At 39.1% G+C, this 111,200-nt stretch overlaps 6 protein-coding genes, 1 long non-coding RNA gene and 5 other non-coding genes across 15 annotated transcripts in view; 3 read left to right on the forward strand and 9 right to left on the reverse strand.

The window, feature by feature from the left end:
* LOC146306524 (uncharacterized) overlaps positions 1-7,325 on the reverse strand; it is a 14,890-nt gene extending 7,565 nt beyond the window's left edge. The window contains exons 1-2 of the long non-coding RNA XR_014768955.1: positions 7,219-7,325; positions 935-1,170 (exon numbers count right to left, since the gene is read on the reverse strand). This is a non-coding gene — a long non-coding RNA (uncharacterized LOC146306524). The remainder of the gene's footprint in view (positions 1-934; positions 1,171-7,218) is intronic.
* A 24,071-nt stretch (positions 7,326-31,396) lies between these two features.
* Positions 31,397-37,419, reverse strand: LOC146306525 (ankyrin repeat and SOCS box protein 13-like). The gene is made up of 6 exons (XM_084710926.1): positions 37,133-37,419; positions 35,498-35,685; positions 35,163-35,319; positions 34,949-35,083; positions 33,147-33,338; positions 31,397-32,289 (listed from the first exon to the last, which is right to left on the reverse strand). Exons 1-6 carry the CDS (start codon positions 37,173-37,175, stop codon positions 32,162-32,164), a joined length of 843 nt encoding a protein of 280 aa, XP_084567052.1. The 5' UTR covers positions 37,176-37,419; the 3' UTR covers positions 31,397-32,161.
* A 373-nt stretch (positions 37,420-37,792) lies between these two features.
* asb13a.1 (ankyrin repeat and SOCS box containing 13a, tandem duplicate 1) lies at positions 37,793-40,347 on the reverse strand. The gene is made up of 6 exons (XM_084710912.1): positions 40,079-40,347; positions 39,329-39,516; positions 38,878-39,034; positions 38,665-38,799; positions 38,164-38,355; positions 37,793-38,067 (listed from the first exon to the last, which is right to left on the reverse strand). Exons 1-6 carry the CDS (start codon positions 40,119-40,121, stop codon positions 37,919-37,921), a joined length of 864 nt encoding a protein of 287 aa, XP_084567038.1. The 5' UTR covers positions 40,122-40,347; the 3' UTR covers positions 37,793-37,918.
* A 1,155-nt stretch (positions 40,348-41,502) lies between these two features.
* gdi2 (GDP dissociation inhibitor 2) lies at positions 41,503-59,936 on the reverse strand. Its single transcript, XM_084711165.1, has 10 exons — positions 59,779-59,936; positions 51,752-51,859; positions 50,689-50,788; positions 49,676-49,810; positions 48,724-48,922; positions 48,483-48,614; positions 47,565-47,664; positions 46,014-46,185; positions 44,822-45,021; positions 41,503-42,609 (listed from the first exon to the last, which is right to left on the reverse strand). Exons 1-10 carry the CDS (start codon positions 59,821-59,823, stop codon positions 42,460-42,462), a joined length of 1,341 nt encoding a protein of 446 aa, XP_084567291.1. The 5' UTR covers positions 59,824-59,936; the 3' UTR covers positions 41,503-42,459.
* Positions 59,937-61,991: 2,055 nt separating this feature from the next.
* ankrd16 (ankyrin repeat domain 16) lies at positions 61,992-79,792 on the reverse strand. Of its 4 annotated transcripts, none has more exons than XM_084711168.1 (8): positions 79,655-79,792; positions 71,790-72,169; positions 69,653-69,873; positions 67,208-67,250; positions 65,481-65,589; positions 65,232-65,393; positions 62,883-62,961; positions 61,992-62,283 (listed from the first exon to the last, which is right to left on the reverse strand). In XM_084711168.1, exons 2-8 carry the CDS (start codon positions 72,125-72,127, stop codon positions 62,120-62,122), a joined length of 1,116 nt encoding a protein of 371 aa, XP_084567294.1. In that variant the 5' UTR covers positions 72,128-72,169; positions 79,655-79,792; the 3' UTR covers positions 61,992-62,119. The 4 variants fall into 4 exon arrangements, with proteins under 4 accessions (XP_084567294.1, XP_084567295.1, XP_084567293.1 ...); XM_084711169.1 differs by lacking the exon at positions 79,655-79,792 and adding an exon at positions 72,542-72,602; XM_084711167.1 differs by lacking the exon at positions 79,655-79,792 and adding an exon at positions 72,293-72,530.
* Positions 64,398-64,480, forward strand: trnal-cag (transfer RNA leucine (anticodon CAG)). Its single transcript has one exon. It is a non-coding gene; the product is annotated as a tRNA-Leu (tRNA).
* On the forward strand, positions 66,642-66,724 carry trnal-cag (transfer RNA leucine (anticodon CAG)). Its single transcript has one exon. It is a non-coding gene; the product is annotated as a tRNA-Leu (tRNA).
* On the reverse strand, positions 71,591-71,678 carry trnay-gua (transfer RNA tyrosine (anticodon GUA)). The gene is given in 2 exon segments: positions 71,591-71,626; positions 71,642-71,678. It is a non-coding gene; the product is annotated as a tRNA-Tyr (tRNA).
* On the forward strand, positions 72,640-86,515 carry glt8d2 (glycosyltransferase 8 domain containing 2). Its single transcript, XM_084711170.1, has 10 exons — positions 72,640-73,221; positions 78,195-78,238; positions 82,204-82,296; positions 82,520-82,721; positions 83,516-83,633; positions 83,746-83,830; positions 84,074-84,186; positions 84,391-84,557; positions 85,551-85,663; positions 86,138-86,515. Exons 2-10 carry the CDS (start codon positions 78,220-78,222, stop codon positions 86,314-86,316), a joined length of 1,089 nt encoding a protein of 362 aa, XP_084567296.1. The 5' UTR covers positions 72,640-73,221; positions 78,195-78,219; the 3' UTR covers positions 86,317-86,515.
* A 3,970-nt stretch (positions 86,516-90,485) lies between these two features.
* Positions 90,486-90,568, reverse strand: trnal-cag (transfer RNA leucine (anticodon CAG)). The gene has a single exon. It is a non-coding gene; the product is annotated as a tRNA-Leu (tRNA).
* A 735-nt stretch (positions 90,569-91,303) lies between these two features.
* Positions 91,304-91,375, reverse strand: trnaq-cug (transfer RNA glutamine (anticodon CUG)). The gene has a single exon. It is a non-coding gene; the product is annotated as a tRNA-Gln (tRNA).
* Positions 91,376-95,846: 4,471 nt separating this feature from the next.
* On the reverse strand, positions 95,847-99,784 carry LOC146306535 (E3 ubiquitin-protein ligase TRIM21-like). Its single transcript, XM_084711054.1, has 2 exons — positions 99,679-99,784; positions 95,847-98,015 (listed from the first exon to the last, which is right to left on the reverse strand). The coding sequence occupies exon 2, from the start codon at positions 98,011-98,013 to the stop codon at positions 96,388-96,390; it is 1,626 nt and encodes a 541-aa protein (XP_084567180.1). The 5' UTR covers positions 98,014-98,015; positions 99,679-99,784; the 3' UTR covers positions 95,847-96,387.
* Positions 99,785-111,200: the final 11,416 nt, after the last annotated feature.

Genomic DNA, 111,200 nt, shown 5'->3' on the forward strand with positions numbered 1-111,200 from the left:
CCAACACATTTTATGCCCATGTTGACTGAATAATGATACTCATGCGAGTAATGTGAATAATTGCAAATGTTCCCGGTCCAAACTCGAGGCTTCTCTTCAGGTGTGCCTATTCAAACTGCTAATGCAATCCTTACAGAAGAACCAGAAGCACAATAGGCAGTGGCTAAGAAATGACAAATATAAGGACGTTAATGTACTGTGGTGTGTGCGAACAGTTTACTCAACTAGTACAGAAGTCCAGCTAATTTTTCACCTGAAACACCACATCACAACTCATGGGAAAAGTGGGCAACACAAGTCTCACAGTTAAGGAGATCTGTGTTAAGTTGAGTTAAGTTGCCTTTTCTGTATTGTTTTTACACATTTGGCCCACCACAAAAATAAATAAATTAGCATGGTGCCATTGTTTAAAAATATCAGCATCTCTCCCTGAATGAAGAGTCATTTAAAATGAACTATGGAATGTGTGTTTGTGAAAGGGGAATCCAGCCCCAGATCATCGTAACCAAGCCTTCATCAAATTACTCAACAATCCATGGAGACTGTCAAAATAAAATGGCAATGCTGTTAAAAAGCTGTGACTAAATTTGTAATCTGTTGTCAAGAAATGCAACAATAAATTTCAAGACAATCAAAAGACGGAGGGTGCATTATGATGATGTCAGATGACATGAATAAGATAAACAACAGCGATGGTTCGTTTTTAACCAACCCACCGACCCACCAGGTCAAACAGCGATGTCGGTAAATCATCAGAGAGGGATGGGGCCAGACCCCATGAGTCATTGAACATAACTCTCCAGAAAAGTGCTCCCTGTAACTAATGAGATTTGGAAAGCAGGCCCCTGTGTGTGTGTGTGTGTGTGTGTGTGTGTGTGTGTGTGTGTGTGTGTGTGTGTGTGTGTGTGTGTGTGTGTACGTGCAGTGAACACACCTTGTGCATGTGTCAGACATTAGGTGCTAAACCCTGGATCAAAGGCCCCGGACAGGAGCGGATCTGTCTGCATTTTGTCATTGTTTCCGTCCAGACGGCGAAGTGTGTGAAGCTGCAGGTGAGGCCCGTCAGGCCAGGGAGTCTTCCAAAGGCAACGGGATACTGGGAAATCCAGGAGTCAGGCAGCTGTTTTCCATCTTTAACCTATGGACACGATGGAGCGCGGAGAGATTGAACTGTGGAAATACCAGATCAGACAGAGTGAGAGGTGTGAGGCCAGGAAGAAAAAGGAGAAGTATCCCAGCAGGCGTTTGACAGAGTGACAGGCAGGAAGTTCAGCGTCAACGTAGACAAGGGACAAGGAATTCTTGACCTTAATTGATCTTCATATTTTGTACTATGGTAGAGATGACTGAGCTAGATACTCATTTGGAAAAAGAAGAAGAAATAACAGTTCACTTTGCTAATTTTAACGGTTTTGTCTGTTTCAGTGTAAAGAGTCATAATCACTGTGAGTGTTTCCATGTAACTGTGAAGAAAATTTGAAGCAAACTTTTGAAATATTGCAAAACAAACAAACAAAAAAAAGTAAACTAGGCACATTTCCATCAACTAGTTTGGTGTGAATAAAGTAGCAGTAGTTTTGTTAGTTAGAAGTTAGCGGCATAAGCTACATTAATAAACAGAGTAGAAGAGGTAGAGGTTGGAAACCAAACAAAACGGCTGTTTGCCAAAGGTCAATAAACCTCAAGCACAAAGAAAAAGAAAATTCAGACGCCTTTGCCATCTACGAGAAAAAATAGTCTTCAAGATTTCTTTTCGTTCAGCTTCAAGAATGAACACAATGGGATTTGGTCAATGTAAACATAACTTTTGTTTACAAGAAAACGCCACTGGGAACCTTTAACCATGGCCCATGACTCCAAAACCCCAATTATTCAGAAAATGTCCCACTGGACTGACAGCCCATTTGGTAAGAGGAGGTATCACCATACTTCATTTGAATAAGAATATGTTTTACTTTATTTTTTTCGGATTTGGAGAACAAAAAATGATGCAATAGTATTGTTTTGTGTTACAGACCATCTGACAATAAGACAAAAAGAAAGACGCTCAGGGGTGTGTCCAAAAGCTTCAATGGGTGAAGAGTTCAGGCCAGAAGTTGATTTGAAAACCAGCGGTGCATTCAGCGCTGCCAGAACCTATCAAAACTGTTTTACAATATGGAATCTGAGGTGCTTTTAATGTCCTATTTGGCCTAGTGTTGGAAAACATTTGGTACAATTTGTTACCGCAGCAGGTTTAGTGGGTTCTCTTCAGATAATTCTTAAAAGAAAAGCTTTAAGTAATCTGGTGGTGCAAAATGTACTGTTGGAAAACTTAGTTTAGACTTTAGCCAGATTTACAGTAGCTGCACAGAAAGTGCAGGGAAAATGTGTGCTGGGTCTTAAATCAATTTGCACTCAAAACCTGAATGTAATTACTGGTTGATTTATGAAGTAGCAGCTAATTACACAGTCAGCCTGGGTTTTCCCCTGCAGGCACGCTGCTACCACAGCTACACTGTTCCCATCCTCCTCAATCCTCATTAAAATCCTGGTTTGGAGTTTACATGGCCAAGAAACTTGGTTTCTATTGCAAAACATACCTACCTGTGTTAATCACTTTGTAACCAACATGTGCACATTAACACCTCTAATGATGCATGCAGAAGGATATGCAAAGATGTTCACTGTGCTAACATGATTTTTCTTTCTTTCTTTCTTTCTTTTTTAACAGAAACCTGTTTGCCAAAAGCACCATTTTTATGTGGACAACGTTGATGAGGACCAGCTAGCAGGGGGGTTTTGGGGGGGCTGTGGAATCAGGACTGAAATAAAGGTTAAAACGAGGTTTACAACTTCAAATTCTTGTTCATTTTTAAAACAATGGGTCCTTGTATTTCAAACAGACAAAGACAAAAGCAGCCTGCTCAGATCCTGCTGCTTCACTGTGGATTTTGTTAGCTGACATGACATGTTGCTAGCTAATGTTACCAGCTGTAGCTAGCTAATCATCATTAGCTGGAGCACTGTCTGCAGCTGACTTGTTTTGTTTTGCATGCCAAAAGAATTACAAGTTGCATTTGTTAGAGGTTCTCTTTGGACAGACCACACTTGTAGCTGCCAGTAGTCCCTCTTAGGATGCTGATTGGCTGCACCACTTTTGGCGTGGACAAATGGATGACTTTAAGCCTGGCAAGATGGATGCTTGTGTGATCTTGCAAATCCATCTGACGTTGAAGTTATAATCAGGCGCGAGGTCTCTTCTAGGTTAAATCTTGGGATGTAAGGATCTTGGCAAATCAAGGCAAAGATTAGGTTAATACACAGTTTTTTAGGTTGACAAGAAAAGTGAGGAGACGAACCAAAGCTAGTTGAACCTAAGCAAAATACCAGCTTTTTAGGGAGTCCCTTTCTTATTCAGTGTCGTAACTTAGTTACTGTCAAAATAAAGCAGTCGATGTAAACACAGTCAGTGATTTAACACAAAGCCAGTAATCTGTAAAGATTAATACACATACACACTGTGACACAGCAGTCTCAGCCAAGCCACCAGACAGTTGCTCTATCAGAGAGTCTGCACAGGGATTATATAACTAAAGTAACAAAAGATGGATGCGGTTGGCTGAAGTCTGTCATTCCAGGGGCGGCGTAATCCAATCTCATCTCCTTTAAAAACCATTATGAGCAGAAAACAGAGAGCAGGACCTCTCACTGCAGGTATGACACGTTGATCTGTGTTGCGTCTGTTATATAAGGTCAACCGCATGTGGAAAAAGTGCTTCTCTGTAGGATGGCAACAGGTTTGAATGTGTCACTTACATACATGTCACTTCATTAAAGTGGACTGTGGATCGTCTTAGAACGTTACATGCAGTGGTTCCAAAAGTCCACATGTTCTGTCCTCAAGTACAAGTACAGGTATTTGTTTAAAAAAGACTCTGGTAAAAGTAGAAGTACTGAATCAACTTCTTTACTCAAGTAAAACTGAAAAAGTACAGGGTCTGAAATGCATTCAAATTATAAAAGTAAAAAGTCGTCCTCTGAAGGACATTTTTACCAGCTGTTTCTGTGCTAAACTAACTGAACCTCAGTTTTTCATCCCTCATGTCTGCCTCATCTTGTTTCATCTTTTTGGTCTTGATACATCGTTTTTGTCTCATTAAATCCTTATGTAGTTTTTAGTGTTGTTACATCTTTTTCATTTTGTTAGTATTTTAGTTTTGTCATTTATGTGTAGTTTTTTGTCTTGTTACGTCATTTTTAGTCTTTTTACATTTTCTGTCTTTTAACATCTTTTAAGTTGTTTTTGATCTGGTTACATTGTTTTCGTCTTGTTGTTACAAACAATTTTTGTTTTGTACCATTTTGTTTGTCTTGTTTCATCTATTTTGGCTTGTTATGTCATTGTTTTCATCTTCTTGTTACCTTGTTTTTAGTCTTTCTGTGTCTTTTTTGTCTTATTATGTCTTTTACGTTTTACATTGTCTTTTTTTATGTGTCATTGTTCCATCCATTTAGGTCAACAATTGGACTCAAAAACATTCAAAGTAAAGTGACAAGCCTGTTGATAAAACGTAAGTAGAAAGTACAGAAAAATAAAGACTCAATTAAGGACAGATACCTGAATTATCTCCTTAAGTATTTGTAATTAGTTACTTCCCACCTCTTGTTATATGTCTTCAGTCTGGTATCAGTGCTTTCTGTTGGTTTCCGTCAGCCTGATTCAGTAAGTGCTGTCCTACAAATCTGCACATCATGTTTCATTGTCTACATTTGGCCTGTTATCTCCAAGGATTAGACGACTGCCGAACTACAAAGAGGACCCACAAATGCCAAAAGCTATTTTTCCAACTCTGTTTGAAGTGTTTCCAGGTAGATTTCCCCTCCAACATTAACTCGACATCCTCGGTCTATTTAGGTTTGCAGCGGATGTCAGCTGCGCTAAGTTTGCAACTTTCTGACAAGCTGTCAAACCCCCTGACACTGACCTGCTTTTTAAGAATTTGACCTCTGGCCTTGTGTTGCAGGGCCTGAAGGCCTGAGGACAGTGCACCTGCCTGCCTCACACCTCTGTTTTAGGGGACACACAGACACCGACTCCAGAATATCTCTGTCAACAGTTTCTTAGAGTGCTAATAATTTCCTTGCAACTGATCTGCCTGGAAAACCCTGAAGAATTTTAATTGTCTTGTAAAATATTCACGGAGGGTTTTCCTTCAGAAAGCTGACACTCGCTAATAAACTTGCAGCAAAGTTTAATGCTGCCAGCTGGCGAAGCCTCCTCTGTGCTCCTCGCTCTATATTCAGAACTCTTTCTCCTGCAAACTTAATACAGCAATACACACCACACGATGTGAGCATTACCATTTAAAACAGAGACCATTGCTGTGTTTGTATTAAAATTCTTAAAAACTGTCCGTAGATTTTAATATCTGGATCCACTCTGTCAAGTGAGACACATGCATAGTTCTGTTTTTTAAGTTTCACTTGCAGCAGCACTGGTTAGTCGATGCACCACTCTGGATCTTGACAGGAAGATCTCAACCTCTCTGTAAAATTTTGTACAGATGTTTATGGTCCAAATGGTATAAATCCTGATGACTCTGATGATCCCTCAACTTTTCATCTACCACCACCAGCAGGTCAAAGTTGGTCCAGTCCTTTGGATGACAGGTCTTAACAGGTCCATTCAAACCCTAGGACCCAAGACCAGACCCAAGACTAGACCAGACCTGTATGGGCTCAGGACCATGTTTTTATATGGTCAATCATTACCGTGGGTCACAGGTCTGTTAAACATTATGTGTGACCTGAGTGGATCTGAGAAGACCCAGCTGTTATCATGATAGAAGGATCAGAGAGCAGAGGTCAGACTCGTCTTGGGGTGGACAGATGATAATATTGTATCAAAAATTATATGCGTTGCAGCCAGACAAAAAGGAGAAGGTTGGTAATGTACATTAGGGATCCTATAAGTTTTGTTGCTCACAATCTGTGCCAATCGGGTCTTTGTCCTCTTGAATAGATTCGGGTCGAGATTGCTGCTTGGTTTTAGGCTCAGGCTTTCAAATAATGGCATGTCTGGTTCAGTTGTTCTACATTTCCAGGTATTTTTGGGTTCAGGCACAAACATTCCCATCAGCCTCACGGGCCTAGTACAAAAAATGTTAGCATGATAAACATTATACTTGCTAAACGTCAGCAGGCTAACGTTGTTTTGAGCATGTTAGCATGCGGGTGTTAGCATTTCATATCATCACTATGCAGGAGTATGTCTCATAATCTCCCTATACACAATGTATTGTTGACTTGTGGGTCTTGACCACTCTGATATGGTTGACACACGTCAAACTGTAAACTATGTTTCTATATGTATGTTTTTTACCATCACATGTCACTGCCCTTACAGAAAAAACACATGAACTTCATATGTTTTCCACATGTGGCACGTTTCACATTGGAATACACATATTACACCATGAAAATGTTCCAATACCACACTTTTCCCATGTGCAAAGAACATGTTTAATGTGAAAAAAAAACATGAATATCACATGTGATTTTGCATGTGAAATTATTGTGAGAAATATACATGGGCTCCACATATTATACCATGAAAATATTCCAAAACCACACATTTTCATGTGCCAAGAACATGTTTAACACATGAGAAACACATGTTGCACATATTTCAGATGTGATTTTGCACGTGTGAAATTCATGTGGTTTTTCTATAAGACTGTGTTTTTTGTTTCTGGGTAATGAAGGAACACATAAAGAACAATTCATATTTTAAAAAAGTATGGGAAGGTAAAAGAAAAATAAAACTAACTGATGTGTTCCTTGTTCTAGTTATTGAAATATTACTTTTTATCAGTATTCTTCACACACAAATTCTGCTGTAGTGAATTAGGAACAAGCCATGATTTTAAACAGACACATGCTATGGGCCTGGACTTACTCACACACACAAACACACACTGGTTGGCTGAGTTGTGAGTTGTTCACACTCTCTCTTAGATTCAGACACACACACTCCAGCTCTCATTGCATCTGAGTGCTCAGCCCCTCTGCGCAGACGTTCAGCACGTCGCCTCTGATGGAAAACTGCAGCCCGTTCTCATCGTTATTTCATATTTTGGCTGCGGCGATCCCAATATCTTTCACCGCCGTGACAATTGCCTTAGCAGACGGCTGCAGCACGCTGCCCGGCCACAATGCAAGGAATCCAGACATTACCCAATATCCTGAGAGGGTCCTGGGGGATACACGCTGCTCATTTACTGACATGCCAATACGCCGTGTGACTGGTGGACAGGTCTGCGGTTTAAAGGCAGGCACAGGGGACATTTATCAGGCTGGACATGAATGACACATCAAAAGATGTGTCAATATTTGCTCTGCAGAGAGGACTGCAGGGTGGAAAAACCCACTGGCACTCATTTACACTGTTATACATCATTCATGTGTGACAGTCTGTGCATGTCTGGAACTCATTTTGTTGATTAGATGTTAGAATTTAGTTTTTGGCGCACCAAAGTGCCCTCAGCCAATAACAAGAGAATGAATTTTCAGGACAGTCAGATTGCAGCCCTAAATTGCATTGCATTCTGGTCTGTTTTCTGCCACTATGAATTAAAAAAATGGATAATTGTTAAACAATGGTGGGGGGAAAAAAACAGAAATAAGTGGTTGCTTTTTATCCTGAGGGCCAAATCCACAACAAAACCCAACATTTACTGTTAGTCTTTAAAGGATAATTGCGGTTCATTACAATTTGGATCTTATTTTTGTAATTTTGGTCATTGTGCCTGTCTCTAATAATATCACTGAAGTCACCAAGTTAATTTCTGAGTTCTGGGAACACAGCACCATCACCGTGTTTCCAGATCTCAGTCATTACTTTGGTGGATACAATGTGGTCAAAGGCCAAATCTACAAAAATAAGACATTGCAAATAAATAAGCTGCACTAAATCAAAATCATCCTTTAAAGCTGCACCTGTCAATATTTTTTACGTCAACAATGGAAATATGATTATGTCTAATGTGAAGGGGCGTCTAATTGTGACAAACCCACAGAGAATTATCACACAACTCAGCAGCTCCCCTCAGTTCTTCAGAGCGTTTTAGCATCTTGCAGCTCACTGTTTTGGTTTTACAACCCACAACTTTGCTGTTTTTTTTTCCCTTCTCACAGCTCTCATCGACCTCATTTCCAGCTGTGACAGACAGCTGTTTTCAGTTAAACAGCTCTGATGAAACCACTGTAGACTACACTACCTGCTTAGCATGAAAAATGTCTGCTTGACTTGAAAATACTTGATACCATCCAAACTCAAAGACTAATAAGGCTCATATTTAAAAAGTGTGAATCCACACATCAATTCATTTTCCTTAACTTCCTGAATCAACTAACATTAACACTGTCCATTCTCAGCAAGTCAGCACAGATCCACTTTGTCTGAACCAACCCAACAGCGTCCAGTCGCAGGATACGAAACGTGTGGGTTGAAAATTTTAGACGGAGACACGACATCTTCCAGCTTCATTCATCATTTGAAGCTGCACAACTTTAACAAGTCGAGGCTCTGTTGTTACAGTGGCATGACATTTGATGAAGGACGCATCATGACTTGTTTAGAACTTAAAACGCAAAGTTTAAGACATGAGATTTGTCAGTCTTGACTTGTGAGTTGTAAGTTTCCGTTGTAGCTGCATTGATAACATGTCAGAGTTCTGTCACATAATCTGCTTCTGAACAGTTATCTTAGTCACACACGCAATTTTACCCAGAAATGTGAGCTAGCTACTTTCTTAGCAGGATGTTTGTGTTGGTGTTTATGCCTCAATGAAATAAACTGTGATGGAGGATGATGGTACGTCGGGTTTAAGGGTGAAGTTGTGCAGCAGAGGATGGAAAAGTCTCAGTAAAGTGTGATGTTTGACAGTCTTGTTGTATGACGTCTGGTTTGTTCTCACTTTCATGAGAAGTTGTGCGTGCGTATTCATGCATACCTCTGCAGGAGCACTGCGACTGAATGTTCTCATGTTTGTGCTAAAGCACGCAAACAGGCGCATACTGTATGTATGTGTGTGTGTGTGTGTGTGTGTGTGTAGGAATGTAAGACAAAGAGCAGATACCCCCCACCAGCCCTCCTGATGTCTGAACCAGCTGGCTGACCCTCTCACTGCCTCCACCTCACACCCGCTAACCTGCTGCCCTTTAACCTTTACCCCCTCCTCACACACCTCACACACACATACACACACCACAGGGGAGTCGTACTGGAACTGGGTTAGCATCGGGTGGTGGTGGTGGTGGTGTGGACAGTTTCCAGGAATCACACTCATCCCCTTCCCTGCCCTCTTATCCTTCACTGATTTTCCAGTTTTCACAGCCAGACTCTGGAAAGTGTGAGTAAGCGTTTCCTGTGGAAAACTGTATTTTCAAAGTAGTAATTTGGCTCCTGCAGCAGCGCTACTGTTAACAGACAGATGAGGGACAGTAGGACAGTGGAGAAAAGAAAAATGCTGTGTCAACTGTGAGATCTGCATTTAACTTTCCTCAGAGTGTTAATAGAGAGGTGATGGGCGGGTCAGGGTCTGTGCAGCTCAGGGTCAGAGGTCAACGCTGTGAGGACGCTGCACAAGGTCTGCACTATAAAAGAGATATTTATGGAGCCATTAGTCTGAGTGAAGTATTAGCTTACAAGTCAGAGACACAATTAGGACACACGGACACGGCTATGCACAATTAGATATAATGTGGACAAGATAAAAGTAGAGCACACACAAACATGTGAGCAGAGTTAAAAATAAAACCCAATGTGATTTAAAGGTACTACGTGCAGAATGTACATGTACTTGTAACATCTTTTCCATAGCTTCTGTATTTTTAACATTTTGAATTAATTTTATTTAATTAAAAAACTGGCACTGTTTGTGATGTTTTCAGTCCTTTATACACAATAGTTTTGTCTCTTTTTGCACAACAGGAAGTAAGTCAGGAGATGTCAGAGCTGTAGCAAATTCAAAACACTCTGTCATTGCAGCGGAAAACAAAATACTGCAGTATAGTTGAACCAAAGTCTAAAAATTAGTTGATTTAAAGAGCTGAACGTTTTTTCAGGTTTCTAATTGAGCTTCTGCTTGCTGTTAGCGAAGCAAACAACAGACTTTAAAGCTCTGTGATTGGATGTTTTGAACCAAAATGCTCCATGAAAGTCACGGTTGCCAGAGAAACAGGACAAAGTTGACATTGTGGGAGACATACATATTTGCTTTCTTGGTGAGAGGTAGATTAGAAGATTAATACAGCTCTCATGTGAAGAAGAAACTGATCAAGCTAAGAGACGGTTAGCTTAATTTAAAATAAACACTGGAGGCCAGGAAAAACGTCTAGTCTGCTTGGCTCTATAATAAAATCTTGCTCTTGTTACATTTAGACAAAATGTAATGTCTTAATTAGTTTCAGTGGTTTGGAAAGGTGGATTTGGACAGTGCCAGGCTAGTAGTTTCCCTGTCCCCAGTGTTTGTGCTAAGCTAGGCTAAGCTAACTGTCTGCTGGCTGTAGCTTCATATTTAGTGAACTGACATGAGGGTGATATCTATCTGCTCATCAAACTCAAGGCAAGAAAATGAATAAGTGCATTTCCCCAAATTCTGAACTATTAGAAAGTTTTTATGGACACGTTTGAGTTTTTATCAAAGAAGCTGCTATTTTGTGCACCACTATATCACACGTTTCCCTCCTCTGATTGGCTGCAGGTCACATTTCGCTGCTCTGATTGGCTGCAGGTCACATTTCGCTGCTCTGATTGGTTGTAGGTCACATTTTAATGGTCTGAGACAATGCAAAAATTTGAAATAAATTATAATAACATGACAGATATGTTGCATATATATTCTAGACAAGGCCTTGTTAGGATTTTCTACATAAAAAGGTCAGAGCACATCAGATGAACAGTAGAGTGAGAGTTTGGTGCCTCAGTGCTTCCAGGAATGTTCATCACCCAGTTTCACCCTGTTCCACCTTATCACCAGCAGATAAACACACGAGACTGTAAATTAAGCAGTCAGTCTCTCCTGCCAGCCCAAACTAAAGAGGCTGAGGCACGTGAGGGTTGAAAGCAGGACAGCCACAGGTGTAAACTGTTCCCCTCAGCAGCAGCTCGCAGGCGCCAGGCTGATATGTTCAGGCTAATCTCTCCTTCTTATAAACTATTATTACAGCGTAAAGAGCGGGAGTGATTTAGTGCTTCAGAAAAAGGCTTTGTTGAATCAACCGTGAATCTTTGTTTTATTGCCGTCACCACATCATGTACACACACACACACACACACAGAGGCAGACCTACAGTAAATGCCGTGAGGGTTCTGCTCTGTTGTTTTTCTGTAAATGCAGACACACGTGTGCATTGAGTCTATCATTGCTGCGATGTAGCATTTCTCTCTGACATGTTTACCATCTATAGTAATGTTCTCAATGCATGTTCAGTCACATTCCTGACCTCGACTTAACTCGCACTCAACCAATACTCTGATTTGTGGAGCAGCTTGCAAAACAGTAGCACAATTACAGAATAATGTTGTCAATAACAGACAAGTTAAGGTATTGAGAAACGGCAATGTCAAGCTGAGGGGCTTTTAATGCACCGCTGTCTTGCAGGTTATTTTTGGCATTGAATAGCAAGAAGGGAACAGACCCTGCTGACTGTACAAAACAACAAACTTTCTGCCTGACACCTGATTTCCACATCCCGTGATTTAGAGTAGGGCTTTCTGGCACAACTGTGTCTACAACCCTAATTCTACAAAAGTCCAACACTGTGAAAATGTAAGTAAAAACAGAAAGCCATGATGAACTTCTTGTCCAGTTTTCAGTTGAATACAGGAAAAAGACAAGATATATAATGTTCAAACTGATTAATTTTGCTGTTTGTTTTTTGTAAATATTCCCTCATTCTTAATTTGATGCCTGAGACACATAACAAAAAAGTTGTGACAGGAGCAGGTTTGCCACCTTTTCTTTTAACAACATTCAGTCAGTGTTTGGGAACTGAGGACACGTTTTTCTAGACAATTGTTGAAGTTTTCAAAGTGAAATTCTTTCTCATTCTTACTTGATATATGACTTCAGGTGCTCAACAGTCCAGGGTGTCTGTTGTTGTATTTTGTGCTTCATAATGCACGACACATTTTCAATGGGAGACAGGTCTGGACTGCACGCAGGTCAGTCTAGTACCTGAACTCTTTTACTATGAAGCCATGCTGTTGGGACACGAGGACAATGTGTCTTGGTATCATCTTGCTGAAATAAGTAGGTATGTTGTCTGGATGTCAGCAGATGTTGCTCCAAAACCTGTATGTACCTTTCAGCTTTAATGGGACCTTCACAGATGTGACAGTTACCCATGATGCCATTGGCACTAACACACAGCTGCTCTCTTTTGAAGTAGTGCTGGTTACAATCTGGACGGTCCTTTTCCTCTTTAGCCTAGAGGACATGATGTCCATGATTTATGAAAACAATCGGAAATGTGGACTTGTCAGACCCCAGGACACTTTTCCAGTTTGTGTCAGTCCATCTCAGATGAGTTCAGGTCCAGAGAAGTCTGCAGTGTTTCTGGATGTTGTTGATATATGTCTTTGTCTTTGCATGGTAGAGTCTGAACTTGCATTTGTAGATGCAGAGACAAACTGTGTTTACTGACAACAGTTTTCTAAAGTGTTCCTGAGCCCATGTAGTATCCTTTATACAATAATGTGGGTTTTTAATGCCATTTTTAATGCAGTGCTGCCTGAGGGGTCAAAGGTCACAGACATTCAGTGTTGGTATTTGGCCTTGCCACTTACATACAGAGATTAATAATATAATGATAATATATTATGGATTGTAGATGGTGAAATCTCTAAATTCCTGCAGTTTTGTGTTGAGAAATGTTGTTTCTTAAACTGTTGGACTTTTTACCCACACAGTATTTCACAAAATAAAGAACCTCACTCCATCCAAGCTTGTGAGCCTTTGAGGATGCCTCTTTAAAACCCAATCATGATACTGTCACCTTTTACCAATGAACCTGTTTACCAGTGGAATGTTCCAACAAGTCCACAACTTTCCCAGTCTTTTGTTGCTGCTGTCCCAACTTCTTTAAGGTGTGCTGCAGACATTGAGTTCAGAACAAATTTATATTTACAACAAACTAAAAAAAGTTTATCAGTTTGATGACAGTGTTGGATCATGGGATTTAGTATCTTAACTATTAAACAACCACAAATGAAAATCTGTCTGACAGAACTCAGGAAGAAATCATGTCTCTTTGATACGTTCTGGACATTCACATTAAAACAAAGGCCGCTTCAGTCAGTCAGTGTAAAATTAAAACCAATTTAGGTTTGTACACCAGTTAGAACTGGAAACTGACAAAACCCTACTTCTTCATCTCCACCACGACTTCTTCCTGTCAAGTTTCCAGCAATGTAGACGTTTGTGTTTGACGTAATTGTTTTATAATGCACAACTGTTAGAAAAACATGCACTGGTAAAATTAAATGATGCTCAGAGGCATGATTACGATGCATTGAATCATTTGGAACAGGTTCTCAACTGGAACCAGTTCTCGATTCCCATACCTATTTGACATCATGGAACATGTTGCATAAATAGTTGAAAGAAGGCGGAAAAAAACTGTGACAGTAGGTGTCCTGAGACACTACGAAGGAACCAAACTAGCAACTGCCACATCTACTGTCTGAGGTGATATCAAGAGGCCTGAATTCAGCGAGCTACATCCAATAAACGAACAGCATGTTGGTTCTATTCTCAGCTCATCATTCATTGCAATAGGAAACATTTCAATGGAACGGCAACAGCAGGCATGCGTTTATTTTTACTGCATATTTGTCATGTAATAAAAGTAGGCAACTTGCGATCGGAGCCAAAAAGTTAGGTAACATGACCTGTATTTGCCAAAAATTCTTGATTAACTCTCTGTTATTATAAAGAATGAGGACATGTTTACTTAGCCCTGTTACATAAATAATGAGCACTGATTTAAAACGTTAATTAAAACATTTACTCAGATGATGTTTCTACTGTCTCAACATAAAACTAACCAATCAAAAAATAAGGACACAGGTAATAAACAAGGCCTTATGTAACTTAATGAATACGTCGCCGCGGCCAAGGCATTTACAACCTGAACGTTCTCCTCCATCACTAACATACTTCTCAGCTGGAATGGAGAGCAGTGGGGCAGCATACTAGATCTCTGTTTCAGTCCCAGTGTGTCATCGCTGAGGTGGTAAAGGTCTAATTAATAGCTCTTGGGTAGAAAACAGCAGACTGAAAAGGACAGCACTACCTGCAGCACATTCTGTACTTTGTGGTTGTTTTTCAAGCTGAGGAATGACCTTCAATCATCCGGCGCTGGCAGATAGTGCAACGCTACAAGTGCTGTTGGAGGTCACGAGTTACGTACACATTTAAGGGTACAAGGTTCGTTTATTTATCATTTTACAACACAGGGTTGTATAACGAGATGCTACATGTAGTCTGTGTTATGCTACTTACAAAAGCAAAAGGTATAAGCAAAACTAACTATATAGCAAAATGGATGAGTAAATAATAAGTCATACAAATGTACTATTTTGCATGGTGAAGTACTGAGGATAAATTAAGCGGTTTCACAGTCTGGGAGAAAAAGCTGCTCTGTAGCCTGGTGGTACAGCAGCAAATACTTCTGTATATCTTGCTAGATGGAAGAAGGGTAAACAGGGTGTGGCTGAAATAGGAGGCAGAATTTAGAAGTTTCACAGCTTGTGAAAAGATTCTTAAGTCTGGTGGTACAGCAGTGGACACTTCCTTATCTCTTGCCAGACAGCAGAACAATGAACAGACTGAGGCTGAGATGAGGGGAATGAATTTAAAAGTCTCACAGCCTGTAGAAAAAAAGCTGCTCTTCAGTATGGAGGTACAGCAGTGGTTGGAGTTAGGGTGGAGGGAGGAGTAACATTAGCAGAAATTATTAGGAGAAAAAGCACAAATTTGTTAATAAATGTAGTTGAAAATTGAGACATTTTCTTTGATAAGTCAAAGAATAAACTGTAGATTCATCTGACAGGATTATGGAAGTACATTAGACAAGAATGGTTGTGAGCCACTGCTTTATGTGTTTTCATTTGTGTTTACGGTCTCAAAACAGAGAAGCACAAGCTAATCAGGTGCACCTAAAGGCAGCAGGCTCAGATATTAGCATTAACTTTTTTTGGGCTGTCCAAATGTATTTTTGAATCAAAGGTTTTATAAGATTAACAGCTGTACAGTGTTGGAACATTGGAGCACTTTTCAGTATATTTAAATGTCAGTGATTTGTCTTTTTCATACCATAGGTTGTGTAACTGTTCTAATGTTAGTTATACAACTGACCTTCCTCACCTTGAGCTGCCATATGAATATTTGCTTTTGATGGACTACAATAGGGAGGCGCACAGTAAAACATAAAGTGCATGCAGGTATGTGGTCTACTCGGATGCTTTGCCTCCGATTTCCCAGCATGAGTGAGTGTGTTTAATGCTGCCAGGGCGTAAATTTCACTTTCAGGCATTCAATCAGACCTGACTTGAAGGAACAAAGTGACAGTGAGCAAATGTTTAGGAAGACTATGTTCCCTGCGGCTGCTGCTGCTTCCTCAAGGTGTGACGCAACATTTGCCCAGAAGATTTCAAGAATGACTGAGTTCACTGAGTTTAGGGACCACGTGATTGTCATTTCTTCAAGAATCTGTCCAGCACAACGAATAGGCTTGTGACCAGAAGGTTTGATCCCTGGACAAGCAGGCAAAGAAAGGAATTAAAAGAGCAGTGCCTGACCCTGTTTCATTTGCCTGGTTTAGACTTTTACAACAAGTGAAGGCCTCAAAAACAGATCTCACTTCTTTAAATGTGTGTTGTGGTAGATGTATTATGAGAATTATCCATTAACCATAATTATCCAATTATCCATTAGGACCAGGGCACACCAAGCAAAGTTTATTGCTTCAACCTCATGAAATAGATGGTTCTGAAGGCAGTGGTGAGGTTTCTCCACTTTTTTTAAATTCAAATTTAAGGCCTTTTAAAACCTCAAATGCAATACCCTGTCTAGAATGAGCAAATGCATGTTCACACTGGGCGAGGAATTTTAAATCAGTCACAATATTAATATCTTAAATAAACAATAAAAATTGACTTGGTCAAGACTGAATAACAACTGATTTTACATTTAAATGCATTATCCTGTGGTTTAACAGAATGTAACAGTGTAACAGTGTCAGTGTTCGATGCTGGTTGTATTAACCAGCTGGATAACCCTTGCTTAAGGAGCTCTTTCTCCTCGCTTGAAAATCTTCCCTTTGGTTCCTTCCATCTTTTCTCATTGTATTTCCACCATCATGCTGCCAGCGCTCGTGCTTCAGGCGCATCTACTTCTTAAATGTAATCAGGGCTCACTTTCTGATTGGTTTATTGCATGTTATGCCCAAAACACACCCATGAATTAATCAAGGCACTTGTGCACAGCTGATATGTGTATCCTGCTGTGCACCACAGGTAAGCACGATACCCCTGAGCGTCCATGGCACAAGATGGAAAAGTTGAATCAGACACGCCTTGAATAAATGAAAACTCTTGCGCCCTGCACTTGGAACCATGCACTTTAGATCGCTGTAAGATAGGGCCCTTTGTCTTAAAGAGAGGTGTGTCAGGGGTGAGCCTGACTCAGCATCACGCTCCATTTTGATGTTTGTCACTTGCCTGTACAACCTCAGCTCCATCCAGATCCATCCAAAGTTCAAAACTTCAGGAAGGAACAAACCCAAATGGAAACTGCAGCACATCACAGACCTGTTTTCTTACAAGACACTATGGTTCAGATCTGGCACTGCAGTATGTTTGGCTGATATAACTGACAGTGGTGGACTTCTGTCTGAGGGGTGGGGGTGAAAAAAAGTAGTAAAAAAGGGCACCGGCGCAGTGAAAAACATTAATCATAGTAAAAACAAAGTGATCACTTTAATTATTCGAAGGCATGTAGAGACCAAATAATTTTTTAGTAGCCTTTGGCACTGCATTGCGATTTGTCCACTGGATAAAGGAATTTTGAGAGTGATGTATGTTTAGTGTTAATCTCACAAAATCTGTGTTTAGATCTCTGTGCAGAGTCTAAAGAAGGTCTAGACCAGGTCATTTACTTCCATGTTTAGTCTGGTAGCTTTTATAGGAAGAAAACAAAGTTTTTCAATGTAAAACTACACCGAGGATTAATAAACCCAGTCTGAAGCAGGAAAAGTTTAGTCATTCACTTTCCCTATAAAATAGTAATAAGAAAAAAAATAAGAAATAGTAATCTGCAAAGCAGGACAGCAATAGAGACGGCCAGTCCTTGTGGCAGTCCAGGATGTCTTGAAGTTTCCTGGAAGATGGAGCGAGCGTCCACTGGGCTTCTGCTGAACAGGCATGCGTCACAGCAGCTCAAACACAAAGACAGACTCAGGGGAAGCGTCTGGGAAGGAAACTCTGCTGACTTCATTCGCACTGGAGCGGCTGGATTTGAGATTGGGCAACTCCAGGACGAGGGACTCCCTTCAGAAAATACAACCAGATGGCTTGGTCATCTGGCTGCTTTTGAAGTGTCCCCGTGTGTGTGTGTGTGTGTGAGAGAGAGAGAGAGAGTGAGTGTAACCCCAGGCGTTGTCATCCAGACACACGTGAAAATTATTTTCTCAGACCAAAGCAGTCGGTTTTACTGTAAGTGTGGGAGCAGACTGGAGGGTGGAGGAGCAGCTGAGACTCCTCTGGACTCCTGCTGAAAACAATTAACTGCAGCAAGAAGCCACTCAAAGAGGTCTTTCATTTACCCATCCAATCAATGAATTACTATAATTAAAGTCTTAATCATCTAAATCTGTTTTCACCAACATCTTTGCCGTGTTTTCGTCAAGGTATAATTTATAAGATGTGCGTGTCCTGAGTTCATGTCTGTTCTTTTCCAGAAGCACTTGTTTTGCTGCTGTTGCCATGTCTTCTTCTTCTTCTTCTGCGGAATTTATGGAGAAACAGGGTTTGGTCAGATTTAACTGGGTTTGTCATGTGTTCCTGATAAGGCTGCAAGAGGTCACACAGTGTCTCACAGCCCATGTAGAAGTCAAAATGCTAAAAATAGGTTTGCCATGGGAATTCTGCAAGTACCCAAGAATAAGAAGCTGGCATAAACACTCAAATGTTCCACAGAAATCAAAGTGCTGACTGATGATCTTTGAAACCAAACCAGGATTTTTATCCACTCTTTTGTTTAATCTTGTTCAAAACAAAAATACAGTCTACTGCAAACCCTTGTATGGTCTATATGAACCCCAGAAATGTTGTTTCCTGTGACCTTTTATGATTAAACTGTCATCTATACACTGTAAGTTTTACCAAATACTGATCTTTTGTTCAGATACTTTACTTTTCCTCTTTAGATAAACTTATAGCTTTGAATTTTAGACACTCAAAATATCTTACTAAAAAATATTGCATAAATTCATTGAAATGAAAGTAAATATTAACATTTTAATATATTCAGTGAAAACTATAGATTTTCACACACTAAAAAAGGGACAAATCAGGTTTGCAGTTTACTATGACCAATTTTTGACTTTATTTATTTATTTACTTTTTTATTTTAGTTTCTAAAACTCAAAGATTCAAGTTTATCTAAAGAGGAAAGGTAAATTATCTCACCTAAAGTTTAGAAGTCAACAAAACTTTTTAAGGTTTATTTCAAAAAAGATTTTGAGTTGGGCTCAAAATGGAAAAATCTATTACAGTACATTGCCTTGAAACTTTAAGTCGGCTCAAATAGATGAGACTGAGCTTGGTTGCTAAGATTGCCAAATGCCAAAGTTTTATCTTTAAAAAGGTGGTCAAAGAGTCCATCTTAGTGATGTCCAGAAATCCCAAAGCCCTGAATGTTACCGCCCCTGCCCTGAGGATAATGGTATATAACTGTTATGAAACTGTATGTCAGTTAACTTATTTTCCACCTAGCTAACATTATCTACCGTTTTCAGTACAAGCTTGTGTTTCTTACTATTTCCTTGTAGTTGGTTAGCCGACATGAATAGCTTAAGTAAGCTTAAGTCGAGTGGACAAAACCTCAAAAAATGTGTCACAACTTAAGGCGTGCTGATGACCTGCGGGACACAGCTGGTGCCCTTTTTTTTTTCTTTTTTTTTTCACCCCTGCCTCTCAGTCACTCTGAGTCTGCCGCTGATGTACAGTGTGCAAACTGTGCCGCCATGCTGACCCTCTCAAAACAGAGAACATAAAAGACTATGGTAGCAAAATAAATTGTTAAAGTATGGCTCTTTGCTTGTTTTTCTGTCTTTTCTTTTTTCTTTTTTTTTTAACAAATATGAGGTTTTCATAATCATGGTATAGCTAGCAAATCAATCTTATAGTATGTAACAAAATATTAGTAAAGACAAGGTGACAAGGTTAAATAGCCAAGAGTTTGATCTTTTAAAATATATTTTCCAGCATAATTGAAGACTAAAAATCAAAACTCCCTCAGCATACAGTTTTATCCTGATTCTAAAGAATGAGTGATAATATATCATCTCCAGCTGAGCAACCTATCTTTCCTCATGGTTTTGGTTCCAGCACGTTGTTCGACAGAAGTACAACAGCTGCTGTGTCAAACACTTCCGTTCACGGAGATTAGTCTTTCTTCAAAGTGTTCCCCAAGTTACACGGGACTTTCTGCAGCGAAGAAGTGGAATAATCTAATCCTACAGGTCACGGCAGAGGACGCCGCTTCGGTCAGGATGTGCAAAATCGGAAAAAAAGGGGGGGTTAACAGTGACTGATGGTCAGGAGAAATAGAAGATATAAAGCAATATATGGCAGATGAAAAGGACAGAAAAAAAAAAATGACAAGACAATGGAAATATTTAAGAGATTACTGGAAAACAGTTATTGGTGATTATTGGATTATTAATGGAAAACAATACCATCAGCCTTGACAGGAGCTGTGTGACAGCAGACACAGGAAAATATATAAATAAGAACCACTACATGCTGACTTTCTCTGTATTTAGTATCAGTGATTGATGGTGGAGAGCAGGAGAGGACAGAACTGAGCTTTAACCAGACACAGTTCTTGTCCCACAGCTGACCACAACACAGCTTTGTTGTCCGCTGTAGGACAAAGAAGAGGAGATTTAACCAGGGTTTGAATTACACAGTGGCTTCCGGAGAGCCCCGTGTTCCTGCAGGTCACATGCATGTACATACATGGAAGTGTGTGGCAGCGTGCCCAATTGCATCGTTACTGCTTTTAGTACAACACACAGTACTATCACTAACATTTTATACTTTTCAGAGAGGCTGTAACAATGACATAAGACTACGGTAAATTAATACCAAGAGTTTGTGAATAAAAATGAACCAACTGAGACATTTGTATTTACATGAGAGAGATTAAATACATAACATTGGGATGTTGTACTGTTGTTGTTTATCCCACAACCTTCATGTGCAGAAAATAAAATATAACTTAAAAATGGTCAATGACTTTGGGTTCCCCCTGAATATGTCAAAGTATTGTACAGTACAGTTTCAATGCAACTTAAACTTTTCTTACTAGAATTCTGGGATAAATTGTTTTTTCAGTCACTAGATGGTGCTGAATAGTCACAGTCAGTGAGAGTGTTGGTCAGTCTGTCAACTTGACAACATCACTTTGCTTTAATAAAAATAAATATAGAGAGATGAGACATGTTGACAAAGTTTTCCTTTGGGGACATAATTTGCAGTTGAAAAAAGCTAATAAATTACAATACATTATCGCGATACTCAAGATATCACAAAATTGCAATATCGTATTGTGACGTAAGTATCACAGTAATATCGTATCATAGGTCCACTGATGATTCCCACCCTTAGTTCCTATTGTCATATACATAACTATGGTATACTTATACAGAAATATAATGATGCCTATAGGATTCTCACACACCCAAACTTTTCCGAGACTCAAACTACTTTTAATTAACATGAACTCATCTTGAAGAAAAAATCCTTTTAGAGATTTCAGTCCCCAGAAAATAAATGAATCAAATTAAACATTTTGTGCAATTTGAGGCATGTATCGTAGGCTACATGCGTCTTTTGGTTTCTGTATCTCTTGTGTAAACTGGTGGCAGGATGTTGCGGCTCACATCTGCAGCTCATTTCAGGGTGGTGATTTGGTGTCTGATGGGGGAGCGTAGCATTGGACCATCACAGCGCCCTGCTCTCTGTTTATTTCTGACTCTCAAACAAAAGCCTCCCAGTTCCTGTCCGCTTAGCGCCTCAAATCCACAATCTAGCCTCCCGATCTGCTCTCCTCTGTCTTTTCCTCCTGCCAAGACGTGATCCCCCCCTCTGTTTACTGTGTGATGTTTCTCATGAGACGGAGTGAGCTGTGTGTCCTGACAGAAGAAGTAAATCAGCAGGGCCAGATTAATTAACCACAGGCCAGAGAGTGACCACAGTTACAGCAGCTTGTTTTCTCTTTGTCCTCTGGGCCTGAACACATGTAGGCTGACTGGGAAACACATTGTGCTGCTGGCTCACTAACACTGCAAGCATTTGGTTGACAGATGATTTCTTTATCCATGGCACACCCTAGTGGTCAATGAGTGTCACTGAGCTCATCACTGGACTTACTGTACTTTCCACAATCACAGTCTAGATTTGAACTCAAGTAAGTTTTTTATATCATGTAAATATATGGAATTCTAAAGGCCAAGTACATTGTATACAACAAACAAGGAGGTCAGGAGGTACACACACCAAAATTAATGCTGTAAAACTCACTTTGTCTTCCTAATAGTTAACTATACTGGCACCAAATTTTAAAGCCCTTAAAAACTTGGGTTCCAATCTTAAGGTTTTAGGAAGATAATCGTTTCTTGATGTCCAGAGGGGAAATTCAGTTCTTGTAGCACAATAATAGAAATGAGTCCAGATAATAAGATAAAAAGAAAAGAAAAAAATCAGACCTGCAAACTTGGCTAGAGTCCCCGTTTTAGGGCCATTTCAGAAAGCTGTTGTCATGTTGCGGTCTTTGCAATCAAACAAATTTGGTGATCACAATCGAGGTAACTGCACCATCTTCTTTTCCCTCTAAAACATGGATGTGTACAATGGACGCTAGTTTTGAGCAGAGCCAAAGAAAAGAGGTTTGCTGCTGACTACGTAACTTAACGTTAGCTAACTAGTTTAAGTAACGTCAACCTGCCAAATCAAGTTGTGGGGTGTCCTTACGTAACATATCAAATCTTTCCCAACCTGTTTACAATGGAAAGCGTGCCAGCCTGTTAGCACGTCAGCTAACGTTAACTTCAGTGAATTGTGTATTAACTGCCAACATTATGATAACCAACTAAAAAGATATCACAGTATACGATATCACCTAGTTATCAGTTACAATGAACTATTTGATTCATATTTTAAAGTATTGAAAAATACTAATAAATGCAGAATGAAAGAAATAATCATGGTAATTGGTTGTACTATTATAACAGATCAGCATTATGGGCCAGCAGTACTGAGGGCTGTAAGTTGCTTAGTGCCTACAGTTGCAGCATAAGATTTTCATGCTACGATCACCACCATATTTATCAGATATAATGACCGTTAAAGGAATGAAAACAGAGGGGAACTTTTTGCTTGAACAAAGGATTTATTATAATTTCAGCATTTGCAGCAGGTATGTAAGAAATAAGCAATGTCTAAATTATCCTTACGGGTTCCTCCAAGTCCATAAACCAAAAATAAGCTTATTTCCAGACATATAAAGTAGTTGTTCCTGCAGGACTGTTGGCCATGGCAGATCTCAAATTGTCCTTTTTGTTACATACAAAATTTTATACACATTTTCCTGTAGTTTAGCATGGCATATTTAGCATCTTTGTACTTTAGATTTTTTAAAAAGAAATTTTTTGTCTGCACAATATGCATCCTGCTGTTAGACCAATGGTGATGAGGCTTAAAAATATGCTGTAGCTTCAGGAGAAGCTGTAATACTGGACATGTACCTTTCATATGCAGCACAGTACGAACCAGAAGTTGTGTTGCCAGGATGTTCTTGGTTTGTTTTTACAAGAAGAACTGTGCAGCAGACAGGCGCCACGATGAGGACACATGAAAAGATGTAAATGTCCTTTGAATGAAATCCAGACTCATGCAAAGACACCAGGACAATGAACTCAACAGTATAATTTATTAAATAAATCAACAATATCCATCATATACATTTTCGTGGGATGATTCATCAGTTTTTGTAGCACCTTAAACAGATAAATCAGTGCAGATTAAACCTGACTTTATGTTAATAAGACAACTGCCAGCATGTTTTAAGTGATGAACCAGCTGGAAAGTTTCAAAACAAACTGACTATTCATTTGTTCAACCTGAAGTTCAACATTCCTATTTTGGAACAAGGACCATTTCTCATCTTAGATAACTGGACATTCCCTGCATGCCTGCCCTCCTCTCCTCTGCTTCTTCCAGTCCCTTCTACAGTCTTAAAGTGCTTTGAAACCAAGCATGTTTTTGCAGGGGTTATTTTAAGACTTTAGTAAAAACTCCATCAGTATCAGGCTCAGATTTTGGGCTACATCCACACTAATACGCTTTCATTTTAAGAAAGTTTCTTAAACCAAAAACAATCTCTGTCCACGCCTGAAAACACATATCACATGACCATTCACGTACACTGGGCATGAGTGTGCCAGCGCAAACAGGAAGCAGATCGGCGACTCTGGTTGGTTGCTTAAGCCGCTTTTCCACTGCACTAGGAACCTTACAGAAACTTGGACCAAGAGCAAAGTTCCAGGGACATTATTTTACCCCCCAAGAAGTCTCTGCTTGGGGGTGGTGCATTCCAAAAGTACAGGAACTTTGGGGGCGGGGCTTGTGTGTAAGATGTCTGATTGGTCGAGTACTTGCAGCACTTTACTTCAGCCATCTATTCCAAAAATCTGCAGCTGCAAACCAGTTTGCTTGTTCACTGTGCTTCGACACAACAGGTGGAGTTACAGAAGAAAGCAAGCGACAGATGGACCAGTATAGTACAGTCAGGTACAAAATGATCTGATGCAATTTTTAACTTTCGGACTAATTTGACTAATCTTTGCAGGTCTTTAGACTGATAGAAATGTAGACAACAACAGGCTGAAGCAACCTTTAGTTCCTTGAAAAGTAGCTACTGGGACTAAAAGTTCTGGGTACTTGGTGTGGAAACCCAACCTTAGCGTATGCATTTGTTTGTTACGGTGAATTAACCACTGGTTGTCAAGGCTGATATTGTTTTCTTCCAGAAAAGGGTCACATGATAGGGGCTCACTGTGACCCAATGAGGAAGGACACATGGCTGTCTATGTCTTCATTTTTAAAAGTCTACATTTCTGCCCGTCTAGACTAAAACACAATTTTGTTGTTTTAAAACCAAAACAGGGCCAGCAGTGTTCCCAGAGGTCTCTGTTTCAGGCGTTTGAAAACAGCAGATCAGTGAGGCCGCGAGATGTTTTGAAACAAAGCTGTATTTGTGTGGATGTAGACTTATGGCTCATTTATGTGTAATGTTAAACACGGATACTGATGGATACTGATGGAGCCTTCTGTCCATACTCTGGCTTTATTTCGCCCGTATTTGTGCACATTTTCTGAAAGTTTACAGATATGGACAAAACCGACCACAGGACACGATGAAGAAGGTTTAACTGACACTGAACAGCACCTTCACACAGATGTATTGCTACATACACACATATCCATGCCCACATAAAGGACGTACATAAAAGCAACATAAATGAGCCTTTAAAGGGAACGCTCCATGGGAAAACGAGATCTGTGCTTCAGTTTTTTTAAATTATAATGAACCAGACTGCATTTTTACAGCATGAAAACTAGTCAAAATATCTTTCAGTGATGGAAGATCAATATCTAGGAATTCATATTCAGATTAAACAAACTGCAACAGCTTGGCATATTTATAGCGTGCCGCAGACAAGCTCCGTATTCAGGCCAGCATCGTGCAGCCCGGGCACGTTTAGGGCCACAGCCAAATGAGGGGAGTGAATTGAGAGATTTGGACGAGGGTCTAAAAGAAATGAAAAATTGCTTTTGAGTGCTTTGTAAAGATGTGCCAGACAAACAGTCAACACACAGGTGCAGACCTCCATGAGAGCGGACAGATGGCCTCTTGCTTTTTAAAAGCTGTGCAAGGTAACTTTTCCTGCTGGCAGAAACAAAAGGCTTGGAAATTGCAAACTTAAACACCCAAAAATCCTGAAGCGTGATGTCAGTAAAGTGCACATGGAAGGTGCTTTATACTTTATACCAAACGAGGAAAAGGGCAAGAGAGAAAAAAAAGATCTTAAGACAAAGAGTTTCAACATGTACAGTATATTTAGTCATCAACGTTTTGGTTTACTGCTTGCTAAATTTTACGTAATTTGCTCATTGCTATTATTAAAGGGACAGTTCCCCCCAAAATCAAAAACACATATTTTTCCTCTGGCCTGTAGTGCTGTTCATCCATCTAGATAGATCTGGTGTGAGTTGCCAGTAGATTCTAAAGTAAGTCAAGTTCTTACATGAAAATACTCACAACAAGATCTGTAACGAGTTTCTGTTGAGTTTTTCAAATGTATTTTTTGTTACTCTGAGTACCACAAGCCAAGTGCCATGTAGTGCTATTATACTGAAGAGAATGCAGACATCTCTGTGACCAGTATCTCCAAAATTCAACACACCAAAGAAGTATAGATGGATAAAAAGCACTACAGGCCAGAGGAAAAAAATAGATTTTTGATTTTGGGGTGAACTGTCCCTGTAGGTTAGGACTAAAGAACAATACTAGTGTTTTTCCGTGCTTTATCTAATTTACTACAGTGTACTACTTTTACTTTACATTAGTATCAAATACTTTGAAAGCCCAGCATAACATTTGTTATGAATTTACTACGAAAATCAGTTTCCACAAATCCTAATAAGATGCCTTAACCAAGCAGAAGTTGCAAGTACAGCAGTAAAGACAGGAACCCTCATGAACATGTCCAGTACCTTTATGAACACGGCTCTGTTACAATGTAGACAATAGTCTGACCCTCATGTGATGAGAGTTACGGCTGTTCTGGATGCTCTCAATGCAGCCTAAAACACTCGATCAGGTCAACTATCTAAAAGCACCTCAGACAAATGTGAGAGAAGCTTTTCACAACAAAATCTGGTCTAATGCAGTATTAAATACAAGTTGAGTATACTGAATGACTTTGTATAAAGTTCACTGATAAAGATGGAATGTGTGCTCATGTACAAAGATGTCCTGTCGCCACAAAGGTGACAACAGCATCTAATGTACAGTACCTAACAAGTAACCCCAGATGTGTGAAAGATCTCATAAGAGTGATCATTTTAACCCAAACCCTGATCTTTCTCTAACCCTAACCAAGTGCTTTCTGTCCCTAAATGCACAATGAAGAAATAACACCTACAAATCTCATGAGAGTTTTACAAATCAAGGGTTCCCTTCTAGACACGACCAAAGTTAAGATCAGGGACAAAAAAGAAGAGGGCAGACAAAGTGAAACTAAACTATTAGATCTAGGTCTTTGTCTGAGGAGAAACAGGGACAGAGATCACATCTGAACTACAAAAATATGTACATGACTTTTCATCTTGTAATGTGCAATCCCATGTATTTAAAGGACCAGGATGTAGGATTTAGTGGCATGTAGTGGTGAGTTTGCAGACTGCAACCAACGTGCCTCACCCTCCCCTTCCAAGCGTGTAAGATAGGGCGTGAAACTCACAAAAAAAGTAAAGTGAAAGGCCTTCTCTAGAGCCTGTGTTTGGTTTGTCCATTCTGGGCTCATTCTAAGGAAACAAAAACACAACTGTTCTTGTTTTCAGGTGATTGTACACTGATAAAAAACATCCTTGTATGATACAAATATTATGCAACATTTCGCCCAGAGTAAGGAGTAAATCACATTCTGTTTTAGACAACAAACAAAAGACCATTTGTCCTGATTCATCCTCCATGGATAAATAAAAGTTATGAAACTTCCAAAACAGGCCATGTCAACCTAGAAGAGAGCCAATAAAGCCAACTGAAGCACTTTATGGAATTCATAAACAACTTCCTGCACCTCGTTCTAAAAATACTAAACCTCAGTGAGCTCTCTGTGTCCTCTCTGTAAGCAGATTCGGTGGAGACAAAGTTATAAATAGCTGGCCAGGATCACAGCTTCCTTCAAACTTCAGTGTCTGTATCAAACAAAGGCGGTCGCCAGGCGTGGAGCGAGCGTCGCAGGAATCTGAGACGAAGCCAGGCAGCGTCTGCAGTGTGTCACCCTGAGTGCTGCTGTGACAACAACACTGTTCGGTATTCCTCTAGATGTTACTGTAAGCGATAGTTTGGATGTTTTGAAGTTTGGTTGTATGATGCACTAAGCTAAGCAATTCTAAGCAGACACCTAAAAAACTCATTATGAGTTCAAGTGTGTGCTATATTTAGAATATTTTCACTGCTTTACATTTCCGTCAGCCTTTTCAGACAAGAAACCACATTATATATAAGCTCCCTCTTGCGCAATCCAAACTCCATTGGCAAAATCAGTCATTTTTAGCTTAGTTGCTGGTCTACCGCTGCCTCAATTGGTCAGTTTGTTTGTGTTGTTGTGTGACTTCGGTGCATCCAAACTAACCTTTTAAAACACAGAAGTCTTACAATAACACAAATAAACTAACCAATCAAGGCAGCAGTAGACCAGCAACTCCCATGTTCTGTGAGCTAAAATCACTGATTTTGCGAATGGAGTCTGGTTGAGCAAGAGAAAGTGACATTTGCCATATATGACGGCGGTTTCCTGTCAGAAAAAGCTGTCTGATGGCATAGGAACGCAGTGAAAATATTCTAAATATAGCGTACACTTAAACAGGTGTCTAAAACACGTTTTGCTGCTGTCCACAGCAGTACATTGCTTCCTACACCGTTAATCCTGCTGCTTCTCCAAACTGGTAGCGTGCCGACTACCATCTACTGTAGCTGATACACTGACTGTGGATAAGTGTCTCATAAAACCCAACTTGACAGCATCTGAACTATCCCTTTAAAAAAACAAAAGCATTTTATTATCAAGGGAATGTTGACTGAGCAATGTCTCATTTCACATTTCAGCTGCTGCTGAGGATTTACTGCACATCTGAGTTTACAAACTTGCGCGCACTTTCCCGGCAAATCCAGGATTCAATCCAGCAGCCTTCAGTTGGCTGGAAAACAAACGGCTACTGATCTTGTCTCTGTTGCCAAACATTACACAATTCTTCTTCTTCTTCTTCTTCTTGTCCCTGAGCTCTGACACTTGTCCTTTAGTTCAAATAAATACCTATTTAAACATAATCTCTAATATTAAAAGCACACTATTCTATTTATTCAAATGGCAAACATTAAATGCTATTTAAGACTTTTATAGCTGCAATTCATAGTTAAGATTAAACAATGGTGCCTCCGTTGGCAACAATCCTAGAGAGACAAAAAGTACCCTGCACACAGCGGGCTGAGCCAGTGATGAGAGAGTTTACAGTGAGGGAAGCAGTGGTGAGTCAGTGCAGCTTTGTCTACAAGAAACTAATATTTAGATTTCTATTTTAGGGTTATTATTAACATTACCTGTCAGCCAGTTAACTGCCCAGATCCAACCAGTGTGTTTACAAGCACACTATAAAACAACACACAACAATAAAACAGTTTCAGGTTAGGTACTGTGACTTTGCCAACAGTTTATAATCACAGTAAGTGTAGACAGGGTGTTAATGTGAATATCAAGGGCCTCAAAAATGTTTTCCATCATTACTGGCCCTGCTGTTTTTGTGTGTAAAAGACTAGGATTAGGTTCAGTTAGTCAAGGTTTCGGCACACTTTTTCTACTATAATTAAATGCTTTTAAAGACCTTAACAATAAAAAATCCAAAACAAAGAAAAGCATGTCAGAGCTGGGCGAAGAGTTTTACAGCAGTCACTATATTGATATGTTAAATATATATTTTAAAAAATGGACTCAAGATTGAAGAACAAGTGATTTTACATTTGAATTTGTTGTCCTTACCTGATTCAAAGATTTTAAAAATCAAACTCAAGACCTTTAAAGTCTCTTTCTCGTGCAAAAGCACATTAATCCAAATCCGCAACAAAGTCAAACTAATGTCGGGACGAGTCAACGCTGATATTTTTGCCTCTCAAGATGGTCACTGTGTCAGATTAGGTGATCGTACATCATAAACTCTTGCCGTGGATCGGCCAAGAAACGTGGCAGACCACACGTCCTTTCCGGCGATGAGCTGGTCACCGTCCTTATTTAGATCTGTTGTGTTTACAGTTGTGTGCAGAGTGTGCTGTACTCCTACGGACCAGTGTCACAGAGCACGTCCTACAAGCTGTCATACTAAGTATCATGACAGTATGAGGCGTCCTAGATGCTGAGTCAGGAATAAAACAAGCGACGAGTGAGGCAGATTCATTCCCCAGTTTCCCAGGTCTATCTAGTCAGGCCATTCTAGCAGCAGTTTAAAAACATGGCACGCTCGACACGCAGCACAAACTGTCTAACAACTTTGACTGTACAATCTGAAGTTAGTTCTTCAGGTCAGCTTATGTTCACCTGTCTGAATACGTTGAGGGTTTAATTTCTAACATCTGCACACTAGAAACACAGACTATAAAATATGCATGTAGTCTCCATGACATCACCCATAGGTCTATGAATTGTGAAGCTCAGCGTGGTGGCTCGGACGGCCGCCATCTTGACAATGCCTGACTCCATCTGAGGAGGAGGCCAGACAGAATCAGGCGCTGTGGCGAAAATGCCAGTCATCTCATTCATTTTTGAATGCAGGGTGGTGCATTTAGGCTGTGGGAGCCACAGGGGATGCCGAAAAAAAGGAAGAGCAGCAGAAAAGCCAATCACATCTTTGAAAAAAAAAAGCACTATCCAGGCAGACTTCATGATGATACTCTACAGCTGTGTCCTTTCTTTGTTTATTGTGTGTGCACAGCTTCACATCTGGGTCTGACTGCAGTTCATCCTGCAAAATAACAACACTAAGGTTTGTGTCCATGTGTTTGAGAGAGAAGGAAAAAGAAAGAGCACCCAGCTGACTGAATAAGGACCGCGCTAGTAGCTAATTGCACTAGAAAGTTGCTGAATCAGAGAACTAAAACATTATTTTCAGATTTTTCTTCCCAGATGTTTCACAGTAGTTATGTTCTCAGTAGGGATGCACCGATCGACCGGCCGGAGACCGGAAGCGGCCAGTTTTCTGTGTGACCGGTCCTGACCTGTGACCAGCCTGTCAGTGCCACATATCCGATTCTGTGCCGGTCACATTCGCACACACGTTCTGCACGATGGTCACGTCCTGTGCGCAGCTCACACTGACCGTAATGTCACACCCAACACTGCAGCACACAGTCAGACACATGCTCGCATGAAGTCAGTCTTAATGACAGAGTCCAAGAACAGGAAGAACAAGAGAAGACAAGACAGTCTTCAACGAGACAGAGCTGCTGACAGACAAACAGCTGTAAACTTTCTAGCTCTTCATGCTAATGTTATCCAGCAGCAGACTGCTGTTCACTGACTGACAGTTCAAATCTCACCTCCTGTTCTGGTTGAAGAATAAAGAACCTGTGTTGATGTGTCTCCTCAAACATTTTTTCATCCAGATTATTTAACTTCTGCTTCTGTTTTTCCTCACTGCAAAGTTTTACTACAGAAAACTGTTGGAGAGACTGTAGTAGCCTCTGGTTTGTTTACATCACCACACAAAATAAAGTAAAATCACGTCCTGTGAAATCTTGTGAGATTGCGTTCTCTGTAGTACATAATATTGATATAATAACATAATAAGGCCTGGCTGTAATCTGGAGCACTTTTGGAGAAAATGTATAAGTTATTTAATAGTCAGTGTTTTATATGAACGTCCAATTTAATTTTACAAGAAAAGTTGCAAAAATGTTTGTGAATGCTGTCAATTATAGTTCTTAGAAAGACTGAAAATCGGAATCGGACAAAATTGGAGTCAACAGGTCAGACAGGTCAAATTGGAACTGGCCAAGAAAATTGGAATCGGTGCATCTCTAGTTCTCAGCACAAAACAGACCCCCCCCCCCCCCACACACACACACACACACACCACTGCAAACCCTGCAGCTAATCACTGAAATGCCTAGTTCAGTCTGAACGTGGCCTGAGTCCTGGCTAATGCAAAAACTGGCAAAGACATGAAGCGTGAGTGGAGCTGAGGCTCTAACTATACAGACCAACACTGTTGCTTTTTTTTTGTTTGTTTGTTTGTTTTTCTTCGCTGTAAACGTGTTTATTTCTGCCATTTGAGGATCAACTTTTTTTGTTTTGTTTTGTTTTGTTTTTGCACTACCACACTGGCTTCATTTAGGTTGCCACTTAGCCTAAAACTGTGCTGCATTGCTATGACAACCAGCAGGTTATCATGTCATCCACAGCAGCAAAACTGTATATTTAACAGATTTTTAAAAGTGGTGTTTCTGATTTTCACTGCAAGATTCATATTTTTTTTTTTCAATAAGGTTAAACATTATTTTAAAAAATACTCAAAAACAAATGTTTCGGCACCCTTGGCACCACAGTACACACTTTGGGAACCACTGCATTATTGTACTAATATTTATAGTCAGATCGTGGCATTAAGTGGACACATTCTACAGACTGACATGTAGTCCAGTTCTGGTTATTCAAAACGGCTTTTTTTCCTGACTGCTCAAGGTGTTTGCATTTTTTAATCTATTAAAATCCCATTCATAGCTAGAGGGAAACACTTAAATAATAAGGGCAAATACAGCACCTGAACTCCAATGGAGGAGCTATAATACTCCTGCTGTGTCACTTTGTCCTGAGATCAAAGTGCTGCTGAGAAAAGAAGCCTGTGAGAACATTGTGCTTGTGACTAAACTCAGTGTCTACTGTTATGATGTCTGATGCAGTGGCACCTTTGTTGCGTTTTAGTCAGAGTTGTGCGGCAGCTCTTCAGTCTTTTTCGGAGCACTGATCCACCTCCTGCGCCGGGTGACGCTCACTGATAGCAGAGGTAGTTCATCAAGAGTTTTGGGATGTCCAGCTGACCTACGACCTTCAGAGCTCTGGTGCCCAGAATCTTCCTCACCGCCAGCCTGCTGAGCTGCTGCAGACTCATGGGCGTGACTGCAGACACAAAAATAAAAAAAACAGTTTGATAGAAGTGTTCACAAGAAACGGATTTCAGTATCAAGTAGCTCAAATTTGTTGACGGCTATATATATATATATATATATATATATAATGTTTTTTGGTCCATTTTATGGTATATTAAATTATTTACTGACTCATTTATTTATCTAATTTTAATATTTTCTCATTTTCAATTTTGGTGGTTTTGATCCTCCACAGTTTCAGATAAGTTCTTTTTTCATGTTTAGTCTTTATTAGTTTCAGTTTCAGTTTTGATAATATTTTTATATTATTTTTATATGTTTATATTTGTGGTTAAAGAACACGTGTTACATAATAAACATAGACACCACTGCGTCCTCGTGCTCATTGTGTTAACTAATTTGACCAATTTGACACAAACTATAGAAATTTTCTAAATATTTTTAATACAGTTAGTTTTATAAGTACACAATATCATTTCACAAAGTACATTTTTTTCTTGTTTCAGTTAACTAAAATGTCATTTCACACTTGGTTTTAGGTTATACTTTACTTTTAATGAGCCATAATAAAATTATTTGACCCTGTGCTCCACTTTCTATATAAAGCTCTGTCTGTAGAGCTGAGAGGTGGAAATGATCAGCTTCTCATCTGCATCCAGTTACATCAGCGAACCTATAAATTACCAGCTGTATACAGAATATAAGCATCATAACAAACAACAAGTCTCAGGTGTCTGAGACTTCCTGGAAGTGAAACGTGATCCTTGCCTGACATCTGCTGGTGCAACGCTGACACTGCAGGGTTGTACAGGATTTAAGGGAACGACACGACCTGGGAAATCTAACAGGTCGGTCATGTTAACTTACTCTCATAAAACTTGAGGCAGGCAGCAGAGGGTGAGCCTGGCGTGGTGTAATCCACCGGTTTCTTGTCGTGATGATCTCTGGCGTGGATGTTGGCCCCAAACTCCACCAGGATCTCTATCATCTCTACTCGCATGTTTTTAGCAGCGTGGTGCAGCGGGGTCTCATGCAGCCTGGCCGCGTTCACTTTAGCACCTAAAAAGAAGAGGACATTAGTGTCAACTGATTCAAGCTCCAAGCCCACTGGTTCCTACTGATGACTGAATGAACAGTTGAACAGTGTAAGACTATACAAGTGTATCTACTTTTACATAATTGCCTGGGCATTTGATTATTATCAGACACCCTAAGTGCGCAGATAACAAAATCAAGATGCATTCTGGGACATGTAGTGCTATAAGTTTTGGGCTGTTTTTGTTTTTTGCACATAGCACTGGTGGTAAGGGGAGGCAATGAGGGGGGCTTGTCCAGTAGTTAATCAATCACAAATGGCATCATTATATCTGACAGATGGAAAAATAAGGATAAAAATACTGAAGTGTGTCACCAGATACACTGTTAATATACCAGAAACACACATCGATGACCATTTCATTCATCACACAGACACAAGCTCTCATGGGCCACATAATATGAGTTAATGGGATGCACTCGGACCCACGGGCCTTGAGTTTGACACGTGCCCAATATATAATATTTGTGGTGAATTTTGGCTGTTCAGTAAATAAAAATCAAAAACTGTCATAATTAAAATAAGCATGTGAATTTGGTTGTTTTGGTATCAGAAAAAACGTCTCTGCTGTGAGAGCTTCTGTAAAAATCACAGACAGAAGAATTTACAAGGTTGTCTCTGCTTGCAACCGCATGGACATTTTTTTTGCAAGAAAAAAAGGGAGAAGAGCCTTTAAATTCATGTTTCTTCCCTATATAGCTCACTTGTAAGACCCATCTTAAACAATGACTTAAAGCTACAATATGCAACACTGAAACACTGAAACACCCAAAAACTCCCTAAAATGTTATCCCAAAGCTTTTGAACACACAGAAATCCTTCATTTATTTAAGGTAATGGTGATTTTTACTGCTAGCCATTGCTAACTAGCTAGCTGCTATAACTTCCGGCTAATGTGAATTAAAACTTTAATATTACCTCGTCCATGAACAGCATTTCTGCCTCAGTCATGTCAGATAGATTTTCATCAACCATGGCGGTTTTTTAAAAGTGAAGATAACAACTCCCATGATTCTACGCTACTTCTTTTGTTATTGTCGTTTTACATATTTTGTGTTTAAGGCAAACAGTGATCACTTTTAACTTAGCGTGTTGCACAATATATTTGGTCTTTTTCTACTTGTGTATTGTATATTTGTATCTGTTGATTGTTTAATGTCTGTTTTGTTTGTTTTTGTTTCTTGCCTGGGGACGATGGATGTAAATTAGCATTCTTGCTAAAATCCGTCTGTTTACATCTTCTATTTTTATACTGATGTTCATGAGCTGTTCAATCAAATAAACAAATAAAGTAAAGAGAAATATGCAGGTATTGCCACATTCACACTTGGTGTCTGGTGCCACAGGTTCAGATGAGGTAGCAGGGGGTATTATTACAGGCCAGCTAACCTGTCCTCAAGTGACACAACACTGGAATCCAGACACCCATCATCATCATCATCATCATCTTACCACATTTAAAACATGACCTCAAAACTCTGAGAGCAGTCAAGAAACAAACCAGAGCTGAATTTAAAGCCATGCAACATCTGGTTGGGTGCATTTCTCCATCCTGCTCCGCACTGACTCTCACCTGCATTCAGCAGCACTTTAACACACTCTGTGTGCTCGTTCATACACGCCACATGCAGCGGGGTCCCGTAGTACAGGTCATATGCCTCCAGACAAGCATCCATGGAGATCAGGAGCTTCACACAGTCTGAGTTTCCTGAACAATGACAGTGAATAGTGCCTTTTAAGTTTGTTTATAAAGATTAAAGTGGGGTTTAAACAGGTGAGGCACTCACCTCCCATGCAGGCCTCGTGGAGGGGCGAGGCCGTGCGCGAGGTGAGGGCAGGGTTGGCCTTGGCGCCGTGCTCCAGCAGGAGCCTCACACACTCCAAACTACCAGCTGAACAGGCATCACACAACGGGGTGCTCCCGTCTACGTTCCTCGCATCCACCTGACATGATGTGACACAGGATTACATATAGTGAAGTACGTCAACCTCCTCTTTTACTCAGTTTGTCCAATAACTTTTATGTCTTTCCATAGTTTTCTTTCTTTTCCCTACATTTAGTTTTTATTTTGTTCCTTGCAATATAATCAGAGCATGATTGAATATTTGTAATACAGATCACCTGAGCTCCAGCGTCCAGCAGCAGCTGGACACACTGGGCCTGTCCTCTGAGACAGGCCTCGTGCAGCGGTGTGATGGAATCCACCGCTACCATATTGACTGAAGCTCCGCTCTGGATGAGTTCTCGCAGCTGAGAGGCCTGGCCGAGAGACGCTGCCTTGTGAACCTCTGTCCTCTCTGACCAGCAGCCTGCAGGGGACATCAGGTCACAACAAAACACACAGTATGTCAAGACACAGGTAATAACAGGTAAAAACTGTAAATTTAGCACAGAGGACACGATGTCCATGATTTCCAAAAACATTTTGAAATGTGTTTTCTGACAGCAGCGTTCCAAAGTGTTCCTGAGTCAATGTGCTGCCTGAGGGGTCAAAGGTCACAGGGATTTAATGTTGGTTTTCAGTCTTGCCCCTTACATACAGAGATTTCTCTGGATTCTCTGAATTATTCAATGATTTTATGGAATGTAGATGGTGAAATTCATAAACTCTTGGCAATTATGTTTTGAGTAATGTAATTAAATTGTTGGACTATTTGCCCATGTAGTTTTTTTTATTCCAAACAGGTGTTTTTTGAGATTTCCATAACATTCCCAGTCTCTTGTTGCTCCTGTCCAAACTTCTTTGGAATGTGTTGCAGGCATCATATTCAGAATGAGAATGAGAACCACACAACTAAAAGATTAATCGAGAAAATAGTTGACAATGAAAATAATCCCAATTTGCAATTCTTATTAAATATAATCTATTATTAATTATGCTGTAACTGCCTTGTTGTTATGTAAAGCACACAACGTATTTTGGCATTTTTTCACTGGAAAAAACTATAAAATGTTGGTGCTGTCACACTGGCTGGGGTCTGTACCAAACAAGCATGAAATAAAAATAAGCACATATATGATTTGTAGGCCGGAGCCTCTCTTTAACACCACAATGCTTCATTTATAACAGTATGTTGTGACACATTTTACCACAAAATTGCAGCTCTTGACATTTAGATGTTGCACTTGGCCATACTGCAATTTCGATATTCCAATAAATTATTCAGCCTTAGTTGCAATAAATTATATACAGTATGTATATGGCACTAGCTATAATATATTATTATAGAAATTATTGTCTCTCTTATCGAAGTAACACTGAGAGCAAGAGGCATAAAGTAATACAATGTCTAGTAAATGTCTATGGACATATACTATGTCTATAATACTGTGGATTGAGGAGGAGAATGATTTCAGCCAGTTTACATAACACTTCATACTACATCATGCTTGACATAGCTTTACAGCTAACCTATAGTTTTTATTTTAAGTGGCCACAAATATATGTTGAGTAATAACTCGATAATTCTCGGTAATTACTTCACATTACTCGAGGTTTCCAAAGTTTTTTGTCAAAAGCTATTTATGCACACCGGCTGTGATGTAAAAAACCTGAACAGAAGCTAACAGCAGCAATATGAAGTTACAGTACATATAACACAGCTGCTGCTAACAGCTAGCTACAGTAAACATGCCGGTTGCTAGCTTATTAGCAGCCAGCTGGCAGAGCTACCGTACACGCCAAGCCGCCGTCAAACCGGGTCAGTATCCGAAAAGGAGACCGTCTCACCGGCCATGTCTTTTCCTCACACTCACCGATGTCTCCGAAGAAATACGGCCGAGAATTTTCTATCTCCATCCTCCGTCTGTTTGTCTCCGCGCAGAGTTAACAACGTTAACGCAGAGAGTGCACACGAGATGTTTGTAAACAGCCGCGTCTTGCTAATGTTTACATGCGGAGCGAGTCACGTGATATACCTGGAAACCGACGCGCATGCCGGGATGTGTAGTGTTCCAACCAAATAGGCTTTTCACGACATCCAAGGAACGTAACAAGCATGTATTCTATATAATACACAATATTATATGACAATACAAGGACATGTACACAATTTAAGCAACAATGATACTAAAAATACTAAAAATAAAATACTAAAAAATCCCAAATTTTTAAATTATAAGCACATATCTTTTCAATGATGCTTCTTTTCACATATGTCATATGACAGTAACACACTACAGTACCACAGATATTGGTAAAACATAAATAAAAACATAACGCAATTATTTGCATTTTTACCTATATTAAAGGGATAGTTCACCCAAAAAAGAAAATTCAAGTGAATTAAGTGAATGGTGACCAGTTTTCAAACTGAAAAAACAGCGAAAAAAAGAAAGTCTAAATCCTGCTCATCAAGTTTCCTGAAGCCTCAATGTGCTGCTTGCTTACGCGTGCACACACTGTGACACCACACACACCCAGTTCAGACAGTGTGAACATAGTTCCAAGCTAAGGATTTACGGAACTATCCTTTTAAACTGAATAGAGTACAGGGGGAGATATTTAATGTTCAAAGTGAAAACTTTCAGTCCATCCATGTATCACTCAAGTGATGTGGGATGATCACAGTAGTAGAGGTAGCTGTGGATGCGGTGGGATATGTCCAGCTGGCCAATGACCTCTGAGAATCTGGTACCGAGCATCGACCTCACAGTGATCCTGCAAAGCTGCTGCAGGCTCAGAGGATTACCTGTGGAGAAGAAGAGCCAAGTGATCACAATTCAAAATCAAAACCGAGAGAAGAAAAAGACTGCTGACAGCTCTTTGAAGCGGCGCACCAACTTACTTTCAAAGAATGTGAGGCAGGTGTAAGCAGGAGACGCAGGCGTTGTGTAGTCGACAGGCTTTTTTCCCATGTTGTCGCTGGCGTACACATTGGCTCCAAACTCCACCAACAGCTCAATCATGTCCACCATGTTGACTCGCGCTGCATGGTGCAAAGCTGTCTCGTGGAACTTTACTGAATTCACCTTGGCACCTGCAGAAAGTTACAGGGGGATTTTACAAAAGCCGGTCACAGCACAAGTGATTTTTACAACAGCCAATCCAAACATAGCTTTTATAAAAGAGACAAGACAAGACATTTTAAGACCCAAAATTCAGATTATTGGATTTCAGACTTTTAAGACCCCACAGACACCCTGGATACCAAACATGGAGTCAAAGAATCAAAGAGCAAGGGCCTCCTGACATTCAACAATCATACAGTAAAAAATACCAAATCACACAGTCAGCAGGAAGGATTTATCCTTGAACAAACTTTTTGACCTTTAGTCTTCTTGCTGACCTGCATTAAGCACCTCCTTGACACAGTCCACATGTCCTTTAGCACATGCGATGTGGAGGGGTGGACCAAAGTGGACATCGTACGCCTCCAGCTGGGCTCCGCTGGCTATCAACAACTTCACTACTTCAACATTACCTGAGAGGGACATAAAGTTTTACTGAGAGTGAGGACGTCTGGCTTAACCCTGACTTACTGCTGCTGCTGAAGCGTTACCTTGTATGCAGGCCTCGTGGAGCGGCGAGGCGGTCAGAGCTGTGAGGGATGGGTTCACTTTGGCTCCATACGCCAGAAGCAGCTTGGTACACTCCAGGCTGCCAGAGGCACAGGCGTTACACAGAGGAGTGCTGCCATGGATGGTGCGTACATCCACCTGGAAGAACCATACAACTCCAGATTATTGTACACATTTTACTGGCACGTTAAACCAACTTAAAACCATTAAGATCTGTATGATCTAAATAATGTTTCTTTTTTAAATTACACTGGTCCAGAGAGATCTTGGCTCAAACCTGTGGTAGCTTTTGAAACCATAGGTTGCTTCACAAACCTAACAAAGGCATTATTTATTCTCCATTATATTTCATTATGTTGTACCACTGTTCACGATAAGGTTTCCCAATTTATTTGACCATTTTATTTCATCATTTGTGGAGGTTTATCCCACCTGAGCTCCAGCCTCCAGCAGCAGCCGGGCACAGTTTGGGTGAGCCTGTATGCAGGCTTCGTGGAGCGGAGTGATGTTGTCCACCGTCACCATGTTGACTGACGCTCCACTCTCTATCAGCTGTTTGAGCTGCAGGGCCCTGCCGTGGGACGCTGCTTCATGCAGGGCAGTCCGGTCTGCCCAGAAGCCTTATACACACAGCAACACATGAGCAGTACTTTTTCAAAAACTGGTCACCATTCACTTTCATTGTTTGGGAGATTCTGCAACAGTTTTCCTGTGAAACTCCAGCAGTGCTTTGTGGACTAACTAAGCCTGACCTCCAACCGGCATGAGTGTGAGTTGATAATGACTAAACTTTCATTTTTGGGTGAACTATCCCTTTAAATCTAATTGTAGGGAACTTATGGTCGGAAACAGCTGGTGTTGTTTCCTCTACATAAGTCATAGTTTCTTCAGCTCCATAAAATCTAACTGCATTAATTCAGTAACTATTTTGTAATATTCACATGTAGCCTACTTTAACTCTCGCTTATTAGCATATATTACGGTCATAGTGACACTACCACCCTATACATGAGTAAGTCGCTGCCGTTTTATGACCCAAGAAATGACTGTCACGAGCAGGGCACGAGCACGAGTTAATGAGATTAGACGTCAACAAGACGCCGACCGCCATTCTTGACATTCTCAAAGCAGCTGACATGTCTGGTGTGTAACGCTGTTAAGAGCTTTATCAACAGGGCTCACCGATATCACAAAGAAAGGAGCGGCGGGCAGCTGTCACCTCCATGTTCTGCCGGTGTAACACGTTCCTGCGCTGAGCTACAGCTGAGGAAGCGCGCTCACAACATTAGCTGACGCTGCTAGTGTCGAATGGAGAGGCAGCAGAGAATTGTGGGAGTCGTAGTTTACAGGTCAGGTCAGGGCTCCTTAGAAGTATTTTTGAGGTCTCAAGTTTATGCGTGACAGTTCTGTGGTATAATACGACACAGGAACACACAAAATACATCTTTTTTCACGGCAGCCATATTGATGTAAAAAAAAAAAAAAGTAAGCTAAATACAGTGATACTAATTATGGCCCCGTTCCATTAAGTGTGGCAGAGCCTTTCCAGTGAGCCAACATGCACAACAGCAACACCCTGACTCTGTTTGACCATGAACGTAACGGAATCTTAATTAGTACCACTGGTAACACCTGTGATTACACTAACAATTTGCCACACTTAATAATTGTTAAAACTTTTTGTGTCCTACTTCTTACCTTGAAACATCGTGCCTCTCAAACTTTAGGAGTTTGTTAGAATTTTGTGACTTGCAGAAGAGAATTAAGGGTTTTGTAGTTTCAGGCGTCAGCTGCAGATACCATAGTCCTGTCAGGTTTTTGCTCATAGTGCTGGAGGTGCATCTGCAATTGAAGTGTCCTGTTGGGAGGCTGACATCGTTGCAATGCTTCAGTAAGTAGAAATCAGAAACCTTAGCTGTTGAGATATATGAAGCACATTTGTTGTTTCTAATCAGACATAATTACACTGGAACATCAGTTTTCATTTTTGAAAGAGTGAGGGTTTTTTCAATTATTTATAAAAAAAAAATTGTACATTATCTCACCTGTCACATGGTTATGTACCAAAAAAAAGTAATAATTTAACACAGATTTAAATTTTTAAATGACTTTAGTGATTTCACAATTATTTCATTGCTTCTTTGGAGTATATGATCAGAACTGCCTCCATAACAACAGTCTGGTCTACAGAAATAACAGACCTAAGATTGTCGTAGTTGGCCAATAAGGACCGAGTATTAAACAAATCCATGTAATAACATGGTGTAACAATGTAACACAAAACTTCCTTTTATAACGACAAATTCTATAGTTATAACAAAAGTTTCTTGTTATAATGTGACAAGTTTGTATTTTGTAATAATGTGAAAATAGTCATAACATGACAAATTCTGAAACACACTGTAACATGACAACTGATGTATTTTTCTTTACCCTGCACACTCCTGTAATAAATAACCAGCTATTTTATTGCGATCTGTCTAAAGTTCAGGGATGGTTCATCTTTGGTCTCAGAATGAGTCCAAAGCACTCAATGTGATTCACCAGTCACTGTTCACTGCACACACACTGAGTCTGAAATGTAAGAATTAATAATCAAACACAGCTTTGGTTTTTGACAAAGTTGTTTTTACTTTGCAGTATAGAAATCATTTGAGCCCGAGATGTGTATGTGTGTGTTTTTTTTTTTTTTTGAAGTTGTATACAACAGAGGATATCACAGGGCTCTCATCAATTCAATACTGCTGCAGTACACATTTGGTCCTTCTTAAGCAATTACAGTCAACCACAGCTCCGATTAATCTGCTGTTAATGCTCGGCTCATCCATCACTTTGCATAATACAGGAACTAATATATCTCCTCTGATGCGTTATAGTAAATCAAGCTGTTGAAAACAGGTTCAGGTGGTTTTATGCTGGACTACAGTCGGCCTTGTGGTGTGGCTTGGCTTACAGCGTGCGTCTGGCTGTGCTGGCGATGAGACAGAAAAAAAGACAAAAATATCAAGCCCGCACACTCTTTAATTGAACTAAATCTGACAATTTGCTGGGCCTGAATCAGTGAATCACATGATCTCATTCAGACACATAAAGCCAAGCCACTTCTCTCACCCTGACATGAAAAAATACCTGCAAACTAAAAAACTGTTGTATAGATATTATATAATATCTTCCGTACTCCTTTTATACAATGACAGAAAAATTGGACACCCCCCTCCCCCCAATACACACTGAGATACTATTGATTATGAATTATCATTTGATTTGGCATCTTTGGACTATGCAACATCTTCACACGATGAAGCAGAAGAATGTAGGGCTTCATTTAGTGCAACAACCATCTGAATGTGATGTGAAAAAGCATAGCTCCCCCCCGAACCCTATCCAACAATACTATATCATATCTCTCTATATATCATCAGCTTCCTCAGTGGGCAAACCGTATACTTGGGTAATCAGCTGGCCCACTGGTGTGTACATTTTTGTGTAGGATTTCTAGTTTAAGATTTCAGTTGTCGGCAGCGTTGTCTTTGATAACCGGGAGTGTTGCAGGCGCGTCGCCTCTACTCTGTGTCGCCGAAGGTGTCCTGCTGCTTGCGCTCCATCTCAGCAAAGTCAAACTCTGAGCCCATTATCCTCCGGTAGATGTCCTTGATGTCGTCGCAGGTGGTCTCGAAGTGAGTTGTGGCGTCATATGAACGCGAGATGAAAATCTAGAGAGGAAAATAAGCCTTTTATTCAAAGTATTCTTCTACTGCACATAAAGATTGACAGCCTAGAACAGATATTTTGATTCTTAAATTATGCCTTAAGTCAATAAAAAATATAAACTAATATTAAAATAGAAAAAGTTTACATACACACTATTATATCTGCAACAATTAATCAGTTAATCGATCACTGATCAACTACTAAATTAATCGTCAACTAGTCTAATAATCAATTAATCGGTTTTGTGCCATATTTTAAGTAAAAATAACATTTCTCTCATTCCAGCTTCTAAAATGTGGACATTTTCTGGTTTCTTCACTCCTCTCTGATAGTAAACTGAAAATCTTTGTGTTGTGGCCAAAAAAAGACATTTGAGGACGTCATCTTGGGCTTTGGAGACACTGATCAACATTTTCTACCATTTCCTGGACCAAACAACTTATCTATTAATCAAGAAAATAATTGACAGATTAATTAATAATGAAATGGGCAGCTGAAGCCTTCACACAATAATTATTCTCTATTGAACTGAATGCTTTTTTTCCTCCAGATGGAAGGAAACTGACGACAGAACTGTTTCCTGTGCAGAACATTTTGCTGACATAGCTTTCCCTGTAAACACACGTTGGCAGCAGAAAAGCACAGTGTTGCAGAAATGTCACATTCTTACAGCAAAATGTGAGGCAAATGAACCTGTAAGATTAAATTCCAATACACACAATGAAGATTGCAAATGGGATGAAAAATCTACAAAATCAAGATACAGTTTCTATCCCTGTTTCTGCAAAATGTTTGACACTCTGCTGTACAACACTGCTCTGCTGTGGGTTACATGCAGTAGTAGATATTTTGGGCATATTTTATTTAATTGCTTTTATATGACCAGTGCTGCACAATTAATTGTAGTATTATCAAAACACAAAAGTGCAACATCCAAAACAAAAATGCAACACCCGAATCGGAGAACCAGAACCAAATCACAACTTTTGAGGAAAAAAAAGTGTGAGAAAACAGCATTAATATGAGATATTGTAGTGCTGCAGAGATGCAGTTCTCCAGAACAAGTTTCAGCAAAAATAAAATAAATAAGCAATGCAAAAGTAGTCATTCACACTAATCATATCATGTTTCAATCAAAATAATTACAATATGTTTTTTTTTTACAGTACTGTCCTATCCTTTAATTGTTTTGTGCTGCTGCCATAAAACAGCTTCTTCATGTGTATTTATAATATCTTTTTGCCCATAAAAGAAAGCATTCCACAACTTAATTGATTTTATTGGTTTAGAGCTGCAATGATTAGTTAATTAATCAATTGAAAGCAAATTAGTTGCTTAGTTAAATGTTGTAATTTATGAGTCTTTGCGGTTTGGACTTGTGGTTGGACAAAGATATCTGAAGATGCCCCTTTGGCTTCTGGGAAATTGTAATGAACATTTTATAGACTACAAGATTTATCCATTAATCTTGGGAATAATGGGCAGATTCATAGATTCATAGAGGTCCAATGAATGAAGAATGTGGATGAAAAACCAGAGCTGTGCCACTGACTTTCTTTTTAGCTGTATGGGGCATTTTTATGCTTTTAGTATTAGAGGTTTCACAGGAGTGACATGTCAGGAAATTAAGGGAGCCAAATCTTATGGCTCCATTTATGAGAGTGGGTCAAAAGAACAGCTCATCATTCCTTTAAAACATTTAACACAAGAACATTTTTAAAAACAACTTGTTAAAATAATTATACTTATATGATATTACATTATACTAATACTTTCTTTTTCTTTTCTTTTTTTTGAGCATTGAGCACCACAAGCCAAGTTCCATTACATTCCATTATTTTTGATTTTAGGGTGAACTGTCCCTTTATAGTGTAAGAAATTAGTGATAATCTAAATTTATCTTGCTGACAATTCTCAGTCTTAGCTAATTTCACAGACTGTCCAGACAAGATGCTGCTCAGCACTGAAAGCTCCACAGGTCTTGATTAAAGTGACTACAATATCATTGTGAGTTACACCCGAATGGCTCAAACTCTGAGCAAGTATACAGCATGAGATGTTCACTTGGTCGTTTACGTGTCTCAAACAAGTTCTGGCTGCTCAAACGGTTCAAAGAAGAATAATGAACAATGGCCAGTTATGCGAAATGCACCTGATGTGATGTAAATGCATTAAAACAAGCAAGAAAAGCGGTATGGTCCTTTATGTTCATACCTGGCTGTCAGTGCCCATGTCACTGGGTTCGTACATGTCACTAATGCTGACAAACTTCTGCTCGATGGGCACCAGTAGGTCCAGGGCCGGTTTGATCTCACCCTCGGGGTCGTTTGTTTCCACCGTGGTGCTGACGATGGCGATGTACGCACCATCTGCTGCCACGTTGTGAGCAAAGGAGATCATACAGACGTAGATGTCTGGAAACAGAAAAGGTTAAATTAATGTCTGGTTGTTTTGCCTGTGGAAATGTTAAAACGCACTATTTAACGATAACTGTCTCACTGGCAGAAGTGACAAAAGAACACATTCTTTACTCAAATAGAAGTGCAGATACTTGTGTCAAAAAAGACTGGTAAATGTAGAACTACTGATTCAACTTCTTAACTCAAGTCTTGTTTTTCTTGCTACCTATTTTGTTTGGCTTGTTACGTTTTACATTGTTTTTAGTCTTGTTCCGTCTCTTATGTTGTTTTTCTTTTTTGCTACGTCTTTTTTTCTCGTAACATCTTTTACCTTGATTTTTGTCTTGGTACGTCTTATTTGTCTTGCTACATCCTTTTTTGTCTTTTAAATAGTTTTTTCATCTTGCTACATCTTTTTATCCTATAACCTCTTTTATACTGTTTTTTGTATTGGTACATCTTATTTGCCTTATGTCTTTTTTGTTGTTTCTCATCTTGTTATGTCTTTTTTGTATCATTACGTCACTTATCTTTCATGCTGTTTTTCATCTTTCTACATCTTTTCTGTCTTGTTACATCTTTCACACTGTCTGATATCTTCTTAGGTCTGTTGTGCTTGATATGCCTTGATGGATATGCCAAGGAATCGTCTTTTCTATGTGATATTGTTGTATGCATTTAGGTTAAAATCAAAGTAAGAAAGTAATCAAAAATTCCCCTCAAATGCATTCAAAGTAAAGTAATGAGCCTGGTTTGAAAATGTAAGGAGTAGAAAGTACAGATAATTCTGTTCAAATGTAGGTAAAAAGTCAAGTAAAAGTAAGAGGTTGTCAGAAAAATTCTAAACTCTAATTAAGTACAGTAATTAAGTATTTTTAAGTAGTTATTTCTCACCTAGGCTCGGTGGTTGTTAGACAGACCTTTCTTCTTCAAAATGTATTTTACAGAAGATAATAAAGAAATGAAATTTTAGAAAGTCTAAGGCTGCTCATTTCATGTGTGCTCACCGTGCTTCCTGTTGACCTGACTCTGGGGGATGATGATCTGGCATGAGTTGACGTTGTTTGTGTTGGCGATGGGGTGTTTCAAGATGCAGATGGCTCTGATCACCTGGCCCACTTTTTTGGTGCGGTCCATAATATAGCTGGGGTCACAAATCAGCTGTTTGCACCTGGCGATCTGTGGAGGGCAAGTACAGCCAAAGATCAGAGCTCACTAGTACAAACAGACCATTTGGACTTTTTTCCCTTTCTCATCTGATAAAACAGGGGTATGCATGCACATCCAAAACAGACTTGTGGCAGATGCTGAACCAAAGGTGAGCTACTATCAATTCTTAATGGGTTAGGACAGGACTTTTAAAACTAGTGGCTAGTAGCTGGATATGGCCCTTTTGAATTGTTCTATGACCCCAATGAGGCTGCCCAAATCAGGTTAATGTATGTGATATTTAGGGCTGTGCCAAATGATTCAAAACTTTGCTCGTTCCCATGGTAACAGACAGCTAAATTAGTATTAGCCCTGTACAGCCTGACAGATGGAATAATTGTTTTGCTTTTTAAATGAAGTGTTTATTGGACCTTTTGACAAAATCTGTATCATTTACATACATGATATATTGTCAGACTTTTATGAAAATTCATTGATAACAATGTTATTTTAGAATCAATATCAAGTACTCTTAATTGCTTTTAGAAAATCTGGCACATTTCAATTGGTTTGGTCTTTTTTCCCTCAAACAGAAACCTTTTTGTTCAGCAAAATGGCTCGATCAGTGTTAACTGAATTGGTCAGTGAAACACAATTGTGACGGCCCAGGAACTGTTTTAGTGAAAACCAACTGAAGCAACAATTATTAGCTCACTTGCTCCTACTTGTCTGCAACACACAAGTGATTATGAGTGTGTTCTGTATGTAAAAAATACCAAATTTTCCAATCTATTTTTTTTTTTTAAGATGACATTTCAGCCTTAAATGAGTTTGTTTTGGAGTATATTTGTGATGGTGGTGGAATAGCAAAGATTTTCCTGCCAAAACCATGTGATTCACTACATGAAAGCAGCCATGTTGGATTTTCCACTCACACGCAAGCTGCTGCCTGCAATGAACTGACAATCCACCAGAGGGCAGAAGACATAGCTCAGACTGCAAATAACAGATTTTTTTTTATATTTCAGGAAATTATTGATCATATTGATGATGTAGAGGTCTCAGAAACTCATGTATCAAATATGATGCAAATGGCAGTACAGCGTTAAAGACATCTGAACCACAGTCTGTATTATCAGAACAAGCTTTAAATGTCCCCCTCAAAGCTGGAAGTTTATTATGAGAATTGCCAATGCCAAAGTGACAAGTAATTGTTTACCTTGCCAGATCCAACAAGTATGATCAGTGGATACACAATGTAGCAACTAATCTGACAAATTATTCTTTGTGGCCCTAGAACTTCCAGTGATTTTTATTTAGCCCACATGTTCTTGAAGTTGAGTAACCCTGAGTTAGGGTTATCACACTCAAGGGGCTTTATGAATCTGACATGTGAGAAAGATGCTCACCTCTCCCTCAGACTTGACTCCCACCACCTTCCCATTCTCCATCACAATCTCTTCGATGGGCTTGTTCAACATGTACGTCCCACCATAGATGGCACTCAACCTGGATTGGAAACACAATGTGAGGTGTTATTTCCTGTTTTCAGATGATGCAAGCTGAGTGACTGCTAGTGACCCACATAGGACTATACAATATTAAAGTGACATAAAATAATGTATAACACAGAATTCATAAGCTGGTTATAAATACTGTTAACAGATTCTGGTCAACAGCAGTGAGTTTAAGTGCCATTATTTCCTCTGATTGTTTTTTGGGCCATCTTTTTTCTATAGTTAATTTTTTTGCTCTCTTACTTTGATTGTTTTTCTGTTAGGCACAAGTTATGAAAATATCCATAATCAATGCCCAGATACATGTGTAAAAAAGGCTGGAACAAGTAGAAGTGCTGTTTCAACTTCTTTAATTGAAGTAAGAAGTGAAAAAGCACAGGCTCTGAAATGTACTTAAAGAATGCAAGTAAAAAGTGGCCCTCTGAAGGACATTTCTATCAAATGTTTCTGTGCAAAGCTAATTGAACTTCATCTTTACTCTGAAGTCTAGTCTCCCACTGTCTGTTTTGTCTTTTACATCATTTTTCATCTTTAAATTGGTCATGGGACAGCGGCCCATAATGAGGCAAAATAAAAACAATAATTCACCTCAAATGCATTAAAACTTATAGTAACAGTTCTGCTTTGAAAATGTGATGAGTAGAAAGTACAAATATTTGTGTTAACATGTAGGGGAGTAAAAGTAAAAGAAAAAAAGAAAAAAGATACTCAAGTACAGACTTACCAAAACAAAAAATAACGTCAAACATAACATAAAAAAACATAACAGGGCGTAAGAAACTTAACAAGACAAAAAGGACAACACAGTACCTGGCAAACCCTTGTGGCAGTTCTCCCAGGCCGTACAGTGGGTAGAGGTATGGGCTTTTGCCATATCTGGCCAGAGACTCACTGTAAAGTTTTATCCTGTTTATCGTTTCAATGCAAGGTTGATCCAGGTAACTGTGGGGATAGAGATGGAGACCACTTAAAAGTCTGTTCATGGTATCACAATTGCATGCAAGGGGTATTTTATGAAATAACTGATCAAACAAGTGCAAAAACCACTGACTCATCTGTGCGGTAGAGGGCGAGGGAGTGGCCAGTGAAGGCCTGGACTTCTGGGCCCAGGCTATACTTGTCATAAACTTGCTTCATGGTTGTCTTTTGGGGGTCGACACCGTCCATGGTTTTGGGGTCGTTCTCATCAAAGTTGGCGATGAAGACCAGCAACTTTCTGAAGCGCCGTTTCTCAAAAAGCCCCATCAAACCTTTAAGGGAGCAAGGATTTAGACTTTGCGTGGATCCATGTCAAAAGCAAGGCAGAATGAGTGAAAAGCAAGCTTCACAATATCAATGCTACATGAAACCAGCAGCCAACAGTGTTGGAGGGATAGTTCAGAATATTTAAAGTGGGGACATATGTAAGGCCATGTATTGACAAGAATCTGGCAATAGAATACTCACCAGATACAAGACAGAGTAATCAATACAGTTATTGATAGGAAATCAGCAACTGTTAGACTTTTACACATGCATTTCCTCTAATCTGTGGAAACATACAGCACACATGTTTTTGTTGTTTGTTGAGGAAGAGACAGCAATATCTGGCCTATATAATGGTGGCTGCCTGTCAGAAATGACATCTTACAGGCGTGAAAATATTCTGAATACAGTGTACACTTGTTGAGGTGGCTAAAATATGTTTTGCTGCTGACCATGTCCACTGATACAGTACACTGCTTAGCATCCATGTCTGCTTTTCCAAACTGGGGTGTGTCAACTACCATCTACTGTAGGTAACACTGAGTATGGATAAATTAAACGTGTAAGGGTTATTAAAGCCAAACATTTCTAATTAAAAACAAGCCTAAAAGAGATCAGACATTTTTTTCTAAGTGGATCTATAGAAAAACACAAATGCAACCTATAAATCAAAACATGTCCTCTATGGTTTCAAACTGTCCACATATTTAATTATACAACCTGTTCAGTCATTTTCACTGCATCCTCCAACAACTTACTAGATGACAGAGCCTCAGCCTCAGTCGAGGGGACTTTATGTATTTTGCCCCCCTTGTACACAAAGCTGCCCTCGACCACTTTGAAATCCAGGTAACGAGTCACCTGTGTGATCAGCAGCATGCGGACCAACTGGCCTGAGAGGAGATGAAAACATCAGTGTTACTTCCACCTCATTCATGAAAACATTTAACAAATATCAACATCCCTGTCCTTTTAGCCCCTTCTTTGAAGGTTTTCCATGCTAGTGCTTCTTGTGGGTCCTGCTTCCACTTAAAGGGACTGTTTTCTTTTTCTTAAAATTGAGATTTTGTTCTGGTTCTGTGATTTGGATATTGCACTTGGCCATACTGCGATTTCATTGCAATTGTGTCAAGATAATCCACACTCCTTGTTGTGTGCAATTTCATTTTGGTACTTTCTTTTCTGCAGTAGAATCTACCAGAACTACTTTCTTTTCAACTAGAACTACTTTCTTTCAACTAGAAAGAAAGTAGTTCCTCCATGAAGCTGCTCACAACAAGGTCCGTGGATTACCTTGACTAACTGGATCATGATTTCTGGAAAAGAAACTGGTTTAGAATTTTTCAAAAGTATTTTTTGGTGCTTTGAGCACCACACACTGGGTGTCATTTAGTTCCATTATATTGGAGATAAAGCAGACATCTATATGGCTGATATCTCAAAAACTCTACAACTCACAGCAAAATTATCTAGATGGATAAATAACACTACATGCCAGGGAAAAAAATATGTATTTTGGATTCTGGGGTGAACTGTCACTTAGCTAAATATTAAACATTGTTCGAACCACTATACGCCTTTGACAGAAGGCAAAATGTTCCACATACAGCATTCATCAAAGACTCTACTAAGAAATATGATAATAATAAAAGTGAACAAAGAGACATGTTGCAAATATTTGGTTGACACAATGCATGGACTCTGCACCTAAAGGTCAGAAGTTAAAGTCAAGAGCTTAAGCAGCATGTGATACACAGATACACAAGTTTACCGTTGGCCATAAGGAATTTAGGGATGAGGTCCACGTTCCAATCCCGGCTTCTTCCCATTGAGTCAGGGGGAGGGGGAGGAATGTTGAAGTGCTTGTAGAGCTGTGGGCAGACACAGAACGAGACTTCACTCACAACCTTCAGCCAACAACTTACACTTAGATCTGGGGAGCATTTCAGAAAGCAAGGTTAACATTAAAAGGGAAACAACTGCTTTTACACAACAAAATCTGTTTATGGATGTGGATACTGCTGCACTCGATTCCCTACACATGTTAATTAACACTAGCTAGCAAGTTTTGTTTGCTTGTCTCTTAACAACGGCTGAAGAAAACACAAGCACCTCTGGATATACAGTCAGTCACTCTCCAGGACAGCTCACATGAAAAACTCCTCTTTGCTCATAGGAATGACTAGATGCCTTAATCCGATACGATCCATTAGCCCAAACTATCACATAAATTGCTTAGCTAAACTTTGAGCTATATGCAATAAAGAGAGAAGTATCACAAGTAACAGACAAAATTTATTTTAAATGTTTGAATGGTGCTGACTAATAAAAAATGCTGCAAAAAAATCTGCGTGAGAAAGTTTAAATAAGATGAAGTAACGGTGTTGCATAACTGAGTCATGTTGTGGGCTTCCTTTAGGGGAGTGGAATTTTTGTTTCACAGTTTGAGCATGATGTTTTCAGGTTAGGTTAAGTGTATCCAATAACAGGTAATAATACAAAAAGGTATTAACAGCTTAGTTGTTTAACAGAGGGGGGAAATAATGGTATCGGATTGGTATCGGTAGATGTTCAAGGTTGCAGTATCTGTGAAACGGGTATTCAACTCCTATAAGAAAAAAATCCACAAGCCACAACGTGACTCAGTTGTGCAATACTGCTGCTTCTTTTTAATTCCCATTACAGCTTTACCTGTTCCCATACTTCAATAAGATGTTTTAATTGATCACAGTTCTACACCGTGTGCAGTTCTTGTTTACTTATGTCCACTTTCCAACCAATATGACCTCCACAGAGTCACAAAGTCGAGGCAGTAGGGTCTAAGATCAACTTACATCTTCCAGAGGCGTGATGGAGGCACTCTCAGCTCCGTAGTAGCAGTTGCGGTCCATGTGCAGAACCTTCTTCCCCTTCACTGACATGATGCCTGATAAGATGCATTCCTGTTGGAGGAAAAGAAAACAACAGAAAAGGAATTAGACCAAGATCAACAGGATGCTTGAAAAATCCAGACAGTGCGAGCCTGTTTTCATCATACTGTTCTACCCTGTTCTCAGCTTGTATCAACACACAATCATCTTTGGATTCTAAGGCAGATGTTCTCAACAGTCCATGTTTTGTTCATCCACTTTTATTTCACAAGTGGAATCACTCCGTGCTGCACATACATGGACAAATGTGGCTGCAGTCTGACATGGCTACGGCTTTTCGTCCTCTGATCTGTGGGGCTAACATTGTTTTGACTGCATGCTGGTCCAGCTGTAGGAACTACTGCAGACTACAGGATTCACATACATGGCTTATTATACAATCAGCGGTTTTGTTTTCAATGCCTGCAATATTGTGATATAATGAGAATTTTTTGTTTTTTATGTTTGACACAAGTTTTTTTGTTGTTACCATGACCCAATGAAGGTGTTGTAGTCAGCAACAATCTAACCAATAAATGTATTATTCCAATTCTTGGATTCTTAAAGGCAATTTGGAGATCATACACCTGAACACAACTATGATCAGGTGTTTATGGCATTCTGTAACACATACAGCCAACCAAACCAATAACTACCATAGGGAAAGCCTACAAGATCTACTTATACCACCACAGGTTTGCAAGAATTTCAGGTAAAACGTGGTGACAAACCATGAACACAAACATTTTGATTGAGGTTACACACGACAATATATAAATATTATACTGACACGATGTTATGAGACTAGATACAGGGTTAGATTTTGAAACTTTTACACAGTGATACAGCTTAAGTGTTGTCTTTCCTGGTTTTCAAGGCTGCATTACAGTGATGTCACTTTCTGAAAAAGCTGCATGATTATGACAAAAACTATCAGCGTCATTCTTTTGACTACAATTATTCATTGATTTTAGGACAAAATATTTTTATTGTACTTTCACCAGTCAAACAGTACTAATTTCAGTCCATGTTGTGCTACATTACTGCTAATGTACAAATCTGTGCATTAAAAATCTGACTGGTCCTTATTCACAGTGCAGCTCCTAGAAGCAAAGTTTAAATACAATTGTGGCAAAAGTTTTTGCCTAAAACTAAAATCAGAACACCAACTTCACTTCCACGCTGTGCAGCATTTTTCACTTTGACGCACTGTTCTGAGTCACTGTTACTGATGTCTAAGTTTATGTTGGACAAGGACGGGGATTCAGTGAGACATTTTCCTTCTTGGCCTTCATGCATTCATCATACAGCCAGGTGGTGTTTTTTCAGGTGGTTGAAACAGCTACTTGTCTTGCTTTGTAGTGCGAACACAAGTCTCATGCCCAACATCCAAAATACTTTCCTGTTCAAGGGAAAAACACTTTGCCTTCTGCTCCAGACATTTGACTTTCACTTTGCCTGTCTGCTCTCTGTTGGATATTTCTCTTCTACTCTGGACTGCAGCCACAACATCCAAGAGAGGTTGCAGAATTGCACACTGTTAGTTCACAAAGTGTTTGATCTGATGTACACTGGACTTTTCTGAGTCATTTTATACATCAATATCACAGTTGATCATGTTCATTTAATTGTGGGAAGTCAAAATAATGATGATTAATATTCAATTAACTGTGTAGCCTCATTTTCTGAATTGTTTTACTATTTGCTTATCCCACCTATCCATTACATACTGTATATTCATTACATATCCATATTACTTACATGCGTGTTAGTTATTATTTAAAAACACCAACAGCCATCTCTATAATATTGTCACAATATCAATAAATGCAAAAAATACTGTGATATTTGATTCTGTCCATATTGCCAAGCCCTACGGTCAATATGAATTGATAAATACCTGATATTTTCCTGAGTCCTGGTAAACCATGGGTTTGGACACAAAACCCCGAAGGGACAACGTATTTATTTTTATATACACGAGTCTGACAGAACCAAGACTATAACCAGACACTGGTGTATGCAGGAATTCAGTTCTGTCACACCCAAGACCAACATCATGTCTGACATTCTTCTCTGAAGCCTGGAAGAAGATTCTAACTTTCACAGGGCTTTCAGTCTCAGAAGCTCGGTAATGATGAGGGGAAATGTGCATGTTTGCCATGTGAGTCTGGAATTCCCAGAGACCAAAAGCCTTAATACGATTACAGCAGTGGGTCTGTAGATGCAAGAAAATGCTGTGTGCATCATGTGACTACGTGGACTTTACTCTACTACTGAATGACAGCTTACACTCCGGGTGTATGTGGTACAACTGGTTCCTCACATGACCAAAAACAGCAATGCATCATAACTTTGCCTGCGTGATGTCACCTACACTGCACAGACTGTGGCCTGTAATCAAACAGAAAGTGACAGAGTGTGTACCATTTCTTTCATTACATCTGAATACATTAGTATGACTATTTTATTACAAAATGGAAAATGAGGGCTCACTCATAACTGTTAACACAACCTGCCAGCTGTCCTACTTAAGAGAACACAAACACTGACAGATGACTACAGTCAACATACAGTACACCTCTCTCATTTTAACCCAACCCATACTGTCATGCTTACATGTCTCTGTATTCATCTGATGTCTTTCTATATATTAACAGTGAAACACAGATTTGTCATTTTTACAAATACTGTTTTTTCTTCAATACACCTCAACTATGGTTACAGGAAATGCTACATCTAAAGATTATTTTTAGTAACAATTACTCTATCACTTATTTTTCCGCTAATCAATTGCAGAACTGCAACCATTAATCAATTAATCGATTATTGAATGAATTGCCAACTATTGTGATAATTGATTAATTGGCTTATGTTATTTTTCAAGACAAAAAAGTCAAAATTCTTAGATTTCAATGCTGATTTAGTTGGTGAATATTTTCTGGTTTCTTTACTCTTCTCTGACAATAAACTGAATATCTTTGGGCTGTGAGTAAAACAAAACATTTGAGGACATCATCTTAGGTTCTGGCAAACCTTGATAGACATTCTTCACCATTTTCAGTCATTTTCAAAACAAACAACTATTAACTGAATAATCAAGAAAATAGTTAACCGATAGTTGCAGCCCAAATTTACAGAATAAAGCAATCGCCTCTGATACAGTGTACCCCATTCTCCCTTCAATACCAGTCACGTTCTGAAACCTAACTTAACACAACATATTACTGGCTAAGACAGCCATGTATTTTAGATTTTTATGTGCCTGAAATAATGTAGTTTTCTTTGTTTTGATATCATATGTTATATATATATCCCATCGGCCATCTTGCTTTCCAAATGTCGGCATTGACCTTTTAAAAAATCCAAATCATGCGATCACTAGGGTGCATGTGAGTAGTGACACTGAAAACGTTACAAATGTTAGGTTTATTTGACATTTGGTCAACCTAAATTTGTCCCCTCCAAAACCTCAGTCACATAACTACTCCTCCACATCCTGCAACATCCACACTAGCTTCTGCATAGGTGCTCTCCCAAAATAAACCGTAACCCCCAGTGAAATATGATCATGTAGTCTATTTGTAAATGTCTGGGTTTCATCTACACTATGATCTTGCAGTGCCATTTACTCGAAGGACAGTCAGTCAGGCTACAAATAAATCTCAGTTCTGATGTGTCACTGTCGCTCCTCTCAGGTGACATGTGATTGGAGACGACCTGCTGCCACTAATATAAATGCAGGCTTTGACAGAGAGCCGGAGGCAGCCTAGTCATCACTACTTCTGCCAGATAGTAGTGGCCATGCTGACAGAGAGGAAAACACATTGATCCAGCGTACAGTCAGGCAGAAAATTAAGCCAGTATAAAACACTGGGACCAGAGGCAAAGTCCCAGCTCAATTTTTAGCACAGAGGCCCCATAAAAATCTGAGAGAGGGTGAGAGGTAGCAAGGTCCAACACACAAGGCAAGAGCTGGACGGGTCTTACTTCATCACTTGACAGAACATCACAATCAGAGCATGACGATAGCTAGCGTTGATTTTACTACGCCGAAAATTTCAAGTCACAAGAATTTGGTTTTTAGCTTTAATCCAGTGGGCTGGTGGGCTTGACAGAGCTGAGAAATAACAGAAAATCACCACTGTGAAGGTTTTATCAGGGGAAACTAACTATAGAGCTGAAAAATAAATCAATGAATCGTTCAACAGTCATTTATCAGGCAAAAATGGAAAGCATTCTCCTTGTCCAGATTCTCTGGTGTAAAGATGCGCTGCTCGACTCTTATTTTCTAAACTTATAAACTGAGTTTCTTTAGGTTTTAGACTGTTGATTGGACCAAATAAGACGTGTGAAGACATCAGCTTGGGCTTTAGAAAATTGTGACAAGCATTTTTCGCCACATTCTTATGTTCAAAAACAAAACAATTAAATTATTTTTAAAATTAACAGATTAACCAATAATTAATAATAGTTTCACTCCTAATTATGATCAATTACTGCATCTGTATACTACAGTATATAGTGAAAAACTACACTGTAGTTTACTGTACTGCAATTTTTACTTCACTACATTCCTCTCTTTGTTACACAGCAGATTAAAGTTCTACATTCAAAACATGTGATGAGCTTATAAAATTAGACAGGAATGTGCTGCCTTCAGGGGATGTTAGAACATTATAACTACCATTTCTAACAGTATTTGGTTAATATAGTAAGTTAGTAATGAAAGCTTGTTATACCGTGCGATTTTAGTGATTTGTTTGATCATAAAATACACGTGCTACCCTGTCTCATTCATTATATTGTGAGTGAAGGCAAGCATTGTGTCCATTTCCTTTCCTTTAACACCACTTCCTCTTTTAAAGAGCACACAGATAGCACTAACTGTATACTTCCTTAAACTTCTATTACTGGAGAACGCAAGACTAATCGAATTCAGGAGTTTACTTTATGAATGTCCATGTATTTAACTAAGATATTTTATTATGGAGTTATGTGCAAATTATTTTATTGATAGCATTAAAAAGAAACTGCAAAAAAAAGAAAAAGAAAAAAGGAATCACAATATATAATACAAAAATATTATTTTTTGACCAAAAAAATAGTCAGTCAGAAAACAGTCCATAAAATTAAATTGCTTTACTCAAATAACTATATGAAAACATCCAGAAATCTTAGACAATGTGTAGTCTCATATCACCATATCAAATTAATATTGTTACACTGACCAACGCTACTCTAAAGAAAAAAAAGTGGATATATCGGACTGAGAAATCTAACAAAATGAGTTTGAAGATATCGACAAATTAGCAAAAATCCAAGATTGCGCATCCCTAGCTGGAAACAGACGTTTCCCATTTTTATTTTAAAACTGCCTTCATAATTAACGGATTATTAAAGTAGTGCCAAATCAGATTTCAGTGTTAATGTTTTTTTTTAGTCTACTTGCACAAAGTTGATTTTTACATGTCCCTTCTTATAGCTTCTTAGTAGTTATCAAATAACAACAATGACCAAAGTTGATTTTCATGTTTAATCTAAGGGTGCAAGGTCTATCAGAAAATAGTAAAAAAAAAAATGCCCATCCTATCACCTAGTCCAAGGTGATGTCTTTAAATGTCTCCTTTGGTTGGTCAAAAATTCAAAGATATTCAGTCTAATATAGTAAACTGAGAAAAGCGTGAAGGAGCTGAAAAACAGCCTTTTGTGTCATCTTTGCCTGGTGAGTTGCTAGATTTTGTAGCCCAACATAGCAGGATAATGGGTAATCCTTATTGTTGAGTCATGCAAATACTTTTCTATTGATTGACTATTCAAATGACAGACATTGTTTCAGCTCTATTTTAACTAAGTGCAGCTATTTATTATTTATTTTTTTAATCAAAATTTAAGTTTTGAATGGAGATTTTTTTTATTTGAGATATTTTACCTGAGCACTGGAGATTTTGCAGCAATAACTGCTGATGTAAAACCAACAGAGCAACCTCTGTGTATTCCTAAACCCACAAAAACTCCTCGACCACTGAAGAGCCGCCGTATTCACTTCTCTCGTCTTCAGGCAACAAGCTGCTTACTTGGGATCACTGAGAGTATCATAATGTGAACCAGACTGTGTTTAGGTACAGTTTGATATCTTGTGCCAAGCCACTCCCCTCCTGTGTCATTAGTAGTGGACAGATGGGAAACCCCATCCCCCAACAATTTAAGCCCTAAAAAAAAAATTCAAGAGGACTACAAACAAATGCCAAATTAATCATTCTCATTCTAGATGTACAGTAAAACTCTAAAAATTACACAAAAAACTGACTTAAGTCAATAAATAGGGAATAAATCAGAGGGAATTTTCTTAGATGGCATGGCATATAATGTGAATAAAATCACTGACTACTATTTTGATTGTAGGCCTATCAGAGTTAGTTGCCATGGCAGTGCTAGTGTTAGTGTGTAGCGTAAAAGGAGAAGCTGTCATAGATACAGAGGTGAAGTCACTGATTTGAATAACAGAACTACAATCGTGTAAAACTACACTATGCAGCGGCCTGCACTGCTTTTTAGGTTGGCTGGCAGTCAGAATAGCTTGGCCTTAACTGAGCTCACAGAGTACTTACAGTGAGTGTACTTTCAGTTCCTCTGTCTTGTGGAACCACACCCAATTGTGAGCTAAATCAACACCCTGCCCACCAACACCACACCAATCTCCTCTCTGCTCAGCTGCCTACTACTTCCACCTGCTCTGCAAAACACTTTGAGTCAGTGTTAGTTGCTATAGTGAAATATCAAACTGCAAAAACTCCACAAGGCTGTCAGAATTAAAACTGTGTACTAAGATTGTTTAGATTAAGATAAGTTAAACTGCAATGAATTTAGTGCATTGGGCTTGAAAGAAACTGACAACTAGACTGCAATAAAGTCATCAGTTATTTCCTTGTCATGCTTCAGCCATGCAAAATTGACAGCAGGTCAGAAGGCCTGTCAGAAGTGTAATTTTATTAAGCCATAGCATGGTTAATGCTATCAAAGTTCACTCATGGGTAAACAAATCCTACACATACAGGAATAGCTCATAAACTGCCACCTCACATTATGCTGGATCAGCTTTTTTGGACTAGTATGCAAGTTAAAGGAGAAGGAAGTTAAAGTTCAAGTTTATTACTCTATTGCTAAAGTTTCTGTTAGACGATCAAAAGCAATCCTGCCTTTCTTTTCCCCAAATGTCTTCTCAGCCATTAAAAGTGCTGAGACTTGCTTAACCTTGCGACAAGTAGCTTTACTAAGCTTGTAGTGGACTTCACTTGACTCCGCCGCACGGACAGATACAGGACGGAAACTTGAATACAGTTTCAGTTAGTAAAGTTAGCTGCTTGCAGTTTTTAACCTAATACTTTCATCAGATATCTTAAGTTAAGTGACACTTTCTTAGCTGAGAATGAGATAAAGTCAACAGCCAAGTTAACAGGCACCGTGAATGTAAGATTAATCAGTGAAGCTGACACGTCGTTATTCTGTTGTTTGCAGGCTAATTACTTAGCTTAACTTAGGACGGCTAACGTTAGCAGCCTAATCATCCGCGTATAATCTTATCTTGACTAAGAAAAGCTGTCGAACCGGCGCCCAACTTCCAAATAACGGGTAATGCAACTTGACACAAGGCATTAAAAGTCGACAGAAAACGTACAAACCACAGCAACATACTAACTCAGAGTATGGACATAACTTGTGTGAGTTAACCGATAGGTCATGTTAATCTTTCAGAGAGTACAGTGCTAACAGTTAGCTGTAGCTACTTTGCTCACAGTTTCCATTAGCTAACAGGTAGTTAGCGGCTAAGCTAGCTACTTAGCGCTCGCGCTGCTGATTAGGCCCCGCTAGCTGAAAGCCGAACTGTCAAGTGCTAACAGGTTGCAAACTCGTTTCCACGCTGTGGAGCGCGTTGTTCAACTCTTTCTCACCGTCAGCCCGGTGCCCAGGACGATAACGTCGTACTCTTCATTCATTTTTCCAAATCTTTACTCCTCTGCAGCGTAATAACGGGAAAGAAGAAAATGGAGATCAGCAGGGCTGGATGTGAGAAGGGGCTGCGGTTCAGCGTCAGGCGCCTCGGGGGCGTGGCTTCTCAGCTGTCAATCACACGGAGGAGGCGGTCTAAGTGACTGAAAAACTAGAACCTGAGGGGAAACAGTCTTATTATTTTAATAAGGGCTGTCAAAATACAGAGAAACCAGTTCCAGCTGACATATTGACATTTTTTGAAAATGTGAGGAGTAGACAGTACAGATATTTGTGCTAAAATGTAGGGAGTAAAATTAAAAAGTTTCTCAGAAAAAGAAATACTCAAGTACAGATCCCTGATAAATCTACTTCAGCACAGTGATGAAGAATTTTACTCCCCACCTTTGGCATTAATGTTAGTTGGTTCAGGAAATAAAGAGAAATTAATGAACTTGTGGCTTTATAAATAAGACTTTTTAAGTTGATTGCAATTCTTTTTTTATTTTGTCAAGTCTAAACTAATCAAATTTGTGACTCAAGTCTGACTCAAAGTCAAAAGTCATCTGATTCGAGTCCATACCTTTAACATTCTTTCAAACCAACTAGTCACCACCTCATGTGAGGAATTCCATTTACAAATGAAGTTTAATGGCGTGCACGGTACTCTAACGTCACTATTTGTGTTTCCAGAGTGGACTAGGTTCATGGTCGACACGCAGGTTTAACAAACCCAGTGACATTAATGAAGTTAGCTGCTGTATTACTCACTCATGTCCCCAGTCAGTCTGTGTAGGTTTGGTTTTAGGCTGCAGTCCGTCAACGCAGTAATATAAATTCTGATTCAGGCATGGATGGTTCCTAGGCACAGATGTGTAAAAGCCCCCCTCCACAGAATCCAGACCGTCAGTCCATAAGAGACACAAAATAATGTGATGCCGCTGAACCACACTTTGCAGTTGAACTCTCAGTATCTCAGTCACAAAAACATACAGATGTTGTTTGCAGTCACTTTGTGGTCATTTTCATCTTTTTGTAACTTTTGTTCTTTTTGGTAGTCTTAGGTTTTCCTTGTAGCCATTTGTTTCACTTTGTAGTCATTTTGTTTCTAATTTTTTTTATTTTGCTTTTCTTTGTTGGGATTTTGTGCCTCTTTAGTAGTCATTTGGCTTCTCCTGGTGGTCATTTTGTGTCTCTTTGTGGTCATTTTGTATCTGAGTAGTCATTTTGTGTCTCTTTGTTGTCAATTTATTGCTCTTCATGGTCATTTTGTGTCTCTTGGTAGTCATCTTGTGTCTGTTGTCATTTGGTTGCTCTTTGTGGTCATTTTTTGTCTCTTTGTGGTGATTTTATGTCTCTTTGTTGTCATTTTGTTGCTCTTTGTGATCATTTTGTGTCTCTTCGTTGTCATTTTGTTTCACTTTGTGGTTGTATTGTTTCTCTTTGTGGTCATTTTGTGTCTTTTGTTGTCATTAAGTTTCACCTTGTGGTCATTTTGTGTCTGTGGTTATTTTTCTGTCTCTTTGTAGTAATTTCATTTCATTTTGTGATCATTTTGTGGCTCTGCCAACTGACCCCTTGGGCCCCTGGGTCTGTGCCTAGTGTGCCCAGTCATTCATCCATCCATCCATGAGTTTAGGCATTTTAAAAAGATGGACTTCTAATTTCCAGGAGCCTAAAACTCATTTTCATATTCAAGAAAAAACCTAAAATTATAGAAATACTATATCTCAAAATTTCATTGTAATATTACTTTTACATATATTCAATACACAAATGTCATGCACAAATTTACCTGCATACACTGGTTTTTACAAACAGTACTTTCATACAAAGCCAGCCAAAGAGACTGGAGTTATCAGAAGTTGCTGAGGTTTTGTTTTGCACTGACAAGCTCAAGAGTCACGCTGATATCAAAATACAATCAGACAAGTCATTCACAGGCAGGTGAGCGCGTCTTTTGCATGTCTGATCATGTTTAAACCTCACTGTAAACACCATTATGGCCTTTATAAGTTAATTTTGGAGACACTTTTCTAGTTATCGCTGTCCAGGTCCAGTCCAGTTTTAAATCAGTAGTACTACAGTCAGGTCTGCTGTAAATATAACAGACAGATTTAGGTCATTTGACTGAAGTCCACAATGTTGTAACTGAAGAATACACTACACAACTCGATTCAAGTTAAGATTTATTCTAATCCACACAACCGTAACTGATTGACTTCAACCGCATGAAATGTCTTTACTTAAATTAATTATACGGAACCAACTGCAAACATGCACTCTGAATCCCTCTGGTGTTGTTTATACTGCGCCTGGTGAACCACATTCAAACACTCGCGCTACGTCTGGTTTCTTGGCGAGCTGCCGCGCTGTTGTGCCCGATGCGTCCTTGCAGTCCTTGAGTCCGAGCTGCAGGAGCGTCCTGGCTGCGTCTGCATGCTGACCGATGGAGGCCATGTGAAGAGCTGAGAGGAGAAGAGTGAAAAAGGGGATGATCAGAGACCATACTGCACACGTTTCCTTAATCTTTAATGACATATCATGGTCATTTTATGATTTATTACACCACATATATCACAAATGTCTCCCTTAAATTAATCACCAACTATTTTGATAATCAATTAATTGGTTTGAGTAATTTTTTAAGTAAAAAAGACTCAAGATTCTCTGTTTCCAAATTCTTAAAAGTGAATATTTCCTGGTTTCGTTACTCCTCCATGACAGTAAACTCAATATCTTTGGGATGTAGGTTAAACAAAAGTCACCTGGGTTTTGACCAACATTTTTCACCATTTTCTGACATTTTATAGACCAAACAACTCATGAATAAATCGAGAAAATAACTGACAATGAAAGTAATCATTAGTTGCAGCCGTAATAAAATCATATCAATTCCCATCCTGCCAGCACTGTTAATGTTGTCCTCATGAAGCAGATTAACTGAGTTTAAACTCTAAACTTTTAACTTTTACTGTTGCTTAGCCAGAAATTCTTCAAATTTGATATCACTCATTTTAAAGTTTGTTGAAAACAAGCCCACCACTGAGTGTGATACACTGCTTACCAGTTCTGCCCTTTTTGTCCCGAACGTGAAGATCTGCCCCCAGTTCCACCAGTGTTTTTATAGTGGATGTGTGGCCCTCCTGAAAAACACAGGGCAGAAAATGGAGAGGTAATTTACCAGGTGCATTAATACGTGTGAGAAGATTTCCACTGTATTTTTACTATTACTATTTACTATAAACACCTATCAGAGGTGGCAGAAGTACACATATTCTTTACTCAAGTACAGATATTTGTGTAAAAAAGACAAAAGAAAGATAAAAGTAGAAGTACTGATTCAACATCTTTACTTTAGTAAGAGTGAAAAAGTACAGGCTTTGAAATGTAGTCAAATTATCAAAGCCTTAAGTCTTTTAAGTGGTTTGTCTTGTTCCGTCTTTTTCATCTTGTTGCATCTTTTTTGTCATGTTAGTCTTGTCACAATTTTTTACGTCTTTTTTATCATCTGGTTATGTCTTTCTCATCTTGTTACATCTGTTATGTGGTTTGTTTTATGCATCTTTGATCTTGCTACATCTTTTTCGTCTTGTTACATCTTTTACATTGTTTTTTCTATTGTTACATCTTTTTCATCTTGTTACTTCTTTATGTGGTTCGTCTTGTTACGTCTCTCGTCTCTCTGTCTTTTTTGTCATGTTCATCTTGTCACAATGTTTTACATTGTTTTTCATCCTGTTGTGTCTTTTTCATCTTGTTACATCTTTCAGGTTTTTGGTCTTGTTACATCTTTTGCAGTTATGTCATTGTCTTTTGTGGTTATGTCATTTTCCTCTTGTTCTATCTATTGCATTGTTGTTTTTCATCTTGGCATCGGTCTTCTTATGTCTTTTATGACATTTTTGTCTTGTTACATTTGTCGGGTGTGATCTGCGCTGGTGGATACACCAAGAAATCGTCTTTTCTATGAGTTATCGTGCCCTCCACTTGAAATCAGTCTTGAGGGAATGTAGGGAAAGCAGCGTGCAATGACACTCAGTAAAAATATCAATAATTCCCCTCAATAATTCCCCTCCTTACATTTGCCTGTTTGGCAAATGTAAGGAGTAGAAAGTACACATATTTGTGTTCACATGTAGCCAATAAAAACAGAAAGTTGCCAGAAAAAAATACTCAGGGGAAGTACAGATACCTGAAATATCTATTTAAGTACAGTAACTAAGTATTTGTACTTATTTACTTCCCATCTCTGATAACTATGGCATATCTGTCTTAGAAGAGAGCTCACTCCTTTGTGGTTTTTTGTGAAGTTTGTTCCTGTCTGAGTTCGAGACATAAGGGTAGCAGGGGTTGTATAGACTGCACATTTGTGATTTTGGGAAGTCGACTTGACTTGAATACATTTCTGGCAAACTTCAATTGCTAAGCATTATTTGCATATTAATCCTTCCATAACAGAGACAGTTAAAGGGATGGTTCGTAGTTTTTGAAATGGGGCTGCATGAGGTACTTAGTCATAGTCAGTGTATTAGTCTGGCATACGTAAAAATGTGTACTAGCCCTTTAAGGAACGACATCTGTCAGGATGGCCGAGCGGTCTAAGGCGCTGCGTTCAGGTCGCAGTCTCCCCTGGAGGCGTGGGTTCGAATCCCACTTCTGACATGAAACCTTTTTCATTGAAGCCCTAAAGAGTAGTAGGAGGGTGTCGGCAGCTTCTGGCCAACAGGAGGACGTGTAGATGACACCCGAAGATCTATTACACACATATAAACCCTTTATCTAACAAAATGATCTATTCTTTTGTCTGGCTCGGCCTGTCTGGTTACACAGTCTTGTACTAAGAAGATCCACTAGATGGCAGTAAAGACCAGTCAAAGTCTTTTTACTGTGGGTGCTGCTGCAGTCTCTCATAGAGAAGTAATCCAGTCAATTTTGTGGAGGTTTGATGATGTTATTGTATTAAGAAATCTAATCATTATTTTATGTAAATTCTTGAGCACATTTAGATATAAAAGTAACCAACTTTGTAAATTACTAAAGATCTTTAATGTTCTCACAGATAACCTTTGTTTTTTGTAAATATACACTCATTCTGAATTTGATGCCAACACATTTCAAACAGGTTGGCTTGAGGTTCCTGCCTGTTAAAACTAAGTTTTTCCCCACACAGTTGCCTCAGTGCTTCCTCTAAGTGGGAACAGTTGGGTTCATAAAGAGCGCGGTCAAGATCTGCTCTATTTGAAACGTGCTCTGAGATTACACAGCATCACAACTTTTTTGGAATATGTATATTGATGATTATGAAAATTTGCACAAGATTTGCACATTTCCCTCATTTCTATCTACTACTGCAACATCTGCAGAAACACTTCCTGAAGTACAAGTACCCCTGGTTGGGAATTAAACCTCTAACCTTGGCAGCATAATGCAGGGCAGTGAGCTGCATGTCAGCCGTCCTCTGGTTCACGTCTACGTTCAGGTCCCGCACCAGGAAGCGCAGCGCCTCCTCCTGGCCAGTGACAGCGACCTGGTGTACCGGCTGAGCCCCGAGGGTGTCAACCGCTGTAGGAGACGCCTGCAGTGCGAACACATCAGGTCATGGCAGTACACGTAAATATCGCAGTTTCTAACATCAGCTGATATTGAAATACATTGTTCTGACCTGGTGCTTCTCCAAAAGCAGCCTGGCCACTGAAATGTGTCCGTTCCTGACAGCATCCATGAAGGGAGTGACTCCACAGCTGTCAGTGCTGTCTGGGGTGTAACCACATCTGGAGGAAGACCAATGAAGGTGTGTCAACTTTTGCTTGTCATAAATCTGTAATAAACGTGTTTTCTTAAGGCGTTGATTCAAACTTTAAAAGCCTTGAGTGCATAAGAGCTTAGAACATTATGATGAAGTATATGATGAACTTTCACATGCTCAATTGTGTCACATAATCTGTTACACGCATTTGGTGCACAATTTAACCATTTCTGACCACTTGAGAATAGATGAAAATGATTGAAAATGCCACAAATACCACAATCAAACACAAAGACCTTAAGCAACACCATAAAAAAAGCATGCTTTGTTGGTATTTGGAGATTTTTGTAACTGCTAAATTCCACCAGACGCAGCTGAGTTGCATCATGGCTGCACCACGTCAGCCGGAGCTGATCACAGCCATTCTACACCATGCTTATGATTCCACCAGCAGCGCCTCGGTGCGTCTCAGAAGTGTGTCTCTGCTCTGCTTCAAATACATGCCAAGTCCATTTTTGCCAGATGCTGGGTCAATTAGCACAGAACAGATTAAACAGGCAGGAATTCAGATACAGAAAAGGCAAGGGGAATCCAGTTAATTTTCAAAATAAAAGACCCCATGAAGACTCATGATCATTAAGACAGGCAGAAAAGAAACTATTTAATCCCGTAACCTGCTTATCCATGGTAGACACTCCTCTTTCTGACAAACTAGCATGACTAGGTCACCTAGTTTCATATGATACTGGTATCTTCACTGGTATTTTTAAAATTACAGAGCCCACTACAGCCTCTGAATGAGATTAATTTTAGCTGTAGATATCAGTTGGCATGCCCCCAATTAAGAAAAGCAAAGAGGCGCACCAGCACAGAAGCTAAGCAATGTACAAAGGCAAATGGCAAAGGTCTACCTAAAAATCTATATCAGTTTTCGTGTACACTATATTTTGAATATTTTCCCTGTTTTACTTTACAGTCAGACAGCTTTTATTCAAAGGGAACCTCTGTTCTATAAGCCAAACTCTTTCTCTAGGACAAGTGAAAACGTGAACTGGCCCTTTAAATCTAGTGTAAAGTGTCAGGATGGCCGAGCGGTCTAAGGCGCTGCGTTCAGGTCGCAGTCTCCCCTGGAGGCGTGGGTTCGAATCCCACTTCTGACATGAAACCTTTTCCATTGAAGCCCTAAAGTGTAGTAGGAGGGTGAACACATGGCAGCTGGAGATCTGTCACACTCACATACAACCACGTAGATCCTGTTCACAAAAGCACACTGCTCTGCAAACTGGGGGTGTGTCAACCACCGTCTGCTGTTGGTAATACGCTGACCTCGTACAGGCCCATATCAAATAATACAAACTAAATGCTGCACTTTCCTCTACCACATTTATCCAGCCAAACCAAGGGATCAAACCGCAGCCTCTAGGTCTCAATTCTGTTCATACTTTGTGAGTCTTGTTGGTTCTATTTATCATTTCAGGACATTCTGAGCCATAAATTCAGAGGAGGAGCAGGAAAACGGCTGGGGGTGGCATAGACAAAAATGACATTACATGTTTCAAAGAGCTGAAACATTTCATAAATCTGACTTGATTTGATGGAGTTTGTTTTAAGATAAATATTCCAGATACAGAATTTCAACCTACCTTTCCAGCAGGATCCTCACAACCTCCTCACAGCCGTGCATTGCTGTATGAAGAACAGAGAGAGTGTAGTGGTCAGTTTTTAATTGATCATCACAGACATCTTACACCAACAAGGATTCATTTGAAAACCTGATTAAATCATGGTATAACTTTTAAAGTAAAGATCGAATTTAAACCTCTCTTTAAACCTCCATTTAGTTTTTACTCTGAACTTAGTTCACATATAATTCTGTTGCACAAAGACTTGATCCAGTATGAACTTTAAATTTACAGGAGCTTTAACTTTTAAAATGCTGCCCTATTGAGATGGATTAAGCAAAAATAATCAACTTCCTCAGAGACAGTTTAAGTATCAAGTGTCAATATTTAATAATGACTTGATATTTTTGACAACACTTTTAGCTAGCCAGCAAACAATGTAACATTTTGTTAACTTTTTAGTTAGCGTTAGTGAGAAAACGCTTTTTTAAAATGTTTTAGCTAATGTTAACAAACAAACAATGTAATGTTTTTAAGTTTTTAGCTAGCAAGCAGACAGTCTACCATTTTGTGAAGATGTTACAGAGCAGCCCAAAGTTGACTGTTTTTGGACTTGAAAAGAGTTTTAATTTATTCATTTATTTTAAATTGGCTATGTAACAATCTCCATACTGAACAAACTTTCATTTCATTTACATCAATAAAGACCTACTTAATTTCAAATCTGGATTTTACTTATTTTTGGGCCTGTGGACAACCAATGAAAATCTTTTTTTCTTTTTAAATACTTTTATTGCAATAAATTCATGTTATATTTGCAATCAGTATTTGCATATTATTGCAATTTGTTTCCCCCATACATAGTATATATACACCCATACAAATATGAACACATAAATGAGCTCGTACATGTACACATTCAGAACATTCACGAACCGTTCACAGTACACTAATCATGCCTCTCTTATTCATAAAACTCATTATTTAATTCATTTAATTCATTAATGGCCTCATCCACTTAAACCATCACCATCTATGCTCTGTCTCTTCATTCCCTCTACATTTCAGAAATCTCTCTTATGGTTAATATCCATTTTTTGACTGATGAACTTGCAGGTTTTAGCCACATCCTGGTCATTTGTTTCATAGCCGCTGTTCTCATTATTCTGTAGAGATAATGATCTCTTCCCTGCAACAGCTCAGGTGGAGATTTTTTTTTTTTATTTGAAACACACTCGCTGTTGTAACTGAATGCCAAAATAATTTTAATAGAGGACAGAACAAGAAAATGCGTGAATGGTTCGCCTTGGTCTCCTCACACTTTCTTCAGCAATAAGATGTCACAGATGTGTTAATTTTTGAATGCACCTCTGGTGTAATGAAAAATCTTCAATATAATTTCCATGCAAATTCATTCCAATATTTTGAATTTGCTTTTGGGTACTAGTTTCAGCGTCCATACTGTTCTCCAGAATTTTGTATATTTTTGACAAAGAGTTTTTTTATTTCATTATTATGACTTTTGCACAGGAAGGTTATTAACCAATGAAAATCTCGATCAACTGAAAATTCGTCCTACTTTTCAACCAACAAATTGGTCGATGGGAAAAAAATCTGCGCATTATTTCTAGATTATTTAAATCAGCCACAGTGCACTGTGTAACTCTACCTGCAGCCTGACTGAGTGCTGATCAAAGTGTCACAGTGTTGCCAAACAAATGAATTCTTGCAGTTTGACCAGTTATTTTTCCACACGTAGCTCTATTATCACCTTCAGGGCATGTCTATCAAGTAAGCTGACACAGTATAGCTGTTAAATTAAATACTAAAACAACATAAAACATTACAGCTTTCACGTTTGAGGTCTGGTCATGAACAGCTGGTATTCATCCATCATTTAGTTTAAAACGTTACCAGCAGGCGCTCATTAAGAGGGCAGACCAGAAGAATAAAATCAACACACATGTTGTCATCAAAAATAAACTTTATATCCTCTCAGCTCCTCTGTCCTCTGAGGCTGGGGCCTGATGTAACACTTTGTGCTGGTACTGACACGGTGTCCGTCAGTTTGAGGCCAGTAAATGTTATACAAATAGCCTCTCACTCAAAATAAAATACATCAGGTTTGCAGATGTCCCGCCCCCAGCAATGATGGATTGAGAATTTGGTTGGATAACAACATAAAACCCAAATGAGGAGAAGCTGTCAGCTCTACTCACTTCAAACCTAGTTTTGCTAAACCCTGATTATAACTAATCTTAGATAAATTAATCTTTGCTGGTGCCACACAGACTTTGAGAATTGGCCACGATGGAATACCACACACGTAGAGATTTGAGATTCTGGGAACATAACTGTTTTAAACCAGCCTGAAGTCAGGACATTTTCTGTGTATTCCAGGTGAAGCCACTCAGCCATCACATCACATGTTCATAAGCTGGATCTGACGATCCGAGAACGCCTTACCTGCAGTGTGCAGCGGCGTCCTGAGCGTCTTGCTCTCCGTCCTCCAGGCGTCCGGCGCCATGAGAAGCAGGTGCCGTACGACCAGAGGATCGCCCTCCCTGCAGGCGATGTGGAAGGAGTTCCAGCCGTCCTTGTTTCTCAGCGCAGGGTCGGCGCCGTGGCTCAGCAGCTCCTGGATCACGTCGAGGTTCCTCCGAGTGCAGGCCATCATCAGGGGGGTCCTGAGAGACAGAGAGACACCTGCTCTGACCAAGTTGATCATCACAATACAAGCTTACAAGCCAACACATGGCAGTATGTTTTTGTATATTTTATATAGTAAAAGATAAAGGAGACACAGAAGAAAAAATAATTATGAATCAGGGAATAAAATCTTTACAAATAGAAATAATTACAATCAAATTTGTAAATACTTCACACTAAATTACCAAATATTTCATTTTCAATTTTTAATTAAACTTAAGTTTACCATTCCATGAACTGTAATTTGTCCATTTCATTGTGATTTTCAGATGTTGCATTTTGAAACCTTCACAGTGTGTAAATTATGAAGTAATTAAATAATTAAATTGTCCATTAGCTCTAACAATAAGTGATTAGGGATAATTTGTCTTCTGCATGTATAAAGATTAAGCTACTGCTACTTTTTACAATGCAAGAAAAAATAACCGTGTTATTACACATCTATTTTTTTCTGCAGTTAATTACTGAAACTATACTGGGCCATAAAAGCAAAGGATTTTTTTTTATTTTTTTTTTGTTAATTTTATGATTACGTCTCTACTGATGGATGCAAGTTACAACTCTACCATGCAAAGACAAAGACATATATCAACAACATCCAGAAACACTGCAGACTTCTCTGAGCCTGAGCTCATCTGAGATGGACTGACACAAAGTGGAAAAGTCTCCTGTGGTCTGATGAGTCCACATTTCAGATTGTTTTTGGAAATCATGAACATTGTGTCCTCCGGGCTAAAGAGAAAAAGGACCATCTAGATTGCTACCAGCGCTCACTTCAAAAGACAGCATCTGTGATGGTCACCATGGGTAACTGTCACATCTGTGAAGGCCACATTAAAGCTGAAAGGTACATACAAGTTTTGGAGCACCATATGCTGCCACCTTCTTCAGAGACATTCCTGCCTATTTCAGCAAGACAATGCCAAAACACACTGAGCACATTTTAACAGAGTGGCTTTGTAGTAAAAGAGTTCAGTTACTAGACTGACCTGCCTGCAGTCCAGACCTGTCTCCCATTGAAAATGTGTGGTGCATTATGAAGCACAAAATAAGCAACAGAGATCCCCAACTGTTGAGCACCTGAAGTCATGTATTAGAAAGAATTCAACTTTCAAAACTTCAACAATTAGTGTCCTCAGTTCACAAACACCGACTGAGTGTTGTTAAAAGAAAAGCTGATGTATCACAGTAGTAAACCTGCTCCTGTCACAACTTTTTGTGACTTGTTGCAGGCATCATATTAAAAGTAAGTGTATATTTAACAAAACTATACAAAGTATCAGTGTGAACATTAAATGTCCTGTCTTTGTACTGTATTTGATTTAATGTAGGTCAAAAATAATTTGCAAATCATTGCATTCTGTTTGTATTTACATTTTACACTGTACCCCAGCTATCTGTGAGCTGTGAACAAGTGGGCACTTTTTGCAACAAGTAAGTGTGGAATTCTGTCAGAATTTTGTATCAAATTAATTGTGTCATTTTTAATGCCAAAGTACTTCAACCTCTTCTACGTAGCTTGCAAAACCGCACTTGGCTCTGAATCTCACGGAACCATAACACGTGTCATGCACAAACTAGGCTAATATGGTTAGCCGGCTATTGCTAACTCTTCTCTCTTGCTTTTTGAACGGGTGTATCGTTTAAAAGTAGGTTTGTAGTCACTGTACTCCTTTCGGTAACTCAAAAGGTCTCTCCTTCGAGCCGGATTCGAACCAGCGACCTAAGGATTTCAGCGTTACGCCACTACAGTCCTCCGCTCTACCAACTGAGCTATCGAAGGGAGCTGACAGCCATGTCTGGAAAGTTCGTTTTTAAAGCCGAGAGAGGGCGCCCTAGGTACCGATGACATATTTTAGAATAATAAACACCACGATAACATGTCCATGCTCACCAGTCAGCCTTCTTCAAACTGTCCACCTTGGCTCCGTCCCGGAGCAGGTATCTGACACAATCCAGGTGGCTCATGGACGCAGCTTCGTGCAGCGGCCTCTTGTAGTCGTTGTTGTACACCTCCACGTCCATGCCTACCCGCTGTGTTAGATACTCCACGATGTCTAGGTGTCCGTGTCTGGCAGCGTAGTGCAACAGAGTATCTCCGGACCGACCATAGTGTTTGTTAATGACAGTCTGAACCGCCGCCGAGCCTCCTGATGTAACATGTTCCTCCAAAGAGCTAAGTTGTCCCTCCTGAGTGAACTTCACCAGCAGCTTTAAAGTGTTTTCATCCATGTTGGGTAGATGCTAAAGGCTGCTGCAGGAATAAAAAGTCATCTGCTAGTCAAAAAGAGAGAAGTTGATTAAGTTGAGCTGCCTGAAGACATGCTGGAGACAAGTGTTTACTAAGGTTTTTTTTCGCCAAGTAGCAAAAAATTAAGTGGCCAACCATGACCTTACACTGTAACTACACGGTTACGATCTCATTTACCGGGGGCTGTAACCTTTACGATCAAAAAAGAGAGAAAAATTTAATCCGTTTGGAGCCGAGAATTAAATTCTAAGCTCAATGATTATTTGTTGCACTTTTGTACATCATAAGAACGTCACATATCTATCTATATGACGTTATTTATTAAGACATACAATTTATTCATATACATACTCAAGGCAAACCGTGTTAGTGAGGTAAAGAAATGTTGCACACACCTCAAAACCACATATGTCATAGTGAACGTTTTAAATTTCCTAGCTGGAAAAACAGACTAAATGCATCATTTACATCCACAGGCCTAATTACCAAATGTGACAAGCCACACTGTTCTGTCGAGGAAGGGATAAGCCTTTGTTGACCTTTCAAGCACAGCGACACCATAAGCATTATGGGAAATATAGTTTTGTGACGGTGTACGGCTTGGCTCGATAAAATCATTATTATTTTTTCCACTATATTAACTTACAAGTAATTACCCAGCATTAGCATAAGTAATACTACTTTAAGTATACAACTGGTTAAAACAGAGCTGTGTTAGTGTAATTTCAATGACTGTAAATGATTTTCTCACACTGGCTTAAGTAACAAGCCCAAGATGCAAAATGTTTACACAGCAGAAATTAATGTTTCAATATCCCTGCCCTGATTCCGTGATATGAGGTGGCTGTGGCTAATCCAGTTTGGCTGAATGACAGCGAGGGGTCAGACTAACTGCTGGTGAACAAGATGAGTCACATCTGGATGTAAGGAGGAAGGAGAAGGGAAAAAAAAAAGGTGGGAGAGGAGAGAAAAGGGGGATTGTTGGTGAGGGTGAGTCTCAGTCCTCAGAGGTTTTACAACATGGACCATGAACACCAGGAATGAGAGCGACCACAACCACCAACCGCTTAGTCTGGTAAGTAATTTACATTTTAACACTTTGAATGTGCTTTAAAGTGTACTACAATTCAATTTACACATGTCCTCAAACCAACAGGGACACACCCCCTTACAATACTATTGTCTTTTAAAGTGCATATTTACTCAAGTGCATTTTGTATTGCTGCTAATTAAAATAATGCAGTTTCACAGCTTTATATGTCTTGTATATTGTCAAGTATGTTCATTGTATTTTGTGGTATTTGTGCCACTCTGTTGCATTGTTAGTCATCAGAACTTTTTGTCCTGCAACACTGAAAAAAATACCTATCTTTAAAAAAAAGGTCTTTTTAACTTTTCACTTGAGAAGTAAGTGGAAAATCTACAGATGCATGATGCATGACAGTTTTACATTGTTTCAATGCGATTCAGTGTTTCTCAACACTTGCTGGTCAGTGGTTTTTGAGGGGGTTTTTCATACTGTAGCTCACAAGGGAAGTGCCTCCTTTTAGCGTATATCAGACATTTTTTCCTAATAAATTCCCCCAAACAATTGAACTTAATTGCCTATTAGTGAAATAATACAGATATTTCCTCTTGTGAGTGAATTCTAGTCATGAAAAAGTTAACTTCTTCATCAAGGTTGGGGAAATTTTTTGCAGTGTGATGACTTATGTGCTCTGGTTTGTACCCCCAACCCCCATTCACCACACTTACTCACACACATACACACACACACACAGTTACATGCAAACTTTTTGGAACCTTTTACAGAGGAAAAAAAAAAGGTTTTCTGCTCCAGTTGGCAGATGCTGCATAATCAAAAACTCTTCATGTAAACTCATTCCTCGAAGTCTGTAAGAAGCCTTTTAAGGAAAATAATGTAAGACAGACTGAAAACCTTTTGTAATATTAAGTAGCAATTATCTGACAAATTCTCAGGAATAAAGAAAACAAGTTGCATAAAATCATGTGAGAGCTCATTACTGGTGGTGCACTTCTGCAAAAACATCAATAATGTGACTATGAGTGCATTGAGAATGGAGAACAAGCTTGATACGTTCTAATTTGGAAAGTCTTCAGTGGATTACTGATTGTTCGAATGCAGTCCAGAGACAGTTGTGTCAGTATGTTCTGCCTTCTGACGCTAATCAGCTCCAGATGTTCTGGGCTTCTCTAAACAGCGACAAACAAACGTGAAACAAATGCGCGACACAAGTTGCTTGTCCTGTTTCATTTCAGCTGCCTGCTGGAGCTCAGTTAAGAGCCTGCAGTTTTCTGAGGAGGTGCTGAAGCATTAAAAGGCAGGACGCTGTAGGTGCGATTCTGTGACTGCAGTTATATAAATGTTTCAATGGCTGGGAGGCAAATAGATTCCTCAATGAAGCCCTGGCACCAGGAAGGAAGGAAGGAAGTGGTGCAAGGTTCTGGACAAAGTACAACCACATGTGTCGTCCAGTGTCTCCTGGCATCATGTCTCGGGGACTTAGCTGCAGGTCTCGTGCCAGAACTGTGTAATTCACACACTGATCCATTAGAGGATCCTGTGTCAGCAGAGGTGACATTATGTCACTGTTTCGTAAGTCATGAGTAAAGTGTCAAGTCTTTGCTCTCAGGTCCCAAGTCAAGACTGAAAAGTTCAAAACTTTGACTTTTAAGTAGGGCTGAACAACAATCAAAATTTTATTGAACTCTCAGTATGGTCCACTGCAATTTTCAAATCGCAGAAGTTGCAATAAAGTAAAATGACTGTGGTGCTGCAGAGACGTGGCGGCCTACACATCAGATTCTGCAGACTTAAGAAAACCTCTTTGTAGGGCTGCAATTATTTTCATTATCGGTTAAGTTGTCAATCATTTTTACAATAAACCAATTAGTTGTTTGGTCCAAAAAATATCACAAAATGTCAATCAGTGTTTACCAAAGCCCAAGATGATGTCCTCAAATGTCTTGTTTGTTGAGAATGAGATGATTTTCTTTAAAAAAAATAAATAAATCAAATCATCATCAAATCATTGCAGTTCTACATCGTTTGGTACAGATCACCGCAAAAGTCAGATCTTCAATATGTTTTTCAATGAAAATGGGAATAATGATGTAAAAATGATCATTCACTCTAATATTGCAAATCATATTGCGATTGCAATTAGATATTTTTTCAAAATCGTACAGCCCTAGTTTCAAGTCTTAAACAAGTCATAATGTGCTCTTCACCAAATCTAAATCCAGTCTCAACTCACCGTTCTGTGTATAACTTCAAATGAAACTGGAAGTTATTGCCTGTTTTGTAGTTTTTGTGTGTGAACAAAATTATCTTTGGTATAAGTTTTTCCAACTGGAGCTCGGTAACGCAACACTAGTTCTTCATGGTTCTCTCAGATTGGTTCAAACAAAGTAGATGTGGGGATTTAAGAGTGGACTGGCTCAGACTGAGCAGTGTTAACGTTCACTGACTCAGGGAATGAAGAGAAGTGAACTGATTTGTGGAGTCACACTTTTTACATAACAGAGGTTTCAATCTTTGAGCTTAGGGGAAGGTGTCAAGTCTTTTCAAGTCAAAAGGCTCAAGTCAAAGTGAGGTCACAGGTCACTGGTGTGCAAGTCATAGTTGAGTTGAAGTTCTTTTGTAATTTAATAAGTTGAGTCTAAAGCGATCAAATTTGTGACTTTACTAAACACCTCTGTGTCAGTGTCACATTTTGGCTCGCCTAGGCGTACAAGTACGCACGTGTATGAAGGTGTGGTACCAGCAGGGGGTGATAATGGTGGAAGCAAAGGAAGCAAAAGAAGAATGTGATACAAAGAGTAAGAAATGGACCTTTCCCGCTGGTGTTTTTGGTCACTCTGAACCAAACTGTATGATGCCGCATTGCCTATTCAGTATCACTTTCAGCACGCCGAGCTGCGCCCAAGCCTGCCTGAGATGGACCTACTTTGGACTGGGGCCAAAGCGAGCAAGACCCTCCTCCAAATGGGCTGCAGTGACACCTCTCTGGCCACAGCCAACCCATGACAACCCTCCTTTCTCCCCCTCGAACAACATGAGCAGGAGAGCAGAGTGGAAGACATTTCTTATAGTCTCTTTATGTTCAGGCCTCACTACTTCTGTAGTTTCTAACAGAATCTTTATGATTTGAAATGCAGTTTCTCTCCTCTGTCGCGGTTTTACTTTCAGGTATCTGCAAAACAACATAACAAAACAACAGCACTTTCACTGTGAAGGAAATAGTGTGTTTATCCTAGAGACACATATGAACAGTTTATCCACCACTTTTCCTTGAGCTCCTCTTCAGGTAAAAGACACACCTTCAAGTGAGCGGCCCTGTTGTATTCAAAATGCAAACCCTTGCCATGCCGAGCTAACGGGCCGAGTCAAAGAGTCGAGCCAGGCCAGCCCTGGGTATAGAAAAGGGCCAAAAGTCACCACAGGTAGAAGTGATGGGTAAAACACAGGAGACCAAGGTTTGATTCCCACATGAGGCAAAAAGTAAAAGTTGAATATTTTAAGGAAGAAGTTACTTAAATCCAAACCGTCATGTTTTCCTAAAACTAACCAAGTATTTTTGGTGCCTAAACCAAGCTGTGACCGGCATTTGTGGTGTTTCCCAGCAAGCTTTTTTTTGAAAGCCAAACCAGATGTTGCATATTTATTATGGTTAACTTGTCCGTGAAATGAGAACATGTGTATTTGTTACGCCTAGGCGAGGCAAACTGTGACGCTGTCACGGTGGGCTGATGCCTCTATTGACCATCATGCTGGCAGTTTGTCACCGTCATAGACATCAGTATAAGTGAAGTGTATGACACAAGATGAATTTCTGTGTGTTGAAATCATAATGTATGATTTCTCTTTGTTACAGAACCGTAGAACCAACCCCTCCTCATTAAGTCTCAATCAAATACATCATACATGGAACTTAATGTGACAAATCTAGAGATGAACAGAAACCCTTTCTAAACAGAAGGAAGCTGCAGCTTCTCTTTAAGTTTGTTCCAATGCATCCAACACTTTAAAAATCTATAATGCAGCAAGTAAGAAATCATTGTATCCTCGGAGCTCTTTTCTGCATATGTCATCCCCCCACCCCCAAAAAAAGAAAAATGATGAAGAAGCACTTCTCTTTTTATTGAAGGCATAGTTCACCCAAAAATGAAAATTCAGTCATCATCTACTCATCCTCATGCCGACTGAGGGTTGAGGTTTATTTTGTTCGTCCACAAAACACTTCTGGAAAACAGTGTTGCAGAATCTCAAATAATGGAAGTTAATGGTGAACAGTTTTCAAATGTAAAAAATAAGTTGTCTGGCATAATCCAAGTCTCCTTAAGTCCCAACATGCCGTTTGCACACCATCACACCACACACACCCAGTTCAGACAGTGTGCATGTGAACATGGCTCAAAGTTAAGGATCTACAGTTAAGAATCAGGCTAAAAAATCACATTTTTAGTCAACCTGCCATGTTGTGGCTTTAGGAGACTTGGATTACACTAGACGAGCAATATGGATTTAATGTTTTTATTGTTTGTTTGTTTTTTTTTACATTAGAAAACTGGTCACTATTCACTTCCATTGTTTGAGAGATTCTGCAACATAGTTTTCCTATGAAACTCCAGCAGTATTTTATGGACTTAAAAACTAAACCTGACCCTCAACTTGTATGAGCATGAGTAGATAATAACTGAATTGTGACATCAGGCAGAGTCCGTAGGTCTCTGCAGATACAGACACTTCTAGTGTCGTTGCGACACTGGAATTTCTCTCTTTTAACGGTTCTCTGCAGGCTTTCAGATTTTCCACTGTGTTTTAATTACAGTAACAATTATAACTGTATTCTATGATGCCAGGTTTCAGTGTTAATAGTCCACTGAAGAAACAGCCAAACATTCATCATTATTAATAAGGCCAAGCATTAGTTCATCTTTTGGTTGTCCAGACGGTAACTTCTCTTGAGTGACTTATTAACTCTCCCTGTGTGTGTGTGTGTGTGTGTGTGTGTGTCTTTGCAGATGTCGCTGGAAGCAAACATGAAATATGGCTCTCCTGAGAAAAAGTAAGTTAAGTGTTAGAGTAAGTGTGATACAAATGTAGTATGGCTGATTTATGGTCTCAAGTGATGTCAATGCACACAAGACAGAGAAGAAAGAAGTGTCTGTCTTCTCACAGTGTTGATGGGCAGTAACACTACACTGTAAAAATGGAAAAGCAAAGAAAACTCAAAGGTAACGCTTCAATTTCCAGGTCCAATAATGTCATGGTAAATAGGTGGTAATAACCAAATAATATATTTGAAATGTCTTGGAAATTACCCAGAAATTACTCACAAATTTCATGGCAAGTGTCTGGTAATTGGCAAGTGTTGCTTTCATGCAACTAGGTGGCAATTACCATTTCACATATTTGAACTTTCTGTGACTGCGAATTTACCCCAAATTTCATGCTATGTGGTAATTAGCAAGTAATTTGGGGCTTATTGTCACATACTTAACCATTGAATTTGATTTGATTTGTGGGTAACTTCTAAGATATTTCAAATACATTACTTAGTAATTGCCACCTATTTACCAAGAAATTATGGAACTTATGGGAAGCATTACCAACACAAAATTTCAAGGCAACTTACTGCAATAGATTTTTGAGTTTTGAGCCCCACTCAAATGTTTTGAAAAAGTTTTACCAACTATTAATCTTTTGTTGAGAAAAATTACTTTTCTTCTCTAAATAAATTTGAGTCTTTGAAATACAAAGAATCAAGTTTATCTGAAGAAAAAAGTAAATTATCTCAACTAAAGGTTATAGATCATCTTTTTTTTGTTGCTCATTTCAAAACTTAAACTTTTTTCACCATGTAGCCAGCTCAGTTTTCTGTTTGTGGTTTAATGCTCACACAAACTGCAGGATCAGCTTTGCTTTGTGTAAGAAGTGAGGTTTAGCTAGTGCCGCCATTGCCAGTGAAGAAACCCCCACATTTCCCTCTGGGAAAGCGTCCAGTTTCCATACACGTACACCAAATGTATATGTGTATGTAGGGGGAGGGAGTGATGAGGTAACCAGATGACGGGCTGTGCAGACTTAAATTTTATGATTCCACCCGCTGTGCGAACAGCAGCGTGAACTGAATGCAAAATACTATACAAGTTTGCTTCCAAATTGAAACTCAACAAATAATGATGCATATGTCAGTCATACAAAAATGTTTTCAGGTTAAAACCTTGCAGATTTGCATTCAATGTTTTCATTTTCCCTTATTTTTACTCCTTGTGAAAATGGCAGCCTGCCCTGCAAGGGATGATGAAATGTGACTCAGCAACAGAAACTATTTATGATGGAACAATAAGGCAGAACGTTCAGTTTATAAGAACTACAAACAACTCAAAAAAAATGTCTAATGAGTACATGTGCAGTCTTTGAGTTTTTCAGTGTAAAACTGCTGCCCAGGTAGTAAACTGTGCATAATTAGTTATGGCACCTGAGTGAGCAGCCAAGAATGATCAAAGTGTCTCGTAACTGGTTGCAGATGGTCTCTGATCCTCTTTTCTCTCTGCTCTGCCTGACAGCCAGCTGGTGGAAAGAGTCACACGTTCTGCTTCTAGCCTGCACAGCTTTTTACTATGGTAGCCCAAATCTGCCAGTGAAAGAAAAACATATCCACATGATAAGTCACAATTCTGATTTTAAAAAGTCAAAATTATGAGATAAAAAGTCAAAATTATTAGTTGTAGTCATAATTATGAAATGAAAAAGTTGAAATTATGATACAATGTCTAAATTATTAGTTAAAAAGTCATTATAATGAGAGAAAAAGTCAAAATGATATACTAACAATTTTAACATAATTATGAATTGAATTTTTTATCTCATAATTCATCATCATCATCATCTTCTTCCACTTATCCGAGGCCGGGTCTCGGTGGCAGCAGTCTAAGCAGGGATGCCCAGACTTCCCTCTCCCCGGACACTTCCTCCAGGTCTTCCGGGGAGGATCCCAAGACGTTCCCAGGCCAGCCGAGTGACATAGTCACTCCAGAGTGTCCTGGGTCTTCCCCGGGCCCTCATGGAGGCATCCAATATAAATGCCCGGGCCACCTCAGCTGGATCCTCTCAATGTGGAGGAGCACTGGTTCTATTCTGAGCTCCTCCCAGTTGACAGAGCCCCACACCCTATCTCTAAGGGAGGACCCCACCACCCTGCAGAGGAAACTCATTTCAGCCGCTTGTATCCGAGATCTTGTTCTTTCGGTCATGACTCAAAGTTCATGACCACAGGTGAGGGTAGGAACGTAGACTGACCAGTAAATCGAGAGCTTCGCCTTTCAGCTCAGCTCCTTCTTTCCCACGACAGGCCGGTGCAACGACCGCAATACTGCTTCCACTGCCCCAATCCATCTCACACTCCATCCTCCCCTCACTCATTAACAAGACCCCAAAATACTTGAACTCCTCCACACTTGAGGCAGGAGCTCTGCTCTGACCCAGAGGGGGCAAGCCAACTGTTTCCGGTCGAGAACCATGGCCTCGGACTTGGAGGTGCGGATTCTCATCCCAGCCGCTTCACATTCAGCTGCAAACCACCCCAGTACATGCTGAAGGTCCTGGTTCGAAGGAGCCAACAGGACAACATCATCTGCAAAAAGCAGAGATAAGATTCTGTGGTCCCCAAACCGGACTCCCTCCGGCCCCTGGCTGCACCTAGAAATTCTGTCTGTAAAAATAATGAACAGTCCAACATGCACTGGGAACAGGTCTGACTTGCTGCCGGCATAATTTTGACTTTTTATTCCATAGTTTCTACTTTTTTATTATAATCTCATCTTTTTATCTCATAATTTAAAGTTTTATTCCATAATTTCTACTTTATCTCATAATTTCAACTTTTTAGCTCATAATTCTGACTTTTTAATCATAGTTATGATTTTTAACTCAAAACAGAAACTTTATGACTTACCACAGGAATATTTTTTGTCACTGGTAGACATGAGCATCTACACTAAATAAATAATAATAAACAGTCAATCAAGAGAAAGTCAGCAACAATTTTGATAATGACTTAATTTGTTTGAGAACATCAACAGCAGTCTCATGTCTGCTCATTAAAGTCGTGATGAAATGAAAAATACCTTTTTAAGCCTTTCACATCCCCTGGTCATGTTGTCCACCTGTTTCAATTTCTTTGTAATCTTATATCAATAGCCAATCAATTAATCTATCTTTAACTTTTAGCAGCACAGAGCTAAGAGTCTTTAGTTAGCTAGCAACAGCATGGTTTTCAACATTGACCTGAGGCAGGGCTAAATGATTAGCCTTGTGCATTTTATGAGTTTAGCCGTCCAGTCTACAGCACAAATTGGTGTTTTTCTGTTTGACAACAAATTGAACAAATAAAATACAACGTATTAATTCTACTTCCATTCTTTACACTATACTACGCCAACTGCCTGCTGACTTTGCACTTAATGTTACGTTCAAATGAATGAATGAATTTGTTTTTATCATGTTTTCCGTGTTTAGGAGATGAACCTATTTGAATGGCCCCCTCATGTCCTGTTCACAACATTGTGACCAGGAAGTTTCCTGTTAGCTCCGATTTCATGACACCCATGTCGCAACCACAAAAATGTTTTTTTCTCAAAATGTGAAACTAGTCCTTGAAGTCATTTACTGAGTAAAAATGGAAAACAGTCTCTGCTTTCAGCTTCTACGGGTTTGCTGTTTTTGACTGTTTTTATGTCACTGTAAATTGAAGGTCTTTTGCTTTTGGACTGTTGGTCAGACAAAACAAGGCTCTGTGACCCTGTGCTGGGAGTTTTTCCTTATATTACTTGATATTTTCTAAATTAAGCAGTTGAAAAAAAGAGACATTAATCTGAAATAAAAATATAATTATATGTGGACGTACTGATGTCAATTCTGGAGCCTGAGCACAATATTTGCAATATGTTTGGATACTTAAACAACAAAGAGCGTGCCTGCATGTCTCAGTCCCTCACACACTCACTCCAGCCTCTCCATGTGTTTCAGTTAACCGTGTCCTCCTGGTGCTGCTGGTGCTGATGGTGTTCCTCCTCCTGCACAGTACACTGCTCAGAGCCTCCACTCGGCCCAAACGCTCAGGTACATCCACACAGGATTTATTCAAAGCTTTAAAATACTGGATAAATATGTTGATGTTTCATATTTTCATATAATTTACTGTCATCAAATCCCACAAAAAGACCGAAACCAACAATGAATTGATCGATTGTATACTTTAAACTAGTCTTATCTGCAAAAGCCTGCATCTAAAATGACACAACAAAATCTGGACCTTCAGCCTCTCTCCTCTGATTCCTTTCAGATCACTGGAAGAGTGTCGGAAGCGCAGCACGAGGTCCTGCAGTGAAAGCACCCGAGGTGGATAATGTCATCTCCATCGTCATCTGTGCATCGGAGGAGCGTATGGGTGCAACCATGGCAACCATCAACAGCATCTACAGCAACACACATGCCAGTGTGTTCTTTTATATTGTTACTCTTCGTGATGCAGTGAAACTAGCGAGGTTTGTCTCTTCTGTCCACTATGGCTCACATTAGTCTTTAAGGAAATAGTCTGGATTATTTTAAATGGAGCAACAGTCAGTGTATTACCAACAGTAGATAGCCACTGACATGCCTCCTGATTTTGCTTTACCTTGCTATCAGACAGACCTTTCTGACGAGAAACTGATGTTATATATGGCAAATATTACTCTCTCCAAACCAACAAACTCCGTTGGCAAAAACAGTCATTTTACCTCACAGAACTCTACAGTTGCAGGTCTACCACTGCCTCAATCTGTTAGTTTGTTTGTTATTGTGGTGTTTTAAAAGGTTAGTTCAGATTCCCCAAACTCGCACAACAACACAAACAAACAGATCAAAGCAGCGGTAGACCAGCAACTCCTGTGTTCTGCAAGGTAGAAATTAAGATTTTGCCAATGTCAAGTCTATTTGAGCAAGAGAGCAACATTTGGCTTATGGAACTGCAGTTTTCTTTTGTGAAAAAAGGCTGTTTGACAGCAAGGCAAAGTGGAGAAAATATTCTAAATATAACATACACTGAAACTGATATTGATCTTTTTTGGTAGGGCCTTTCTTAAGAGACAAAAATACAACACAAACACTGCTTCTGAACCTGTCTACAGCAGGACATTGCTTAGCTTTCGTGCTGGTACTTCTATCTGCTTCTCCAAAGTAGAGGCATGTTGACCACCATCTACAACCCCACTTCAAATCTGATAGTCTAAACTATCCCTTCAAAGAAAGAAAAATAAAAAAATATAGAAATAATCTTGCTTTCTTTGCATCGTCACAGGCAGTACATAGAGAAGACTAAATTAAAACGCATCAAGTACAAGATACTGGAGTTTAACCCCATGATTTTAAAAGGAAAGGTGAAACCAGATTCCTCTCGACCTGATCTCTTGCATCCAGTGAGTACTGAGTTTGCTTTTGTTCATACATGTACTCATGTAGTGTTACTCCACAATCTAAATGTGGCGTTGCTGTTTCACAGAGATGAAACTAACTGCTTTTGTTTTTCAGCTCAACTTTGTGCGCTTTTATCTACCTCTGCTTGACATCAGCCATAAGAGGGTGATATACTTAGACGACGATGTCATTGTGCAGGGTATGTATGTGACTAGTTTGTGGTTCATTAAACGCTTGCACCTTCATTTATGAGATTTAGCATTTCAGTCAAATTTATGAACATGTCAAGTCTGCGCGCTGTTTTCTAGTTTTTACATAAAATGGTATTCTATTTATTATCTAATAATGAGTGTTTCATACAGAACACAATAGTGCTGTACCAGGCATACAGTACATGTATGTGTACATGCTATACCACTTACAGGCTCTTCATCCTTTTCAGGAGACATAAAGGAGCTGTTTAATGTCAAACTGAAGCCAGGTCATGCTGCTGCTTTTGCCACTGACTGCGACCTGCCCTCCACACATGAGATGGTGCGCAGCATCGGCATGCAGGTGGATGTTTATATCTTTTCTCAGATCACTTTGTGTATTAACTGTCAGTGTGTACTCATGGGAAATGTATAATTAATTAAAGCGATTTGTTGTTGTCACTTTGGACCATTAGCTGAATTAATACGGAATGTAATATTCCTGGGACATCTTTTTCTAAAGATTTCGTAATTGAAATATGGCGTCCTCTCTGAGCTTGTCCCATAGACAACCTACATGGGCTTCCTGGACTACAGGAAACAAGAGATCAGAGATCTGGGCATCCACCCCAGAGACTGCTCTTTCAACCCTGGGGTGTTTGTGGCAGATATGAGCGAATGGAAGAAGCAGAAGATCACCAAACAGCTGGAGAAATGGATGGAGGAGAATTTCAGGTACGCACAGTGACCAGCTCTTTCTGGAAACCTTCCTGTTGTATTTTTCCAGAAAGATGAAGCTCTGGACAAATTTAAACAATGATTGGCTTGGAGAACTGCTTTCAGAGGACTTGATGTTAATCTAAACAGCTATGCTGATGATACACGATTATACATTTTGTTCATCCAAAAATCTTAAGTGGCTCATGTCCACCTTCCCACCCCAAGCACCCAAAACTTTTAGTCCTGGGAATTACTTTTCAAGAAGCCTGTTGTTGTCTGTGTTGGTTTGTGGCTGCAGATTTTTAAAAACAGTGGCTGAAATAAAATGCTGCCAATCAGAATGGTTCAGCGTTGTAAGCCCCACCCCCAAAGTCCCTTTATTTTAGGAAAGAACTATACCTAAGAAGACAAGTTTTGGGAGGTAAAATTATGTCTCAAGAATTTCATTTAGACACCGATCCCAACGGTGGAAACACTCTCCAAAGGTTCCTAGTCATTGTGAAAGTTCCTGTGGTGGAAACAGTTTATGTTTTGGTCTGTTATTAAATAATGTACCATTTATTTTATCATATTTACGCAAGTAAGTAAAGATTTCAGTGGTTGCATTTTGTAAGTGGGAGGTGGTTTAAGAAGATTCTATGGATATTTTGGTGCAACTTTTTCATCATGTAAGCTTTTTACCACTGTAATCAAAATAAAACAAGCAAACAACAGTCTACTCATAGAGCATGTTGCTACAGGTTTAGCTTCTCTGGACCGGCTCTCTGTAGCTTTTCATTGATTTCATTTACTAAGCCCTGACATGATCACAAGCACACCCAAATTCATTCATCTATTGTAATGTTATGACATTACAATAGACATTGACATTGTTCTGTCTCTCTTCTTATTGTATGTCTTTGAACTGCATAAATGGAGGCTGTAATGTTTTATATCTAGATCTTTCACAAGTTGTGGAGCAGAAGAAGTATCTGCCTGATCAGAAACCCTCTTCCTCCTCTTCACCAGGCAGAACATATACAGCAGTGCCATGGCAGGAGGCGTGGCCACTCCACCCATGCTAATCGTGTTTCATGACAAATACACAACACTGGACCCACTGTGGCACGTCAGACACCTGGGTAAGATCATCACTGCTGTTCACATACAGGAGAATTTCAATACTGGCTCCTAAATGGCACAGTGGTATCTTCTATGGAAGCCAATTCCCACCAATAAGGTGGGGAAAAAAACTTAATATCACAAATGACTTAAAATCTCTAAATAATGCCTTAGTATTGCTAAATTTTGAGTTAGTATCTCTAATATTGACTTATTATGTCAAAATAATGACTTAGTATTGCAAACTAATGCAAGGATACCTATGCAACATACCAGTCATAGTGGGAAATGAATAACATACTTTAAACAAGGTTAACAAAAATAAAACAATAACATCTTAAATAAAGAAGCAACTAATTAACATTAATTTAATTTACGGTGATAATCGCTGTTATTACAGTAATAATGACAAGTCACAGCGAGTGCAATCATTTACACTCAAAGACATAACGATATTCTAGTGCCAATTTCAATGAGTTTTCCTGTTTGTCCAGGCTGGAGTCCAGATGCCCGCTATTCTGATAGCTACCTACAGGGGGCGCATCTACTGCACTGGAACGGCCCGTTTAAACCGTGGAATTACCCTGCTGTTCACTTGGATCTGTGGGAGAAATGGTTCATCCCTGATCCCTCCAGAAAGTTCTCCTTGGTACGACCTAAAAGTGACGGCTGAAGTCTGTGGAACATACCATGTCTGAGCCACAGGGGGACATGAAAGCGTGTGGAGTTCAGGACTCAGCTGAACAATGGAGGAAGGTGTGATGTGCTGAATTTAATACTGAGGAATGTTCTTTACAGTGAAACACTGTTGATGGAACATTGTATGTATGAGTGTGTTCTCTATGTATGCTAAATACACAAAATGTGACTCATCTGTTGTCTACAGCAAATGAATGAAGATATTAGAATATTACTTGTAGGAACTAGAGGTGTAAGTAACTAACTACAAATACTCCATTACTGTACATAAAGAGTAACTAAACCCCCAGTGCTTTTAGTCATGTCGTTGACTGACTGAGGTCCAAATCTTGACATTTTAGTGCAAAGTCTTTGAATTCTACATGTTGTTTTATAAATAATGACATTCCTCTACTAATTGAAATCCAGCTATAGTAATTGCTACTGTCTGATCCGGAGGAGATGACATATTAAAAAAACAACACTGCTCTCTAATCACAGTTGGGTGGCCCACGTCTGCCAGCTCCCAGCCCTCAGTGGTAGTCTGTGAAATGCTTCACTTTATATACCGATCAAGACTCATCATTCACAGTTTACGTTGTTTTTCATTAACCCTCTACTTAGTATTTTTCAATTTTGAACCTTTTGATGGCTGTCGAAGCTCCACCAAACTGCATTCTTTCTCTCGATTGATGAACCCCTAATAGACCATAAGACTGCAGCCCCGCAGTGAAGTTAGTTAAAAGTTACAGTTGTGTCATCTTGAACAGGCAACTCTAAACTAACTTCACTGGGGTGGCTATGTACTGACACTGCTCTTTAGATACACACTGGAGAGGCTCCCTCTCAGCCTCTCTGAACCACTAATGGCTGAATTCTATCAGGTTTGACTCAGTCAGAGCTGATCACTGCCACGCTAACCAATGCTTGTGATTCCACCACCAGCACCTCAGCACATCCTAGAGGCAGCTGTCTGCTCCACTTCAAATATGCAGCGAGTCTATCTTTGACAGGTGCCACGTCAATCTGCACAGAGCCGATCAAGCGCAAACACGTCAGACAGAGAGAAACCACAGAAAATACGGTCAATTTTCAAAATAAAAGACCCCATTCAGAGTTGTGATCATGAAGACAGACAGAAAAGAAACGATTCAACTATGTAACTCGCTTATCCATGTTAGACGCACAAAAAAACAAGGAAAGAAGACCAAATCAACAAAATCAGAGCAGCTCAACATAATCAGGTGGGCAAAACGCTCCACTGCTGAAACACTTCTCTAACTCTAACCTAACACGCCAGATGGGAAATTGTCCTTTGAAACTGTTTGGAAAAGGGCAAGCACTTAAAAAAACTCTGAGCAGGTGACTGGATGAACCATCTGTCTATCAAATCTAATACTGGCCAACTTCAACCAATCAGATCAAACTCTTGGGAGAAGAGTGGAAATATGTTTTCCATGGAGAAAAGCCTTCAGTGCTGTTTTGCTCCAGTTCTGATATAATTCTGATATAACTGATGCTATCACAGACATGCTGTGTTTAGCGGTTATTAACAGTTAGCTCAGCTACAACACAGCTAAACTTACCAACTATTTACTTACTGACGGTCAAAGCTCCATCAGAATCTCTGTGCACAGACACAGAGTGTGATAGCAGCTGCTAATGTTTAGTAACCTCTGGCTACCAGCTATCTCCCACACTGCAGGGCCAGGAGACCATCTAGTGGTTGTCCTGTGCATCCCCACCCTGGTCCCCTCCTCAGTCCATTTCCACTTTATGGCATTTTTCAAAATTATGTTAGGCTCAGAACTGGAGGTTAAGTTACACTTTGAGTAGAGTTTTCAGGTATCTGTACTTGACTTGCGTATTTATTTTTCTGACAACTTTTTATTTTTTCTCCTGACATTTGAAGACATATCTACCTTTCTACTCCTCACATTCTCAAAACAGAACTTCTTTAGCTTTAGTTTTAATGCATCTGAGTGAAATTATTGATTATTGCTATTTTGCATCGTTGAGTGCCAACTTCCAACATCAAGACTGATTTCAACCTGGCACAATAACACATAGAAAAGATGACTGCTTGGTGTATCCACTTTAGCATATCACACACAACCAACATAACAAGATGTAAATGATGTAAAAAAAAAAAAAAAAAAAAAAGTAACAGGAGGGAGATTAAACTGTGGAGAAAGGGTGAGGTTCAGTTAGTTTTGAGGATTAACAACTGGTAGAAATGTCCTTCAGAGGGTTTTTTAATTTTACACTTTGAGTGCATTTCAGAGCCTGTACTATTCACTTTTACATGAGTAAAGAAGTTGAATCAATACTTCTACTTGTGCCAGTGTTTTTTGTAAACATAGATTTTGTGCTTCTACTTGAGTAAAAAATGTGAGTACTTTTGCCACCTCGGGTAGGTTAAATAAGGTGTTCAAAGTGAAAATACGAACAATGATGATTCAAAGATTTTTGTGTCTTTGTAAATTAAGCACGAGTAAATGTCTTTCTACGCTAACCTGAAATACATTTTCACAACTCAAATTTTCACATTTTCTCGTCTTTACTGGTACATTCATGTTCAAAACCTAGCATCGAAATCTGATTAAGCGATTATTAAACAACTGTTAAATTAATCTGCATCTATTTTGATAACTCATTAATTTTTTTTTGTTTAAAAAAGTCAAAGTTCTCTGATTCCACCTTCTTAAATGTGAATATTTTCTGATTTTTTAACTCCTCTCAGTGTCAGTCAGTCAGCCAGTCAGTAAACTGAATATTTTTGAGTTGAGGACAACACATGACATTTGAGGACATCTTCTTGGACTTAAAATGTCCAAGTTAAACCTGCATTAATGAAGGTTTTTTTTGGTGTGAAATAGCTCGACAACTGTTGAGTAATCGGGGACGTTTGTCATTCGTGGTACCCAGAGGATGAACCCTAATTCAGCAACCCTGAGCTGTGGACATCTTCAGGAACCAGCTGTTGAAAATGTGGAAAAAAAACAGCCTCCTCTTGTCTACACTGTGAGAAATACCTAGTGACTTCAGGCATCGTGTGTGACGGACAAATGCTACGGTAAAACAGGAGGTCACATTTAAGAATCATTTCTCTGTATAGGCTAGTTAGTTATGTATGAGGCCCAAGGATTTTCTGATGTGTGGCCACAATGCTATTCATTGAGCCACTATGCAGCCGATAAAAACAAAGGATACATAGGTTTTCTAACAAAACACTTGAGACCAAGTTGTCATGTTTTGCTAGAGATCATTTGTAGAGATCTTCATCTCTTCATCCAGGAGAAGAAGCTTTTGAAGTGGCTCTTCCTCTTCTTGGGCTTGCTGTCGTTTGTGTTGTCCAGAGGATCAGATCTCTCCTCCGGTGGAGTTCTGTCCTGAGGAGGAGCAGGCTGAACCATGTTGAGACCTGATGGCCGTGCTGTAGAAGTCGGTGTGTGTGTTCCATGTGTGCTGTTGAAAGATGATATGTGCAATTAATAATGGGGGAACTACAGTGTGGGTAATTAATAAAATTTCTTATTGGCCATTTTATTTCCTATTTCCATGTCAGTGATCATAAAACTAATCACTAGCATTTATTCAGTGGAAATCCAACCCCATCTCGTCCAACTTGAAATAACAGTTATTTGTCATCTAAGTAAAGTTAGAGGTGTATTTTTTTTTTATTTTTTTTTTTACAAAAGTTTCAAAAGGAAACTTCAATATCAAATAGGCTAAATACATAATAATATGTCTATAATGATAATGTAGGTATACATAATGCATAGCAGGAGTTAGAAGCATGATCACAAAAGTATTTTACAGAATTCAGCATAGTGTTTGGTTCCAGGGAAAAGTGTCTATTTCAAGAAATAAGAAAAGCTTATAGAATCAAACACTCTTGGTCCAAACACTCCATCTGATGGAGTACAGTTCAGCATACCATTAACTAAGCAACACTCAGTAAACAGACTTGTATGTCGGTCTTTCCTGCCCTCTAGCAGATGTTTTTGGTACAAAACTGTACCAAACCAAACCAAGCTAGTCATATTATATGGTTTTCTGTGTGTGTGACAGATCTCCAGGTACCATGTATACTACATTGTGTCAGGCAGAAGCTAATAATGCCATACCCCTACCCTTTTCTACTCCAATGAAAAAGGTTGCTGTCAGAAGTGGGATTCGAACCCACGCCTCCAGGGGAGACTGCGACCTGAACGCAGCGCCTTAGACCGCTCGGCCATCCTGACTATGGAATCCTTTCCTTGCTGAAACTACAAATAGAAATAGACAGATGTTTTATGTTCAATCAATCAAATACACACAAAAATATATATATCAATGCAGCACTAGTGTAGTGATACATCTCACTGGAACATTTACATTTCATTTTTGGCATCAATGAACTGCCGCTGTAACTTCCCTCCATTTTCTCTCTCCCCCTGCCTCTGCCTGCACCGCTCTCGCTGGGTGCTCCCCCTCCCCCTCCTGTCTCTCTTCTTCATTTCCTCAAAACAGACCACGCTAAAAACAGACAGTGAAAGTAGTGATGTCTCACTGTGTCGCACTACCAAACTTCCATAATGTGCAAGTATAGAATAGGTTTGGGTTTTTTTTTAAGTAATATGAGGAACACTGCTGAAAATCAATTATGCAAAACATGTCTGACAGCAGAGTACAGAGCCACAAGTCTGACCCACAGAGACGTCATGTCACTGTGAGAGCAGGTAACATGGAGCATAACTAATCATTTACATTATGGATATGGAGGCATTGGAGTGCCATTAAAAAAGAATACATACCCAGAACTATATAATGTTATCATATTATCTGGTGCTGTACAAACCTAATGCATACATATTTATTATTTTACCTTTACTACCCATTTACTTTTCTTATTATTTGACAAATGTATTTATTTTCATGGCACTCCTATGACCCCATGCAACTACAGGCACATGTATTGCGTGATGACTCCCAAAATCAGGTCCCACCGAGATTTGAACTCGGATCGCTGGATTCAGAGTCCAGAGTGCTAACCATTACACCATGGAACCACATGTTCATATGTCAATGCTGTCACACACGTGTGGGGTGATGACATCTTATCACTGTAACTAATTATGTAATTATGTATACAGCATGCAAAATGCTTGTCATGGTACTTTCACTAGGGACTGGGGAATGCCATCATTTGTCCATTCATTTACACTCAATACTAAAACTATTGTACTGTATACTTTGATGATTATTTAGTGAGTGTCTGTCTTCTGTTAAAGAATATGGAAAGTCTCACTATGTGTAGTCTCACTTATGATGTAGCCTACCTATAAACTCTGTGTACCTCATATTAGCAAACATGAAACATTTGAAAATCTCAAAATAAGCAGGTATATGTAACCAAAGGGTAATCACATATAAAATAAAATATTGTGAGTGCCAAATTACCTTTATGGCAAATGCCTGATAAACAAATGTACCATTTGACTGCTGCACTGTTTTCCCTTCTGAGGTAAATACTCAACTTTACTTAACTTCTACTACTGTGAATGTGCATTAAATACATTTTAAACATTTAGAACTTAAATTAATCTGGCGTTGCGAAAAACAACCAGCAAGAAATTAACATTCAAAACTGATGCACCCACTAAATACAAAAAATTGACAAAATTGCTTCAATTTAACCCTCCGTTGCAGGCCTGACCGTGGCAGTGTGACTGAAAAGATAGAAAAGATAAAATCTGACACTGAAACCAGGTTTACTCAGCCTCTAGTACGGGTGGGGGAAATTTCCGATTCTTAGATGCATCGCGATTCGGACGTGGACGAATCTGAATCGATTCACAAACGTCCAAATTTCGATTATTTAAATCTGTTAATTAAAGTGATACAGAACCTTCTAAATAATGTGGAACTAAGAAGCGCGGTACGCGTCATCGCCGGGACACTTTGGGACGCGCACCTGGAGCGACACGCGCACAGCGGAAAACAAACATGGCCGACCGGCAGCCACCTCGCCATGAGGTCCGAACAGCTCCTTCTAATTTAAAAGCAGCCGTGTGGAAACACTTCGGCTTCTACAACGTCGACGGCGGAAGCGAACTGGACAAGAGCCACGTTATATGTAAGCTGTGTCAGGCTAAAATAAAATACTTTGGCAACACAACAAACATGAGAAGCCGTAACTCGATTCCACCCGACGGAGGAGTCGGGGAGACGGCAGGCTGCTGTTGCTGCGGCTACTAGTGGCTACTGTTGGTACTTTCCAGTTTGCACATATTTCCAATAGTTTAATAAAATATAATCGAAATGAATTCTTATTACAAATGCGCTGTTTTTAAAAATTGCAAGTGACGAATGCTTATTCAGTGAGACAAAAAGAAATGTGTTTGTGAAAAAGTGCATCAATATACATAAAGATGCATCAATAATCGTTTTATAATCGAATCGTAGCCCCTGAATCGTAATCGTCATCGAATCGGCAGGTGCCCAAAGATTCCCACCAGTCCAGTTTACCTCAATATGGCTCCTTGCATCAGTTTACCGTGGTCCTTACTCCCATGAAAGAGCAGCTCCTCACACCATTCCTCCATAATTCATGAAGAAAGTCTCCTCCCTCTCGCAGCAGGAGTAGCTGGGCTTCACCCGGTCAACCAGCGCGCTATGTGGCTTCCTGAGGTCCGTTGTAGCGGGAATGATATCCACTTGGATGCTAGCTGGAGTTTAGCAAAAGAGCTAATAAACTTAACAGTACACATGAGCTAACATAGCAAAAACGTGGCCGTTAGCATCCAAGCTACTGAAGTCAAGTTGTTATGCGCTAGCTTGACCTTAGCGTAGCTGTTAGCTTAACATTAGCCGAGAACGGACTAAACTTTTGACAGTCTGAAAACACTGAATTTTATTCAAAATAGCAGTAACTGCAACTGACTGAGTCTCATAACTTCAACATTACTCGTTTCATAGTACATGGACAACAAATACCGCTCCTGTAGATGAGCTGAAGTCAGAGCCATTTTCCCATCGTCTCACCTACCAGACCTGACAAGGTCGTCAAAACAAGCCACCACGCCCCTTCTGGTGGACCACCGTGTTACTGTTTTTTTTTTTTTTATCTTTATTGAACAGTACAACTTTACAAGCATGTTAACTTGCAAGAAAAAATAGTTTAAGACTGAGTGAATATAATCAAAATGAATCCCAAAAATAAACTCACCTCGAAAAATAAAACAAAACAAAACAAATATGAAGTGCATAATAACATGTTGGATCAATCTCATCTTTTATCAATTAAACAACAGACAAATCTTCACACAGTAATACGGCTTTCCTTGATCTCATCAATTTCAATGAGTCTAAATAAAGACACAAAAATATGGTGAAGCTCAGGGTGTTTTTTTAAAGAATTTTCATTTGTGTAGAAAATATTTGGCAAGTATGATCAAGTTATTATAGAGAAATTACAATTTCCTGTCCTCCATTATGAAATCAAACCTAATACTACTATAAGTCAGGGCTGGAAAAATCAAATGATTATTCAATATACAATTGTGGGAATCCTCCCACAACAAATTAGATACCAAACCCAACATTTTCCAGCATACACAAAGAATGTTCAACTCTGTCAAATGTTTTACAAAAATCTAAAAACAAAATGAAACCATCGTCCAATAGTCCAATCAATCAAATACCAATCTGATCATGTTATGCATACAACGTCCTTTGAGGAAGCCATGAAAGAGATTTAACAGTTTTAATCAGTTCACATATTTCAATCTCAGTCACACAACTCAGTGAAATCTATACTGAAATTAGGAACTTTGATTTTTATGTCCTTAAACAGGACAACAGATTTCTATCTGGAGGAGGAGGAGGAATATAGATCTAAATAAAATCTGTTGACTTCATCACGTTAGTCTACAGTCTGTACACTCCACATTTTTAATCATAACTGGGTTTCTCTCTTGAGACTTATTTAAAAACAGAACAGCTCCTCTTTAAACAAAATCCCTCCACCAATCCTGGGTTGCTGAGGTAGAACATTTCTGTGACAAGCAGCTCAAGCCCTTCAATGGACCATCATGCCCTCTGGTGACCATGTTGGGCGCTCATAACTCATGACAAATCAAATTTAAGTCACATAAAATTTGATGTTGATCACAAATCACAGCTTTGCATCAGGGAGCTTAAAATCTGTACAGTGAGCAACACACCCTGAAAAACTCCCCTCAAACTATGGAAGTGGAAGAAGTATCTTTTCCTTAAGTAAAAGTAGCCACACGCCAAAGTAAAAATAATGCATCAGTCCTGCATGTAAAATCGTACATAATTAGTATTTATATTATTAAATATATTGGGTTATTACTACTGAATTAACATTAAACAGCATTTCATTGTTGTAGTATTTCATAATATAGCTCTTTTGAGTTGCTGTATACAGTTTAATCAGTGTCAGTGTATGTATATGAAGGTTGAACCAGTTGTCTGCAGCTGTCAGATTAATGTGGGGGAGTAAACTGTGGTATTTCCTTCTGAAATGTATAATAAAAAGTTGCATAAAATCAGACTGCTTCGTCAAATGTTAGTTACTTTCCAGCACTGACAGAACCTGAGAACAACTGACTTGATGAGAGACCTGCTCAAATTGTTGGTGACCTTAAAAATAAAAACATTTTTAGTCTTCTATATCTAATGTTTAGCAACTTTGACATTATGTACAAGAAAACATCTGAGAGACACACTGACTGCAGAATTATTTATTTCTGTTCTCAGAATCACAGTGCTTCTCAAATGCACAACTTTCAAAATAATATAGTTGCTTTTACAATTAACTGTGATTTTTGCAAATTTATCTCATTATTTACATTCTTCTTATATTTTTACTGTGGCAGAGGCCACAGGCCAGACTGGGACTGATGCACATTCAGTCTGGGTAGTAATCGTAAACAAAGTAGCAGTGCAAAAAAAAGAGAAATGAAACAAAAAACAATGTAAAATACTATGATTGGTATTGGTTTCAGTAACAGTATTTGTTTCAGTAACATTATCGAACAACAACAACAACCTGAATTGAGAAAAAGAATCAAATATACATAAAAGGCTGCCTATGAAACTACATAATAATAATAACAATAAAATAATAATAATTACGAGAACAAGAACAATATAATGGAAAAAAAAATACCTTGATTATGCTCTGTGAAAAATATCAAACATATATGCCAACACTGGTATAAACCAATTTAGCTGTTCTAGGCCAATACTGGGCCAATAATATTGATCATACTGACCAAGCAATACATCTGTCTGGCTCTACTAAAAGTAGTATGTGATTATATGGAAGTAAACAATGGCCATAATCACTTGAATTTTACGCACAAAAAAATACTGCACTGTGAAATCTAATCATTACTGAATTCATGTTAATATTCAAATACCACTGAACTTCACACAGGCATATTTTACTTCCTGGGTTATCATTACAACAACCTTATGCACATGGAAGCAGTTAGTCATCGGGACTTTCTGGCAGAAATCTTGCTATTTTAACACTAACCATGATTTTTTTTACCCAAAATCCTACCCAAGAAGGACTCTGTAGCACAAAGTCTTGAAGGCTTCCAAAAGCTAACTTAGTAGGCTTGTTTGACTGATTTAATCTGACTGCTTATCCTTGGTATATAGTTTCACATCCTAAATTTTTGTGTCTGAAATTTACCAGGCTGATTTAAACCGCTAAGCTTTTGACGTGACTCTGATTTTTAAATCCAAATTGAGCTTTGTGAACTCTAAAAATACAAGGTTTTTGAAATTGAACAATTTGAAATTGACTATTAAACAAACAGGGAAATTCAGACTGCATAAATTCAGTAAGTAAAGTAAAACATTCCATCAATATATTATTGATTCCACAGTATTTAAGTTTTCCAGAGGTAATTCAGTTCCACAAATAGGCATTCAGTTGCTTATCAGAGTCACAGTCATTCTGGTCTTTATTTGCTTCCATATAATAAAGCATAAAGCAATGACCATGTTAACAAGAATAACAATGCACTTTGAAATGATTAGTCTAATCAGTGTGATTGACAGGACAGATGATCAGAGGGGTGGAGTTTTTACCACCATCATTATACCAGGGATTGAAATACGGATAGAGTTTCTCAGTGAAGTTGCAGCCAGTAAAGGAGTAGATGAGAGCTGCAGCATTGACATCATAAAAAGAGACCAGACCCTCTTCATAATCCACAAACACCCCCACCTTCTTGGGGTTCGACCTCAGAGTGAGTGGAATTGAAGGGCCAGCAAGAGCTTTGTACTGATTTCCATTCATCAAGCATACAGTCCAGTGGCCATTCTTGGGTGACAATGTGAAGAAGCCCTTCCTGTTGATAGATTCTCTGGCCACTCCTAAAGTCCAGGCCGTCTTCTCTTTAACCTGGACTTCATAATAAAATTTCCCAGAAGGGAAACACTGCTCTGCTAAGGCGCAACATGAGGAAAATCTCTTTGGGCTGTCTGGAAGATTCTGTTTCAGATCACCATGATTGACTTGCTTTCGATCATCAGACAGGATGAGATCTGTATTTGCTGTTTCAGAATCCAGAGTCACATCTACTGCAAACTGCTGGACCGTCTTCAACTCAACCTGAGTGCACAGATTCTTCACCTCTTTTGTGAACTGAAGCAAAGTTGTCCACACAGTCTCATCATACGATGAATGAACCCTGACCTCAGTCCATTCCTTGGTGGGTGAAACAGTGTTCAGTGATGGGATGCTTTGGAGGAACTGGAGGTGGTCTTCAGTGCGTGAGAGCTGCTGCAGCTCAGTCCCTCTTTTAATCAGCTCAGAGATTTCCTCTTCCAGGTCTTTGATGAAGCCTTCAGCCTGTTTCACTGTTCTGTTCTGCTTCTCTGCAATAATTTCGATGAGCTGAGCTAGGGAACTTTCAACAGACTGGATCAGAGCAGTGAAGACCTGCACACTGGCTGCCATCTCTCTGTCTGCATCTTTCTCGCTGAGCTTCACAGACCGTTTGATCTGCTCAATCTTCAGTCGTCTCTCTTGGATCATTTGCTGAACTCCAGCTTCTGTTTTGTCCAGCTCAGATTTCTTTCTTTCATATTCTCCTTTCAGGGGAACAATGTGGTGAAGCTTGTGATCTGACTCAGTACAGAACTGACACACACACATCTGGTCAGTTGTGCAGAACAGCTCCAGAGGTCTCTCATGTTTCTTACACATCCTGCCTTCCAGGTTCTCCACAGGATCGATCAGCTTATGTTTTTTCAGGCCTGTGATTCTGTGATGAGGCTCCAGGTGAGTCTCACAGTAGGAAGTCAGACACACCAGGCAGGACTTCAGGGCCTTCAGTTTGGTTCCAGTGCAGACATCACACACAACTTCTCCTGGTTTGATATCTTGTTCCTCTGAGCTGTTACTGATTTTATTTTGAACTGAGTGCCTAAACTGAGCAGCCATCTCTGATATGAAAGTGTTGACATACAGCTCTGGTCTTCTGTTTAAACGTTTATTACACAGGGGACACTGGTACTGGACATTAATATCCCAGTGTTCTGTGATGCAGGTCTTGCAGAAGTTGTGTCCACATGGTATGGTGACTGGATTAGTGAACACATCCAGACAGATGGAGCACAGAAACTGATCTTCAGAGAGGAGACTGCTGGCTGCAGCCATGTCTGAGAAGAAAAATGAAAGAGTCACATTAAAACAATGAAATAACAGAAATGTGGGACATCTTCAAAAAGACAGTAAAATATAATTAGCCATATTATTATGTTGCACCTCATACAAATGCACCTTTTCTACTGGGGTTTTTCGCCACACCGACCCAAACTGCACCGCGCCAAATTGCCTTTCTATTGTCACTTTCAGTGCGCTGAGTTGCACCCAAGATGGACCCTCCTTTTGTAGCTTCTAACAGAATCCTTATGCATTAAAATTCAGTTTCTCTCCTCTGTTGCAGTTTGAACTTTCAGGTATCTGCATTATTTTACCGTTTCATATTCACTTTCAGCTGTGTCAGAGTTGTGTTGCTTCATTATTGCTGATGAAACATTTCCTGTTTGTTGTGGAATTTGCTTCACTTGCCTCACTAGCTCTTAGAATAGTCTCTCTTTATATGGATGACAGGTCATCTAACCTGAACATGCACACTAGTAGTTGATCACTCTGCACAACTATAGTCCACAGCTGCACAAGTAGGAGAGTAGTGCATCCCCCAGATACTTTCTCCTGAGGTCCCAAGGTTATGGCTTATCAGGCAGACAGACTTCACACTCTAGCACAACACAATACATGAGCAAGGCTGACAGATACAGTGATTTAGAGCAAAGAGGTATGCATAGCTTCTTGTTTTTCACTTATGCCCAATAGAATTTGTGTACACATAGATAGACACATCAGGCCCATACAAGGTGGCGTGGCAAATTCCAGGGAATGTCAGGGGACACTTAAATACCTTCACTTGAGAGGTAGCCTTCAAAATTGGGTTGGCAGTCACAAAAACCTCTGTGTATTGCTAAACTGAATTCTCCTAGGTCAAGCTTCATTAAATACTCCTGTGTGAGTCATCTGGGACTTTTATTGTGAAGAATTCAAGGGAACTGTGTTTATCACCAAGACATATATGAACGGTTTATCCACTGCTTTATAGCCATTCGACTCGAGTCTCCTCAAGCTTGTCTTCAGGTAAAAGACACACCTTCAAGCAGGTAGCCCTGTAATGGAAATGCAAACCCCTGCCATGCTGTGCTGACATGCCGAGTCAAACCGAGTCAAGCCAGGCCAGGTCTGTGTATGGAAAAGGGCCAGAATTGTTTTTGGCATCCAGAAGGGATCCAGGAACAAAAGTCTCATTAAATTAATAAGAAAACAACTTCAGTAGAAAAATTTTTCTTTTATAAAAAGTAGAACATAAGCCTCTATAAGTGTAAAATAAAAACACTGAAATAATAGAAAGTGCTAAAGACAATATCAGCAAAAGTCTTGTTGAAATAAGTAGCTATGCTGCACATCACTGAAACGCTCAAAGCCGATCTGGACAGCAATTCTTATTATTGTACATTGTTTTGAAAGGGACAACTGGTCAGTGAGGTCTTGAGGGACAAGAGATGTGGGAAGCCCATCTACAGTATACCCATTTAGTACCAATAATTGAGAGTGAAATAAAGTAATATGTCTCAGAAGACAAAGAATGTCTGACACTTCACAATGCCCTAACAGAAAAAGCAGCACATCAGACTTATTTGCATCGTCATCCTTATGTGAGTGTTCCATCTTCCCTGTTAATTTCCTTTGACTATTGTTTAAAATACAAGAAATATCATCAGTTCTACTCACTGGTTGTACTCAGAGGCTCCTTTGTACTGTCGACTTGAAGTCCTGAGGATTTTATTTGCTGATAGAGAGGAGCTTATCTCAACTGCAGTGGTACTGTCGCCCAGAGTTACTTTCTGTTTCATTTACAGTGAAACACTCCTCTCCTCCCGGCACTGATCTGGCCATGCAGGTCTGCTGGTAAACTATAGTAACCTCTTTCAGGCTCGGAGATTATGATGACTTCACCACAAGATAAACAGATTGTATTTAGTGCTGTTATTACAAAGTAAAACTTGTTTTCAGGTGAAATGCCACATTTGATTCTACAGTCATGTCTAGTGGTTAGATATCTCCATCAGATCTGGAATTTCAGTTCTGAGAGAGCAAACACTGGGGAGAAAACACAAGCAAAACACACATTTACAGATGGAATTAAATGGGCCATTGTCATGCAGTAAGGAAAACATATTTTTAAGACTTTGAAAGTACTTAAATTACCATACCACTAGTTTTGCAAGTTTAGTTAGAAATCGTGTATTTATGTGGACGTGAAACTTGTGAGTGGCTCTTTTAATCCATCCTGCTGACCATCAATGTAGTTTAAGTAAAAATGGATTTTAATGTAAAATATTGCTCTTTAACAACTTAACAATACCACTCTAGGAAAAGTAATTGTTACAGTAACCTTAGTTTGTAAAATATAGCCATTACTTCTGTTAGCCTGACTTAGCTAGTTTGGTAAAAAAAAACTTAAACAACACAATTTAACCAATTCAGGTGGACCACACAAGGTGTGTCAGAAAAGTAACAGGACTGTGTGAGCTATGAGTGGAGTAGCGGGTGATTAGTAGTAGCGATTATTGGGTTGCATCATCGTGTGACATAATATCGAGGACTATATAACTGCAATCTCAGCTCTCTGCAGCCATTGTATGTTTTCATACGTGCTTTTGTTTACAGCTCCTTAATTTCAGGCTGCGGAAAACTCTGTCAGAAGCTGGAAGATTACGAGACACTTGAGGATGACCTGACACACCTGCATGCGTTGCTTCTTCTGATCATCGTTTAGCGGCTTCGGCACCATCTTCGCGCAGATCTTCTGCATGCCCAAATATTCTGTGATAATCTTCCAGACACTGTCATGGTACATGCCCAACTCACTTGCGATCAGTCGAATAGTCAGCCAACAATCACAACACACCACCTGCCTCATACACTCAACGCTGGCCTCATTCCTGCTTGTTGAAGGCCTTCCGCTCCTGGGGTTGTCTTCCACGTCCTTGCGTCCCCCTTTGAACCTCTTGTGCCACTCGAAAACCTGTGAGTGCAACATCATCTCATCTCCGTACACTTACTGCAGTATTCTGAGTGCTTCTCACGAAGTTTTCCCCAGCCGGACCAGAAACTTCAGGTTGGTTCACTGCTCTGTGCCCATCGCTTGATGGCTTGTTTCCAAGTCACCAGGAGAAAATGGCAGCAAAAGAGGGGCCAACCCAGTACTAGTAAGGTGTACCTAATAAAGTGGCTGGTGAGTGTATAAAAACTATAGAAAAGGGAAAGCTGTAGGTCATGTTGTTCTTAAGTATAATAGTTGGGTTTAGTGTACTGTGTGGCATGTGCAGACAGTGAGGGTAGAACATACACTGAGGACATACAACAGCAAAGAAACAAAGAAAAAAAAACAGTTTATGAACATTAAATGTGAATGATTAGGTAGATACAGACTGTATTAGATGCATTGATGCCTGTTGTTCTGTATTGACAGTTTGTTTCCACTGGGGGGCAGTAAGAGTCAAAGAGATAAGACATTGTATGAGAGGAGAGGCAGTAATTGCTGTGGAGTTTAATCATAATACAACAAGACAATACATGTTTTTGTTTTTTCATGCTTTTAGCTGTAGTAATACAAACTTTTTATAAGAAATATGAGAAAGTACTAATGAGCTTTCATTTGAAAACGTGTTCATACTGTACATACAGCTGTAAAAGTGACAGCACAAAAATGAAAACTGTGACTAGATCCTTCAGTGTTTTAGAGTCAGAGTACAAAGAAATATGAGGTAACTGTCCATGTTTCTAATTCTTTAAAAAATATAAGTAAATCTACACCAGATTTGGTCCGAAATATACTTTAATTAAAAAAAAAAAATCAAATAATCTCATTTAAACAAACAAGAAAATTAGGTTTTGTTTTCCATCCCTGAGTCTGAAAACAAAGAAACTTTAATTTCATTGCAACTTTTGCCTTTCGTAGCATCCTGTATGTCCCAGCTGTATGGTTTTCATTTCTCTCGGTACTATGTCACTGGTTCAGCAAGGAAAAGTGCTAGGAAAAAACCTAAAGACATGCGAAGATTCTAAAGTATAATGAAATAAAATAAAGTAGAATAAAGTCAAATAAATACACACTCAAATGCTCAGAATATAATTCCAGTTTGCACAGTTTCAGTGCAGTGATAAATAGCCCCAAATAAATTATATAAAAATGCAGAGGAAAAATAATCCAATGTGCAGGAAACGGGTGTTTTAATGTCATATTTTCGATTATTGTTGTTGTTGTTGTTGTTGTTGTTATTACTACTGTTTAGCATGTTCCCAAATGCTGAGTGGGATCAGCTACAGTTATTGTAAAGAATTAAATGGAAATCAGTACAGATACAACAATCTACAAATACTCCTAAGACCATAACTATTATCACCAAAAGTAAAACTAGTTGTTTTACAGAGAAATTACCCAATTCACTGATTACTGCATCTGACATTATTAGGTTAATACTGATGCATCAATGTGTTGTCACTGCTCAAGTGGAGTTACCTTTTTTGTTTTTTTGGTAAAAATATTGAATAAGTTACCTCAAACACTTATTTGATTAAAACTATGAAACTCTTAGACATCTGAAACATGGCAAGGGGCCTCAGCTCAACACTATTTTCTTGCAAACAATCACAAGCCAAAGAAGTTGAGATCCACTGATCTCGTTCCCAGCCAAACCTGCACTGGGAAGCTAACATATCTTCTGATGCCAAAGAAGTTCATCCTTGTGGGGACATGGAACATCTGGACTATGCTTCAGTTTGGCAAGACTGTCATGGTGACTGGTTGGTGAGGACATACAACTGTGTCAGTAATTCTATTTTTTCACTGCTTTGTTTAATAAGACCATTAACAGCTGACTTCTCACTCCTCTTAACCAGCCACTAGGGGCGCAATTGATCAACAACCGCTTCAGTTTGAAATCTTGTTTCAGCTCAGGACAATGTATGTGGGGGTCATGTTAATGTTGGCTGAACTTTGCAAATCTCTGAAACTGTGGCATCATTGCAGTAGGTGCTTCACCATCTGTTGCCTGGCGGGGAGTTTTGCTATTGTTCATGTTTCTTTTGCTTGCAGCTAGACCTCAGACATTTTTGGAGGATTATGAGTGTCTGGAAACTTCAAAACGACGTCTAGTTTAATGAGTTTCCGAGCCAATGATGTTGATCAGCTTTGATTTCAAAGCCTGGAATATTTTACAGTGTTGTTTTGCCCCATGGGGCAGTAAAAACATTGTTTATGGGTCCTTGAATTAGAGGTAGTTGAACATTGTTATCATGCTGGGTTTTCCCTGCGTCTCTCAGACTTCAGCCTGATGACCACTTCCTGCTCCGTCCAGATGGAAGCGCTGGTGTTAGTGAATAGTTGATGATGGAGGATGTGGCAGGTCAAACAGATACAGTCACAATGGTGCTACTTAAAACTATAAAGAGATGAAAAATGAATTATTTCTCACCATGTCTCTCATTGAATTACTGCCCAGTAATTTATTACCTCTTTAATATGTATTCATTTCTCCATGTTTCAATCTGCAGCAGTTATATCCTAAAGCCTCAGTACGGCGCCAGCAATGTCCGGTAAGGAGCTCTTCCTGTTCCTTGTTCCTTGCTTTGATTTTTTTTTACTGGCCTAATTGCATTGTCATAAATGCTAAGTAATACAGCAGACATGGCCAAAAATGTGCTGCCAGAAATAAATAACAATGGCCACTGAGTTCAGTGCATTGAATTGAACTGCTAGAAAAAAATCTACATCAACAGCCTCTGAACAGACAGATCAAAGTTGTGAAATATTTGCCTGTAAAGTATATACTTTAATTTTCTTTAAGATATATATAAAGTTTCTTTATCTGAAAGATCATTACAGACTGCAGGTACTGGGTTTCATTATTTACATTATTCTAACCAGTGTGGGAAAAGGCGTTCATATCCTTCACTTATAGATGCTGTATGTAAGAAAAGACCTTTTTTCAGAGCAGCCATGTTTACATGAAGCTGTAGTGTAAACACAGGTGTGGCCAGTGATACTAAATCAGATCAAACAGAGGCTCACTAGAAAGGCTCTGCTACACTAAATGGAACAGGACCACAATTAGTATCATGGACAGCTTTTACCAAGTAACGTAAGGGATTGCAATTTCTCAAAACAGTAATTATATTGCAGTTTATAATCTAAGTAATCCTCACTTTGTCATAAGTGGTGTAAGGTCACATCAGCTGCTAGCCAAAAAGATACAGGATGGATGGAGGATGAGGGGGAGGAAGAGAAACATACTCTTCATTTATGCATGTGTGCATAGATAGATAGATAGATAGATAGATAGATAGATAGATAGATAGATAGATAGATAGATAGATAGATAGATAGAGTGGGGCACTGATTTATGCAGAGATTACATTAAGTACACCCAAACATTAATGACCATTACTTAAACTACTAACATTACAGTGTCTTACAGTTTCTGCTTTGCCCACATAGTCCTGCCTCCTCCTCTCCTTCTTCTTCAGATCTTTAAATAAAGATCTAAAATTTTATCCCAATGTTAAGTCAGTTTCTCCCTGTGGTAACGCAAATGGTATAGAATATAAATATTTTTCAAGGTAATGAAATAAGAAATTCCAATATAGTGAATCGTGTTCCTAAACTAAAACTCCCCATTCTCACTTCTACCCAACACAGAAGAAGAAGACAAGAGGGATCAGCCTGTATATAGAGTGACAGTAAAATACTGCAATGTGCAAAATACTTTGTCAGTGTTACATTATTATTTACAGTTAGTAAATAGTGTAGTGATACGAATTGAAGGTAAATTAGCCTATATATTAGAAAATCCACACATTTTATTTATTTATATTCCTATGTATGTATTTGTATTTTGTTGTCTGTGAAGTTTTTTTTATATATTTTTTTGTGACTTTTCAATTTGGCAAATTGTTTCTTATACATTATCTTGTATAGGCAGTATGAGCAGGGTGGTGGGTAGAAAAAAGTGAAAACGTGCTGGTAAGCAATGCCCTTTTTCTCAAATAAAAATATGCTTAAAAATTCTCATATATGTACATGTATGTGGAGACAGAGAGAGATAGACATGAATGAGGTGGGCAGTGCAGATAAAGTGGCAACAGTATTTAAATGGCAGTAGTGCAAAGTATAACATATACATATATATATGAATGTTCAAGGGTATATTGTCCTTTTCAAGAGTTTATTGTTCATTGTTTAGGGCTCTGATCGCCTGTGGGAAGAAGCTCTTACTCAGTCTCTCAGTGTATGGTTTGTCTTGCCTGGTCGCCAGTCCAGCTCTGTGGTGGGGTTCTGTATTATCCTCCGAGCTCTGCTTACACATATCGTCATTTAAGATCTGGCCAATCACAACTGTGTCATCACACTGAATCTAAACTTAATCCTTAACTGGACCTTAAAACCAACGTTAAATTTTGTGTGAAGGAAAAATGAACTTTTTCTTCTAAACACTCTATACACATAGATGCTGAAAACATGTTAAAACACTAAGAACTATGTTGTACTGAATTGACGAGTTAGACTGTTAAACTGTTGTTCATGATGTGCCGGGGTCATGGTCCCCCAACACAATAAGCTCCACAGACCAACAGTCGGTCAGTTACAAACATACCTTCAGGGACTCTCTCAGTCCAAATCAGCCCAGCAGTTCACTTCAGCTCACTTCAGTTCCAACAACCCGACACAGAAGGAAAAAGATTACAATCCCATAACTGTCCTCCATCTCTGGAGGCTTAAACATGTCTGGACATGTCCAGTAAAGCTGCTAGACAAAGCTTACAGGTCTCAGATCATTTTCAGGTCATAGTGGTGTTTGACACTGAGACGGCAGAGTGGACACACAGAGCAGAGAAAACTGATCATTTTCTGATTCTTTTTTTTTTTTTTTACTAATTTTATCTACTTAGAGACTTTTTTAGTCATTCAAACATGGCTGGGTGTTTAATAACATGTTTCTGTGGTGTGACAAAGTCAGAATAAACATTTAATGCTGCTTTACATGAACACACAGTGGCAGAGCTAAAACTAAAACACTCAGTGTAAGCATGGAAATGCAAATGAGAGACTACTCAGTGTGTGCATAAACAGTTGTACACACTCAGCATGTGTTACTGCATGTCCCTGTGGAGGAAACAAAACACAGTCCTCAAGGGGGAGATACAGGACAAATAAGTGTAGACATGTCAAATCTAATGAGACTTCACTTTGTCATCTGCTGTAGTGCTCCTCCCTGCAACACTAGAGGTTGTTGCTACACACTGTGGTCTTTCGTGCGTGTGGTGACAGAACCACGTTTATTTAACCAACATTTAGGAAAGTGTTCTAGGTGCTGTTATGCTTCTTTAAAATATGAAAGTCATTGGCGTACTTGCCAATTGTGAGACCTCAAAAGTAGGAACGATTCTGACACCAAAAAATCTGAGTGTCAGAGACTTTGTTCCCTGCATTGTGGTGACTTTGAAAGAATGAAAATAACAATAAATATACTACAACAGCGCTTTTATGTTCAATACTTTTAATTTTACTTTTTTAATTCTCAAAAAAACATACAGAATAGCTCATCCTTGTAGTGTGAATTTGCAGAAACCTCTGGCTGTAACTAATAATCATCGGTTTTCCTTTATTCATTTATAAAAAAAGAAAATTGATGGAGCAGGATTTACAAAATACATGCCCTTTACCTTTTAAACTTTCCTTAAGAAACAGGAATTCTTCTCTTGTAGCTGTGCTGTTATCCGTGTGGAAACAGTGGTATAGAGCTTACAGTTGTGTTTACAGCTGTGTGGTGTCAGAAATAGGTTATGATAAGGAAAAGATGGGGAAAAAAGGTGGAAAAATATGTCATAAATCAGGAGAAATACAGGAGAATTTTGATCCTGGAAGGACAGAGGGAGACGGCAATATGGCCGGGCAAAATGAGTCAGAAGAATGACTTTTATGCAGCCGCTCAGTATGGTCAAAATACTGTTTTATTTAAAACAAGCACATAAAATAAGTAAAATACAGCAGTGCATCCAAATTGTGTAAAGAATTACATTTTTATCTATTCTATCTGCAACCGAGGACTTTATCCATTCATTGATCATGCTAAACTGAGAGTCATGTTTCATTTTTTGTGTTTTTCAGGGGCTAAAACAAATCAGGAAAACAAAAATAAAGCACAAATAAACCTCGAGCTTTAAAATTTTCATAGAAAATGTGTACAAAGCCATGTCTTGTTGTGGCAAATTAGGGGTAGGCAATAAAAGTAATATGATTTTATGGTTGAGTACTGTTGATTATTGCCACAAGATGATAGCGTCAAGTCTATAAAATGTGATAGTCTCGGTATGAATCAAGTTTCAAAGCTCATTGTGGAATAAAGTGGTTGAGAGCCTTCAGTTTGCAAATCATAAAATAGCAGCACAGTCAACCTTGATCATGTCAGGACGGAAATTTCCATCCTGGAATGTTAGAACATCTGCGCCACTGTACCTTTAGTATTGGTCAGGTGATTAAGTTAAAGGTCCAGTGTGTAAGATTTAGGGGGGATTTATTTGCAGAATATGTCACATTATGTTATGTTACATTATGTTGTGTTACATTACGTTACATACATAACTTATTTTAACCCAAACCACAAACCTAAATATCCTAAAATTTCCTAAACTTATAGAAGCTTAGCATTCATAAAGGTCTGTCCACTCCAAGAACAATAACTACAATTATAACCATAAAAATATAATTTAAAAAATAGTTGTAACTCCAGTGGATGGTGGAGCCCAGAGCACACCTATAAAATTACATTCTGGACTCCAGAACTGCATTAAAAACTGCATTTAAAACCCACATCTTTTTATAAAGGATACAGGAAAACCATTGTCAGTAAACACAGTGTGTTTCTGCATCTACAATTACCAGTTCAGACTCTACCATGCAAAGACAAAGACATATATCAACAACATCCAGAAACACTGCAGACTTCTCTGAGCCTGAGCTCATCTGGGATGGACTGACACAAACTGGAAAAGTCTCCTGTGGTCTGATGAGTCCACATTTCAGATTGTTTTTGGAAATCATGGACGTCATGGTGACCAAAAGGACCATCCATGTTATTACCAGATTCAAAAGACAGCGTCTGTGATGGTATGGGGTCTGTGTCAGTGCCTATACTGTCACTTCTGTGAAGGCTTCATTAATGCTAAAAGCTACATAAAGGTTTTGGAGCGACATATGCTGCCATACAGACGTCTTTTTCAGAGACGTCCCTGCTCATTTCAGCAAGACAATGCCAAGACACATTCTACACATGTCCCAACAGCATGGCAACAGGTACTAGACTGACCTGCCTGCAGTCCAGACCTGTCTCCCATTGAAAATGTGTGGTGCATTATGAAGCACAAAATATAACAACAGACACCCTGGACTGTTGAGCAACTGAAGTCATGTATCAAGTAAGAATGAGAAAGAATTTCTTTATCCTTGTACACATATCTGCAAAACACAATAAAGCTATTCAGTTTGAACATTAAATATCTTGTCTTTGTACTGTATTCAGCTGAATAAAGTTCAAAAGGTTTTTGCAAATCATTGCAGTCTGTTTTTATTTACACAACAACTTTTTTAGAATTTGGGATTGTATTTCCGACCGTATTTCCTCTCTTTCTTGCTTTGTTCCATAAAATAAATAGAGCAACTCCATACTTGTACACAGTGTAAAGAAGCTCACAATAGTTTTATGCTTTCATGTCATGAATACTGTAACAACTTTTTTGATTCTTGAAGGGTAAATGTGGCTACTTTGATCAGTCCAGTGGCTTCTGCAGCAATGAAACAAAATTGCAGTTATTTTTAAGATCAATCCATCTCTATTAAGTCAACCCACGTCTTCTGGCACAAGCACAATGTTTACTTCCTACAGCAAACGTCCTCCAACACTTGTGTGAGTGTGAGTTGAGGGCCTGGACAGGAACAAAGGCCTAAACATGGAACACCATTCATCTCTGGGTGAGGACTGCTCACCATGCGGCTGTGGTCGATCTGAGGCATAAACACTTTGTTTCCTCCCTCTGCTGGGCCACCGGACGCCTGAAATGCGTCCCCTCTCCCCTGAGGAGAGAGACAGAAACACACTGCTGCTATCTTTTGCTTTGGGTTAAGAGTTATCTTTATCCTTGAGCAGGGAACACGCCTGTGATCATGAGAATAAATCTGTCAGATAACCTTTTTGGTGCCATGATAGATAAAAATAAAGAGGCTGCTTGCTTATGGTTTGAAAAGCTCATATTTCTTTAATATTTTTTTTAACACAAGGCCTCCTAAAAAGGTTGAGATGAAATGAAGAATGTCTTTTTACCCTTTTAGATCACATCCCCGGTCATATTGTGCATCTGTCTCACAATTTATGCAAAAAAATATACAAAAAAAATTATCAAAATCAAAACCTGTTTTCTTCCTGTAAAACAAAATATGCTTATGTAGGCTTGAACCAACCAACTTCAACCAATAACATCATGACATTCACCAATCAATCAAGCTTCAAAATTTAGCATCACAAAGCTAACTTTCATTAGTTACTAGCTAGCTAGCAATGGCAAGTCACGGAGCTATGGTTATGACCATTTTTCGACGTTCAAATCAAATTCCTCCCAATGTTATTATGTTCCACCTGCTTATCCTGTTTCACTCTGAAATGTTGAGGACATTCTTGAGTTACTTTGTCGTCCTATTAACATGTTCCTTTTTACATACTTGTCTATTTAAATGTCAGATAACATAAGAGTCTACAGCCAAGCTAGCAGCTCTCTGAGGCTGTATTTAGCCACAGTAGTGGTTTGAGCTAAATACTCAAATTGCTATAGTGTTATTGTTAGGTTGTCTTGGCTAATGTTAGCTAATGCTAGTAAACTTTTAGGTTTCTTACATTACTGACCTTTAGCTGACCTTTTTTCTTGCTACTGTTACACAGTATTTTACAGTATATTGAACCTTTGTTTCATTATTATGAGACTGGGAAATTATTTGTATTTGTTGAATTTTATGCTTACTTGAACACATTTAAATTTTCTGCATGTTCAGCAGTGTGTTCAGCTGACTAAAAGATGGTTAAGTGATGCTTGTGGTTCACTGAAAGTGTGCCAGGTTCCCTAATCTGACTTGTCGGATGTACTCTGTGGGTATTAGCGTGCCATTGGATGATTTGTTTCAGGTAGCATCGTGGCATTCGCTATTTGCGTTTTCAATCCATTGGGAACAACAGCAACCTCCAGAACAGCAACCTACACACTGAAAATGGCAAATTAGTGCCTGGGACAATAATGGTATGAATTTAAAGGTGCTAAATACAAAATTCACCCTCATTAGATATGAAAATATATTTCTGAAAACATTTTAGGTGAGAAATAGGTGATGCAATAACAGACTATTGAGTCACTTTTGATCAACACTGCTAAGTTTGACGATTTGATGTGAGTTTCATGAGACTCCGTTGGAAGCGATCATGTCTAGATAGGAACCCCCAGATGTGAAATTTCCACAAAATTGTACCAACTAATTATGTTTTGCAATGTGTTAGTGCTACATTTAAGATCTGGGTAGGTTTAAGGACAGAAAACTGGTTAGGGTTGATTAGGGTTAGAGAAAGATTATAGTTTGATCAATGTCACAAGATCTTTCACAGGTCAAGGGTTCCCTTCTAGACACAAGAGACAAAATGGTGACCACCTGGTTGTTATCTCTCTTGTTTCTCTTTTTTTCCACTACAGCAAAAAGTCCTTTAATGTTATTATCGATTCATCTCGGCCCACGTGAAGCAGTAAACTTTGTACCTCTTTGTTGGCATTTATCCTGGAAAAATCTCTGAAGGTCCAGGCATCAACATTGTTTCACTAATGGTACAGCAGTGTTTACTCTGTCCTCAAACATGATTGCTACAGCCACTGTGAGACAACACTGCATGGCCAGTAACATTAGTCACAGAAGTAAACACACACACAGCTTTGTTTCACACACTTTAAATGTACACCACAGTAGGAGTGAACCTCTGGCGAGCGCTAATTTTGGTATAAACACTTGCAGTTTTGAGCAAGTCAGCAAAGATATAAAGAGTAGAGGAGAGGAAATATTACATTCACAACTTTAAAGACACTTGAGGCCTGATCATGAGTTGACCTGTCTGCATCAGTAAGTGACATTTTAACTGCTCCATATTTCACTCATTCTTCAGAAT

Source organism: Lutjanus erythropterus, chromosome 22 (assembly GCF_056507025.1).
Source record: "Lutjanus erythropterus isolate fLutEry1 chromosome 22, fLutEry1.hap2, whole genome shotgun sequence".
Classification (NCBI taxonomy): Eukaryota; Metazoa; Chordata; class Actinopteri; order Lutjaniformes; family Lutjanidae; genus Lutjanus; species Lutjanus erythropterus.

What these genes read in the sequence shown, in the direction of transcription:
- LOC146306535 (XM_084711054.1), bottom strand. Translation starts at nt 98,013, where the DNA reads ATGGCTGCAGCCAGCAGTCTCCTCTCTGAAGATCAGTTTCTGTGCTCC.
- asb13a.1 (XM_084710912.1), bottom strand. Translation starts at nt 40,121, where the DNA reads ATGGAGGTGACAGCTGCCCGCCGCTCCTTTCTTTGTGATATCG. An exon ending in CTCCTTTCTTTGTGATATCG is followed by an intron (nt 39,517 to 40,078) that starts GTGAGCCCTGTT and finishes TGTGTGTATAAG; the next exon opens with GCTTCTGGGCAGACCGGACT. An exon ending in TGCTGGAGGCTGGAGCTCAG is followed by an intron (nt 39,035 to 39,328) that starts GTGGGATAAACC and finishes TGGTTCTTCCAG; the next exon opens with GTGGATGTACGCACCATCCA.
- gdi2 (XM_084711165.1), bottom strand. Translation starts at nt 59,823, where the DNA reads ATGAATGAAGAGTACGACGTTATCGTCCTGGGCACCGGGCTGACG. An exon ending in CTGCCACAAGGGTTTGCCAG is followed by an intron (nt 47,665 to 48,482) that starts GTACTGTGTTGT and finishes TTTCCAATCCAG; the next exon opens with GTTGAGTGCCATCTATGGTG. An exon ending in GAGTCAAGTCTGAGGGAGAG is followed by an intron (nt 46,186 to 47,564) that starts GTGAGCATCTTT and finishes TGCCCTCCACAG; the next exon opens with ATCGCCAGGTGCAAACAGCT.
- glt8d2 (XM_084711170.1), top strand. An exon ending in GACCTGATCTCTTGCATCCA is followed by an intron (nt 83,634 to 83,745) that starts GTGAGTACTGAG and finishes TTTGTTTTTCAG; the next exon opens with CTCAACTTTGTGCGCTTTTA. An exon ending in CGACGATGTCATTGTGCAGG is followed by an intron (nt 83,831 to 84,073) that starts GTATGTATGTGA and finishes CATCCTTTTCAG; the next exon opens with GAGACATAAAGGAGCTGTTT.
- ankrd16 (XM_084711168.1), bottom strand. Translation starts at nt 72,127, where the DNA reads ATGGATGAAAACACTTTAAAGCTGCTGGTGAAGTTCACTCAGGAGGGA. An exon ending in TGCTTTTGGAGAAGCACCAG is followed by an intron (nt 65,394 to 65,480) that starts GTCAGAACAATG and finishes TTCGCACTGCAG; the next exon opens with GCGTCTCCTACAGCGGTTGA. An exon ending in GGACAAAAAGGGCAGAACTG is followed by an intron (nt 62,284 to 62,882) that starts GTAAGCAGTGTA and finishes TTCTCCTCTCAG; the next exon opens with CTCTTCACATGGCCTCCATC.
- LOC146306525 (XM_084710926.1), bottom strand. Translation starts at nt 37,175, where the DNA reads ATGGAGATAGAAAATTCTCGGCCGTATTTCTTCGGAGACATCG. An exon ending in GTATTTCTTCGGAGACATCG is followed by an intron (nt 35,686 to 37,132) that starts GTGAGTGTGAGG and finishes TGTCCCCTGCAG; the next exon opens with GCTGCTGGTCAGAGAGGACA. An exon ending in TGCTGGACGCTGGAGCTCAG is followed by an intron (nt 35,320 to 35,497) that starts GTGATCTGTATT and finishes ACATCATGTCAG; the next exon opens with GTGGATGCGAGGAACGTAGA.